The 140,229-nt window shown below is 39.6% G+C and overlaps 2 protein-coding genes across 9 annotated transcripts in view; both read right to left on the minus strand.

The window, feature by feature from the left end:
- Positions 1-26,433: 26,433 nt before the first annotated feature.
- On the minus strand, positions 26,434-85,202 carry esrrb (estrogen-related receptor beta). Of its 7 annotated transcripts, XM_008400280.2 has the most exons (9): positions 84,878-85,202; positions 82,723-82,861; positions 77,188-77,256; positions 62,132-62,541; positions 54,829-54,954; positions 46,277-46,387; positions 45,715-45,876; positions 34,263-34,532; positions 26,434-30,506 (listed from the first exon to the last, which is right to left on the minus strand). In XM_008400280.2, exons 2-9 carry the CDS (start codon positions 82,728-82,730, stop codon positions 30,262-30,264), a joined length of 1,401 nt encoding a protein of 466 aa, XP_008398502.1. In that variant the 5' UTR covers positions 82,731-82,861; positions 84,878-85,202; the 3' UTR covers positions 26,434-30,261. The 7 variants fall into 7 exon arrangements, with proteins under 7 accessions (XP_008398502.1, XP_008398505.1, XP_008398500.1 ...); XM_008400283.2 differs by lacking the exon at positions 77,188-77,256; XM_008400278.1 differs by lacking the exons at positions 82,723-82,861; positions 84,878-85,202 and adding an exon at positions 80,352-80,654 and having other exon boundaries at positions 54,838-54,954.
- A 38,656-nt stretch (positions 85,203-123,858) lies between these two features.
- Positions 123,859-140,229, minus strand: part of LOC103459054 (G patch domain-containing protein 2-like) — a 26,901-nt gene continuing 10,530 nt past the window's right edge. Inside the window, exons 9-10 of one of the 2 annotated variants that reach the window (XM_008400275.2) lie at positions 134,806-134,900; positions 123,859-127,786 (exon numbers count right to left, since the gene is read on the minus strand). In XM_008400275.2, coding sequence (XP_008398497.1) covers positions 127,623-127,786; positions 134,806-134,900 — 259 coding nt within the window. In that variant the 3' untranslated portion in view covers positions 123,859-127,622. The remainder of the gene's footprint in view (positions 127,787-134,805; positions 134,901-140,229) is intronic. The other variant, XM_008400276.2, reaches the window with a different exon arrangement.

A 140,229-nucleotide genomic window follows, 5' to 3' on the forward strand; every position in this document is an offset into this window, starting at 1 on the left:
TTATATTTCTTCCCATCAACTCTGACCAGATTCACTTTCACTGCCAAAGAGAAGAATGACCTAGCATGATGCTGTCATCATGTTTTACTGTGAAAATGGTGTGTTTAAGGTGTTTTCCAGTATTTAATTTTCAGCAACGCGGAGAAATTTGCGTTTCTGCTAAAAACTTCATTTTGGTCCCATCTGACCAGAGGTCTTTCTTCCACTGTAGTTGGTATTTCTCATTAGTTTATATAAGCAACAGTCTTATTCTAGCCTAGATTTGAGAAATACACAGCTTCCTGTCCTCTCACCAGGTCCTCCACCCTGAGATGTGGTGATTTCACTTAGGGTTATCAAAAGTAACGGAGCCTGAATGCAAATGCATGTCACACTTTTCTGATTTTTATTCATTAGACATTTAAAAAAAATACGTACCATTTCTTTTCACAATTTTGCCCTGCTATATGTTGGTCAGTCACATAAAAGCCCAATGAATCGCAATGAGTTCTGTGATTATAATCTGACAAAATGGGAAAAAATGTGTAGTAAAATATTGCAACGCTCTGCATTTTACACCCAATAAAATGAGTCACTTTGGGTACATAGTGCTGAGGGAGGATATCTATTAAAATCCTTTTTTTCTTTTTTTTTGTCAGTATTTCTGACAAGTGACTATCTATCATTGATTCCTGCAGCCATTGTGATCAGATATGTGAATGACCCCTCATTAAGTCAAACTCAGCAGATTAATCAGGGCCAATGGGTCTTGTTCAGGAGCAGGATGGGAGAGAGGGGGGCACCTAATGACTGGGGTATGAAATGAGTTGGAGAGAAGGAGGAGGAAAAGAAGGTACAGATAGAGGAGAGGAATAGATCATCCTGCTGGGGCTGAGACCAGGAGATACAGCACCAAGGCAGAATGTAAACTATCAGTGAAATTCTCACTTCTCTTTGATTTTAGTCATTTTCAATGCATTCCTGTTTTCACGAGTGACTTTGCTGAGTGAGAGAAATGTGTTGGGCATGAGAGGCACACGGGTTTCTGCATGTCCATTGGTTTATTTCATGGTTTCATACAGATGTGGAGGTGAATTATTGGAGCTCTTTACCCATTTTATAATTCATTCTGATGGTCATTAGCTCCCTTTCTCTCTGCTGGATGATAAGGCACATTGGAAATTACTTTTTTTAATTTTATTGAACGCGCCAACTTATATTTAAAATAACAGCAAAATTGATTATTGTTTAACAATTTTAACAGACACACAAACATTTCCAAAAATTTGAATGAATTACTTTTTAATTGCTACTGCATTTTGTCCAATTTAGCTTGGGTATAACAACATTTAAAGTATTTTTGATCTTGGTTTTTAACTTTGAAGCATTGTTGAAATAATTTTATGTTGTTTCAATAGCAGCACACTGTTGGGCGGCTGTGAAGTCTGGTAAAAAGTCAAGGGAAATCTGAATAACTCACCACATCCTGCGATGACAGAAAATAATATAATTTCTTTTGAATCTTCGGGAAAGTTGTTTCATTACTTTTTTCATACATGCCTTGCAAAACACATTAAAATGCTAAAGTCCAGACGTAAATTCAACTGACAATTTAAAGGCAAGACTTGGAAAATTTAGGTTCACAGTCACTTTAATCCAATTTGACCTTGATCTATTTTACAAAGAAAATTTTACAACAATTTTAGTCTTTGGATGGATTGGATTGGATGTGCAAATCTGGATTGGTGAAAATAGTCAAGCCTGTGGTTGTAATGTGACAAAATGTGGAAAAATTTAAGGAGCATGAATCATTTCAAAACGTTCTCCATTTACTGGATTCTGAATAGTTTGTTTTAGTTATTAAAATGCATCAACTCAGTTGCACCATTTGTTTATTGGATTTTTGAAAAAAATCATATTGTATAAGTCAAAATATTATTTATCTACTATGTTTAGATTATCAATGGCTTTCTTAGATTATTTTCAGCAATTGTAAACATAGAGGTGCTTGCCATTTTCTGTATTTTATGTTCTAAAAAAATGTTAGAAACTGTATAATTTGCTTTGGAATAAAGTAACTGTTTCTTCATGACTCATTACAGTCATCTTATTCTTTTTGTTACTTTTTGTAATTAAAAAATGAAATAAACTTGAATAATCTTTAGGAAAAAAATAAAAATTGGTTTCTATTTGGTCTTAGAATACCTTTATGACATTCTTATTGCTATTAAGCAACAACATCATCTGTAAATATCAGCCCTTTATTGAATGTCTTGTAGCGTTGCACTTTCTACTTTAACTGCATACTGATTGCTGATCTGTAATTTTCTCCTGTGTGTGTCTGGACACTTGAGATTGCCTTTGTCCACACTTCCATGGATATTGATGGGTGGACAAGGTCACGAGGCAACGCTCTTCCACCTTCTTGTGCATGGCAATTATTGTTGAATTGTTTAGAGACAGGGCGAGGTTTGATTTGACTATCCAGTCAAAGTGCCAATCATCTCTGATTGGTTCTCGGTTCTCGAGATGCTACTCAAAAACAGGTGGGATGATATCTGTCTGTTCGTGGCAGGAGGAATTCCTACAGCAGCAAAAGCTACAGAAAGGTGCACTTGGGGTTGTGGGTGTACCATTTTCTTTCACTGCTCAGTGTCGTTGCTTACCAAAACGCTCTTCCTGATTTAATTAACACTTCAATTAGATGTGATTGCATAAACACTCTGCTAATAACAGCAGAAAGCCGTTTGTAAGCAGTGCAACATTTGAAGGAGTTTCTCTCATTACGGCAACGAGAGCAATCTTGTTACACAAATGATAATTAGGTGTCATTAGCACATACAAACTGGGTTAATTATAGTGCAGGAGCCCAAACACTTGAGCTGGACTAATCAAAGCTTCAGTGTGACATTTTTAAGAGCACACACAGCTGAGGAGAGGGCTACAGAATTATAACTCACATCAGGTGTAAGCTGGACCACAAACAAAATATGAATACGAGGAGGACCATCCATTATGGGATGCATTTTTATCACATTCTTGGGCTCCTCTTATCGTCACAAGTTTTTTTTTTCCCCGTCTTTATTCATGGAATATTGTTTTAGTAATCTATTGCTTCTCAGAGCATCTCCCATTGCTACAGCGAGATGGTAGACTTACACCTGAACTTTGATACTACTTAGAATAATTGCATATCAGCATACAGCATCACCGTGGAGCACACCAAACAAGCTCTTATGCATGGCAAAAAAAAGCCCACTGTTTGCATAAGCCCATTTATTATGAGTGATAGTGCTGCCTTCGGTGACATTTCGTAAACTGGAAGCACCTAATCTTGTTTGGACCCGATACTTATTAAAATACCAGAATAGTCAGTCAGGAGATGTCCAAAGCAGCTCTGACCATGTCCTGATAGCCGTTGTGTTTTTTGTTACAAATATAAATACATTTGTCTTGTGTCGGGCTAGTTGGCTTGGTTTGTTTGTGTCCGACATGCTGTCCAGGTGAGGGGAGCTCTGCGGCTATTTGCCTCAGTAACATGATTTATGGTCTAGAAGCAGGGAGCATGCAGGATAATGTGGCTGAATATGAAAAAGTTTGTACAGCGGTGGTCAGAAGTTTGCAAACACTCATCAGAACCACAAACATCATGATAACTCTGGGCTTTTGAACCAGATGCACTAAGACCATTATTTCTAATGCTTGTAATGATTATTCAATAATCGACTTTATTAAAGTTAAAAAAAGGAAATACATATGAATGTAATTCACATTTGAACAAAATTATACATACAACAAATTATACATGGCTCTAGGATCCATCAACAAGCTTCTGACTTAATTCTGGTGGGAAACATTTTCTGCTTCTTGGCAGAAAGGGTAGAGCTGAGGTCAACTGATTGGCATACTGTTCATATTATGTCATGTTATGAATTCTCTCCCAAAAATCAATGGTTCAAAAGCATTCAAAAGACCCAAATCAGCATGACATCAAAGCATCTGATGTCTGCAAAGCTCTGACTATCAGCTGACCCACATTGCACCTGCCATGGAGAAGATTCTGTCTGTGCCAACTAAAGATGACCTGATGCTTGTGTATGTGCAATCAAAGCAAAGAGTCAAGGCTATGATGTTGATGTGGAGGTTAGCGGTCGAAGACAGGTGGGGGTAGCGTTGTGGAAAATAATTGAATTCTACAATGGTTGGCAGATATCTGAATGTGACTTTGTGCAGCTTCAGTCCCTTATCCCTCCCCAGTCCGAGTATTGACAGCTAAAAACAACAGCCATTATCTGTTAATTACATTAACATTTTATCTGCAGCGGGTTGCCGGGGTGCATGTCCCGCAGCTGGAAGATAGCTGTCAGTCAGAAACATCAAGGGGGGGCTGGAGGAGGGGACTCTGGAGATGTAGCCCGGCAGGAGAAAGGCCCTCTCTCGGAGCTGCCCTCCTGCCCTCCTGCCCCTGACCCTCCAGGCGTAACAGGGAGAGGGCTGACAGGGGCTCATCTCCACCTCCTCACTTTGTCCCGTACGAAGAAGACAAGCCAAGATAACCGCTGACACCTGCCAAGCCATTCAACCCCTCGGCCAGAAACCCACCAATTCAAGTAGCTGCTCGGGACAATGGACTTGAGACGAAGGGAGACGTCTGATCAACGTCACCATGCAGTGCACGGGCAAAACCAAAGGTGGAGCTGTTGGATCTGCAGCCTTCTGTTGTAATTATACTGGACTCCCTTTGAGCTGTCTGTCTGGTTATATCAACGGACACTGAACTCTGACTCTGTTGGCTCTGCCGCTGTTTTCTCATTACAGCTCTCATATGTTTTATTTATGCTGTTTGTAGAGTGTCCAGCTCTGCCCGGGCACAGACATGGGTGGCAGTGCCAAACAGAGGACAATAAGAACGAGTGCCAGCTAATGCTGCAGGACTTGGCAGTGGAGTCTGTGTGACGGCCCCATCCAGGGAGCGGGGATGCAGTTTGTGCTCTGCCTCAGGGTCTTTGGGGTTATCCACAGACCTCAATCGCATTACCCCCTGGCTAGTGGGACTCCCGCTGAAGGGACTTGGCTCTGCCACTCCTCCTCCTGGCTCTATTTATTGATTGGAAGCTGACTTTTAACTTAATAATTCACCTGCCTATTTCCCCCACTGAAGCTGCCTCCTGTCAAAGGGGCAATACAGGGATCAATGAGAACCTTGTCCAAGCAGGAGAAGGTCCCAGCAGGGGTCGGCCACTGATTGACAGGAGTCCTGCCTTCAGCTGGCTGCAGAAAAACGCCTGATCATGGAGAATATCGCCGTCATGTCGCCGTCCATATTGGGCCTCCTTGCAATTAGCTACGTGCTTTCAGATAGGAGTGTCTTTCTGTGTCTAGTTAAGGAGGGGTTAATACACACACATCCACCATACACCAAACCATACACAAAAATGCTAAAAAACCTCTGCTGACAAAGAGAGAGAAAGAAAGAAAGAGATATCAAGTGTAGTAATCAAAATGAAAAATGGGTCTCCAGCTACTTTAAACAAGAGCTAATTTATCACCAGAAAGTACGGATAAGTAGCCGAGTTGTTGCCGTTCAGTAAGTACCCGTTCTGCACCAAATTATTCCACCCCTGCCTGCGTGCAACCATAAATCATACACTTCCACACATCTTTTCCTATTAGCAGCCATGCTAGGCATGGGCGCGTGCTCAGCTACCAAACGCAGACTAATAAGCTACAACTTTTAATTTTGAGAATGCAACTCCCACCTTCAATATTCCCCTCCTCCAATACTTCATTTTCCACACAGTACCCCTCCTCCCTCACTCCCCTAACCCACTGCTGATCTTTACAACACAGCATTCACATTATCTCCACACAGGACCGCTGCACAATCAGGTCTACCCCCTGATGGAAGTCAGTCAGAGTCGGACCGTAGAGTTTCTACCTGTTTTAGTTTTGTTGCTGATGTATCCATTTGAAATAACGCAACTTAAGCTGTTCAAACATTTTGACCAGCTTACGTTTGTCATAATTTCTCACCTACAAACAGGTTTTTGGAAATGCAGGTTTTTATTTTTTTTTGCTAGGAGAGCAGGTTTATACCTTGAAAAACACTTATGCCATCAATTTCTTTGATATTTTTATTACTAACATAAACTGTAATGTAGTTCATTGGGATTTGATTTGATAGAAAATCACACATAATTTTCAAAGCTGGTCTGAGCCTCCAACATGGTGCATTCATGACTGTTTTCATGTGGGGAAACAGTGCTTAGTTTAGTACCAGTTTTCCTCACACACGTGGTTTTGCATGTAAGCTAAAAGTTAATTTTGATATATTTTTCCTTGTGTGTCCTCTTGATGGTAAAGTGCAACCAGAACTTATGTTCAACAATGCATTGTGAAACTTAGAAATTTCTGTTATACAATAGCAGTGTCAGTCTTATGCCATATATTATGAGACGCAGCATTTCATCAGTCTACATAATATTTCTACAAAAATCTTGGGAATCATAAGAATTTTTTTTTCTCTCTTAGCAAATGTGAGATGGTTTTTGTGACTTTTTTTTTTAGCAAGAAGTAACTTTAGCTCAGTCTCTTTCTTCTTCTTGAATTATTAAACACAGACCTTAAGCGGAGGTCTTAAGGTGTATGTTAAATGAACCTGGAAATTCATAATTCAAGACCACAAATATACTTTAACCTAGGATTGGATTGGATCGTTTGTGTAAATTATGATTTTTTTTCACCTTCACCTCATTTTTAGGCCACCTAATTTTCTTTTTAATTGTAGAAGTTACATGAATTGCTCTTCAGTTCCTCCTAAAGATCATTCTCAACAGATTAACAACAATAGCAGGACTGGAATAATTCATGCCACACACACACACACATGCACACACGCACACAATGAGGCGTCTCAAGGAAGACGGCAGCGCCGGTTGCAGTCAAATGCTAAAGGGACGTTGTGTGTGATGGATGGAGTCTTTGACTTCCAGTAGAAGTGGCATGATGGCCAGGCATCTCTCTGAAGTGCTCCGCTCACATTGTGACCAAATCCTGTTATGTCCCTGTTTCATTGTGGTGACAGCATGAGGAATGCTTGGTTTTGTTCTCCCTACTGTTGCTATCCATCATCTGTGGAGAAAGAGCACGAGAGCACAGTGACACTTTGCTTTCCACCTCTCATCCCCCTCCTTCCCATCCCTCCTGCACATACACACGCACACACACACCTTTCCCTTTACACTTCTCTCCCTGTTTCAGTGTTGAGACATCCTGTCTTGGCCACCGCACCGGAGGCCTCTTCTCTGTCTACATGTGTGCCGTTAAATTATCTCCACTGTTTTCCTCCTAGCGCACACTTCATCCCAGTGCATCCCTCTTCAAGGGGAACACCACTGAAGGGAAGGTATGTGCTGCAGCTCTATTCACACACTCTTAGCTCTTGAAACACAGCACACCCCTGCTGAATCAATACATTACTTAAAGAGAGATGTAATTTGAGCCCGGTCAATGTGCTTTGTGTTGAAAGCATCCTCTTTTTTTCTAGCCTTTAGAAAAAAAACAAAAAAAAAACACTAATGTCCAAGCATCTAATTTAAGCTTAAGTCTCACTTGATCACATTCTGGAGCGGTCAATGGGTAGATGGGTGAAATAGTTTAATTAGCCCCCAAACTCCCCCTCCCCCTCACCTCATCATGGTTAAAGCTAATATTTAATTACAAAATAAACAGAAATCTGAGGCCGTGCTGTCCAGTCATGACTGATGGAGCAGAGCCGAGACTTATATCGTAATAGGAGGGGAAACTCGCGGCTTATATTGCCACATAAAAGGTGCATAATTAGTCAAACGTAATTAGCAGAACATTACAGAATTATTAGACTGCAGAACAATGCCTTTCATGCTTGTGTGGAGGAAAATCAAGGAGACATCTCATCAATGACCAAGTCGTTTTACTGCGCTTGTGTAGTTTTTGCACAGGAGCAAACCATGCGGTTGTTTCCCTGCAACATGACATTATGCTTTAAAACCATCATGTCGTTTACAAGTCATTTATTTTACAACGCAATCACATTTAAAGGTTGATGCTTGGTGAAATAACAACCTGTTTGTGCACATTTATAGTGGGATGACCCACCTCAGCTGTACACACAGACACGCTGTTATTCTGTCGCTTAACAAGTATCTGAGACCCGAGTCTGCATGTGAGCACATGTCTCCTTGCATGACGCAAGCTCAAGTGTTGAGACGTTATCTTATAAAAAAAAGGCTTATAAATGTACGACTATCTCGTGTCTCATAAAGGAGCCCCCTGATTTATTCCTATTGATCAACTGCCGGCAGCCGAGACAGGCTTGTAAAGGAAATCAACAGTCCCCTCACATTTAAAACAGTCAGACGCGTGTGCGCAATAAGTCCTGTGTTAGACAAGTACAGGTGCACGGCAATAAATTTGAATGTTTAAAAGTACATTTATTTCAACAGTCCAATTCAACAAATGAAACTTAGAGATTTATAAAACATAGAGAGATTTATTGTTCTAAGTTTGATAGGATTCCAAAACCCAAAAATTCAGCTTCTACTGCAGCCCTCTAAGATGCTTCTGGCATTTTCTCTGGTTCAGAAGTGGCTTAAAACAAGAAAAATGACTGATTGTAGCTTCGAGCACTGATTCCAGTTACATTTTGTGAATGAGCTTTGCTTCACAATCTCCTCAAGGCTGTTATCATATCTTTTTCTACTTTTTTCCTTCCGCCTAACTTTTCATTAATATCCTTCTTTTGCAATGACCTGCTTAGATTTTTCCTCCAAATAGAAACTTTCAGTGACCGTCTGGTGGACTTTCTGCATTTGTGTAATATTTTTGTATTAAAACCCCATTTTAATTCGTCCCATGTAATATTCAGTTTTCTGAAAAACTATTGTAAAATGAATAATTATGGGTTTTATTATTTTTGATTAAATAACTGAATGAAAACAACTTTTTGATTAATTTATTGTGATCAATCTATATAGTTCAACATCATAATTATGCATGATTTGGGTCTTATGCTTTCCACTCTCATGCAAGATGAACAGAATGTACTTGTCGGAGGCTGGTGGACAGGTTGAGATGCAACAACACATGAATATTGCAAAGTACACGAGCAACTGATCCGTCCACAACTTTGGAAAGCTTTTTTTTTTTTTTTTGAAGTGGAGTAAGCTGACACCCAAGTATACCAAATGCTTATGTGACATCACAGCTGACCAGTGCTAGACATTGACCCTCAACCTGTCTCTGTATGGTGCCCCAGAGGTGTCATAAAGGCTGGGCAGGAAGCTTTTCCTGGGATGACAGAGCGCCAGGCGCTCTCCCACCAGGACCTAATTTCCCCCTGTGAAAATGGATAGCACGTCCATGGCGTAGCTTAGTTTAAAATGCAAAATGTGGACATTATCTGGCACGGAGATTCAGCGGCATCCATCACGCTATGCTAATGCAGCCCAGTGGTTAAGATATTCTAATGTAAGCCACCCTGGAGATGTAGAGGAATTAACACAAACAGAGCAGGGCAGCGGGAACACAGAGGGGTCAGGAGATAGGACGGGGGAGCTACTGGTGAGACAGTCACATCCCCACACACACCCCCACGCGCACATACACGCACACACCCCCACACACACGCACACACACACACGCTCACGCACGCACGCACACACACGCACGCGCACACACGCACACACACACACTTGTTCAGGTTCCAATGAAATCAAGCACACAAAAATGTTTCTTAGCACGTGCGTAGGAAGACATGCTCATTCTTGCAGTCTAGGCATATAGTTACTGGGATCAAGGTACAGCAAGATATTTAAAAGTTACAGTTTTGAAACAGAAAAGTTTCCCATCCTGGCATACCTATGGTCCTTTTAGTGATTTAGCTCAAGCTGTATGGAGCATAGAGCGGGGTGTTGTTGCTCCTCCTCTGTTCTTTATTTTCTTTATTTTTTTGTGTGAAACTCACATATTTTTGCTTAATTTTTAATTTTGTGAGAATCTTATGTCGGTCCATACACACAGATCACTAAGTTTTTCTGATATAAAATGACACGGGTAACTTAAAAAATAGCAAAAACTTACTAGAGCTATAATTTAATTTTGAGATAAAAATGTAATTGAACTAATTATGACTGTTGACCAACTTTGTGCATTTTTTCAGTTATATTTTTGCAAATTCATCATTTGCAATATCCTTCAGCTGGTAGACCTCCTCTTCATCACCCTAATCTTTACCTATAATTCTTTATCTGACTGAAGACGAGACTCTTGCTCGGCTCTCCCAATCATTCATATAACTTCCAGTCAAATGAAACGTATTAGAAATATTAAATTATTACATTAAACATAAACTTAACAGGTGCATGTTACATTTTTAGCTCAAATATACACACACATTCACAGGAAAACATTCTAACATGAAGTTCTGCTAACAGATCAAATCGGTGCCATCTTTCACACAATACAATTTATAAAACCACAATCAATGATGCGTACTTGAAGTTTCCACTTTTTGCTCCCCTGTCCAGTTAAATCTCCATCCAGGTGTTTTCTCCTTAACTGGACTGTTGTTCTCCCTGTTTGGGGCTGGCCAGAGTCCCAGCAGAGTTCCTTCCCGCAGCTTGGCAGCACTCATGTCAGTCCAGTCCCAGTCCCCTGCTCTGCCTGCCAGAGCTGCAAGGGAAGGCATTATTATCATTATATTAATGTGACATTAATTGCTTTTACTTTTTCACTCCATTAAGTGTGCTCTATCTCTTTGGGAGCCTGGCCAGATGGTTTATCGCCTCCCGTGCTGTTGGTAGCACCATTAATGGGCTAAGACACTGGGCTATAAAATAATTGTGCCGCAGTGTTGGAAATGTTCATCGTGCTAATTGAAAAGTAATTGCAGAGGTATAGTGCAACTGTCACACCATAAAAAGGCTGTCACAGGCGAAGAGGAGGGCTTTCTTGTAAAAAAAAAAAAAAAAAGCGCTTTTGTTTGGAGTCATACAGTAACACCAAGAGGTCAGAACAACCTTTTATTCTAAATGTTAACAGGGGAAATGATGCATTTAAAACAATTTTCTTCCAATGTCATAAATATACCAAATTTTCTAAATGATTTACATTGTCTTGCTGTTGAATTGCAGCGATAAATCATGTCTATATTACAGTAAAATTAACACGCCGAGTAGAAGTAAATTAGTCTGTTAAACTTGACAGATATTTATATATATATATATATAGCTACAGTGCAGGAAGATGATTTTACAGCTGGGAGTTAAAACATCAAACTCTGCTTTGCAGCGACAAAACTTTACAAAGTGGCCTGTAAATCAAACACAGAAGTAAATATACAACAAGGCTAGATGTGGGCCAGTATGAGGATAAACTAATTTAAATAAAATTACCACTGCTTTAGAGTATCATGGTATTAACACAGAGATTTAAAACAAAAACGTGCAACGTGATCCAGTTGGTTTTCTTTAAAACAGCATGCCCACAAGTTTAAATGAAATTTTATTTTAAACAGTTTTAAACATTGATAGGAACAATAATTGATGCCCCTTCAGTTTCCACATACTAAGGGAGCTCTGATCTCATTTGTTAGCCTTCTTTCAACCAGCTGGCCACCAGTGTGCAGCAACAGGTGAAGGAGGGCAAAGGAAATTGTTGTCATGCTGACACTTGTTCTTGCATCCCATTAAAGGGACTATGTAGCAGGAGGACAAGAATGTTTCAAACCCTAATATTTTTAAATCTTAGTATAACTTGATATCAGGAGCTTAATCCAGAGTCAAATTGTGTCAGTCAGATCTTCTGACCAATCCAACACTGAGACTTATCTCCATGTAGAAAGCACAGAGGATGTAATACTTTCACCAGATCAGTGCTCAGATCTAACATGCCAGGAATTACACAGCAGTGATGCTACGGACACTTCTTTTATTGTACCACTCTCTTATAAAACAAAACAACATCTTTGCATTTGCATCCCTGATTTTCCATTACCCCATGTCTTTCAGTTTGATATAAATCAGAATTACAATTTCAGTCACAGCAGCCTAATCAGTGGCAGTTCATGATTTACTTCTAATGAAGTCTGGGTATCACAATGCAGAACCTAGAGTATTAAATCGTTAAAGTGTTAATGTAACATTATAAAATGCCATTAAGCTAGCAATTAATCAGCTTGAAAAATAATAAAGGGAGGATTTTAGTGCTAGAAAAACCTTTAGGTTCTTAAGGTATTTACAACATTGAGAGCAAAGAAATTACACTTTGTTAGGTTTGACCTCTGAGGAAAGCACAAAATCTCGTTCAAATGTTTTAAATTTTTGAAAAAAGAAAAGGAAAGATGCAATGACGTAAAGCAGGTTTTGAGAGATGCACAGGATCTGAGAAGAAAAAGACAAATTAAATCTGGGCAAATTTATGAGTGCATGAACAATAACCTTAAAGCAGAATCTGATATTACCCAAAGAAGTATCAGCTTTAACTTTAAATTTGAATTTCAATTCTTTATTTATCACTACAACATATGACCATTCTTCAAATTGATTGAAAAAAAAACTTTCTGAAAAGTTGTTCTTTGCATTGCATTATTTTCTATTCTGAACAAAGTCTTTGAAAATAGTTTTCTGTTGTTAATAAAACATCTCTGCAGCCCGATTTAGTGAAATAGTGAGAGAGCAAGAAAGAGAGAGACAGACAATAAGGGAAAATTATTTATAATGGATAACAAAAAGGCTTGACAAAATACAAAAAAAATGTTTCCAGTTTTTCTCATTTTGGAGTTTTAACTTATTACTGTCAGGCAACATACAACAACAACATAGTCGTCTTTTGTAAATATCAAAGTTAATGTTAACATATAATTCTCCAGAACATACAAAGACGGCTGTTTGTTTTCATAATGATAGCTGCACTTTGCATTTTAAAACATAAACTCTCTCTGACGCAGTGTGAAATCACCTCTCCTCCAAATACAAATTGTTAATGACTCATGACCAAAGACTGCAGCATAATATCTTAAATAGCTGAAATCTTACGTTATAACTCTTAAAAAAAAACAGCCAAAAAAGCCTCTAGAGCATTTTTAATTGTTTGCACTTTAGCAAACTCTCGGATTTCTAAATAAGTGCAACACACTTGCTTTAGTTTTTCATAACAACTTTATTCCCCTGCTTCACAACAACACATTTAACAAAAATGTATCTGTGACTGATTTTATGAATTCCCAAGGTAATTTTCCCAAACCTGAGAGGGATGAGATGACAGTGGATGTGTCGTTGTTATTGATGAAAGTCCGCTGTGTGAGGTGAGGGTGGTTGACAGAAGGGCCAGCTCACAGCCGTTTTAAGCCGTCATTACTTAAACAAAGCAGCTTCTCACTGCTTATCAGGCCTGCATCGACTCCTTCAACAGCCCCTGTCGCTCGAACGTATTGACACACATTGATAAAGAACAGGATGGTGAACTTGTCCAACATGGATCAGGGTCAGAGCAAGAGATAGGGGATGGGGATGTCTGTATGTGAGACCCCCTGGATACCCTCTCTTGGATTCAATAGTGCTGTGTGTGTTCCTAATCAATGACATGGGTTGAAAATGAGGGCAGAAGTAAGTGGGATTGATCCCAACTGCTAAGAGGTTACGTTCAGTGATGCATTTTGAAATGCTCTCATTTTTCAGTTCCGCTTTGCTCAAAACGCACAAAAGCTGCATATTTCTGTGTTTACGTCACGCAGACTTGAGTCGACCAACCCGCCTGGACCGTGAACCCAGTTTCCCCCTCCGTCCGTCACTTTCTACTCCTACCAAGGTCAATATCCTCAACAATTAGTCCGAGGAGGAGCAGGAGGATTTGAAGCATGGTCGCACCCTCTGCAAATGCCCCTTCAAGGGCTTTGGGGGGCAGCAACGGTGTGTCAGACTAAAGTGAAAAGTGTACCCATTTCCTCTTTATGTCTCCATTTGCCACCCTCATTAGGACCATTCATGAGCACTTAGAGGGCCCTTGCACATCCACGGATCACCCTGGTCACATTTAACCTCGTTTCAATGCACCTTTTCCCAATCAAATCGTTACAAGTCCAAGTGTGCGAGTAAAAGACACAGAGAGAGGAACAGAAACGTCCAGCAAGGCATTTGTATCTAAATAGTATTATCATATTAAATCTTTTTAAAAAGTTTTTCATTCTTTTTGCCTTTTTGAATCACTCCTAGTGGCTTTGCACTTCATGTCAAAGCAAAATTCTAATCTCTTCCCCTTTTCCTTTCCTTGTCTGAGAAGCACAGATACCTGCTGAACTGTCAAGCCTCAGAGGAAGAGAAAACAAGAAGAGTGCAGTCGTCAGGGAGCAAAAAGAATGTGGAAAATACTGTGGGGTGAAGGGAGTACAAATGTTGAGCTCAAAGAAACTCGTCCCCTGTGGCTCCATGTGCTGGGCTACATAGAAAAAAGAAGATAGAATCATTATATCTAGCACAGTGTGATCTGTTTTCCCCACAGTGAACTAAGGATGTGGTGGTAACAGGTATTAACCTATATAGTCAGGTAAAAAGGGAACGTTCAGAAAATTTCAAAACAAAATATGGGGCTGTTAGCACTAAAAGAGTACAACAAAGTTTTAAAAAAGTTATGTAAAACCGACTTAAATTTCCTGTCACCATTTATTTGGCTTAAAGTTCTTCAAATCATAAACCAGAATGTGGACTACAGTGGACCCTTGGTATTCGCAGGGGACCACAGCTGCCCACAGCTGCCCACAAATAGCAAAAAATCGGCAAAATACTGGAGACCCCCTCCAAAAATGCTTTTAACTGCCTATTTTAATAGTTCACACACCAGCTCTACCCAAATATGCATTCATATTCAAATATGCTTTCATTCATCTGCATAGTGGAAAACCTCTTAGCTACCCCAGGAGCATCACTCCAAGGGAAATTTTTAAATAATGTAAACAGAATATAAGTTACAATAATGACTCTGAATTTTTGATTGACTAAAAGAGACTGTTGTTTAAGTTAATTAATTTACGTTTATCCAAATCACTGATTTGGATATTTAAAGATAATTGTTGAACATTTATGACAATATCTAAAAAACATTGTGAAATATTGTGAGTATTTTTTGGTGCCATAACAAAATATTGTCAAATTATAATCATTGGGTAAATAGGAATAAAAATGGTAAATATAAAACATCTTGTTTCAAAAATACCACTGACAAACATCTCTGCCATTGTGTTTTTATTTAAGATTACTATAGCAGGAGGATCTCAGACCAGCTCATGGATACGTCCATTTTCAGAAACTTTTTTGACATCATTTTAAATTCCTAAAATCTGAGAACGGTTCTCCAGTTGCTTTGTCTGTACATCTGTTCCCATTTCACTCTGTGGCCTACACACACACACGCACACCCCCGCACACACACACGCACGCACACCCGCACGCACACACACCTACACACCACACACCCCGGCACACACTCAGAGACAGACACACACTCTCTGAAGTGAGTCATTTTGTGCTGCGAAAATGCAACATGCATGGATAAAAGAAGGCCTCCAACTTTCCTGGTGCCTCAGCCGCCTGAAAACAAAGAGCACCCCACTCCATTTTGATTCTAGTGAGTGATTTGCATAGAAAAGTTCATAAGCATGGGACATAAGGATATGATCATAAAAGAGGCCAATAAAAATTTTAACTATGACAGAATATTAAAAGTGGCAGTAAATCAAAGACAGGCTGCAGAATGACCCTTACGGAGTGACTTCCTCGATTGGGACTGCTAATCTCAGCATGTGAGAGGGGGCACTCACTGTACACAGAGAATAAAACACCTCCTTCCGACCCCCTGACAGATACGGTTGTCTCTCACACTTCCATCCTGCCGGATAGTTAAGATTTAAGATAATGACACAACGACTTTCACGTTGATGCCGACATTGAATCTTTTTAAGAGGCCTCCTGCTGCCGAGCCAGGACGGGCCTGTCAGCCACTGGCAGTGAAAGAGCTGAATGTCTCGCGCGTGCACTCGTTTCCCGATGTCAGGAAGAAATTGTTCGTAACATCGGGCCCCCCTCGCACTTGTCTCAACTCATTTATTTCAGCCAAGGTCTGCGGATATAAATAAAAGGAAATGTTACTGGAGCATTTAAACTCGGCACCAGCCTTGAGAGCAGTAATGTAACCACATATCATCAAAACTGCTGAATCTCCCTTTGTCACCACGCGACATGCAATTCCTCCAAAACATATTCACGTTTGTTGCCATTCATACAAATAAATAATCACAGAGAGCCAGGACAGGGCTTTAAAGCTGACCTCTACAGTAATACTGAGTGTCCATCAGATTTATGCTGCGTCAACTCAAAATAGAGGTTTGGAAATGATCTGCCAGCGTCAAAGTTTCCTTTAACACACTGAAATATCATTTTAAGTTTATTTAAACGATTTGTAACATGAATGTAATTCAACAGGTGGTCCATAGATGGAGCTCTTCTCATTACAATATGCATTACATTACAAGGTTATCCTGGGGTAGCTGAGTTTAGCAGCATTCTAAAAGCTGCTTCCCTCTACATGCCTTACCTTTAACTGCCTGGCAAAGCAAAAACAAACACGCTGCTTTAATCAGGAAGGCATATCAGCACAGTTTGGACTTCTTTTGTCCACTTCAGTTGTGGTTTTCTGCCTTACTTAAAACACTGCGAGCGAGAGCGAAACCACAAAGCCACCGGGTCCCCGGCAGCAGTATGACTTAATTGAGCTATCCTGGGAAATCTAATTACAATAATGCACAGAGGATTGTGTAATATTCCCCCTGCTCCCGCAGCTCTGACACCTATCCCTGAAACGCACAGACACACGCACAGACACACGCACGCACACGCACTCGCTCACTGATAAAATGCAGATATGTCAGGAGGCTGTGGATTTGCTGCAAAATATTTCACAGGAGGTGTTTTAATCACGATTCATGGGCTAGTAAACCTTTAAGTAGCAGTCAGTCAGCTGTGCAGAGCTGCGAGGACATAACAAAGACAGCATGATCAGAAAGTGACGTATTTATGTAGGGACAAAAAAAAAAAAAAGTTTTGTGTTTGTTAATTCATACCAGGGTTATGGAAGAGGATGATTAGAGTGAAAGCTTCTTAATTTGCTTGTTTGTTCTGTACAGCTGGGCAATGATCATTGCATTACATTACATAGAGTAACTGAGGGAAATAAAAGCAATTCAAATGCAGCTATATGTCCAGGAGGGAAGCCATAGAGCACACCCACAATCACCGAATGTGTTAATTAAACTAAAATGTGACCCAAATGCCTGCAGGAATAAGTGCTTTTACAACTCAGATCATAGTTAGGCTGCTACCAAAACAATGAAGGTATGGCTGCTTCTTTTTTAAACTAAAAGGTAAAACCATTATGTGAATGTAATTTTAAACAGTGCTTTGCAAAAGTGTTAGGCCTTAAACTTTTATACGTTTCACACAAGCTTTAATGAATTTCATCTGGATTCTCTATGAGACGAGTGTGATGGTGATGTGGAAGGAAAACAACGCACCGTTTTTAAATTTTCCACAAGCAAATGTCTGAAAAGTGCAGCATCCCTTTTACTGACACTGCTAACATCCGGTTAAGCCAGTAGCCTTCAGAAATGTTCTAATTAGTAAATAAATGCTGCAAATAGGGTCCAGTAGAGAGGAAACTTAACTTCAATATGAACACATTTGTTCTGTGAAAGCCACAGAGGTTTGTTTGAGGATATCCATGAACAAAACAGGATCATGAAGACTGAGGAAGACAGCAGTCAGTCAGTCAGTCAGGGGAAAAGTTACGGATACGTTTAAAACAGAGTGAGGTAAGAAAAGAATATTCCAAGCTTTGAACATTTTACAAAGACTTCCAGGAATAACTGCATTAAAAGGGGGATCTATAACGTATTGACTCAGGGTGGACAAATTTAAATAAACGGCAAACTTCTCACAATTTTGTTTCTAAACAGTTTTGAAAGGCTTGTTCCCACTTCACATTTTTTCACTAGTTTGTGCTGGTCTGTCACATAAAATCCTAACAATATGCAACGAGGCCTGTGAGTCCAAGGCACAAACAGTGTGTATGTTTTCTTACATGTCAATATCTGTTATATGGGGTCTGAGATTGAGTGCAAGGTCAGAGGGACGCTGGGGGAGAGCACTTGTGAAGCGCTGCCCAGCTAAGAGGGGGGTCGCCGCCATGCCCAAGGCCATACCCTCGCAGACAGACACCATATTGAAATTAGCAAATGGACTGCACAGTGTTGCTTGTTGGCCCATTTGTAAACCCCTCCTCTCTCCGGGCGATAAACAGATGCACCTCGCGGAGGGACATCACTGTTTCGACATCTAGGAAGGAGGGGTGCCAACCTCCCCGCCGTCCTAAAACGAAATGGGTCGAGTCTTATTTATTTACAGCATGTTTTGCGCCCCTCCCATAACACTGTAAATTACCTGCATGGTCAAGGCTCCTTTCCCCAGCAAGGAGAGAAAAGGACATAAAACATGCGATCTCTGAGATATTTAATTCAGGAATCACATATGATCTGTCAATTTCCATATATCAGGCTTTATGAGTCATATTTTAAATACAAAATCCCGTTTATGAATATATATGTATGAATTACGAGCAGTCATGTGCGTTATACGGTGTACAGCGTGTCTATGGGCCCTCGCCGATATTTATGAGATTTCTATAGTGGGGCTCATAGGAGGATAAGGGATGGGCGATTTCCATGCTGAGGTCTTACGAGGACGATCATGTATCTATTTCTCACTTCACGTGTGCTTTTATTACTGTGTTGACTGTTTGACTCCCTGTTCATCTCCCTCTGAAATGATGTGAAAATGATAATGACGACCGTGACGTAAAATATGACGCAGCGTATTTTTTAAGTGAAATGCTCACACGTCCTACACGCTTGATACGTAAACGCATGACTCTCACTTGAATCGAATTATACAGTAAAGGAGACAGAAGCGGAGAGGGGCGACTCGGCGGGAGCGAATAAGTGAGCATGTGGATAAGTGTGAGTGTGGAAGAAGGAAGAATTCCCTCAGAGGGAACTCTCTCGGGACCGGAGCTGGTCGTTGACTCCAAAAAGGCAGGTGCCTCCTCCATTATGGCAAACAAGTGCATTCGCTTTAAGGCCATTGGAGATTTCTGACCTTTGCCTGACACGCGGAAAAGGTCAGGTCCATCCGTGGCTCCCCGCTGGGGCTGAGCCTGAACATTTCCTCCCCTATCCGTGGAACCCGAAGAATACCCTCGTTTTCCCAGCTCACACCGACGGCAGCACTGCAGACAGGACAAAGTCTCTTCATTAAAGCTGCACCATTAAAGACATACAGAGGAGGTCAGAAGTTTTCATGCAACCTTCACTGACATGAATATTATATATTTTGACAACATGACGTTAATTAAGTGCACAATTTTTTTTAATTATGGATTTTCTCTAATGTGCACAAACTCACAATTTTACCTACTTTTACTATGTAGATAAATGTCCTTTTAGATATCTTTTTGTCATAATCGGTGGGTGGCTTTGATCACTTTCTTGCTCGTTCATTTTAATTTAGTTTTTACCATATTAAATTCAGTTCCTTGTATTCTGTATAATTCAAAAAGTCTTGCTGTATCACTTCATTACTTTGGGTTTCTTCCTTGAGCTCGATAGTTTGTTCCCTTTCACAGGAATGAGTAGATAATGATATTAGATGCAGATGAGGAAATCAAGTGATTGGGAACAGTATTTAAGGTCACTGGTTTTCATTGTCCTTCACTGGTGCCTTCCACTATTATGCCCATTGCTCTGACTTTCTCATGTACAGTATGCCAAGCAACTATCTTTGGGAGTTTTTCTTTTTTGTTAAGTATTATTAAAGGACTCAGTTTACCCTTTGTTGGTCTCTGTGCTTGAATCCTGTTATACCGCAACAGGATACGTTTTAGTGAATTGCACAGAAATTACACACATTTTGAAATTACAAATTTGACCATTAACCATTTAATGTACAGCACTTTGTATCAGCTGTGGTTGTTTTAAAGTGCTTTATAAATAAAGTTGGTATGGTATGGTATGGTATGGTATGGTATTAACCAAGCATATCCAGAGTAGTGAATGTTAAGTTTTCAAAATTATAAACATCTATTTAACTGCGAAGTATGGTGTGGTAGCCTCATGCTGATGTTCTGTTTTTCAGTAGCTTTGCAGCATTTCTTAAATTGGGTGAAATGATAAGGAAGAATGACTACCTCTAAATTCGTCAACTTCACTTTGATGTTCTTGCAGAACAGTGAGGTTCAATGGGTAAAACTCACAATAAAATTAATTTTACATACATATATTAATTATGCATGTTACTCATATATTTAAAGCGTTTTTATGATGTTTGTTGTGTAATCATTCCTACATTAAAAAGAAAGATTGAGATGTCTAAAAGCCCTAAAAAATACATGACACTTAAGCCCTGCATTAGTGTGTGTAAGCATTGAAAATACTTTGCTTGTAGAAAAAAAATTAAATGCAAAAGTGAATTGAAAGACACAAATCTACACGATCCTTGACTAAGTACATCTGAACATTCAAATGAAACAAATGTCTTAATGCAATTCAAGCACAACCTTGCCAAAACGTAACAGCTCTATAATTGTCTTAAACGCCTTTGAAGTAAACACACACACACACACACACACATCACCCTGTGTAAGTTTTTTTCCTCAGATTGATGGACTTATTCATCCTTATCAGAGTTCCTTATCTTCCTTCATTATTTCCAAACCAGTGGTTAAATAGGGAAAGCCCTTAAGAACGTGTGAATACATGCCAGAGGTAATAAAACAGAACGAAAGGAAAGCCATCCTCCCTCTTTCAAAGACACATTTCACAACAGTGGTTTCATTGGGAGGAAAAAGATACACTCAGCAGATAGTTGGAAATATTTTTTACTCCTCTGTGGCTTCATATCAGAGAGTAGCACAGATAAAGATACAGTAGGGTAAATAAATATAAAATGAAGGCACAAAACCCTTAACATGCACTTATCTCTCTATGTGTGTGTTTATACAGCTTATTACCTTCCTGGCCTCTCACAGACCTCTGGTGTTTCTGCAATCTCTAAGCGGTGGAGAAGATTCACACTGATTTTACTTATTTTCAACACTAGTGGGTTTGTGTGGTCTTTTCTTTACTTGTATGTTGTCGCCCTGTATCTCCTGGGACATCTTTCTCATAGATTTTCCATGTTTGCATCCATCCATCCATTTTCTTTCACCCTTGTCCCTCAGTGGGGTCGGGAGGGTTGCTGGTGCCTATCTCCAGCTGGCGTGCCGGRCSASCCTGGACAGGTCGCCAGTCTGTCACAGGGCAACACAGAGACACACAAGACACACAACCATGCACACACACTCACACCTAGGGGCAATTTAGACAGACCAATTAACCTGACAGTCATGTTTTTGGACTGTGGGAGGAAACCGGAGTACCCGGAGAAAACCCACGGATGCACAGGGAGAACATGCAAACTCCATGCAGAAAGACCGGGGCCGGGAATCGAACCCACAACCTTCTTGCTGCAAGGCAACAGCTCTACCAACTGCGCCACTGTGCAGCCCTTCCATGTTTGCAAATTTAAGATATGTTTTTGGAGGCAGGGAACTTCCTCTGCAGATGACAAATCCATGCATTTTATCTATGAATTCAATTAATAGCACACTGTTTCACTGCAATTGAGTTTTTGTGGTAAAACACATCAGATGAACTCCAAGCCTGATCTCAAAATAAATTTTTTTAAAGTGTTTTGTTTAGCACATTCCAGAAACAAGACAGTTCACAGCATAAGCACCTTGTTGTGTTGATAGCATGTGAAACATGTGGGAAAACCTTCCACATGTGAATATTTAGGTTTCCTCACATGTTCATGCTACTTTGTAATACGATTAACACGTTTCGTACTCAAAAACAACCTTCCATATGTAGGAAAACATTTTACATGTGAATGATTTACAGAATACAATTTCTTTTGACATGTGAAACATTTTCCACATATGGAAAGTTTTTCTGCAGAAATTATACTGTGCAACATGCAACATGTTTTTCAAAGGTTTTCCCATTTGTCAAACATCCATCCATTTTCTTACACCCTTGTCCCTCAGTGGGGTCTGGAGGTGCTGGTGCTTATCTCCAGTTAATGTTCCGGGCGAGAGGCAGGGTCACCCTGGACAGGTCGCCAGTCTGTCGCGGGGCAATACAGAACAAACAACCATGCACACACACACTCACTCCGAAGGACAATTTGGACAGGCCAATTAACCTGATAGTCATGTTCTTGGACTGTGAGGAAGCCGGAGAACCCAGAGAAAACCCACGCATGCACAGGGAGAACATGCCAACTCCATGCAGAAAGACTGGGGCAGGGAATCACACCCAGAACCTTCTTGCTGCAAGGCAACAGCTCTACCAACTGTGCCACTTACCAAACAAATATTAACATATTGCATAGTAATATGTAAAACACATAAACATGGCGGACTACATTAAATTGTTTTGTACAAGAAGGTTTCAGTATGTTATGTCACTATTTCACATGGGTAAATTATATTGCATAATCTACTAATAATATTTGTTCACACATAAAAGGTTTTGCAATATATGTCTGTGTAGTAGCATGTGAAACTTGTAGAAATTATATTGCATATTAACAAGTGATTTATGTGCAGAAACTATGTAGCGTAGTAGCAAAAGAAAAACCTTGCACACTGTGCAATGCTTGTGGAAGATTTCCTCACATGTTTCACATGTAAAAACATATATTTTCTAGACACCTGTTTCAAATGCAGAAATACACAGTACATTATTGTGAAAAGAGAGGATATTTTCCTGTATTAAGACGTGTTCCACATTTAAAAATGTTTCACTGTGATGTCATCAAATGTCAAATATGACACCACAAGTTGCATATAGACATATTAACAAGGGGAAATTTGTTTTTCCACCAAGGATTAAAGCAGATTGACATCAGATGAAATGTATGCACTGTGACCACGCTGAACTGCAATTCAATCTATGATTGCATAATGATCTAGTGAATAAGTGTAGTGTTTTGACAAACTGGGACAAAGCAAAGGTCTGCTGATGGCCATCGAGTTTTTGAGGACAGCAGCTCATCCATGCATTAAGCGATGGAGGAGTGTAACTTGATAAATGCACTTAAAACAGTGATGATGAACAATGAGAGGGTGAAATCCCAGATGCCCTGGACCGTGTGCCTACTAGGCACTATGACAGCTTATTGATCAGGTCTGGGCCGGGTCAGAGGTGTGGGAAGGCATGGCTCGGATACTAGCAGGTCAGGTACAGCACATGAGTAAATAGGATCTATTAGGAGACAGATCTATTCTTGAGGCCATAACATTGTGCTTTTTGTTAAAGACCATGCTGCTCGACTGCTTGCATTCAGTTCACTCTGCCAAGAAAGGGGAAATTTCCCTCCACAATATAATATACAACATGCAATATTGCAAACTGTCTTTTGAAATTGATGTGACGTAATGTTTCTGTCTGAGACATTGATAGCTCTATGGCTGTGAAAACGCCCAGCTTCTGTTATTGAATAGTAATAGGCTTGTCGGCTGGTGCCTCCAATTTCACAAATGGAGCAATAAATACACATAACAGAATCAGTGGAACAATAAGAACGCCTATAAAGAACAGTTGTGCCTCAAAAAGAAGGAGTGGCAGAGCGAGGGAAGCGAAGCGACGGTGAGACGAGAGGTCAAAGTAAAACCTGAAGGCGGAAAGGAGAGGAAAAGTGCGTGCATGTGAGCGAGTGAGAGCAGACGGAGAAAGATGGTGGCCCACTCTTCATTTCTGTGCCACAAGCTCTCCTGGGCATTTACGTGCTCCGTTTCCAACCTAAGTGTAATTTGAGGCCCGGGTTTGATACAAAGTGTATGCAGCAGCTCTGTTCAAACCCAATCATTCACCCTGACGTGTAATCCTTTCGCTCACCATCATCACGCTGCTTTGGGAATAATGAAACACACTTAAGCAATACGCAGCAGTCGTACAGCTGCGAGCAGGGGACGCATCTCGATGAGATGCCTCGTAACTCTAATGAAAGGCGTTTTGACCTGTCAGGGGAGGTAAACGATTGCCCTTCTACTGTATCTGTGAGAAACTTATTGATGGCAATATTTGGTCCAGCTGGGTGATTTGCATGGGAAACGAGCTGCACATTGCTTTTAAAAAACTACGGCTCTTGGCATCAATGTGCTCAAGATGTTTCCCCTTTTTCTTTCACTTCATCCATTACGTTCATCTAATTTCTTGTCGTGTGATGCTATTGTTTCAACAAAGAGGATTATTACAATTAATTGGCTGGCAAGACATTATTTCAAAAAGGGAAATTGGCTGTCATAATTATATAGTGAAGGGAATACTTTAACTCCCAGGAATATCAGCTTTCTGAAATAATGGAGCAGCATCCCCCCATATCCTACCCGCCCCATCAGTGTTAGCATGTCTGTCTGTCTGCCTGTTTCCTGTGACGGATCCATTTTCAACAGTCCCTGGCCCAGCAGTGGCTGTGGTTGATTGCTGGATGGTTGGGTGGCCTGGGTGAATCTCACTGACTCACTGCCACCAATCTACGGTCCTTTGGGAACGTCGATCTGCTCTTTATCCAGTTTCCACTGCTGAAATTCCTCTTGGTGTGTGTACATGTGTGTTTGTGTCTTTATACCAAGGAAAAGACAAGATTAGGTTAATAGTTGCTCCACCAGAGTAATAAGTAAGTAGTAGTAGTAGAATCTGAGGATTTTCAACTTGATTGGCTATTTAGAAAGTCAAAAATCCGATTGGTTTTACGGTCCAGGATTGCACGCTATTGCGCGTGTGTGCTTGCATGCCAACATGGACTTTACTGTAGGACTATGTCCTACGTCAATATTGTGTGGATGTGGGTGTGTGGATCAGACTCCAAGTACAAATTTAGAGGCAAGTTTCAGACAATAGCAAACATGGCAATGGTGGACGGAGCTGTGAAAAAATACACTCCCAGAATGAATCATAAAAAGAAGCCATTTCTAAGATTCTCCTTCTTCATTCCCCTGGCTGATGCTTTGTGAGCTACATTGTGGTGCATTACCTCCATTATTGTGGTATTGTGTTAGCAGTGGGTGTGGTTATTACACGGTCCCAAAGCTTTCATAGATGTCTTCACATAACAGTAGAGCTAAAATGTTTAGCTCTTTGAAAGGACATGGATTGTGTGGATCTGTTCGTTTCAAACAACTGTTAAAAAGACTAGGTTATATTTATAAATATATATTTATATATAATATATGTATTACCCAGGACATAATCACATTAAGATCTGGATGAAAATCGTTGCTGCAGTGTGAACATTTTGTCCTTTCTAGGGAGCCAGAACTAAAATCCAATGAAGCCTGACTTGTTCTCCTTAGACTTCTGCATATCAGGCACTTACCTGAAAAAAACAATTCAAATGAAGTCATATATATTTGTGTATCTAACAAGCTGCACATGTATTGTGCTGCTGTCTTCACCTTGTGCCTGTTCTCCTTGTCGCTCAGTGGAGAGGCTGGAGGAGCTTCTGTGTGCATCTGTTTGAAACAAAACAAATAAAAGCCAGAAAAGCTCACATCTCTGTTCACATTGTTCATTTTAAATAGCCAGTCAGTAGATTTGATTCATTTGTGACTGTCACAGCTCTGCACAGCAGTTCCTGTTGCTTAACGTGAATGCATCCAGACTGCAAATGAACACCTTAAGCCTCCACAGGTTTGATTATTACTGTGGGATCCCAAAGTGGATGAAAAAAGTTAAGAGCCAAACCAGAGTCTTAGCCAAAATAAGCCAAGTTGCTCTCAGATCTCAGCTTCTGTCTTTGAACATGATGGACTGTCTTGAAAATGTCAGCATAAAGGTAGAAATTTATATTTACCAAAACATTCAATCGGGGACTGCTATCCTGTTGAAGCTAACCACATCATAACAAAATACGCTAAAATCTGTTATTTTCTCTGTGCTCAGCATATATTAAAGGAACCCTTTTTTACAGTAACTGCTCCACAGTGACATGATGTTGCTTTGGCACCTAAGTAATTACCGGTAATGATTGCTCATAGCAGCAAGGCTTAAAAAAGTATTTTCTAGTGCATGGATTTTCTTACAATGCAGCTCCTAAAAAGAAATCATAATAGACTTAATCAATGCAGGCATATCAAAGCTTTACAAACAGAAATTGGTGACAAAATTTGAATTGGCGCATCTTTTCTGACTAAACATGAACAGACAAAAGAAAAAAGTTGTAAATCATTTTATGCAGATGTAAGATTTTCAGTAAAAGCACAAAAAAATCATAGAGTTCATGGAGTATTTAATTCATTGATCCTTTACCTTTTTGAAAATCAAAACAGAAGTTACACAGATATTGGTGATTCAACAATCAAGAGATATCAATGTACACCATTGCCAAATGATATATTTCACACCATAAATACTCAACACAGACGCAGGAAATCAGTTACCTGCTCCCTGTTTGCAGTTTCTCTCAAGGGATCAAGGGACCAATTCTGACACAACAATGCTCTTATAAACACACACCCACTTTGCTCCACCCTAACGGTAAAGTTGTACGGTCGACATGAAGCATGCTTTACCTTTACAAACGCCTGTGAAGAATGAGTGGGATAAGAAAAAACATGACTACAATTACAAATGTTTTGGCAGGAGCACTGAAAGATTTTATTTATTTATTTTTTTGGTGGTTGATAAAAACAATACTGGCTCAGGTATGTCACAGATGAGAGCAGAAAGTTGAACCAGAGGAACATTGATAATATGTTGATGAGGTAGTAGCCAGCGGGGCGCTGCATACTTACTTCTCCAGTGGTATTTCGGCAACCTACTGTTGTTGATGCTAATATATTTACAATACACTTACAGAAACAACTTGTATGTAGGCATGGGCCGGTTACTCTAATCCAGATTTTTTTAAAAGTCAGCCTCCGTACCATTCCTATGGTTTAAAGTTATTTTAATTAGTTGCCAGAGAAAACTGTCTGACTGAGTGGAGTTTTCTCTGGCTATGTGGTGCACTGCTGCCCTTCCCCCACCTTTTGCTGAACACCACCTACGATCTGACTTACAGAAACCTTATAGGTTTTTCTTGCGCTTACAAAAAAAACTGAATTGAAATTTTGATATTATTTCTGGAAAGCATGGACCAGCCATCACTCTTAATAATATATGGCAAGCTGTTTCAAATCAAGTGATTATGTTGTACATTTTTGTTTTAAATCTTTACCAACCATATTTTTTACTCAGCATGAGACTCTTCTACACAAGCCAGTTCTGTCTTTCACTTACTGCAGTGTCACAACGCAGAGAAAAACAATCAAAAGTTCAAAATGACTCCCAAGAATTTTGACCATCTATGAAATTTTCTTTACAAAGAAATTGCTAATTTCTTATTTAAAAAAAAAAAATTTAATGATGTAAGTGCAAATTAAAGGTTGCATTGTTTTGACCTAAATGATTTCAAATATAACAAAAAATATTTAAAATGTTGCTCACTCTAAAAGCACTTTGAGTGTTTTCAGTCAAAACTGGTCCTTGTTGTATTGCTCAACATTAAAATAACTACATTATTTAGTTAGACAGTGTCAAGAGCAGGTAGGGGAGAATTTGATGAACAACATATGGTCATGTGTGGCCACTACAACTTGTGCAATGTCAGAAATTCCCTTGATCACAGTATCAAAACGTTATGATAGCCATAATTTATCACGGTAAGCATTCCCTTCCCAATATGGCTGCAAGTTCCCATATTTTTGTTTCTGCAGTTAAAAGTTTCCATAAGGGAATGTTGTGGAAGTTTAACTAGCTCTTATGAGAACTTTATTTTAAAACTACAGTTGGGAATTGCATAAAAGCATTTAGATCTGATGTGTGTTTCAGTTTTAAATCGCTTTGTTACAACCGTGATACCTTGTAACGGTGATATTTCTACTCAAGTTGAGACTCACACTGGCCCATGCCTATAATATAAGTCTAGCACGTAACACAGTGCCATTTTGCAAGAGAAAAACTGTTGCAATTATTCATTCCTCTATTTGAATTTTTTTCTTTGCCTTCTCTTTCTTTTTACTGTAATTTTAACTGAAATACTTGCAAATAAAATCTAATTACACTGTTTTCTATCTAAAAGATTTTGAATATGCTGTCTAAACACATGCCTTTAGCATGATTTCAGTCAGAATTGGTCCCTGCTGTATTGCACAACAGTAAAACAACTTAAATTTCACCTTCTACAGCAGCGTTTGTTCACTGGGTAGTTCAAGTAGGGAGGTGTAGGATGATCTGGGGAGTAGTTATTCTCCATTAAGTGGCCATTCAGGCAGCTGCTGACCGCTCGATCGCCGCTAGCCTTTGATATCACAAGCGTAGCCGCAACTCTAACCTATGCAATGTCAGGGATTCCTTTGATCACAGTATCATATTGTTGTGACATAGCCACAATTTATCACTACAGCAGTATAAGCATTCCCTACCAGCACATTCCCCTGCACGTGGAGGGCGGCGGATGGCACTGAAGCATTACTCACACTTAGCGTAATGGACCTAAACACGGGGAGAAGCAGGACAATTTTCCCCCCCACCAGAGATCACACCTTGCACAGACACACCGTTGCCCTTTGAGGCATGCACACTTTGTTTCTTGCATAGCTGTTCACATGTGCATGATCGGGCGCTCGAGATTCTCACAAATGCTGGCGGGAAGGGTGTTATTCTGCATCGGCCACCGTGTCAACATGAGGTCAAGGAGTGGTCCACGTGTTCATTGTACTCCTGGTCCAGAGGCTGTACGGACAACCGCTTCCCCTTCTGCCCCCCGCTGGGTAAAAATAAACCCAGTGTGAAGCGCCGCAGCTCCTGCTTTGCACCTGCTATTTACCTCCATTCAGCTGAAGCCCCATAAATGCAGGCGCCGCTATTAAAAGATGGAAGGTGTCTAAAATGGTGAGAGCAGATGCCGGACACCTTGCTCCCTCTGGCTTAAAGAGCCCAAAATAGCGTGGTTGACATATAGGCCTCTGATTGTTTGAACAAGGAATCTCATAGACTTCTGCCACCCGGCATAAATCCTTTGAAACTTCCACACCGAAACCGCTGATTATCTTTCACCTAGACTGAATCCGGTCATCTATTTGCATGTCAAGAAGCAATTTCCACAGGCTTAAGCGACAGCTGAATCTGGGGGTTTAGTGCTTGAGAAGCACCAACACAAACTTCTTCACAAGAGGAGAAATATGAGTGTACAACAGGGGAACAAGTGGTGACTCGCACAGGTGAAAGTGACAGGCATGGTCTTTAGGCAACAGCAGCAAAAGAAAAGCACATGAAACACTGGAAATTAAGCCTGGTTTTCCCACAGTTCCTCTTATTGCTGAATTACTACATAAGACTATTTTACCTGCCTATGCTAGGTTGGTTAAACATGGATTCAGCGAGTCTTTCAGTCTGAGAAGGATCCACTAAGATCACACTGCTTACTACTCAGGAGAGGTATATTAATCCAAGGACATTTAATTGATAAGAGTTCACATTTAGGTAACAATTTTCCTCATTTCTCTCTCTTTTTTTTTTTTTTTACATTTTTTTTCTTTTGCAGGAAGAGAAGAAGAAAACATGGTTACCAAGTTTGTCAGATTTCGAACTGTACACTCAGCTTTCCAAGTAGTAATTATTTACATGTCCTGGTTAAGTCCAGACAAAAAAAAAAAAAAACAACAACACACGAGTCTGCTTATGGTTGTTGACGCCTTTGCTTTCTTCAGAACAACATTTTTTTTTAGGAACTTTCTACTTGTTCTGAAGATGCAAAGGGGCAGGAAGGTCCTTCATATAGAGCATGACCACTGACAATTACAAAAAGAAAATTATTACTGTACATAGTATTTATTATATATTTTAAATTAATCTGCATCATTTTATATTTATACTAATAACCCAAGTTTTCCACTTGTTTTTTTTTTTTGTTTTGAATTTAAAGTCCCAAGGTTCTGCAAAGAGTAGGAGTTGTCAGTCTCTGCTTTGCAAACTACATGGCCGAATCTGTCTCCTAAGATCCCTCAGCCATGATTCAAGTCACTCTCTGTCTTAATGTTGCAGCCCTCCGCCTCCAATCAGACCTTGGCCTCCAGCATCTCCAGGAAGAGTTTGTGCATGGGCACCTTGCCCTGCACCTTAATGCTGTAAAAGTGCTGCACAGCCTTAGTTGCAGTCTGCCTCAGCAGGGGCAGCGTCATGAGCAGCTTGCCAGCCCGTCGCGGGTCCTCCTGATGCTGGCTGCTCTCGAAGTCCTGAAGGGCCTCGTGGAGAGCGTCCTGCAGTTTCTGGACCGCCTCCATGTCTTCTATGTGCATGGAGTCTGCTGGGACAAGAGGGGAGAAAATAAAACATTAGAGAGCTTCAAGTCCTAAAAATATTGGGGGTCTGTAAACATAATACATATATAAGACTTATGGTAGAGATATAATAGTAAAATGTCAAATAGTAGACTCAACGCTGTCAACTACACAAGCTACCAGTATCAGGGTACAGTCAAGCTGAAAACGATTCATGGCCCCGGGCTCAAATTAGATGCTAATTTATTTCCATAAAACCAAGAACTTTGTTTTTCATATTAAATAAAACGGGCATCTCCCAGAAGATAATAAAACAATGTGAAAGAAGGAAAAAAAAAAATCAAAAATATAATAATCCATTCATTTATTTCCAATAATTGTGTTACTTGTATAGCACACAAATATGAGGTTTGTGAAAAAAGTGGCAAGAAGAAAGACACTGTGGGAAGACGTCGTGAGAAATACTGTATGCTCTGGTCAGGTGAGACACAAGTAAACTTATAAAATGCTATGTGAGTTAAAAAACAAATCACCTGGCACGAACTACATTCTACATTTCAATGCTCTAAGAAAATTTCAGTAGATGCAGAAGACTTGAGAGTGAGACAGAGCAGGACAATGACCTTAAGCATACAGCAAAAGCTACAATTAAATCTTTTAGATTAAAGCATGTTCATATCTTAGATTGACCAACTCAAAGTCCAGACCTAAACCCAAATGAAAAGTTGTGGCACGAGTTGAAAAATAATTTTTGAAGAGATGAAATCTGATTGAATTAGAACTTTTCTCAAAACACAATGAGCAAAAATGTCAGTGTGAAGATGTCCAGAGATGGTAAAAACTACTTGTAGTTGTAAAATAAGATGAAAGGCAGTTCACACTACTGACTCGAGAGAGCTGAAAACAAACAAATGCCAGACTTTTTAGATTTGTTTTTGTGAAAAGTTTAAAAAACTAAGAAATAACCTTTCTTCCAATTCACAATAACGCTTAACACCGTATTGGTCTATAAAATAAAAATCCTAACAAGATGAAATAAAAAAGAAGAAGCCACACCTTTCAGATAGTTTTTACATTTTACTATTTGATCAAGTAGGCAGAGTGTATATTTGGACCTGATCACTGCGACTGAAAATCAATGTTGTCCTCCAGTAAACAACATTATGAATTCAGCCCAATCTGTGGGGTGAGCATCCACATTAAACACCTCCCTGTGGGATCCAAAATGTGGAAAAGGGCAACTCCACGATAGAGTTGAACTCTACAAAGGTATATGAAGGAAATTGGACATTTTTGCGTCGTGATAAGTCTTTGATCCTCTATATTTGTTAAAGTAAATCTTTAATTATTGTTTTTATCTTTATGCTTATATACCCAGGTTTTCTCCTCCTGAAAAGTTTCAGACAAATCTACAGTTTCAGCCAAGAAACCCTGTGCTTTTCGTCACACCTGTAACGATACGTTAACACAATTTTTGTTTCTTTTTACTGATTCGACATCACTTCGCGTCAACACCCTCCTCTTTCCTTTTCGGTTTTTATTCTTGGCCCGCAGCTTTTGTCTTCCAGCTCCTCTCTCTCTCTCTCTGGCAGGCTCCGGGGTGGCACTCTTCCTCACCGGTTAACTGGCACCTCGCACTCAGGAGACAGCGTGTCATTGGCCGCCTGACTCGTCTCACCTTGGCAGCGCATATTTTACCGCGCGGGACAATAAAAGGCAAAACAGATTTCAGGCTTCGCCCCAGATTCATTGACTGGAACAACTGTATTCCCAAGACCTTGAGACATTTCTCACCCTGACGGTTTTCAAATCCACAGTGGTAAAATGAAGTAGGTCGTTTTTGTAAAGTGAATGCGGGAGGGGGTGTGGGGTGAGACCAAAAACCAAAAAAAAGGGAAAAAAAAAATCACAGATGAGGTTATGGTGGGACATAATTATCTCCTTTTTTTCCACAGAAGCCGTGTTCACACCCAAATTGTTTGTTTTAACAAATCAACCCAGTGTTTTGCTCTGTTTTTCACACCTTTGCACAGACACACATTTCTGTGATAAAGCTGCTTTAATGAAATGTTTTACAGCGGGGGGAAAATAAAAAGAGCGATGGAGACATCTCAACAGATGGGAATGAAAAGAGGGCAGAGCGCATGCCGCTCTGTTCAGTGGAGGAGGGGGTGGAATAAAAAACAACTTTGAAGAAACAATTTCCCTGCAATCCATCAGTGAGCCCACGTCGATCGAATTGATAAACTGCTAATTACAAAATCAATCGCTATGAATTTTCACAGCTGTCAGACAGAGGGGTTCCCGGGAGAGCGATCTCCCAGAGACCTTGTTCCTCCTCCTCCTCTCTCCCCCATCCCCCATCTCCGCCTCACCCCCCACCCTACCTGCCTCCCAAAAGCTCTGCTGTCTGAAAGCAAAGTCCCTGCATCAGCATTTTCATTTTCAGCCTAGGACAAAACAAGGGAAAGAGGCCCGGTGACCCAGGCGCGCATTGATCAGAGCGGGACAGATCCTGCCTCCTCCAAAGGCGCCTTGTCAATAGCGCCATGCAGCCTTCGCATCGGAACAAACGAGGCCCACCGCTTCCTGATATTCATTCCATTCGACTTAACACATTTTATTGACAGTCCCCGTGCTCCTAATGAAATGCTAAATTTACCTCACATGGCTGTTGTGCCTTGCAGCTACTGTTATGGAGATGGAGAAAGAGAAGGGAGCGCAGGAGAAATAGAAAGGTGCAAGAAAGGTGTTCAGTTCCAAAAAATAAGGGAAATAAAAGCCTTTTTTCAACATATACCCTTTCTTCTCTCCAAATCTTTATATTACACTCAAAATTAAAGGTTAGTCTTAAAATTTGCAAAGAAAAAACATAATATTATTTTAGTTGATTTTTGCATGTATTTGTTTGTACAGATAAAATCTCTTTGCTTTTGTTTGATGAAACTGTAAAATGTTATTGATTTAAAATACAATAAATTGAAATAAAACAATAGCTGTGAATAGACAACAGAATAAAAGCATCAAATTTGTTTTTGCTTTTCTCAAAATTAGTGATTTAAAAACGGGTCTTGTAAACACACTAAATATAATAAACTATGCGTGATAAAGAATGCCAGGACTTTTATATTATAATAAACTACACATGTCTAGTCCTATTTAAAATCATGAGTATTGATTTAAATACAAATAACTGAATGGAGATTAGAATACTGACTTTGATTACCTTTTATTGCAATTACAGGATCACGTACATATTTTGAAAAATGTTTTATTCAATAACTCTATGCAGTTTGAGTTATAGCCCGCATTAAGAATATTTTAAAAATGTTTAAGCAATATAACTGATGCTACATTTATGGGAACCCAAAATCCTTTCTATAGAATCACTGCAGCTGAAGCCTCTATTTAAGTTGTATCCTACTTATTTAGGTTTATCAGTGTATGGAGGAGCTTTAAATAAGTAGTACATGCTTTACTTTTTAACAAAGAGGCCTGTGTATTTTAGCTATTCTTCAAAATTGGTAAAACCAGAGAGAATGTCTGTTGTGAAAATTGAAGTTTTAATTGCATATTTAGTTTTATATAGTATTAATGTATGTTTAGATAATTCTGCAACTTTTTTATTATTATTCATAATAAAATAATTTGCCAATAAACTACTGGAGGCAAAGAGCAACCATTATTTACCGCAATAAATAAAAAATAAAAAAAAATCTTAAATCTAAGCATATTTTTGAATTTAATTAATGAACTGTGGTGTGCTCTACCATTCCCACCTGAGTTGGCGAGAGCGATGGCTTTGAGAGTCACGAACTCCTCCTTCTCCACCTTGAGCTTCTTGTACTTCCGCACCAGCTGCAGGATGGAGACATAAAGGTCGAGCAGGCCCGTCAGCCGTGAGTGCTCCTCGTCCATGATGTAGTCCTCGGCGTACACCAGCTCGTCCTCGTACGGCAACGAGCGGAACACGATGCTGAGGATGAGGATTTCCATCCAGGCGCTCTGCAGTAAGCTCATCTGGTCTCCCAGAGAGAGGGTGGAGAAGCCTGGGGCGAGAAGACGGAAACTGTGTGAGGGCAAATGTGACATGAAAACAGATGGCTTGAAGAGAAAATACTTTCTACTTCCAAAAAGCAGCTGAGTCGGGTAAATTTAGAAAATTGACAACCAGGATGCGGCTAATCAAGAAAACAAACATGATCCGTCCAGCCAAACTGGCTCAAAGTACACACTGAGGCACAGGCGCTTAATTTCAAATGCACAGTAGAAGGTCTTCTTTGAAGCTTGTCTCGGAGCACTTGAGTCGGCTTTACTGTAAGTGAGGACAGTAAATCAGAGCAAAGGTCTGAGAAACACAAAGCCAAGTTGTTACCCCTTGTATCCTGCCCCTGTTCTATTGGTGTTAGGGGGATTAGCACAGAGACACATTCATATTGGAAGGGTTGAGGACATGACATGCACGCTGTAACAGGAGGAGGGGGACGCACACAACCACGCGTGCGAACATACATAACGTGTCAACCAAGAAAGCAAACAGACGTGAACACTGACATCATGACATCTATATGTATGCACATAAATCCAAACACATAAAAAACAGCCATAGCTCTGGGATCAGGAGGTTCAAACCGGGCCTGAAGACCTGCTTAAACCCAGGGTCTCGTTCTACAGCAGCTGGGAGAGCTGAAACTGGCACGGGAACATCAAACCACTGTCATTTCCTCCCAGACACCTCTACATATGCTCAGAATAGAACATCAAATAAAACAAGCTGCTATATCCCCCTCAGATGAGCTCTGGGGAATTCAAACAAAAGAGAATCAAGGAAGAGAGGAAGAAAGTAAGGAGCAAGCAGACATATACAGTGCCTTACAAAAAATACTTAAGCCACATTTTATACGGAGTCAAGTATAAAATGATTTAGATGTTTGACACTGTTTTACTAATAAAGACTTGAAAAGTGTGGTGTGCATTTTTCAGTGCATTGGAAATAATATTTAGCTGAAATAATCAGCAGCAAGTCTAAAAATGTGTCCTTTGAACATCTGAAATTTTTTTATGCTTTGCAGCTTAAGCTAAGTCAACATCAAAGAACAAGTCCTGTTACAGACTCACAATTACATTTGGGTGTGGACTTTGACTAGGCCATTATAACACATGAATATGTTTTAATCTGTTCCAAATTAGCTCTGGCTGTATTTTTATGGTGGGTGTCCTGCTGAAATTATCTTGGCTTCTGCAGAGGCACAATGAAGTCCACCCATCTTCTTATCAACTCTGACCAGATTCCATGTGTCTGTTGAGGAAGAGCATCCCCACAGCATGACACTGTCACCACCATGTTTCAATATGGGGGGAATTTATTTGGTGTGTTTTTCTTCAAGTGTACACATTTGCATGTAGATCTAAGATGAACATTTTGCTTGAGCACCTTCTTCCACGTTTTCTATTTCTCCTATACAGCTGATAGAAAACTTTAAAAGGGACATCTTACTGCTTTCTTTCAACAATGGCTTTCTTCTCGCCCTGATCCATGAAGTGTCAAAATAACAGTTGCTCTATCGAGAGATTCTAAGATGTAGATCCCTGCAGCTCCACCAGAGTCACCATGCGGCTTTCTGACTAATGGTAAAACATCCAACATTGTTTCTTTCTCCTTATTTTGTGCAGGTACATCACATAAACGCACAGCTAAATTCAGTGAATTGTGAGCAAGTGGTGTGACAAAATGTTAACAGTTTCCACAGATATTAATATTTTTTTGCAAGGCACTGTTGGTATCCTTTTCTTTTCCTTTACAATTTAGCTGTCAATAAAATACACAAGCCTGCAAAGCACTCACCATATTACCAGGCTCCCCTCCCCCAGCTAGGCGTTCCTGCAGGCGGCTCATTCTGACAGCATATTAGACTCCCCAGCACCGCCCCTGATTGCTTTTACAAGTTTGCTGGTGCCACAGTACCTGCCACAGTGTGATTAACAGGCGATAGATTACTGTATTGACCAGGCCACGTGCATCAGACGTTTTCTCTTGAATGTAAATGACCTGACTATGGCGTGGCCACAAGCCCGATGTTTATCTCCCCCTGCCAGGACTCAACACATGCAGCTTGAGAAGACAAATAAATAAATAAAGAACCATGAGAGTGAGTGAAAAAAAAACAATATCAGGGCAGAGGGAGAGAGAAACAAGAAAAAAAGAAGCCAGGAAGAGTGGTACCTGAGTGTTCAATTTCCCTTATCGTGGTGATGACCACGGCAGGGGAAGAGCTGCAGGATACATTAATTAACAGATTGTGATCAGAATGTGAGGGCCTTCACATTTTGAAGGGGAATCAATAGTGGGTAGAAAAGAGCGCAAACTGAAAGGTGCTAGAACCGTCCCAAATTAGAGCCAACAAAGCAGACTGCCGAAAGCACTCAAAACACTTGACTATTATCAGTGAAGCCAATAAGCCATATTTTCTAGCGGCCCGTGCCATTACAGTTATCCAGGCGGCATCTTAAAATGCTTTGTTGTGTTATTTCCTTGTCTGCATACGTAGCCATTATGTCGGACAGAATGTGGACTGGCCGGAGAGAAATTGTCAAGCGAGCACGGACGTGGTGCTGATTGCCGCATCAGGTTGGCATCACAATCACAGACGAGGCTTTGTGTAGCCTTTTAATGCCAAGGAGGACTGAAGCGGAACTAAAGCGCTGCTCCCGCGATGACAGCTCGCATGACGGCCCTGTTCAGGGCTCGCTGGAGTGGCTTTAGAGTTGTTCTGATACAACCGACACCTCTCAGCCATATGCAAACTTGCATCCCAGCAGCCTGCAATTACCTTTGACGCTAAAAGTCCTTGAATTTAATCCAGTGTTGTGAGATGGAGAGGTAGTGTTTTTCCCCGCTCCATCCCCTCTCCTCAAAGCCTAAATTATCGCTCCAAATGGGATCTTGTGTCGTTGCCTCGCCTTTTTCCACTCAATTTAATCGAGTAATGAAGTGACTTCCCGACTCCACAGGTCACGCCGCGCTCCGGCCGCCACACTCTGAAGGTGGCCCGGTTAAGTGCCGTCAGAGTGGGTGATTTCCCCTAATGAAATATCAATATTTACATCTTCATTTCCAGCCCACTGCCTTGGCGGGGTTTGACCAAACATGACACAATATTGACCAAATCAGAGGAGCCTGCCTGTGCACTTGAAGGGTCTTTTCCGCTCCACAGTTGAACGCACCAGCAGGTTTCTGTCTGGGAGACTTCGCAGCAATAATTACAGCACATTTTCCTTTGTTCACATTAGATTTGAGCAGATCAATCAAATAAGGTTTTAACAATTAGCGATTTTCTGCCATATTAAATGGTTCATTATTGGAGGAGATCTAAATAATTCTGTGTAAATACTACAAAAAACAGTTATTGAACCTAAAATACACACACGCCCACACACACAATCTCTAAGGATGTCATTGTTAAACCTCCATCCATCACCTACTCAAAACTGATTTATTTCTACGGAAGAAAAGCACCCACACAGCATGATGCTACCCCTTCCATGTCATACTGAGACGTTGAAACGTTCAGCGTGATCAAACATTTTGCACATATCCCAAAAAGTAAAATGCTGGTCTTATTTGACCAGAGCACCTTCTTCCACAGATCGCATTGTCATTCATGAAAAAAATGATCTAATAAATTAAACTAAAAAACAATAAAGCCCTGCACTAAAACAAGACTGAAAAACCATCATCTCTCTCTTTATCTTCCCAAAAGCCTTCAGCTGTGAGCAGGAGGGGGCAGCCCAAACCCACAGACGGCCGTTTCAAACCCCGAGCGGAGATTAATCAGAGCGCTGTTTCATCTGCCGGAGAACAGGACGGTCCAAAATGAAATGCTGGAGATTTCTGTTGAGCTGGAGTTCATATTCTATTAATTTATTATTGTTTCTTTCTCCCCGAGGGCCATTAGCGCGAGTAATAAAAAGAGATGTAATTACGAGGCACGGCGGTCCCCTCCAGCTGCAGCCCCCTCGTAACTCACCCTCAATCAGACAACACAGCAGACAAAGAGTGGGGGGGGGGAGAGAGAGCGAAGGAGGGAGAAAAATGGCGAGAGATAGAGAAATGGGGGATAAAAGAGAAGAGAAGATACGGGGCAGAGAGGAGGGAGATAAGCAAGAAAGAGGACCAAAGAGGACCAAAGCATTAGTGAAAAAAGGAAGTGTGAGATAGAAATGGGGGAGGGAGAGCAATCCTGGCTGGACACTGGCTGATCTATCATGGCTGGCTATCAGAAGGACAAGCGGGCCCTGAAGACTTCTGCCCGGCGGCAATCTCACCTCAGCCAAGTCAAGTGCTCTTCGGGCACCGGTTGAAGTAAAACTGTGCCCAAACAGGACCCAAGAGATTTAGCACTCCTTTTATTCTATCCTCAAACTGGGCCCAGTGATCATATCGCCATCAGCTTTTTTCTGTATCAAAGCTCTTCTTTTTAGTCTAAATGTCTGATTAAAAGTCAAAAGAAAAATGGAACACCTCTGATTTGTCCGTATTTGTTTTTATTCCGAAGCGTAATTATGGCTTACTGTGTTTTTCGTTCTTTGAAGCTTCTTAAATTTACATGACAGCATGAGGAGAATCCAATCAATAACATCTTGGTAATAACTTGCTGTGCTCAACATAAATATTTTGACCAGAAATCCAGCTGCATGTATGACAAACACAGATCTGCTGCAGCCTCTCACTCTACATTGATTTGATGACAAGAAGGCTGTTGTATACACAACACAATTATGTTAAAACAAACTAATCATTGTTGCTAAGGAAAAGAAAAAAAACTCACCAAAAAAAAAAATAATAAGCACAAACTTTCCAAGGGTGAGCTACTTGTATCAAGTCAGTAAGTCAGAAAAGGCAAAATGCTCAATGCAACCACCAAACACCTCTTTAGGTATTTTATATGCTTGTCCAAGCCTACAGGGAATACAACAGTTTATACACCTCTGTTTTTATAATAATCTTACAAATTTCTTTCATTATCTTCAACTGAAAGTATAAGAACTACGGCGTCCACACAGTTAATGATGGTATTATTCTCTTTATTGCATCTGAAGGTTCCCTGATGAAGTGACTGCAGAAAATGAAAAGACGGTTCCATCTATATGTGTCTGCATATAGTAAAGATTTTTTTTTTTCAAGTTTACATAATGAACAAAATTGTAAATAATAAATAGGTTATCGTACTGTGAGAATCTCCTACAACCAGTGAATCATCCCATTGTAGGCAGCAAGAAAACGGATGATTTGACCAGGAGTAGGTGAACATCACGAGGCTGAGAAACGTTAAATACAGTAATCCCCTTGTTTCAATTTGCACCCTATGACCCCCAGACCCTATCAAAAGAGTCTTTAGCCCTCCCCTGGGTCTCCCTTGGCCAATACTGACTTTACAAATCTCTGTTTAGGCGCAAAGACGGGACGAATCAAGCTTTAATTATCACCATAATTACATATAATTTATCTTCGCTGCCATCAAGTAACATTGCTTAATGAGGGATGGCGCTCTGAGAACGATCACTTCAAGGCACATCAGCAGACAAGGCTGAGTGCCTTTCACATAAAAGAGACTAAGATAAAATACACAAATTCAACACAAACGCTATGGTTTCAACATTTTTCAAAATTTCTCAACCAGATAACAAAAATGCAAGTTAAAGTCTTTTCCGCCTGCTTGGCAAGCGTTACATTTGTGGTTCTTCCTGCTTCTCGTACACAACCCATCTCAATCTTCCTCAAGTTTTCTCCAGCGCCTCTTGCCTGGGTTCAAGCCTCAGCATCCACCTGATTGCTCAATCTATCTTTATCCCCCATGCTGAAGCCTACGTCAGAGGGTAAATTGAATATACTAAGAGCTGTCTGTTGGTGTCTATATTTAATAAAGTGCGCTGATGAGGTGCTGATTTATCGCTGGGCAGTATTCACACTCTATTACAAGGAGATTACGCAGCCTGAGTGGGATCAGGCTGGCAACACAGTAAGTAGATTTTACAATTTAATGGCAAAGAGAAAACGGGAACCCTGATGGAGGGGGAGGGGGCTGCTGGGAGAAGGTGGGTGATTAAAGCGCAAACACGACAACATACAAGAAGGTGTGATCTCTTTTCGACATCGCTGCCTCTGTGTTAACAAGTAATGCGGCAGCCACTTGTCTGTCAAACGCAGGGATTCAATAAAGCACAGATAATGAATATTCCCAAAACACCAGCGATAAATAACGCAATGCGGTCTGATTCATTACCTTCTTCTGGTCTAAATCTAATACAACTAATGCGGAAACACCTGGTGTTAAGAAATAAGGAATTCGTTTCTAAGCACCTAATAAAAAAAGATACAGTGCTCTGCAAAAAGCATTCATGTCCCTTTAAGAATTAAACTCACAGCTTAATGTGTTTTATTGGGAGCTTATGTAATAAACCAAAACAAAGTGTTGGGTAATTTAAAGTGATACATTATTTATTTATTTATTTTAAAAAATTGCACCTAAAAATCTGAAAGGTGTGGAGAGCAAATTTTGTACCACCACAAATACCACAAAAAACCTCTTGTGGGCAAAGTTGACATTGATATTTTTGCTTTTTCTATTCCGACTCTCAAGCCTTGGCAGATGTCCTTAAATTTGCATTTAGGTCCAGATTTTGATTGCACCATACCACCACAGGAATTTGATTTCCACCATCCCATAGTATCTCTGCACTTAGGGTGTTTGTTCTGCTGAAAGTGAACGTCCACCTTTGTCTCAAGCCCAGGACTCCAGGATTGTCCTGTGTTTAGCTTCATCCCCGTTATCTCTGACCAGCTTCCATGTCCCCACTGAACACAAACATCCCCAAATCATGATGCTGCCATCACCATGTTTCAACATGGGATGATGCACAATGTAAGTTTTCCACCACACATAGAATTTTACATCTCGGCCAAAAATGTTATTTTATACAAGAGCACCTTCTATCACATTTATGCTGAGTTCCCTACATGACCTGCAGCTCCCTGCAGCTCCTCCAAAGTTACCCTGTTCATTTTAGCTGTTTGTATAATTAATGTTTTTGGCCTTTGAAGGTTCACAGTTGTGACCACCGGTTGTGGTGCATTCGGTTGTGGTCTGTTAGATATTGAACACTTGGTTTACAACATTTACAACACAATCACAATATGTCATGAAAGAAATGTTGTGGTTTTATGTGAAGTAAAGTGAACAATATAACCATTTTTGGGAGACACAGTACACTTGTTTTGACTGATTTTTGTAAATGTTAAAGTTTAGCTTCTAGCACTAAAAGGCATGCATGCCAGTTTTACCACAATAGAGGAGACTCCATCCAGGATAGTAACACTCTCAGTGTCAAGGCGGTTTTAGTGCACTGAGACTGTGAGTGTACTTAGTTCCTCCGTAAAACACCTGGACAGGGTGGAATTGAGCTTTATGTGATGGAAATGGGCCAAAGGGGCTGCACAGTGCACTGCAATGTGTGTCAAAGGTTGTTAGCACCTTAGGAGCAACAACCCATCTGTCAGCATCCCTGTAACGCTGCTCCTGCTAACGACCCCAGACCCTCTTCAGGGGGCTGCAGACTGTGCCTCATGCTACTATTTAAAGAAGTGACTGAAGTGTCCAAAGGTTCTGCTGTGATTAAGGGAGAACCAGAATGAAGGCAGGGCTTCTGTTTGCAGTAGCAAACAGATGTAATGTACTTTTAGTTTAATTAAATCCATCAATTCTTCACCTAGCAAAAAAGTATTCATACTTATTGAATTCACAACCCTGAACTTTAATGTATTTTAATTTGATTTTTATTAATGGACAAACAAAAAGTAGCAATAGTTATAAGTTGGAAGGAAATGTGCATAATTTAGCTTCCTTTCCTGACAGACAGGTGAGGGAGAAAGTTGTGGGTAAGTTTATAAAACAATATCACAAGATTTGCAAATCTCTAAAATCATGCATATGTCATTCTGACATTTCAAAGAGCATCCCACAACTTCAAATCTGACAAGACAGGATCATTCACTTAAATTGACAGGTCAGCCAATAAAAACATTAATCAGTGGAAGCATTTAAGAGGCCAGCGATAAGTCTTGGAGGAGCTGCAGAGATCCAAAGTGGTGTCAGGTGGGAGAATCAGTAAAAGAACGGGGTTCACGTTCCTGCAGGAAATGTCCCTCTGTAGGCAGACCACCAATGTAAAAGATTTGATCAAATCACATGCATGTTGTAAGTATGCACTAGTCAAAGTCCAGATCTAAATTTAATTTAAAATCTGTGAAAAGACTTGGCATTTTCCTAAAGTAATCTGACAGTTTGAACTATTTTTGCAGGAAAAATAATCTTTTAACATGGAAAGCTGATGGAGACAATACACCAAAACACTTCCAGTCAGAACTGAAACAAAACAAGGTTCAACCTGACTCAGGTGGACTGAATATGAATGCATGCCACACTTTGCAGGATGAAGTTGTCTTCTCAATTTGAGTTATTTCATTGTTGTCTACCTTACAAAACATTAAACATCCATTAAAGGTGTTTGTAAAGTGACAAATTAAAGGGATATGAATACTTTTGTAAGGCTCTGGATGCTGAATCATTTTTATGGCTCAGAACGAAAGCAGACATTGGACTTCATCTATACGACTGATACAGCTTGTTATCCTCCACTTGCCCTCCCATTAATGTGCAATTGGGCCATTCTTCTCCACATTACGCCACTTTTCAAACACATTTTAAAATGTTCTCCGTTAATAGACGAAATTAAAAATCAACTGGGAGATGCTAAGTGCCAATTTTTCTGACATTTATACTGTTGAATTTGAACTTTAGTTATTGGCCCATCTGTAAGTGGCCTAATAAGTGTGTTCTACTTCATTATGAACTGTTAATCTTTTTAATTCCATCGCCGAAGGCCACAAAAATCTATCAGAATACAATCAGCACTTTTTTCCTGTCTGGTCCTGCAGTGGAGGAGGAGAAATATAGCAGGAGATGAGCGTGGTAGGCTGCCCCGGGGTACCGCCGGTGCATGGAGTGTTAGCGCATGGAGTCTCGCTCAACCAGTGAACCGTCTCTGATCAGGTTCAGCCATGTACAACTCAATTATGCAGCCATTTCATGGCCAGAGGACACCCACTGTCCTAATACAAACGCCACCTCAGGGACAGATGCAAACCAAGCACTTAGTAGAAGCAGTTCTTTTTTTTTCTTCTTTCACCTAAATGGTTATCTAATATAAAAAAACCCCATTTGATTCTACAATGAAAACATTACGAAACAAAGGTATTAGTGAGAGTCTGTATGTGTTTACAAGGAAGGAGATCAAAATAATCTGCTTACAGGCTATCATCTCACAGGTAGTGCAGATTATTCAGTGTAGCCTTTAAGTGGCAGACACCTGTGCTAATTTAGGAACAGAGCCATGGGCTGGAAGTGATGGGTTGAAATTATTATAGTTAGTCAAATCACAGAAACACTATGAACCTGTGCACTGCCTATTAACTGCACTACGGCATGTAAGATAAGTGTAAGCAGCTAACTGTGAAATATTTAGAGCACAAATAATAAATTGTAAAACAAATCCGTAAAACGCGTAAGTTTATTTAAGGTTTCCTCACTCTCTTTATTCTTTAACAAAGGCAGTGTAGCTCTGCTTCCAGCCCTCCACAATCCAGTGTCATGGGATTTTACAGAATGTCTGCGGTGCTGGCGTAATTTTTGGGTCACATCGATGGGAGTGTGTTATCGGGTCAGCTGTGATCCAGTCCTGACTAAGCTCCTTGGTAAAACTCTCAGGCTGCTGACCATGCATGGCCATGTGTGGAGTGATCCAAACAGTTTAGACGTGTAAGGGACCGGAGCTGAGGCCAGGGCCTGGGAGCATATCCACCTCTAATCTCCTTACTATCAGATCTGTACCTGATTAATACCCTTCCTTCTGAGAAGTTCTCTAATACCTTTTCAGCACTATATAAAAAAAGGGTCAGCTTTATTTCCAGCTGGTTTGATTGAAATAAGTTCTCTCAATTTACTTAACCTGAATTTAAATGATCTCAATAACTGACAGACATAAAATAAAAGCACGCAGCTGCTTGAGCTTTCCTGCACGCTGACAGCTGTGTCCCTGTTCGCGTTATGCTGATGAGAGAAGGGGGTTATGGAGTTGCCGCTGAGGGACACTGTCATTTAGTCTGTTACTCTTTCGCGCTTACAGCATCGTAATGCTGTAGAGTTATGGGGGTCAAGCGCAAGATCAAGCAGAATCTGCCTGGGTTGCAAAAAAAGAGCGACTAAACAACATGTTCTCTGTCAAAATCAGAGGAAAAACTCTTGAAGGAAGCAAAATCTCTGCTGACGTGAGGCGGTGTATTCTCAGTGGTGTATCCTTAATTCAACAGCCTCTTATAACCTAACACCTCGTCTATCACGATGTCTATGGGGCACGGAAGAAACATGATTATGCCTATCAATAATTCAGGAGATGTGTGTGCGCTCCTGCTCTCTGGTGCATTCAAGTGTGATATGATGTCTTATTTGTTTGGGCAGGTCCCAAACTTTGCTTTAAATCTCCAACATTTCTCCTTCTTCAATCAGTGAAGGGATTTTAGACGCATTAATTCAAGATGTGTTTCTTGCAGAACTCTGCTAAGTGTTCGCCTTTTCAGTCCAACAGACACCAGAAGGCCAAGTGGGCTGCTCTCATTATTTTATGACATGCTTACTTTTTCATGCAGAGCAAGTTTATTTATCATTGCACCACTCATCAGATAGTGTATCAAAGTTCTTTATAGGAAAATAAAGCAACAAAGCTGAGGTATATTATATTAATAACAAAAGATATGTTAAAAAAATAATAGCAGAAAAAAAGCAAGAAAAAACACACAAATTGAAAACATAATTTAACAAATCATCTTCTATAGTTTCACTGTCATTCTGTGTAACGAGGGGATGATCTCTAACACTGCAATTTTGGAAACAAAGGCAATAGCTTCTGTATAAATAGGAGTGACTCGAGATAAAAGCTTTGAGGAATCCCACATGCTTTGTGATTATAGTTGAAAAATTACAACAGTCTGTCAGGTAACAATCAGTCTTTCTACAGCAAAAGAGAATAAAAGTAAAAGAGTTAAATTCAGGGTAAAATGTGAGAGAGAGAGAAAGAAATTAGAAAAATAAGACACAGCAAGAGGGAATGCTTTTCTACCTGGGATGTGTTTGGCCCAGCCAATGATGACCACGAGCTCGCGGTCAGCCAGGTCACACAGCGTGGTGAGAGCCTTGATGTCACTCTCTGGCATGGTCGGGTCAGGCATGGCGTAGATCTTTTCTGGCTCGGCCACCAACAGGTGAGACACTATCTTTGTGACTGAAAATAGAAGAGGGGGCAGCAGGATGTCGACAAAAAGAAGAGGTCAGAGGCTGCAAAAGCTCAAAGGACCACAAAGATGTTCAGTGTTGATCATTGTGACAATATAATACACTCAGAGAAACTGGTGCTTCATTCATTGAATGTTTGTGGGAAATAAAAGAGAAGCTGCGATTGAAAATGCGTCCTCCAGCATTCGGTTGTATAATAGCGGTCACCTGCTCAGAGACTTAACATAATTCAGCTCTGGCCGGAACAATACATGGCCTACATTTCTGACCAATGATCTCTCAACTGTCCAAACATGGGAGTGACAGGGGAGCATGAATCTGGCCTGGCTTTACCTGGAAGCTGACTGGCTGGATGAGGGGCGACGGGTTAGTGATGGAGCAGTACTCACGAGGCTTTTTAGTAGGAGGGGGGAGAGTTAAGCCCAGGTATGGGTTGTTTTCTGTGTCCAGCCTCCGCTTGTACTTCTGTCTGCCCCCTCGCACGCGGTCCAAACGAACCCCTGGGAAAGAGAAGTCAGAACAGACGCCACATGAAAAGTGTGTATTTTGCTTGGCAGACAGAATTGAAAGAATATCAAATATATTGTCTTGCAAATGTATTCCCACTCCTGGAACTGTTTCACATTGTGTCATGTTACAATTACAGACTTCAGTATATTTTATTAGGCTTTTCTAGGATAAACAAACACAACTCTACAAACTCTACATGTTTTGACTGTAAGGTTGGTCAGTTCTTTTAAAAATTTAGCTTGGAAAAGTATTTTGAAAATTGGTATTTTTTTAAGAAAGTAAGGCTTGACCGATCTGTTCATGCCCAACCGTTTTTCAAGCAAAGTTAAGCATCAGTAGATGTGTTTATGTACCCAACTTTCACTGTCCAACCTTATTTTCACATTGCTTAAACAGAAGGTAATATATTTTGTAGAGTAATGTTTTTCTTGGGGATAATTGTTGAGTGGAAGGAAACCTATTTATGGTTTTACATAAGTGTGGTGTTAATTTGTATTTATCCTGTGCGAGTCATGCAAGTCTGTTAGAGTATATCTCCAGCTTTGCAGATCAGGATGCTGAAATCTTTATTTATTTTTCTTCACAAAGTCACACAGTTGGGCTGAATTGAGAGCATGTGAAGGACACCTAACATGGCGGTTGACTTTGACTGGTCCCTTTCAACATATGGATATTTTCACCCAGACAGCAGCCATGTGTCAAAGGTTGCTGTCCAGCTGGAAGTTGGAACTCCATCTCAAGTTTTTTTTACCAGCCTGTGACAGGTTTTCTTCAAGGTTCCTTGCACTATTTCTTTTTTTAGCTTCAACCATCTTGCATAATACTGCTTGGGATATGTGTGATACACAAATGTATAACAGGCTTTATTTTTCATTTCAGAACAATAGCTACTTTGTGTTGGTTTTTCACAACAAAATACATTGAATGTTGTGGATGCTAAAATGGAAAAGTTAAAGGGGTATGAATCTGTTTCCTACACACTGCACATACAGACATTATATAGGTCAACAAAGTGAAGACATTTTCAGTAAAAAGTTCTGGTTGCTACTTTAAATCAAATATTACACTCCTTAGATCATCTGTACGAAACATAGTTTGTCTCTTGCTTGTGCATAAGTGATCAAAAAGCACTGCATGGTGGCATATGTGTGTTGAAATGAATTCCTGAACGAGTACACGCGAGTGTGTGTCTGTGCGGATGTGTCAGAGGCCTTGCTACCTTCCCATATGTGGCCCATGCCTGGCTGGTCTACTGTGACACAGCTGAGCCCAGAGCAGGTCTAAACATATGAATATTTAATGCAGGGTCAATGATCTCACAGACTGGCCCTCTAATTATTTAGCTTTTGGGGTGAGGCAGGCTGCATACTAATTAGCTGCCAGTTACCTGCCTCTTTGCTCGCATCTGTGAGCTCAGGTGTGCTCTCCTCCACATCCACAAAACAAAAACCACGAGCTCCGAGCAGAGACGCAGCCACACACATAGCGTACAAAGCTCCCGCTGTCATACCGCAGATAGATAACTGGGTATTGCTTTCCCATAAAAGACCCCTATTTCACCCCTCTTTCACTGGAGCAGCATGGGGGCCTTATCACCCCCAGCCACACCTAGGGGGCCAGGTTGCACACTGATACTGTAAATGTCAAGCAAGCCTCATCATAACATAAGTTATTTATTATCTCATTATTTGATAAGAATGTTTCTATTCGGATGTCTTTTCTATTCTATTAATTTTCAACATTGTTAACATATTTCATAGACGCCGCTCCTTTTCTTTTTGATATCCCTGAGCAGGTATTTGGTTATTTAATGCAATTGCATGCAAGCATTTATATCCTGCATCCTCATACTTGTGTGTCATTGCGACTGTGAAACCTAAATCTTAATCCTGTCAAGAGGGAGAATCCTTTCAATCTGTATACGTAATGTAACCCCCCTCAAACAAATTTAATATTAAAGGATGGATGGGAAAAGGCTCAATGAAATGCTCGTGGTGGAGGAGGAGTTAATTTGTCAGCTTCCTGCGTCCTCTGAGTGAAGAACGCCCGCAGCCAGAGCACTTCCTTGATGATTTCATCACTTTATAACAGGGAGGACGGTGTCAAATCCGGACATTGTGTGGCCACTGCAAATGAGCCTAATACAATTTACCCATCAGCAAGTGCTCTTGGAGAGGATGAGTTTGGATGTGCCCCACGCACAAACGACTGGAGGTCGCTCGGTGAACGGGAGGGAAGGAGAAAAATCAGATGAGCAGGACAGAAGTGATGGCCTTCATTTAGCAAAAAGGAACTCAACAGCAGGTTTATGCAAAATATCTAGATTTGTACCTCTTACGTGACATGACCAAAGCTCTTTTCTCTGCTAATAAATGCAGGTCAGTGGCATTAGAATGTATTACAGTGTAATATGTCTTGATAGAGTATTTGTACCTCTGGAAATTCTCCACAGTTTGTAACATTAAAACCACAAACTTCAATGTATTTTACTGAATATAATCCTGCAACTGAAAAGACAGTCATCCTCTCATCGGTTCAGACCAGGTTTTCTATCCTGACTGCACGATGTTGCCACCACCTTCAGTTACTGGTCGGATACTGTTTTCAGGGTGACGTGTAATGTTGGTTTTTGTCCTCTCTTTGAGTTGCAGGCTGGTATTTTGAAATCCTGCATGCAGTGCAGGTCTCATTTAACCGGAGCACCTTCTTCTACATGTTTACTGTGCTCTCTACATGGCTTATGAAACATGAGATTTGTAATGTTTTTGTTTTTTTCTCAACATTGTCTTCCTTCTTTTCACCTTGCTGTAAAGACTAGATCTGTGGATCACATCACCCTCCTGTCAATCTTGGTCGGTCTGTAGTTACGTTAATGGACGGAAATGTGCTCAGTCAGATGTGCAAAGCTTTGCATATTTTTTTCAGATCTAAAGTCTTCCCCATAACTTTCTCCCTGACCCGTCTGCTGTGCTCCTTCGTCTTTGGTCACTTTGATTCAAATTAACAACTATGAGTTGTCTGAATACTTTTTCAATGCAGTGTAACTGTATATTTCATTTTTTAATATAAATTATTTGATTCCCTAGAAACACAAATCTGATTAGGACTGTCTTTCAATTTCCTGACAGTGACAACCTACTAACCTAATTACCCCAATTTCCCAACAGACATTCATCTTTCCCGGCAAGAATAGGGGAAGCCGCCTCCACACACATACGTCCACGTACACACACCAAGAAGACATGAAAATCTTATTTTTCCCCAACATACAAACAAGTATGCAGCGGCCTTTTTTTATTAGAGTCCATTTGTAGCTCAGGTAGTTTTTATTTGAGCCGTGGAAAACTCCTGTCATTGTCCAAAATGATGTCACCACTTTCTACAGTTTCTTTCAGCTCTCCTGCAGAGTCGGGCTCCTGCCAGGTGACTGCGCTTCGGATCTCCGTGTTTCTCTCTGCCAGTTGAGCTGTGCGGCTGTGTCAGCCGGCGATGGAGGGTGGATGGGTGCCTCTTTTAATTACAACAGTCCAGGCCATAATTAACAAATGGTGACAGGAATTAAAGCTCGGCTCTAACCTGTCTCAATTTACTGTCCAGATATTAGCAGAAAGGAAGATGGAGTGATCGGAAGTGTTTTGTCACATTTATATTCATTCACTTGGAGACTGTAGGGTGGATTTTTGAAGGATTTTGAGGAGTCTGACTGATTGGTCTGTTGTGCTTCCTCCATGGGTAAGCAACAATGGAGGTATAAATGTGCAAAAGTCTTCTTACTGTTTTAAGTACAGTGCAGCAAGAGTCGCAGCGGGTGAGCTCGGGTATCATCTCTTCAAAGAAAGCTGCTTGTGGAGGGGGCTTTTGGCCAAGGCGGCTGGCATTCGCACACGGATTAACGCAGGCCTCGAGGTGGGGGCCGGGGCCAGCTGACCTAGGGCTCTTCTTTCCCTCCAAAAACAATAATAATCCCCCTTCAAGCACACTCCTACAAAAGGGCCTGTCTTCACTCACTTTGTGTGGCAAGCTATGGTACGGGCCCTTATTTTGAGTCCCTCACCTGTTCGGAGCATCTCTCCATTGGGGAAAGTGTCAGGATGTCTGGGATGGTTGGCAATGCCAAGGGGGGCTTAGACAGACCCTATTTTAGCTGGGAAAATCAGAAGGCCACATGGCAAGGCATGGTGAACCTTGCCTTTCAAGGAAGCTGCCACGCTAAACTGCCGTCAGCACTATTTCAAAGGGCCCCTGCTGCCAGCTTCGAATGCTTGCAAGTGTGTCACAGCATTTTTAATCAGGAGTGGTGATGAACGAGGGTAGCGGAAAATTGTCACACATTGCCCCCTCCCAATCTGATGACCCCCAGAGGCTGCCATACTGACACCGTCGCCAGATAGTCCATTTGCAGGTTAGCCGCAATATCTAGCTCAGCTAACATCCTCGCATAATTTCAAAGAGTAACTGTCACTTAAATTGAAATTCAGTTCTCAAATAAGAGATGTAAAACATTTTTTTTCTTGTCTTACCCTCATTCACCCTTGAATATTATATAACTTTCCAATATAATTAGKGTGAGTTTGTTTGCAACTAAGCGACAAGAAATGTCCTGTCTTTCAAGATCACATCACTGTTCAAAGAATAATCTGAATCATCCCATTACATTCCAATATTTACACAGAATAAGTCAGTAATTAGAATCCAGCTGTGTCATTTAATCTCAGCATGAATCTAAGTTTGTTAGAGAACATTAGTGCATCCAAATATCCTAATAAAAAACTAATGCAACAGCACTAGCAGAGCCCGGTTCAATTCACTGTCCTATAATGGCACATAGAGACATCTTTTGCACTCTGCCGTAGTTTTTGATGTAGGGCATTGTACCTGCAGCATCGCTCCTTTGGATGGAAAGATGGAAAGGTTGGGAGGGGGGGCTCTTGGAAACTGTGGAGGAGCTACAGAGGTCTCAGCTCAGACAGGAGAAAAGAGAAAGACTTTTTCTTTCACTTATCTTCCACTTTGTGTTGGCCTACCCAAAAAGACCCCCAAAGAATCCATTAAAGTTTGAGATTGTAACATGTCAAAATGTGAAAAAGGTCAAGAGTATGAAGACTTTGGCAAAGCATGGCATTTTCCAGGCCGTACAACCACTTGGAGACAATAAACTAGGCAAGCAATTATAGAACTGAAGTGCTTCAGCATTTGTTACATAAGGACAGAGTTTGGTCTGCATGTAGCCATGCATGTGGCGGATTCTCCATGTGTAAGTGTAAGTGAGACGCAGCGAAACGAAAAGAGGAGAGCAACTGCCACCAAATGATGTCAATGTAATCTCTCAATACTATCTTGTCTTCTCTCTTGCTCTAAGCTCTGATCCGTTTCCATTGATCAGAGCAAAAAAACCTGTTGCCCCTGACATTTGATTCTTGTATCGATCACTTCCTCCTTTATACAGTCAAAGGAAAGTGCGGCGACTAAACATGGGGTCCAGGCAGGGCTCTTGTAATTCCTGTAATCTTGCTGCTGATCTTTAGCAGACCACTTTCCCCATATTTATCGTGCTACACTTTCAGATGTTAAACATTTAAAATAGCTTCAGCTACTGTAAATGTAACACGAGAAATATCGTTTATGTTACCGTCCGAAAACTTCTTTGCTATTTCAAAATGCATGAATAGTTTATTAAGATATATTTAGGTGATATTTTCCATGTGTTGACACAATGTGACCTTTCTTCAGTAATTAAAGTAAGCGGCATCCTCAGTCACATGAACAGTGGTCATCTCCACATGATGAGTCCGGCCGCGGTGTTGAGCCCACGGCTTCAGAGAGCTTACAGCGGACACAGGCTGTGTGTTTTTCTTTCCCTTCAGTTTCTATTAAAGCCCTAAAACGGATCTGAAGAAAAAGATCTACTGCACTGCTATCCATAAGTCACTGGAAATGTTTTCAATAATTCTAGCTGAAAAATCAATAAATTATGAGATAACTGCCCCGTTAATCTTCGATCACCTTCTGACAAGAGCTGTAGCTTTGTGATGAGGAGGACTATGCAAAAGAGGAGAGTTGTTCTCATTCTGCTAATATGCTGAATTCACAGAAGACTGCATTAAAACCCAGGGCTTAGTCGGAATATTAGTCGTGAATATTTGAGTTTAACACTCTTTTTACTTTGACCTGACACTGGTCATTCATTTATAGCCACAGCCACATATTTTTGTAGTCTCTTATTCTCCAGAATGATATATTGGCATAAATTTTTCATCAGATAGTAATGCGATTACTCTGTCTTTCTGGCACTGAGGCTTTATCTGGCCGCATGCAGTCTAGGAGATTCTGTTACTGTGCAGCAGATCCATACGGGCCACAACTCTGGATCCGGCCGCTGACTGAATATATATGCATCTATAAATCCTGCTGTCCAACGGCAGAATAATGGGAGGAAGGAAATAGGGGACTTTTGACGTAAGAGTTTAACAGATAATTTAAAAGAATAAGTTTTAATCTGGGTGTTGGATAATACAAGACAAAGAGCAACTGTAAAAAAATTTTTTAAATTAAATTGTAATTTAATACCATTTAGCAAATATCACAAAATATTTATCAATTGTAATTGTATGTGCAAGAAGGTAAAACATTTGTCAAATAGTTTTTTACATATCATGCAATCTCCACTGAGAAAAATAGGCTGTGGTCAATATTTTTGCAACTTTGGCTTGGTAAAATCACATATATTTAGAAATGTGAAAAAATGCAGTGTTTGTTAGTATATAATTCCTGCCTTTGATAAAATAAGAACAATAGATTGAAAGTGCAATACTTTTCAAAATGTGGCTTCTTGCTTAACAAAAGTCCAAAAAAGATGTTTGGATTTTGCATCATTATAATGGATCAAAAGAAAGTTGCAAATCTAATTTTTATACAAAATATATAGTCAATTCAATAGAGCTACGTAAACCGAATAAAGTTTAATTAATGCATACAATTCAATTAATATTCTACTTTGGTTCCAGTTTAACACAAAGCTGTAAACGTTTTGTTTATGGCATGAATTAATAAAAGGTGTAGCAAATAGAACAGGGGATGGTTGATTGCATTGACTCAATTTATTCCATAGACACTGTGCAAAGTATCAGTACCAATGAGAGTGAAACAAACCCACATCATGCTGCTGCCACTTCCATTCTTGGCAAGCCAAACAGCTCGATCTTTCACCTTCAAATTTTAGTCTAACCTGAAAGTGTTTTTAGAGTAAGGCTCAGTTTTTTTGGTCAACACCCTGTCACTGTCATTTCAGCAGCTTACATTTTTTCACCAGCTTCAGTCTTGAAGGGTTTCTAAACTTTTCTAGACAGACTGTGTTAACAAGTTTCATTTATTCTGATGGTAACAGTTGTGGTCGAAAGAGAAATTAGGACACAATGTGATGCTGCAAAAAGATGGCTAGTTTTGGAAAAAGATAAGTCAGACTAAAATTTTGCTTTGCTTTGGGAAAGATCTCGCTAATTTATACTGTTACATGTATCCACTTATATCCACTGATAAATATGGAATACATTTAAAAGTTAAACTCTAAGATTTAGTCATAAATTTCCAGTCAGACTTAAGCCAGAAACTTGGTTTCCAAGGGACTTTTTATCTTTACCAAATATTAGTAAGGTTGTAAATATTTGAAAATTAATTGAAGTTGTTTCCAGTGTCATCTTTCTGCCATGAAAAAAAATGAATTCATCAAACAAATAATTTAAAAATGTAAAATGAATACAAATACTAATATTTTCAATCACGATCGACATGAACGTATTTTTATCTCATTCTGAAGTATTATTTTCCCTTCTAACAAAGCAGTGAGAATGAATAAAGAAGTCAGGCAGGTGAGGATGTGTAATGCGGTGAAAGCAGAGAGGTTCCTCCCCTAAAATAGCAGCCAAGGCTGAAGGTCTCAGGGGGGTTCGGCTAGTGGTGATATTTAGTGGGAGAGAAACCGTGGCCAGACAAATCCATCTGGAGCATGTTTAATTGTCACTGAATTCCCCGGTGGCATGACTTAAAAAAAAAAAAAAATCCACAGGAAGAGAGCTGAGATGTTCGGAAAACATTTAGTGGATCAATATGCCAGGGAGAGCTGAGACTGTGGCGAGCGTGTGCTGAGGGACCCGGCGTGAGCCTTTCCAAGTGGAATACTGTTACATTTCTGTTACTCAGACGGCAGGAGCAACCTATTCAGCATATTTCTGTCCCCAGCTCAACTGCACATTATTTACTGCTGTGTAGGTAGAGGCAGGACAAAGGGCTGTGTTGTGGAGCACAAGAGAAACTCAGCGGGCTGATTGCCGCAGCAATCAGGGACGTAACAAAGCAATTATCCTGACCGTGAGGGGTGCGATGTTAAGAGATGTTTTGCATGGATGTGTGTAAAATTAATAAAAAATGTTCTTACTCTTCTTACCTTCTTTGAGCATCCCCACTTTGAGGCATTTCATGAAGCGACAAGCCTGACATGATTTGCGTCGCCGCTTTGTGATCTCACATTCGTTTGTGGCAGGACAGCTGTATTCTATGTTACCTGGAAAGCATAAAAAGGAGCAAGTGAGTATGAAAACATTATCAAATGTGGCTACAGAGTGATGGAAAAATTATTTAAAAAATAATATAATTAATTTATAGTGGTTGCCAGTAAAATAACTATAGATGTCTTATCTAAATAGTTGCTGGTATCAAAAGTATGCAGAGTTTAAAAAGTTCAAATAAGCATTTTTTTTTTTTTTTTATAAATCATACATTTTTTGCTTAAAACTCCTATTATTGAGATGCATGAGAAATTGCCAGAGCGACCAGAGTTTTCTTCAGCTGTATGGACCACAGCTCAATGTTTCCCCTCCCCCACATTTTGTTACACACTGTAATACATTTGGCTAAAAAATGCTACAACTAAAGATGTGGAAAGTAAAGATTCTGATCTTACCATGTGTGCTGGCATACTGGAAAATGCATTAAGCAAGTCTAAACATGTGGATGTGTCATATTTGATGGTGCATTAAGTCCTACAATGTCCATGAAGAATGAGTTTCGCTGCTCATGTGTTTCTGGTTTGAATAGTGTGTGTGAATTTGGATGAAGGGTGTAGCATCCATAGTATTAAACTGTCAGTACAGGGCAACTTACTATTTTGCTGTAATTTCCATATTGAAGGAGATAATGTCTCAATGTTTTAGCAATGCCCCAAGTGGTCAGATAAGGGTAAGCACAATTAATCAGAAAGTAGGTCATGCCATTAGTTTCACTTTTGGTTTTAAGCATCAAGCATTCTGAGGTGAGAGGATCAGGGAAGCTATTGCACTTACATGAGATCATGTAATGTTAGTATTGAGGAGTTGCTGCAATACTTTAGTAGCAGTAGTGCACGTGTGGCATAGATAACATGTGACAGAAAGGAGCACCAGCTGTAAAGAGCGATGCGTGTGAGAGTGACGTTTGTGTAGTTTTGATATTTTAAAGTGAGAATCTGTGAAGGTATACGTCATGTTGCATTGAGTTTCTATAAAGGTGAAGAAATCTAAAGTGGTGAAAGGCTAATAGCTAGTCAGACTGAGCCCTGGTTTGAAATGGGAAGTCATTAGGATAATAAAACAGTGAAAATGTAGACATTTAATATTCACTATTAAAGTGTTGTACAGGTTGATTGTGAGTCTATTTAAATTTCTTAAATTAGCAAAAATGTTCTGTCTGTTAAAGTTTATGACCCAAAGAATTATTTACCTTTCTACAAACTGATTTCGATACAACATCAGACAACTACAGAAAAGAAAACTATTACTGACAGGAGGCTGGCTACCTATAGCCAATAACCTGTTTAAACCACCGGCTTCCTGCTGTTGTGTTACTCTGTGTGGAGCAGAGAGACAAAATCATTTCATATTCTCCACTATAAGCATTTGAAAAATATGTTTATATTTAGTAGTTATTTAATCTGTATGTGTGGAGAAGACCAAGTATATAGCTCAAAATGCTAATAAACAAAAACAGAAAAAATTACAGCATTTTTCTTTATTTAGGAGCAGTAGGAAAAGTTGCTTTAATGTTTTAAAGAAAGGTATTTTGATCAGGCACTACCTTTTTGTTCTAGATTTTTGTCTAATAGTGTATAACTGGTATTTTTACTCAAGATTATCATTAGGGAATATCATACCACCTCCTACCTAGCGGCCAGGCAGCTCAGGTGTTTTTTTTTTTTTTTAGTGAGTACCTTCCAGGACTGACGACCAAAGGGCAAGGAGAGGAGGAGCTAAAGCGCCTGGGTAGGGAGAGGGGTAAAGCTACAATGGTCCTTAAGGACCGTTCAGTAGATGCCGCCCCGGTTCTACACTAAATTGGCCTCATTAATTCTGTACATGTCCCCTCCAGGCCCCAGCGTGGGCCTTGCACCCCCCTTGTGCTCACATAGGCTCTGCTTCTGCCTCAATAGCAGGCTAGAGAGCCAGACACACTGCCCCTGACCACTTTACATAATACTCCTGCAGACCCAAACCTGTTGTTACCACTGTTGCTATTGTTGACTATTTACATAGTGTGCAGCCAAGAGTCCTTATGCATTATTCAGCTGCAGCATCTTGAGAAAGAGTTTCATTGCTCCACAATAAAAGAGCCTGCCCTGCTCTAGCATTAGTAACAGAAAGGGCAGGATATGTAAGGCAGTGACTCCATCTCTGTGCGTCTCCCTACATTTTATTGTATTCTGGGGGCTTTCAATAGTGGGTTTCAGTGTAATAGTTGCTTCAAGAATAGGAATTTGAATCATTTTCTTGTCCTAAGTGCACTTTTAAGCTTTAAAGCATCTGACATTGACATTTTTATAAACTTTATGTTTGTAATTTTTAAACTGGAGTTGTACTTTGATTCTCAAACATGCATTTGAACTGCATCCCAACATCTATCAGCTCCTCTGACCCTTACCCTACATTTCTGTAAGGAAATTGTGTAATATTCCACCAGCGTTCCTCCGCTAGCCCTTCAACACCCTTTGACAACTTATGCAATTATGTTAACATTATTGGACAGATCAGGAGGAGGGTCCCAAGATGTTACAAATAATTAGAAATTCCTCTTTTTATCTGGGTTAGAAATCATTATGCTAATTCCCATCATCTCTTTGGGGTTGGGGTAAATAAAGGTGTGAGAGAGGCGGCTGATGAGCTCTGATTGCGTTTCCTCAGTCTGTTTTTCTCTGTTGTCATAGCAGAACACACCATAATAATCCAATTCATTTCCCACAAGGCGGGGGGAGACAATCAGTGCCGTCCTGGAGGGACTTCATACTTTGGTCTTTTGTGTTTCTCTATATACACTACCCAATCAGTACATTTCAAGTTAACAAAATAAATTAATCATTTATATTAAAACAAACACATCCATGTGTGTCTTAGGTCAGTTTATTGGCCAAACACAATGTAAGGTCGTGTATTTTCACACCCAGTGGCCAAGCAAGGCCTTTTTAACGTCACAGAAACAAAAACAAACACGCTGCTGTGTCCACCTGTCCTGTTGAGCTTCTTTCTCATCTGATGTTCTGCTCAGAGGGGGATTCGGATCTCTCACTGCAGAGTAAAGAGTGGATTAACTAATTCTTCGCGTCTGTGTTTGATTTATTTTTAGAGCGCGGATCGTTTGGGAGTCACTACACAAACTGTCTCAGTGAAGCCACAACATAACCTAAAATAACCTTCAACTTATCAAGCCCTAAATTAGTTATTAATATACATGTAACATGAGTGTAAGGTACTGAAATGATGCAATAAATCAAATGTTAAATTTATGGGTATGTGGTGTGGAAAAAACAATTCATTGTGTTTATATTTAGAACTTGACATGATGAAGCCAAATAAAGCATAGAGCTTTCTGCAGCACATTAATTATTTCCACTTGTTTTAACCCTTTCCCTGATAAATCTAATAAATATTTAAAGTAAACAAATTTACTCGTCTGAGTTAACCTCTAGTTAACAAACGAAACATGTTAATGGATTCACAGTTTTTCACTATTTTAAAGTAGATTAAATATTTTTGGCATCTTCTTGCACGTCCTTGCTTTTGAATTAAGGTTGCCACGTTTCAGAAGTGAACACAAGGGACACCCATGACAGCTTCACAGGGTCATGACCACCACTGCCCTCAAGTAGAAGTAAAAGGTAACTTCTACTTAAGCTTTCATTAAGTAAAAGTAAAAAAGCGAATAACAGAGGACTTCGTGGAGTATTAGATGGACACTTAAAAAAAAAAAAAAACATGATTGTTGAAAGAAGCACAGGTGTTTGTCTGTAGGCAACCGCACAACTTTTCTTTTATTTTAAATGAAAGATATTCATAGATATTTCCAGAAAAAGGGTGAAGGTAACAGGAAGGAAAGTTTCCCCTCCACAAATGAAGCTCGCTGAGATGAAGCATTAACCCAAAAGGTCATGCCCAGGTTTATCTGTTTTCACAGAGGTTATAGTTTAGTTACCAATAACATTACAGGGTGGAGAAAAAAAAATATTTCCCTCCTTTTTTCTCTCTTGATAAGTATCTGTCTCAATCTATTTTATGGCTTTTCAGGACCCATGCCAGGGCACAGAGGGGGAAAGTCAGGTCTTGTAAGTAAATTACAGTAAAATGGCAGGTATTTCTCATCAAAATCTAAACTGACTTTTACAGGCTTACTGTCAAGGTCTATTACTTCACATAAAAGAGGGCCACCGAGTTCAGTTGGTTTTCAAGCAATTTTACACTTGGGTTCAAAATGGGAAGAAAACACGTTTCAATAAGGCATCTATGTTTTTGATTGGTGGAGCACGTGAGACGGGGAGATGGGGGGCAATAAGGGGAGCAATGAGAGCAGAGATATTTCTGGGATGGATGGAGATAAAGGTTGACATTAATTTGGGCCCGGCCTTGAGTAATGCAACTATCCCTACGTATAAGTTCAAGGGGCCTTTCACTATATGAATAGGTGACAGAAGATGGATTTGCCATCGGCTGTTGTTGAAAGAAAGGGGCAACAGCTGAAGACGCAGCCAGAAAGAGAGGGATGGCAGAGAATAAGAGCATAAGTCTGGCAAATATTTCAAAATATAACTGCGATAGCCACTAAGAAATTTTTAATTTGCTAAGAGGTATATCACAAGGTGAGCACAAGGTGATGGAGAAGCTGTCATGTACATGCTTAACATTAACTTATCATGTTTGCCCCGAGTCTTATCGAAAGAAATGTGATAAAGGCCCGCGAAAGACAGCTCCTTTGTTTTCCTCTCATTAGGAGTGGGCCGTCTCACACTCCACCCTTGACTGCCTCGTTATTCCTTTAATTAATCAGTTCTCATCAACAGCACCCTCTCTTTCTTTCAAGGGCTCTACAATGTGCGTTTTACTGCCTCTGTTTTTCCTTCAGCAATCCTGTGTGTGTTTCTTTTATCATTTCAGAAGGCTTTCACCTCCCTCCCACCCACCCCAAAAAAAGTATCTCCGTCTTCCTGCCTCCTCTGCTCGGGACCCCTGTCTGATTATTATGCCATTAAGCCTCCCCTCCTCTCCTCTGAAGGAGCAGCAGGGTCCCTCTCCAATCTAAAGAAGTCCTGGGTTTTTTCCCCCTCCTTTCGCTGAAATTACCCGGCGACGCGTGCCTGAGTTTCTAATTGGCATGCCCATCCCTGGAGACAGCCCCCTCCCTTCCTCCTAATGAAAAGCCTCGGCCTTAATTACACTTTCCAAACGCTGATTGTTATTGACAAAACTCCTGTGGCTCGGACAAACGACGGCAGATTAGCTCCATTACAGGCAGCCCTCCAAGAAGAGAAAGAGAGGGATTTCAAATCGACAATGCAAAGTGAGGGAGGAAAAAAAAAGAGGAGCGTTCCATTTTTTTCCCCCTCCTTGTACCTTGCTCTTAATTGTTTGGACCATTGCTCCACTTAAGACGTCTCTTTCTTTCCCCAGTGCATCGTTTCTGTTCAATTGTGTTGCTGTCAGTATACTTTTACTGAGGGGACAAAAGCTCAGTTATGCTACTTGAGAGAAAATGTTCATCTTTTGTCAACAGACAGGATTGCTGATGGCAGCATGAGTAAACAGGAGGATTTGGCCTAATGCTTTTGTTTGCCTGCAAAAGGTACATAGACTGTCTAAAGCTGATAGGGCTGCAAGGTCCAAAATCAACACTTAGCAAGACAGACAGACCTGCTCTCTGTGTAATTCCTGCAATCATTTGCTGATAAAAATTTACAGAGGAAAATGGATGGAAGGCATAATAGGAATCTCGATTTGGCTCATCTACCTTTTCTATTTGATTTTCCCATTGCATGTATTCCACTGCTAAGCCAACAGAGCTTAGTCCTGACCTGAGCAGCTGTGCCTGTTGTGCAGATTTTCTTTTTCCCGGCTCAACAATATCTTTCTCCTCCTGATTAATCTGGAGCAGAGCACACAGTTTCACAGTTGGGGGTCTTTCATTGCCTCTCTAATGAGAAGCTGCAATACATTGTGTCTTGCAGATAACCAAATCAGTCCCTATGCAGAAGAAATACATACACACAAACAGGACAGGAAAAATAAAATATGTTTTTGAGTCTCCTCTCTTTTGCGTTTGGGTAAAAAAATAAAATAAAATCTGACCTCTGTGGGATAAGTCCACTGATCATGACAGATGATGCCAGCATAATCTCTCTATGTCAAAGGTACCCCAGTTTCTGTTTTATAACAGTTACGGATACTGACCGTTTTGTTCCACGTTATTTTGTACCTAACTTTGTGGGTCATCGCCCGTTATTCCTGCTTTGATAGGTGATGATTTAAAGTAATTTTCTATGATCTACTGGTAGTCTCATGGATAATAATGTCATTTCTGACTCCGATGAATATTAGCAACCACTGAGACCCTGGATTTTAGTTTGATAAGGTGTTACAATTTTTAAGTTTGGTACTTACATAGTCATAAAATGTTCAAATTTCATAGAATTGAAATTACTGTTATTCCACTTTTTAACGATTGCTGTTCTAATCCTCTTTTTTACCCCTAGATTCTCATGGCACATGACAGATTGTGACCCCTGGTCAAACCATGACAAGTCCAAGCAGCATCATGTCGCAATATATTGTTTACTGGAGGTGCATCGCTACATTTCCTCACAGTAGACTATGTCATAATACAGAAAATTGTTTTAATCAGTTGTCAGTGTGAATTAAAAATTTTTTCCCTTGTACACACAAAACTTCCCTGGCCACATTTCTCCAATTTATACCCTAAAAGTCTGGATATGACATGACCAAAACTACAAAAGCATAATATGGTAGGTGGGTGGACTGAAAAATCTCTCCATAATTCTTCATACTTCAAGTCCTTATATGCTTATCAGAACCACGTATCTCAACTAATTCATCAAAATCCCTAAAGAAATCAACTGGTTTGAAATGTGAAGTGCATGGATACAAGCTGGAAATTAACAGAGAAAATAAGTTAAGGGCAAACTGACTCAAAGCCTAACAGAAGACAAGTTTACATTGTATTATATTTAAAATAGTAGTAGTTAAAATATTTTAGGCTGGCAATATGAAAAAATATATATTCTCCACTAGAGGTATTAAATGAATCTCTTTCCTTGAGTATGTTTCAGTGTTGCTCTGCAACCAGAGGTTTCATGTATGTCAGGGTGTTTTTGTGTCTGTTGACGTGGCAACATGAGATGAAATAGCAGTAGGGGAGAGTAGGGGAAATACCTTGTATTGTCCTTTTAAAAAAGGCTTTGCAGGCCTCACAAGAAGCTACCCCATAGTGATACCCCGAGGCTATATCTCCACAGACCAGGCACAGCCTCTTGGGGAGGGAGTTTAACATGTATTCGCACTTTATGGATGAGTCCTCCATGATGGTGCTGGAGCAATCGTCGTAGCGCTTGCGGCAGGAGCCGGCGCCGAGCCCACCGGGGGTGAACATGGGTGGAGAGTCCAGGCCGTTAGAGTGGCTGTTCATGGTACTGACATAGCCGCCGCTGGCGTCCGAATTTCCGCTGGGACTGTGGTGGCTGACCGTGTCGATGACGGAGGAGGGGCTGGATGGCTCTGTCTTGATGTAGGACCCACAGCTGGACGGTAGATGCCGTTCATCAGCGGCCATTCTATTCAGCAGCCTTTATAAGAGGTGATGGGGAGGCAGTAGGAGGAAGGTTGATGTGGGGAAAACAAAGAAAAGAGGGAGAAAGATGATTAGCAGAAATAAATTTAAATTAGGAGTACAGTAAGAGCTTATCAACAATTAAACAAGTAACTTTTCTTGTTAATCGATCTGAAGTACAATTTACAAAAATCCTTACAATAACTAAGATTTGTTTAAAGATTATTGCACAATATAACAAGAATAAGAATAAGCTTATTTTCAGTCGCCAAACTGTTCCATACACACAGATGAAAATTTTTCCAGTCATTGAAAACAACATCTAAGCGCTAAAAGTAGCATCTTCACTTTTTGGTGTTGCTGCTCACATGGGACTGAAATTCAGCTTTCAGTTTCAGAGAAGTGTGTAGAAATGTAATGAGGAAGCACAAAGATATAATAAACTATTTTAAAAGCCATGCTTCTTATTCTTAGGCCAGAAGGTAGCAAAACCTTTAACAGATAACATGAAGCCTGTATGGAGTACAACAAAGCTGCTCTGTTTTATCCTTTTTAGCTTAAAAAGTCTGTCAAGCCAGTGAACACACTACACCATATCAGATCACACTTACAACACTCTTTGGTGTGGAAACTGTTACTGTGGGAAAAAACTCAAAGTTTGCCATTTTTATTCTCAAAGATAATAAAGTTGAGATCAGAGGAAGCACAGAAATGTATAAGACTATGAAAATGAAATTGTACTTTCAATTTGTTGAGACAAGTTTGCCGTTCATGCAGACTGCTAAAAAGCCAGATAGAGAAAGTATTCAGCAGATAACAGGAAGGCTGACCAAACTGTGTATGTAAAGTGTGACATTGCCTTTGTTCCTAATATAAATAATTAATCATCATTCACAGCAGGAAAGCTAAGCATTTTGGAAGATTTACATGGGGAAATCAGCCAAAGCCAGCTTCAGTAGGTTAAAGCTTTGCAAAATCCACCAATTGCTTCATCTCTAATGAATATGACTTTAGTTTTTGTGATCTTTTGTTCTCTTAGTCACTGTGTCCTCACATTCATTTAAACCAGCGAACCAAGATCCTAAGTGCTTCATTAGCTACACGCTATGGCAGCTGTTAAAGTCCTTCAGAGAACAAACACACACAACTGCAACACAAATGTCGACACACGTTCTCTGCACAATGCAAACACACAGACTGGCGGGGAGGAAAGGGAAAATGAACAAGAGGTAGAGGGACAGAAATCAAGAGTGCTCAAATAACCGAACACACACAAGTGAATGCACGTACACAAACTGGACAAATCAAGATGGGGGCATCTCAATAGTTTAGAGAGCACAGCGGACCTTCACTTGTCTCCTTGAGTCAGCAGTCAACCAAAAGGAAACATGATGGCAAGATATTGACTTTTTCACTGTCTGCCTTATAACTGTATTTTGGAGTACATGTAATCTAATGCTGTAACGTGTGCAGACTAAAGTGCAGTCTTTTGGCCATGGCCACAAAATGCACTCTGAGGCTTTCCATGCCTATATAAATGTATTTCAGTCCTGCTCTATAACCTTTAACTTGAAATTGCACTGAGTGAACGGTGGCAGAGGGAGAGGGAGTGTCGGTGCGGGGTGTCCGCACTTATTTTCTTTAGAGTGAGCTGAAGGGGTGAACAAGGAGGGGAAATGAATTACTCAATGTATCGGGGATGCTGTGTAGACACACAGTAACCTCTTAGGGTTATGGTGAGGTCACCCTCTAACATGTATGCAAACTCTTTGCATTAGGCACCATGGGAAGGGTAAAAGGTTGCTTGCACTTGCCTGCATTAGCAAAATTGAGCCTTGCACAGCTTATGCAAATGCAGATTGAGGGGTTCAGAAAGAGTGGCAGCCCAAGTTGTGCTTTACTTCCATTAGCATATTGCCAACTAATGGTAATATTTGAATGTTTAACAAGTCAGTTTATCATTTGAACTAGGAGGGGCTGGTGTTTTCAACTGGGCTCCGCGTGTCAGTCTGATTGGACGACAGCGACACGTCTGCAAGCTCCACAGAGCAAACAGGAGATGAGACACCAAAATTGCGGCATTGGTTGGCCGAACATCTTCCTGCTCTCTCAGGCTGATTTAATTGTAAGAATGGGTGACGGAGGAGTTCAGGCCCAAGGGGGTCACTGGGTCAACCTTATTTTCTCACCCCGGCCCGTGGAGATGGGGGTCAGTGTGTCAAATTAAATCTCATTCCTGGGTTTCCCCTCCCCTGCTGTCATGTATATTCATCGGAGCTCTGGGTGCCCACCACTTCTGGAAATTCACAAAAAGGTTAACTGCTAAAATAAATAATAAAAAATGTCCCCTGTTAAATCTGTTGACCTTGTGGTTATAAGCCCTTCTGTCTGAGCAGTCTTGAAATTCTTCTTCCATTAAAATGCCTTCACTGTATAAAAATGAACAGACATGCTTTTTCCTATTAGAGAAATTAAATTCAAGTTAGTGGAGATGCACCAAAAAATCTGCGGGCAACTAAAATCAGACGATTTTACGCCTGACCAGTGATTGAAGCTAAAAATCTGACCTTTTTTTCCAATCTTTGAACGCATGTGGTCATAACAAGCACTAAGAGATTGTTCTGACATTATTGTTTGTTTCAAAAGTTACTAGAAGGAAGAATATATTTTCAGTATGGTGAGTTACCTACAATAAAGACAGAAGGAAGGCAGTGAATTTTCATGTCAGCTGTTCAGTTTATTAAACTTAGGCTTCAGCAGGAAGCTTAACTTATCACAACACAGGTTCTCAGTTTTCATCTTTTGGAATCATTTCTAACATTTTGTCAGAATTTAGAAGCTCTCACAATTAAGAAATGGGTTTACTAATTCTAGACGTGAGGAAAAGTTTATACTGCTAATCATGTTAAGTGACCTAATTGCTCATTTTTGACATGGAGGACACTTCGTAATTTCCAAATGTTTTGCCTTAGATTTGAAGACATTAGTAAAACCTGCCTTTACGGCAGAGCATTGTAATGCCAAGTGCTCTCTCGGACTCATTGTGTGACGACAAAGCTTATGGATGTGGTACAACAGAAGAACGACTTCAGGTGCCTATAATAGTTACATTAAATGATTTAATGGTTTGGCATTCTAACAAATAATAGCAGATTAATTCCTTTTCTTTCAAATAGGTACAACTGTTACTTATTTTTACTGGTCCTTCCACTAAAACTTATCTTAGGATGCACTTCTACATTTTGAGGTGTGCTAAATAAACAATAAAGAATTGAAAAGTTGTGTAGTTTATGTTTTTTTTTATGTTTTTAACCGAAAAGTTGACTAAAATGGTTTGTTTATAATAATCCCTGGAGAGAAATTGCCTAAATTCAGTATCAGCAGGTCAAATCTTCCCAGGGTCTCTACTGTAGTTTTTGGTTGCTCCAATTCATAATTTACTTTCCAGCGTTACTGCAGTCACAAATATTGTTTATCCCTTATATCTCATTCTAAAATGGGCCTTGTTGCTCTTGATAATGAATGCAGATTACATCCCTATAAATTAACATGCACCTATGGGTTCATCTGCTTTATGCTCAATGTCTCAGATGGATATGTGCACCTGCACGACAGGCCACCTGCACTCGGCTTATTAGAGGCAATATATTAAAACGCAGGAGCACAAGATGGCTCCATTTAGCTTTTATTTCACAAATTCAGAGTGAGCTTAACCTCGGTTCAAAGGCCATCCTCAGGGTGACACTTAGCATAATTGCATAAGTGTCTTAACTGTTTCCCCCCCAGCTCAACGTGGTCATTTATAATAAATGTGCAGACTGGAAACCCCTTAACTCATTCTGGTATGACACATTACCACCACCACTATATGCTTATGTTTTTAACAAGCCCGCTTATATTGATTAATGATGCTGAGCAAATACTAACCACTTAAACCTGCCGTATTAATCAAATAGTCTAAAATATTTCTATAAATATTCCTAATCTCCAGCAGGACAGGACCAATTTAAATCTATAAATACAATTGTAAGCGGAAAATGAATTATGAGCATTAAATTATTTGACAGCAGCAATAGTCCTGATAAATAATTCATTATGTGGGGGGCAGGTAGTAATTAGCTCATGTGGTGCACAGACAGAACAGACAGGAAAGGGTTTCCTGAACTATCTGAGACTTGATGCTGTAAAATCTATAGTTCTTTCTTCCTTCCTCGAGCTAAGAGCCTTTTCAGATTCTGCTGCCCGGCTGCCCAAAGGAACGGCTCTCTTCTAAGACACAGTATCTCCCCTCTGTCTTTTCCTTTCTCTGTTCCTCCTCCTTTTGTTCCCTTTGTACCGATCAAAATTCATGCTGAGTAGAAGGTTATGGGCCTTGTAAACGCACACTGCGCAGTTTGGTTTTAATCTGATTCCACCTGGCCCTCCTAACAGCATTTCAGATCCCTAATATCATTCCGCTGGTGCGACTGCGGCCGGGATTAGCCGGACTAACGATCTAGCAGCTCGTACTACACTTGCAGCTCCTCAGCTTCCAAGAGGAGAACAGTGGAGCTCTCGCCTTCTTTCTCACCTGAGAATGAAATTCAGAACATCGGCATGAACACGATTTGTTACAGTCAATTTGAAAGTATTCCCGCAGAGAGGAGGACACTGAAATAGTTCTTTCACCTCGTTTTATGTTTGACCAACCAAAACTGTGTCCGAGATCCAGCCGGAGCAGTGAGGAAATTCTTGTTACATGTCCCAAAAACATCTCTTCACACTTGTGTGTGTCACATCCCTGCTACCTGATCAGACTGTGTAAGTGCGGGGGGGAATTATACGGTGGGGGTTGACATCAGCAAGCAGGGCGGTGGTGATATCAGATGCCCCGACTGGGGGCAAATCTGTCTTGAGGGCCTCAAGCGATGTGGCCTGATAAGCCATTGGCCCCAGAGTCAGCGCTGGTAGGACGAACTCAATTAGCTCCTGACAGAGCTCCCCACCACAGACAGACACACAAGCAGCTGCCAGGCTGACCTCTCCTCCAGGGGCCAGCGGTACCTTTTAGCGCTCCGACACGCACAGGCGGGGAGTCATTTCTGGGACGGACGAGACCCAAAATCTTCACAACCTCAGAAAAGGAAAATAAATGCACTGATCAAGCTTTCCCTGGCCAATATAAACTTAAACATTTCTTCCAGATGTGAACTGTGGACTGTGATTTTTTTTTCAAATGTAAGGACAATAGAGAGAAAATGTGCAGGAGTAATTACAAAATTATTTTTATAGACTGATTTTTATTCAACTGAAGCAGAAGTTGGGTGATACACTTTCCAGAAAATTATGGGGGCTCTTACTTCGGGGGCTAGAATAAAAAATAAGCTTTATTCGAGGTCAAAGCTGCAGATTCAAAGTATTTAACCCACCTGTCACCAATCAGAAGTGATTCAGAGTTCAACTCTTTTTTAAATTTATTTTAATAAACTCAAAAACACTACTGGGGTTGTGTGAGTTGTTGGTTTTAATTTATCAAACAAAAAGGGAACAACTCTTTTTTTTCAGTTAATAAATATATCACCGAGTAGTGTTTTTAACCCTTAACACCAATCAAAGAAAATTTGTCAGATTCTGAGCATGGAACAAATTTAGAGATGGCGCATACAATATTTGGGTGCTTGAGTTGTGTTCTAACACAAGAGCCAGCAGTTTTGTTTTGGACCCAATTGATGCTTAAAAATGTGCAATTCTCCAAAAATATGCTGTCTGGATTTTGCATCTCTGATTTCAAGTTAAAGACCATCAGGGGAATACAAGGCTGAATTACTCCTGGGACAGTGAGCATGAACGTGTGTTCAAATGCATGTTTCTGCTAAATAAAGAATATAAAAAATGGAACTATTGGGGGAGGAGGGTTGGTTTGATGGCTGTGGTTAGGTTGGAGGCAAACCCGGCATTCCAGAGGGACCAATCCAATCTATGACGGAGAGGCCTCTAATTTTGGAGTTTCTCATTCATTAGTCCTGCTCTGGCAGAGAGAGATGACTGAGGGGAGGAGGAGGGAGGAGAGGTAGACCTGAAAGAGAGGAGGGCCCTCTTTATTAACAGATATGCCAGACACTCAGGAGAAGCTGACAGAGATTTATGATGTGCAGATCCATAGAGGCAAACAAAAGGAAAGATAAAAAACAACAACATTGGAATCAGGAAGAGCGAGAAGGCAAAGTAAGAAAGGAAAAAAAACATGATGAAAAGTTCAGATGCACCGATCAGTCGGACGGAGATTGAAACATATGATTACCCCTGATTAAATTTAAATTTCTCTTATTCATTAAATGCATTGAAACTTAAAACACCTAGCGATTAAAGCTAAAAGACACTTGGATGAACCCTGTGTGGATTACTTAAATATCTGCCAACCTTTCTTAGGAAAAACTGATTCACGATCTGAACTACAAATCAGATGGAATTCAAGCCTTTCCTACTTAATTCCTAAGACTTTAGTCTTTTTTTAATTTAATTTAAATTTTGTTTTTGCTCATTTTTGAGCTTAGAGTGGTTGTGAGGTGACACGGACTAAAGGAGGAAACTAATTGCACCTTTACTCTTATTAATGTTTTTTTTTTTTGCTGGTTTGTTTGTTTTAATTTTTCTTTGTGGAAGCCTTTACTGGGCTTTTTGTTCCTTGCATTTGTAATTGATTTTAAAATTAATAAAAAAAATTTAAAATCTCAAAAGCTATTGACACATGCAACTAATATGTAATGTTTATTGCTTATTTTATAATTGGTTGCTGTATTATACTTTTATCACACAAGGCATTTTGAACTACCTTGTTGCTGAAATGTGCTATAGAAATGACTTGATATGAGAACCTTAAACTATTACCTCTATCAAAAGATCTGCAACACATTTTCATCACATTCCTAATATAAACAAATCTGTATCAAAACTGAAATCAGCAGAAGATAAATGGGAGAAGTAAAAAACAAAAATTGGTATCAGCCAGGAAAAATCTGATCAGCACATCTCTAAAGAAAAGAGAAAAAAAAGAGTCAGAGAAAGAAATGTTTATTGTTACAACTGGAAAGGAGGGTCCCAGATCAATAGTGGGCAAGCTAGGAACATGTGCAGGGTTACCACTTGAGGGGACCGCAGACTGGATAATTATGTTTTTTTTTAAGGACTGCAGCAAAAGATTATATTTAGCTGCTTCGCAGTTATGTCATTATAGTCTTTAAAAAGCCATGAGCTCAGTCCACCGCGACAACATGAGCCCCATGCTCCGGCAGGACCACGAGACAGAGCCGGCCCAGAAGCAGATCACATCTATTGATCCATCCCTCCCGCCTCCTTCCATCAGAGGAGCTACTGGAAAGGAAAGAAAGGTCCTCTTGTGATACAGGCGCTGCTGTTTGTCTGACGTAAACTGTCTGCCGCACTGGGCAGATCCTGTTCGTCTAAGGGGGCTGATTTCAGGATGTTGAAGGAAGTAGCCAGCTAATGATAGAGCTACTGTCAGTGGGGGAAATGTGGGAGCGACTGTCTAAGAAAGGAATTAACGCGCTGCCCATGCAGCCCCGGTGGGGAAAAAACTCTCTGCAGGATTGAACTGTTCATCAAACTGTATGTTAAAGGAAAGATCTGGGATAATTCCAGCCTCCTACAGAGTACATCTGGGATCAAGTTTCTAATTCTGCCTTTTCATTAAAACAGATTACCATTCTTCACATCCATTGTGAGGCACAGTCATGGTTTAATTTGACAACATGAATGTGCAGTGTCTTTAAAAATTATGAAAAGTAATTACGCACAACTGGAATAAGATTGTTTCTGCCGAACCAAACAGATTTCATTAACACCAGTGATGTCAAATAAAATTATTATTGGTTGTAATTTCAGTCGAAAGCATTCCTCCAAAACTAACATTACAATGTATTGAAGTTATTTATTCTGAAAATAATCTTTTATATTAAGAATTAATAATAAAAAAAGATGTGTCCACACAAATAGGAACAAACATGGATTCATTTACATGTCTATATATTTACTTTTGTTGAATAAATAAAGAAAATAATGAAAACACCAGGCACAATCTTATGCTATGATATGTTACTGATCCGCTGTCATCAAATCCCAATTCACTCTTCTAACATGTCAAGTCATTCTTCTGGCAAACCCTCACTTCGTAATTTATAGGGAGAGCAGAGAAATGAGAAAATGTGCTTCTCTTCAGATTGGCTGGAATGCATTTTAACATAAAAGCATTAAAATAATTCTTAGATTAGACAGATTGTGTGATAAATTACAAAATTTGAAGATAATTAATCTGCCGATATGTCTTTCATTTGTAGGTGATTTCTAGTGAGACATGAGGTTCTCATAGTATGAAAATATCCCGGTTTTTATGACATTAAAGAAAATATAGAACAACTTCTAAATGTGGTATTACATTTCTGCTCATAATAACAAAATAGCTGATCATACTCTTGACAATCAGTCTGATCCACAGTATATTCAGCTGCTTAACAAATCCAATGCTTGTAACTTGCTTACTGTACTTTTACAACTTTAAAGGGATGATTTGGATATTGTGAAGTGAAATTCTGTTAAATAAGTACCGTTATTAATCTACCTGCAGTAGAAAGATGTCGTATTGCAGTGATTGTTTTAGAAAACAAAGCTACAAAATATGAGATCACAATAACAAGGATTTCAGTGTGAGCAAAACCTCAATCCTGAAGGACAGCTTGGATGCAAGATTATACTTCAGAGATCAAGCTTTGAAAATCTGCTTCTCAAAAATTACTTTAGGCCAGATTGATGGGACAGGACCGTCTTTAAGATTCACACCTGATCTAGATCTTAGCAATCAACATGCTAAAGCTCAAGAGTCTGGGAGAAAACTTTGTGATTGAAAAGGAAAGTGTGAGTCAATCAGTCGATATCGTCATCATAATAGTCATAATTTTATGAGCGTTCAAAGCCTACTTATTTGAACAAACACCACATTTTGGCTGATCTCCATATTGCATGTCTATGCATTCACAAGAAACCATAGTTACATTTGTTGTGTTTTTCAATTGCAACAACTTTCATGTTGCTAAAGTTGTATAAATCTTCCTTCCTTCTGGGATTCTGGCAGGAGCCATTTTGGATTTGGTAGCAGGCTGTTATTTGTGCAACAAAATCAAAGGTTGCACATTTCTGCAATCCCGCTCTTTTGTTTTAGAAGCCATGTCTGCAAAAGAAAACTTAAAAAAAAAACAGTCAAACTTTCTTTTAGCAAGACACGAATGTAGTACAGGAACAACTGTGGGAGGGGCAGCACTGTGGTACTGCATGCTCCACCATCCCAGCATGTTCGCTGACATCTATTTGAAAGACCTTAAACTACAGGAATAAAAGTTTTACAGTATTTGTAAGGTTCTAATATGAATAAAACACTCATGAAGTAGTAGTGTTTTTTTTTATATTGCATTTCAAAATGTGAATTATGGAAGCTTGAGCTTAAAATGAATATGAACATCAAATAAAAATCTAAGAAAGGAGGTAATTCTATCAAAAAGTTATTGGAAACCCTTGCTTGTGCTGAATAGTTTTAACTGTGTGTGTGTGTGTGTGTGTGCGTGCGCGTGTGCGTGTGTATGTGTCACAAACAGAGAAATATTATTACAGGGGGTTAAGGCTATTTAGCACAGTCGAATGTAAATCACAGGTTTAGACACAGTCACTGTGCATATAGGAGGACGAAGGCATAGAGCCATGCATGAAATTACTTCATTAATCTTCCTCTGATAGGCCGTCCTTGTTTAGGGGGGGAAACTCTACCTGCTTAAGACAAAGACCCAATCTCTCCACAGCCCCAAATAAATTACTCTCTGCAGAAGAAGATATAAACATAAAAAGACAAACTAGTTCAAGCACGCACACACACACACACACGCACACACACACCTAAATTGTCCAATATTAGTGGGCCAAAAAGCTGCAGGCTTATCAGGTGAAGATTTAAACACAATCAGATGTGTCAATGTTTGCAAAGGCTCACAGACACTGCGCAATCGCGACTCACGGGAACCGTTAAAATAATGATATAACATGTTAATCCAGTTGAAAACGCAACTTCATTTCTGCCGTTCAGGACGCATTCTGAAGCGCACATTTCAAACGGCGCCGCGGAGCACTGATGTTACTGAAGAAACTCCATTGTTATGACTGTCGCACGCTACAGCGGCCGACACAGTCACAGCAATAGCCTCCAGCTTTTTTACAGGCTCATCTCTACCAGCTGCCACACATTCTCTATAAATAGTGCTGGTAATAAAAAAAAAAAAAAAAAAAAAAAAAAGCGGGTGGGCCTAACTGATTTATACGCTTGTGTCCACCACAACACCATTCAGGAATAATTAAACTTTGGGGAGATTTCCTGAATTAATGCGTCGCCTTTAGGAGGGGGAGGTGAAATCTAAACGCATGTCGCAGGTTCAGCAGTCAGTCACTCAGTGTCATCGTTTGAGTCTACTTGGTGCTGTGGGCGAGGTATGAAAAACCTACTGCGCTTTACCCGCCTGCTGTCCATTTCTTGCTGTCTTTGAAGTCTGAGGGGAAAAATACAGTTTTGAAAGGCTCCAATTTATTTAATGACTAAAACGAACGAAACGAAAGAAAATCTACAGCCTGCTTCGGAAAGATGTTGTAATTTTGAATGTAACACAAAATTAAGGAATTCAAATTATAAGTAATGCTTCAAACAATATGAACTCAAATTTGGTATTGCTTTCAATAACCTCAAAAAGGTGAATCTAAATAAGAGTTTTACATCTGGTGGACTTAATAAACAGGATTTTTTAAAAAGTCAGATTTTTCAGGATTTTACCTGCGTATCGTATCCCCTATCAAAATTAGAGTATTTTTACATATGACTGATTAATTGATGCATACTAATAAGATTGCATTTTAGTGAAGAGAGGTCACACACACACACACACAGGCAGACACACATCATCGTACGATCATAATATATTTGATAAAGGCAGGCGATATTACACAAAGCAACAACACACATGTTCAGAAAGGTTCACAAAACGTCAAGAAAGTCACAATAAAGCCATGAGATTTTTTTTATTACAAATTATGATATAATAAAATTTAATCAGTGAAATTATATTAAAAATCATAATTCAGCCATAGTAATTAAATTTAGACTTCAGCATGGCAGAGCAGCAACGAGCAGAATGGGAGCTGTGTTTTAAAATAATGATGAGCCTCTATTAGCAACAGTACACCCGCAAAAGTGGATGTGAAACACTAGCAAAACAAGCAGCTCGTTACTGTTACCATGGTAAGTTTTAAAGTTATTTTCTCAGGTCAGTTCAAAGGTCTAAAGTCTTTTCAATAGAATGCCAGAATTCTCTCTCTTAAAGTAGCAGTTGCTGACCCTCCCCCACTTGTTACTACACAGGGTTCGTGAACTGGATGCAAGAACATTATTATACCAAGGTTTGAAAAATGAGTTTTAAAACCATAAATATTTTCTTTTTTAACTTTCCTAAGCTTACAAGTCCTTTTCGAATCGATGTAGTTTTTGCCGTCTGTATGGAGCTTTGAGGAATTTACTGCTGCTGCACACTGCAAGTCAACTGGCTAAAAGTATAAGTGTGGCGTCATCTGTGGTAAAGCGCCACTAATCACTTTCATTTTAAATCCAGTTTGTTGAAGATGTAGGCCAATTCGCACACTGTAAAAGTGATTAAAAAATGCCGCTTTCACAATGCACACACAGTCAGTTCATGCCTTGCCAAGTTTAGTTTTAAAAAGACATTAACTTAATGAGAATCATCAGTGAGAGTTGAAACTCCTTAAGTTTCAACAACATGACCATAGGTGTTTACAAGAAAAAGTGAGGAAAAAGTGCAGTAGCTTTCTTTCAGCAAGCTGACCGACAGTGTGCAGCAACAGATGGAGGAGGGGCAGTGTTGTTTCACACAGCACTATATGAACCTTGACTCCTGCCTTTTTTCTTTCATCATTTTAAAAATGGCTTTGAAACAGTAACTTAGATGGAACATTTTTTAGAAATTTGAAATTATATGAGCGTTTGTTGATATCGGTAATCTGCCTAGTTTTAAATTAATTTTTAATTTTGATAAGAATCCATTTGAGTTGTAACTACTTTAAAACCTCCCAACACGGACATTGAAATAATGGCAACAAACGCCGCAGTAGCTGCAGAGTTTATTGCAGAGGGGACCTGGTGAAGCTGTCAGTGAGAATCAGAGCTGCTGCTGTGACGGACGGTTTCATTATTGATTTCATAAATAAACAAAGCTAACCATCGATCCTAATGTTATTTTGCATTTCAATTACTGCTTTGAAACATAACCTTCAAACAACTGGCTGCTCAATACCAATGGCCTCCGCTGATAAACACCCATGTAGTTACTCCACATTACATCACATTTCCTACAGGAACTGCAGAGACAAACACTCTATAAAAGATTTCAGTCTTTACAAGTAATGCAAACTTTACTTATGCAACACCAAAACACTTCATTTGTCACTTTTGTTGGGTTTTTTTTTCTTTTCAGCTTCGGATCTGCTGTTTGTACGTTTGAATACCTGCACATATGCATGTGTGAGTGACTAAAGAGGAGCCCTTGAGCGTCAGAGCAACAGGAAGAAGTGCTGACGCAACGTGTCAGTGATAGCACTTTGCTGCCACAAGGGCATGAGAGCCCACATAGGCTAGCATTATCCTTTCTAGACTAATGGACCTGGTTATTTTTAAACAGATTCTCACACTGCGGTGGAGGTGTCCAAGGTTACCATGGGCGAGAAATCCGGAGGGGGTGCGTTCAGCAGAGGCTGTTTGTTTCCATGCAGGTGGGTGTTGTGAAATAATCAAAGAAGGAAGGCAGGTAATCGCCAAGAGGTGGAAAGGCCAAATTTAAGATCTGAGGAGGCGGCATGTTATGACAACACTGAGATAATGGTAAAATGCACGCCAGTTTAAGAAAAAAAAAACTGGCTGAATTTATGCTGCATTTGTTAAAGCAACCACTCGACATGACAAGGGGAAAAAGAAAGCCTTCTACCATCATGTTAGCATGAACTTTAACGCTTCTGAGGCTACAGAAAAGTTGCCAACAACAAATTGCCAAGACACTAACTATTTTTGTTTTATCCCGAGTTTGGAGTCATTTTTACAACAAGAATAGGTCATACATCTATGTATCCTTCGGTTCCTGACTTCAGTGCTGTTCAGAGCATGGAGAAACACAGTGTCCCCCCCCCACTTCTTGCTGCACACTTTTGGTCAGCTGGTCGAAAGAGGGCTACTAATATTTCCACTGAGTAAACAATTTCATCAGTTTGGAAATATTTCTGGTGAACTCACTCTTTAAAGGGTAACATTGTTTTGAAAACTACAAGCGAGATACGTATCAAGATGCAGACTACCGCAGCAGATAGCCCAACTAGTTACCAAGTAAATAGTTACTCGTTTCTTATGAGGAACAGAACTGCAAAAAATTTAAATGCATCATATTCTGCATTTGAAAGTACTACTAAATTTAGAAATTTAGTGGCTGTTTATGGCATACATGTTTATTTTCTGTGTAAACACTGTAGTATGTAAACACTGTTGTAATTCTACTCACGGTTTTCCTGTGAACCTCATGTCAGTCCATAAATAGCTAAAATCACCTTTAGGTGTTCTGGAAGGTTTTTCTTTTTTAATCAATGACATAAACTGTCTAAGTTAAGAGTGGTTTTATGCTTTTATATAGTTATTTGGCAACCAAAACAAAGTGAGCTATTTTTCAGATACTTGTAGAATCTAAAATGTAAGTATATCTTAAAAAGCAGACGGGCTTGCAGTAAAGAACATACCTCAAAAATGTGTAGTTAATGAATATCAGTGTGTGCTGTTTCTTTAAGTTGTGAAAGAAACAGTCATTCACAACTTAAAAAGTTTGTTTCTTGTTAAGTGATCAAAATGTACTTTTCATGCTTTTTACATTAAGCAAACTATGAGCGCCATATCAGTTAAGCAGCTCACTGCATGCTGATAGCCTGACCAATTAACCACCTAATTCAGCCGTATGGAGAACAGAAAAAGCCCCACTCTTCCTAACCCACCTATTGCTGCACACTGCCACTCAGCTGCAAACAGCAAAGATAAATTCAGCTGTTTGAAAATAATTTAATTGCTGGTGTGGGAACTAAATACGCCTCATCTCTTCACTTATTTAGGTAATGTTATTAAAAAGTATAGCATGTTCGCTACGAGTGGTATGTCATTTAAGCAGCTGGCTGCTGGCTCTTCCACCAATGGACTAATTAAACCAATATGAACTTGTTATTATTGTGTTGCTCTTTAAAAAGCATGTTTACTTCAAAATTGTGCAATGCTTTTCTTCAAAAGTCTAGGTATGAAAACCAAATTTACAATTAAAAGTTATACTTTCCATTATTTTTATTATTTTGGTCAATATGTTAGATCTTTCATTAGCAGTGGGAGTATTTGATGCCTTTCTGTTTTAGATTAAAACAATTAGACCCCCTTAATTGTGGCTACAGTTTTTGTGAATCTGTGATAATTTAACACTATGTTATCATACGTTGAGGATCTCTTCCCGGCCCATGCCTATTTTACAGTAAGAGTAATGATACTAGATACCAGAAATGAGAGGTCTCCAGCGTGGCCATTGGACTCAGGAATCTCTCTAATGATTTGGACAACAAAGCCCTGTTGATACAAGGAAGAAGTATTTAGAATTGGACAACAATCTCAAATTTAAGCACAAAAGAAACATCTGAAATCCTCCTAAAAGCTGTGAGAGATTAAAGCGACAGGTGGAAGTCCACGGCCTGGCCACAGGGGCCAGCAGCTCCTGGCCCGCAGTGGGGTGGCCATCCTCGTCCAGGAGGCTTTTCTGGTAATGTATTCTGAAACCAAATTACCGTAAGCTGATCCCATCTGGATAGTGTCTGAGCGCGGCTGCTTTGGTTACTCACCACTGCCTCTAACCTGCGATAGCATCTCCATGAAGACAGCAAAAATCTGATTAACCCAATAACAATGAAACACTTGGTCAGAGAGCAAGGAGCTTTTAACTTAAGATACACTAATGCAATTCCCGCGCCTTGTTTTCTGAAACCTAATAAGAATCAAGCGGACGGACCACCAGAGATGGCTGTTTGCAGGCTCTAATGCAGCAAGCTGGGAATGAAGTCAAATAAATTGAAATCTAATTCATCACTGTGCGCTAACTTCTTTCTGCCTCTCTAAAAATACATTAAAAAGCTCTTATTTCAAGACGGGAAATTGGATAGCCTTGTTAGTTTATTGCAGTGGCTGTGCCAGGGATAAAGGAAAGCGTGGGTGTTGAAAGATGTTTAGGAATGAAAGAAGTAAAATCCCAATTCACTGCTGCTCAATTCTTGTTATATTTTTTTTTTTTGTTCTTTGTTTTCTTTGGAGCAAGCAGCAAAGAATTCACACTTGCAGCCATGACGGATTTCTGACCAGTGTGAACAACTGCTGCATTGAGCCCGTCACACTCACATGCTCAAAGAAAATAAGGAGATATTTACTTTTAACTTAACAGAAACAATAGCACTAGAAAGAATCTTAAATTACAGTGGAAAACACACTCAATTGTAAGTGTAAACTTGTAATATATTAATGTTTTGTGGAATTTCTATTACAGGCTTTCTACAATTGCATATCAGTGTGTTAAAAAAAAAAAAAACTACTTTACTTCAGTCTGATGCCCGGAAAGTGGCGACACCCTCGAGACAATCTAAAGTGTTTTATAGAGATTCCACCACAGTAATGTGCAAACTGCAAGGCGCGAAAACCTCCAATAGAGATCATTTACCCCAAGCATCACTTCTACATCCAGCCCCTCAGCGAGAGTTTGAAAACACCAGCGAAAATGAGACACCGCTGAAACAAAATTTACGTCCAGAGTTGGAGAGGTTTCCCCAGATCAGCTGCTCCACAGTGGACAAGTCGTCAGGTCAGAGGTAAGAATTTCCATATGAAACGAGAGGCGTCTTTTCTCATGAAGCGGTGTGAAAAGTAAGTCTTATATTACAACTTGGCATCAAAAACATTCATTCTTAGGGTGCTTATGGATTACCAAACGTTAATTGCAAATTATAAATTTAACATTTGCAAGCTTTATTAAATTAAGCCTTTTTCAATGCTAAAGGAATCATCGTAAAATCTATTTCTAATATTTAAAATTTTCTACAATTTCCCCTTATTTGTGGCACATTTATAAACCTAAAAGAAATTTGCTCCATTTTACTGGTAAAATCTGTCTTATAGATTCTACGCAGATTTTTTTTCTTATTAGTTTAACGTCATTCATAATTGGATAAGTTAATTAGCCAACGTTTAACTAAAATAATTTTTTTAATTCAGAATTAAATACTGGTTGTGAGAAAAAAAAATTTAACAGATCTCCAAACAAAATGAGTTTTACTGCTTTATTTTTTCTTTAACAGCAATAAATACTCATTAAATATTAGTTGGAAACTACATTTGTGGGGAAAAATATTTAAATTAAAAAATAAACCGTGGGGAAAAATAATGCTAATTTAGTTGTCATTTTATGTTAAAAGGTAAAAAGTACTGTATCAAACATTAGAAAGCAAAAAGCATTTAAACTTATAAAACGTTAAAGAAATTTTGTGATTCATGTTTAGGTGATGTCACATTAAAAAAAAACATAAAGCACATTTCAGGAGAAATCTGATGCATTTGCACAGGCGTAGAAGGTAAAATAAACACAAAAACTGCTTCACTGATATGCAACAAAATTATACATTTTAATTAAATATCGGTTTTAAAAATTACTATGTAATTCAAAGGTTATAATAAAAAGCTTCCCAATAATTAACAAAAAGGAGAAAATTAACACACTAAGAAAAGTAAAATCTCTAAACATTTCTGGTGAATCTCATATGTTGCACAGACAAGTAGTTTAGTTTCAAGTGTAATAAAAACAAAAAGGTTGCAAAAACCTTATTTTTTCTAGCTTAGTTAAATAATTTTGGTAACTTTCTCTTAAAATAGATTAATATTTTTAACACCGAAAAGCAGTTTATTTAGTCTTAAGTCATAAGTGTAAGTTACTGGTGGACTGATGAAGTTAGAAAACCAGCGTGTCCCAGCAGCAGCCAGGAGCTGTGAGGAGGTGCAGCTCGCCTGCACAGCGTGCTGCTGCCTGGGACAGACCTATCGGCTCTCTGAGGTTACTCAGGCTTTCCGTTCCTCTTTTCCCAACTCGCAAAATGTACATTTTGCCATGTAGTTCATCCTTTCTGATTCCAAGCATTCACACTAATCTCATCTCCTCACAATATCACTCTCATTCCGCCTGGGCGGACGGCTCGGGCAACAAAGCCATCAGCGAACAAGCTTTTAACCCAACTGGACAGGGGACCCGTACGATTCAGTGGTGCAAAGTAAATCAATCAGGCACGCTCCAAATGAGACTTTTACATACAAAGACAGATGCTTACAAAATATTTTAGACACGTGCACCTGCTTAATCTGCTGTCAAGTCTAACCTGAATTAAAATCCCTCAAGGCACAAAAAAGTGAATATTTACAGAAGTTGGAACGACGAAAAAGAAGAAGCTGCAGTTTTAATTACAAAAAGTTATATATATATATATATTTTTTTTTTTTGGTTCGAGAGATGTCAAAAATATAAGATGAACAGTGAACTTAAGTAAGAAAAATGGAAAAAGGAAATAAAAGTTCAATGCAACAGCTGGGTTAAACAGAAAAGTGAAAGGTGGAAAAGAGAAACAAGCTGCACCTACTGGTTATGATAGCTGAGAGGGTCTGGAAGACAAAGTTCGGAAATGTCCATCAGTCCAGTTTTAGCATTCCAGGAATGAGAGGAAGAGGAAAGAGAAAACAACTGAGACCCGCTTCTTCCCCAAATGATAGCACAGCACCCTCAGAGACAACGACGCCGCAAAAAGCCCCTCCGGCACCGCGCTCCCCCCCCCAACAGCCTGCACAGGTATGTCGGGCTCTGATGAACCGAGAGTGTGTGTGCGTGAGCATGTGTGTGGCGTGTGTGTGTTTATGTATATATAAGTGTGCGAGAGAGAGAAAGAGTGTGTCTGAGTGTATGTAAGAGAATTTGAGAGCGAGAGAGAGAGAAAGAGAGGGAGAGGCTGAAAGGAGGGGGGAGAGGAGGAAGGACAGATAGACGGAGAGGTAAAAAGGGGAGGTGAGAGACTGAGGAGCGCAGGCAGCAGCGGGATGAACGCTAAGATGGAGAGAGCATGAGAGTGCGAGCGAGAGGAATGACTCTTTCCATGCTCGGGATAGGGCTCTTTAAGACTCAAGGGCTTGATGAATATGGAACAGCTGCTGTTGGCTGGCTCCGAGGGGCAGGACTTAAAGCGACAGAGGGGCCGGCGAAGCTCCGGGGAGGAGGGATCCGAACGATCGCTCGCTCACTCATACAACAACACGGCTCACACGCATGTAGACAAAACACCGAATTGCGTGGGCAACGGAGATGCAGCAAAAAGGGCTCAGTTTTAATCTGAAACATAGAAAAAGTCTGATCCTCAAGGCTGTGAACTACGAGTCAAACACAGATGCAGGTGATTTTAAAACAGAGAGTGGAAATACTTTCTCATCCTTTTCTTTTTTCACAAAAATGTCTTTTTATGCGTCCAGATACTTGGAAGATTTTACAGACTTTTGTAGATTCAATAACTCACAGTAACAATCTTGCACAGATTTCAAGGACTAATTCAAATTCACATTCCTGGTACTGATTCCGATTTAAATCAACTGAATTTTATTTTATTTTTTTTTACTTTTTCCAAGAATGAAAAACAAAGAAGGGAGAAAATGTGATGCAGGTTTGATACAACATTCAAATAGTTAAACAACAAAACTCCCCATAGATCAGCTTTTAAAGATTACAAAAGAATCTGACTGCTTGGAAGGAAACTAATTAGATAAAAATAACGACACAAAGTACTGTTGCTGCAGCAGGGACTGCATCATGAAGAGAGCGAGATCTGTCAAATATTCAAGTGTAAAACCGGAAGCCATGTTTGCTCAAGTGTCTGTTTCACCTTCAAATATGCTTCAACAAAAATGGAGAAATGCACCAACCAGGCTTTTCCCAAGCAGATACTAATTTCTGGTCTTATTTGAAGACAATCTTGCTGATTCAGATTTAGCCTTTGTGCCAACTTAACAAATTACTTTTAAAGATAACAAAAAGTTTTTAGGCCTCAGTAAAATATGAAGGATTAAACACTTCATAAGACTAAGTAATAATTTATAGTACTGTAAATCCAGATGAAAAGACATCATTAAGCCAGCTAAGAACTTGGAATTAATACTGTTTGTCCAAACAAAAAAACAAGTTTACTTCAACTCTAAATGCTGTTTTACAAAAAGAAGTGAACCAGGGTTTTATTAGTCTTTTTGAAGCTAAGTTTCTTTAATGTCTGACCAATTTAGAATTTTATTTGTCTAATAACTATGACACAAAGAAGACAAAATGTCCTGCTGGTTGTTTTGGTTGTTTTATAGAGGGAGTATCCAACAGAAAAACAAGACATTGCAAAAATATTCCCACTTACGCATCAAAGTCTATTTCCACGTTATTTATTAGATTTTTATTAAACATAACAAAAATTGCATTAAAGTGCATGTTGTTGATTGATGCATTTATTTACCTCTTTCTCTGATTTTTTTTATTTTTTTTTATGAATAAAATGAAAAATTGAGCATCCGCTCACTTGGAGCATCTCTAAATAAAATCAAGTCTGACTCCAGCTGAAGTTTCTGAAAGGTCCAGAGAGAAGATCGGTTGACTTTACCTGCTACAAAGCTCAAGAACAAATCCCAGTATATGTTTTACTGAACTGTGTGCTTTAGCTGTATTTTTGGGTGTTGCATGTGAGACAACCATTGTAAAGCTTTCCCCACCTGTGAGAGATGATCTCAGGCCATAAGTCACACTCTTGGAAGCCCGATCGGCCTCCAAAGGAGCGGAAAATCCAGCTCTGTCTACTCTAACCCCAGCTTTAGAAGCGCCTGTGTTTCTGTGTTGATCGAGCTCAGTAAGAATGCAGAGAATGCAGATAGCATTTCACAGTCAGCGAGGGTCTCCGTGTTACTGTATCCCCACATTATAGGAACAGAGCTTACCATGGCATCCTGACACTCGACTGAGTCCGGCCAAAGGAAAACAGCAGACTGCCCTCTTCTCAGAAACTCACAAGGTGCCCGGAGGGTGCTGCCCGGTCTCTACGGCAAAGGTACGAGAGAGCAAGGAAGAGCCGGCTCTCTAGGAGATTCATGGAAAAAAAAAAAAACAGTGTGTGGCATCGCTCTGCTACTGTTCAGTTTTCTCTGCTGAACAGGAACAGAATAAACCCCCTGGAGGGGAATCCAGTTCCATTCATCGGCTCACGTTTCCATAATCGATGCAAAAACATCACGCAGTCCCTATTGATCATCACAGGCCTACTGATGTGCAGCAGCACAGCCTCCACGCTGACACAGATCATGCAGCAGCTGCTCTCTTTTTGCCACTAAATTAAGGAAAATTCTATTGAGATTCAAATGGAGTCAGTTACATTTTTCTCAGATTACAAAGAGTTTCATAAGTACAGAAAACTGGGCATGTTTATGGGCTTAGCTCTGCAAAAGAATGACTTCAGAATCCAAAAAAATTATGAAGTGCAATGCTTTTAAAGTAGAATGTTAGGACATCAATATATCTGAGACTAGTTTGTTTTTATGCAACTTTTACCTTCCTACTGACAGCTAAATTCAGTTACTAAAAATGTTCTGTAGCTTTTAAACGACTTCATGCTTAGCATTAGGTCCCTGCTGTTGTTGTAGTTGCTCCCCACATTATTTATTTATTTACATATATGTAAAATCACCGTGTGACAGCTGATTTTACAGCATCGGGTCAGATACAAGTAAAGAATAGCTCTGCAGCACCTTAAACTCTGGCATCAAAACAAACATGTCAATATCTAAAATTTAGTTGTTTTCTTTTCTTTGCTGTTTTTCACGTCTTTAATGAGTTTTTGTCTGCAATTTTCTATTAGAAATCATGAACCATTATAATCAAGAGTCAGAACTCCCTCAATACCAGTCAATAGGTGCAACAACAAATAACATATACTTTGATGCACCGCTCTTAAGTTTAATAATAATAATTAAAAAAAGATAAAGGCAGGGAACATGTGCTTTTATGCATAACTGGGAATGATCCTGTATTTCCTTCATTTGCTCTTGAAATAAAAAATACTAATTCCATCCAAGCATCTGCAGAACTTTTTTTCCCCTTTGCTTGTATTTTATGTAGGATCAGCAGAAAGTGTAAGCAAACTGTATAAGAAAAATTAAATGCAGAAGTTCTACATGTATTAAGCAAACATGCTAAGTAAATACCTCATAGCTCGAACGATATTAACAGATTGATAATTTATTGCTAATTCAATCATTTCTGCCTCCTGAGGTTTTTTGTAAAAGCATGAGCAATGCAAAGCGAGGATAAAAAGTGCTGTGGTGGAGGGTGGGCTTGACCAGAGGGGGGCCCCTGATAAAATTCTGCTTAGGGCCTCATACAGCCTTGGGTCGGCTCTGTTTGGATGCCTTACAGTACTCCAAAAAGAAAAACCTGAATGAGTTAAAAAAATAGAAATCAATAGAAAGCAGGAATCTGCATCAGCCAGTTATAAGTTGTTAGGTGCAACATTAGTTACTAAAATGATAATTCCCCGCCAAAAAAGTAACTTCCAGTTAAAGGAACCAGTTAGGAATGTTGACATAAAATGTATTCAAATTTATTTGTAATAAYAATAAAGTAAAGATGTTTGATTCATAAGAATAGATGAAAAGTTCAAACCTGAACACTTAAATATGTTTCTTTTTCATCAGAGAAACAATCTTCTCATATCTAATCACGTTAAGTTGCACTGTTAGAGTTTGGAGCAGAGTTTTACTAAACAGAAACACTGAGAGCTCGTATTACAAATAAAGTCGCATGATTAAGATTAAGATTTTACGCATCTAACAAGTAATTTAAAGCAAATAGCAATAGACTAAACTGTAAAAAAATATATATATATATATATAAATATATACCGAAGCTTTAGCTGCACACTGAAAAAGTCAAACCGAGAAGATAAATCAGCAACTGTTCCCAGAGGAAAGGTGTTGATTTACACGGCTCAATTGGACCTAAACTGGTGTAAAATGCACGCGAGAAAACATTAAAAAATAAAACAAAAGGGGGCGGGGGGAAATCTTCACATAACGTGCCGAATGTGTTATGAATGTGTACCTTACTCGGACAGGTCATGTCCCATCCCCGCCGCCGCTGCAACGAGCACAGGCTGCGCACTGGCTGTGTGGAAGTGGAGTCTCCAGGTGTTGCTGTTGGTTAGGCTCCGTCTGTGCGTCTGAGCGCGCCGTTTAACCGCCGCACACCGCCGACGCACCGTGAACTCCTCCTCCGGTGCGCGCCCTGCGGCTGAACCAAACACCTCCAAATCCGCGGAGCTCGGGTCAAATGTGGTTCAAGATCAGGGAAAAGTTCTGACGCAAACGTCTCTGTCTTTTTCTGTTTCTTTGATTATTTTATTTAATAAATAAAACTTTTTTCTTCTCCCCCACCTGCATCGTTCTCTAGCAATGTTCCTGTGTGTTTGTAGCAGCAGCTGCACTCTAATTTAGCTAGTTTTGCCTCTTTTTTTTTCCACCTCTGCTCGGGGTTGAGCGTTGTGTGGTGGGTGGGTTTTCACCTGAGAAAACAGGAGGTGAGAGCAGACAGATCACTGCTGCAGGCAGGCAGTCGGTCAGTTTCCACAGTTGATGAATAAATAAGAGACCAATGGCAGCGTCGCGTCTGTGTAGCAGAGATCACAGTTACTGTGTCAAGTGACAGACTTGTTAGTTTTTGTAAATATTTTTTTTTCAGATAAGTATTCACAGGTTAGCCTGGTATTTAGCAGGGGCGTTGCTAGAGCTAAAGCCAAGCTGGTTCCAAGGTTTCTGTTTTTGTTAAATATTTAATGTAAATGTGTATATTTCTAAGCCTATAGAAGTATGTATGTTAATAAATGTTAATAATGATGCCTTTTTTTTTTCTTTTTTTTTCTGCAGTGTTCTTCCAAACAATAGTGTGGGACAGGTTGCCTTGCAGTGTCATGGGTACATTTTCATCACAAATTGACAATACATCAGTAGTTGATGTAGCTTTAGTAGAAAATGCTTGTTTAGTTAACATAATAGTTTAATCCTAAAATGTGGATAAAAACTAGAAATTAAAATTTTTGGCAGATATACTAGAATAACAATATCACTTATTATCCCACAGTGAGGAAAGCATGGTTATTCACACAAAGATAAAAACAGAAGAAATGGGCTGCATTTTATACAGTAAGTGTAATAAAACTGCTGTCTAATCAAGGAATTTGCTGCTAATTTCCTCTCGCTTGTTTATGTGTTTTAGTCTGTAGAACAAAATGTCCATTGATCAAAATCAACAGGCAAAACCTCGAAGGAAAAAAAAAAAGGTCTAATCAGTGCATCTCTGCTTTTTATAAAACCGTATTCAAATTTGGTCTTGAAATAAATGTTTCTTCTGACTTTTGGCCTTTAGAGTTGGACATGTATGTGCAACATATACGTTTTCTGACATTTTATAGTTTTTTTTTGTTAATATAACTGGTTTCACCATGTAACCTCCTCTGTTACACAAACGATGCATGACACTTTAGTCTTTCCTTATTCCTTTATGCCGTCTTCACAAAGCTCTCTGACTTTCTCTTAAAGTAAATCTATAGGCATTCATGCTTATGCAAAGACCAACAATTAACTTTTTAAAGTGAATTGTAACTTACTGATTGATAATTTTCACTCTCAGTCCAATAATAACAGTCAGGGGACATTGCTGGTTTAAAGCACACTGACCGTCCTCTGTAGTCTCTTACATTTAAGAATTGTGATTAAAGGGAGATTTCAGATTAATTAAACACTTTTTCTTTTGTCCTCATTTCTCAGCGTTGACTGACTCTCAGCTGTAAACCACACTGCAAAAACCATGCGGCTCCATCGTCTCCACTAGAGGGAGGGCTATCGCACAAGAAAGCAGCTGCATAAGAGATGCCTTTATTTTTTTATTTATGCCCCCTCAGCACCTCAGAGCAATTCATAAACTGAATGAATGACACTCAGGACAGTGCCAACATGCAGGCGCACAATGGAAGCCTGTCTGCATTTTCCTCTGAATGCAAAAACCTATCCATTACAAACGTGTAATTATTGCCCTTAATAGATTAATTCATGCTGAAAGATAGAAATGGGTTCCAGGCTATTGATGTAATTATTTCACCCAGGAAATTAAGTGACATTAAAAGAATGATATTGTCACCGCCAAAGTATCATTGATTCCTTTCGAATGCAATTAGCTGTATTTGAAAATGGGGACCTGCACACTGAGCTGTGTGAAGAGCGCTGAGGATCACTTCATTTGTGAGAGATATAAAGACCAAATTATCCCATCAAAGGGAAAAATCTATAACTGTAATGGCACAGAGCTTCAGGAATGATAACAGCAATCCTGTTCAGTTCCCCGCGTGTTAACCAGAAGTGTACAGCACAACACCATCTTATTTATTACTTATCGGGAGGAATTATGACAGATGGAAAACAAACAATCATCTTCTGAGAGTTTGACGTAAGAGTGGGATAGTAAAGTACATTGTAGAAACTATCATTGCAAACAAAAAGAGGGAGGAAAGTGAGTGAGGATTACTTCTAGAGACTCTAATTCTTACTGAAAACTCTGAACATAAGTTATACTAACAGCAGCATAATTGTTAAAAACTGTAAGAATGAAATATTATTCTGAATAAATTAATAAACTCTAACTTGTACTATACTTTTGATATTAATGCATTGAACCAAATACATATTTAATACTTGCTAAGTTTATTGGTAGTTTTTGAGTGATTATTGTGCAGAATATTTAACCTTTATGTTATTTTTGGGTTTTTTTGCTTTTCAGTCAGATATCAGCAGGTTGATTAGTCAGTTACCTGCTTGGGCAGAGTTTGCTGATTTCTGTGTTCCCAATAATGGAAATAAAATTTTTCTTGTCTTGGTTACAAGAAAAACATGTAGCAACCTTAATTTAGCCAGCTGCCTGGCAGTGCACAGCAACCCCCCTATGCTCCACACAGCCAGAGAAAGCCCTGTGATGGACTGGTGACCTGTCCACTGTGCGCCCCACCTGCACAAAGAAAGCACCCCTGTAACTCTGCATACAGTTACATCAACTGTAACTGAGGAAAAGAGAGGAAGTGTTACAGTTGAATTTAAGCTATATTACTTAAGCACCAGTAATGGATGGCAGCTCTTTAATGCCCTTATACTTTCCAAACAGTTGTTTTCTTTCTTTCTTGTCATTGAATGAAAAGTGTGAGCTGAACAGCATGTGCAGCAAAAGATGGGGGGAGGGCCAGTGGTAAAGCTAAACCTGCTGTATGGAGCATAGCTGCAGCTATGCTCCATACAGCAGGTTTAGCTTTGTGAGTGTTCCCATCTGTTTGACTAGTCTGTATTTATCTGCTTAGCAGGCATGCCAGATGACCTCCTGTTGTAGTAGAATAGCACTACCTTCATATTGAAGGTGCCTCTTTGCTTTCCAAACCATCACCGTCCCTCTGTGTTGAGCAAAAATTATGGCAATGGCTAAATATGTAAGAAAAGAAGAAGTGTAGTAGCTTTCTGTCAGCAAGTTGTCCCAACAGCAACAGGTAGGGAAGGGGCAGTATTACTTTACTTTATGTTCTAGACAGTCAGATAAAAATCTTTAAAGGTCTTTAAATCATATATATATATTTTTTTTTTTTGCCAAAATTGAAGCCATAATTTATTTAATTGGGCTATGTGTTGGGTGTGCTGGAAGATTGATAGTTAAAAAAAAATCTGCCCAGGTTTCACCCCTCTATTTGAGAAATGTAATACCGCATCACTAAAGCCTCTGAGACACAAAGTAACATTTAAAAACGGACCTCATGCCCAATTCACGTCATGCAAGGCTTGTTACTTTTGAGATAAACAACAATTCAAATATGAGCTAAAGCAGACTCAGCATTTTATAAACAAAACAGAAAGTGTAACCTTTCTGATGGTTTTAATGTCTTATTTATAGTGACCTCGGGGAAAGTTTTACAGATTTTAAGTTTTTATGAGGCTGTTATAAAACAATCCTTTAATGTGCCTTATAGGTCAGGCGTTAAACAAATCTCAGAGTCCCTGACAGTCGACCATGTAAACGTTTCCTCTGTGTCCTCTGTCATCTGCCTCCATCTTTTGACAGCTTGATAAGAGCAGTGGACAGAATGCACAGCATTAATTAGTATCATGAGTCAGTTGGATATTTATCAGCTTCTCTAATCACAACAAAGCTATGAAAAAAGGAAAATACAATTATGATGCATATACATTAGAGCTTTAAAACCAGTAAATGTTGAAAGTATACGTACACCATGCATAAATCCTATCAACACACCCACTGTATTACAAAGCAGATAAGTAATTTTATGAATACTTTCTGACAAAAGGTTTTTGTAGTTAACAAAGCATGATTGACTTATTTGTATGACGGCATGTCATCTGGATATTTAGTATCAGACAGTTGAAGAGACTGGATTTCCTCTCAACCAACAAAACAGTCACTTTTTGCCCCAGGATCATAAAAGAATTTGATTATTTCATTTAAAGAAACAACTCAAACTTTAGGTAAATGAGTGTAACGCAGGTCATGCTGTGGCTATCATTGTGTCCTCTATTAGTACAAAACATCAGCTAATGTCCGCAGATCACACTGAATGATGCTTCTGCATGTTTTGCCACAATAATTAACTTGAGTTTCAGTTGTAACCATATCTTTTTGATTATATGTACTATAATTTAGAGCAGTTAAACCCTCACAAGTAAAGCACAAACATTATGTGGAAAAGGTGAGAACTGCACAATGTTTGCTAACATAAAGTTGACTGTTATGGTGTCACAGTTGTTGATGCATGCTATTCATATCAGAGTAGCAATAGTGGTCAGAATGACAGCAGACAATAAAACATGTCATTACAAACAGTATTTTTTCCACTATGGTGAATTACAGATCATAACAAAGAGCTTTTAAAGCACCTCTGTAGGGTCCTGGTTGGTTAGGTTTCCAAGCTCCTGATCTCACACAGTATTTTTCCTGATGTTATCCTCCTCACCATAGGATAAATTGCCATATACATTGTTACTGTTATTAAACGTTTGAGCTAGAAACCGCTGCCACTGTTTTATCCTGGATGGATTTACTATCAGGCATTCCAGATGAAGCATCATCATACTTCTGCAGCTTTTATCTGCACTTTTAGCTGAATTTCGATTGCTATTGTTTTCCAGTATTTCTAAATACTTCTAATTTTCGGTCATGGAAATTCATGCTTTTAAGCCAGAGACAAATTAAACTTTGAATGTTTGAACTGAGTTTGTCCTATTTAAAGAACAAAAATGTGATTACGCTAGCCCTAGAACCAGAGTGGATTTTTTATGTATATTCTTGTAAAACCACTTTTAAATTGTTGTTTTGTTGTCTTTGCCTGCTGTGCCTATGTGGGGCGTTTTGATGAATTCCTACAAAAGCATGTTTGTGCAGCAGTTGCTGGTCCACACAGCTCCCCTCTAACCGAATTACGCTGTTGGTAATCCACTGAAAAGACACTCAGCGAAGAGGCAGAAAGAGAGGCCGAGGGAGCTAAACACGAAACCTACCAGACACAACCAGAGATATGATGTCCGAGCAGCTTAAGAATCAGGCATCCATCTCCCGCCATGGCCAAAAAAAAAAAATCATAATTCGAACCCAAACATTTTTCTTCACGACTCAAACCAAATCAGAGGGTCCAGAGCTTCTGCTGTCAGCCTCCCTCCAGCCCACCCTCACCTAAATTTCATTTAGGAGACATCTTTCTCCCTGTCCCCTCACTCTCATGCTCTCTCCATTGATAGCTCTCCTCTCTTTTTGAATTCAGTGCACCGTAGCTTTTAAATTTACTTGCCTAACAAATATAGACAGCGAAACCTAAGTGTTTTCTGAAATCCTTGAATGGGCTTTGGAGTGCCTGTGCTGTACTGGGTGACAACAGTCTCTCTGTCTCTGTCACTCAGGACCTAACCTGTGTGTGTGACTTAGTTTGCTTGTCTACTTAAGTGTTTGTTTGTGTGTATGCGTGGATGTATATTTGTTCCCCCGTACTCTGCACAGGCTCCTTAGCTGGGAGATGGGAGCGCTGGGTGGGAGCGGCAGTCTGGAAATGAGATAAGGATGTCTGATTCATAGGATCTGACAGGAAATCTATACACTGCAATGTTTATAATCCAGCCATTACTACACAGCCGAATGAAAGAACAATAATCCAATCATTTACTCCATATTTACCTGAGGCAGATTCACGGCTTTAAGGCGAAGTGTGTCACGTGGCTGTAAAACTGGGCTGGTGTGGATGAAGCTGTAAAGAGGCAGATTTGGGCTCAGAGTAAGGAGGGTGTTGAGAAAAGTAGATGTCTGTTTACCGGAAAGAAGATGGCTGACCTGTGGGAACTTTAAACCATCAAAAGACAGGCTAGTTTATTTGTGGAGCCTCATTCATATGCAAGGTATTTCTGATTGCTTTAGAAAGAAAATAAGTAACAAGCCTAAGAAAAATACAAAACACATTATAAGAACTAAAAGAAACGCAGACATAAAAAGAAAGAACATCAAAATCAAATCTGAAACAAATAAACCTCCTCACATGGATAGATGGAAATAAATAGTTATGTGCCATCATCCTAAGCATAATCACAAATATAATACTTCATAACTAAGTTAGGTTAATAATATACACATTGAATAAAAGTGGCCCTTGAAGTGAGCCTTGAGGAACCCATTGCTAAGATTTACTGCTGTCAAATCAGAGGAAACAAGTTTAAATCTGCAAAGGACCAGATTCTCAGCCAATATGTTATGATTGTTGTCTGAAAAACAGATCTGAGATACAGTCATACAGTCATACCAATAAATTATGGATGCATGAGATATATGTCATTTAAAACTCTCATATTGACAATCTATTTAAATTTGTTGAAAATGCTTGGTTACATATGGGCCTGCTAACTGTTGTGGTTTCAAGCTTATGCACGTCGTGTTTTCTTTTCGCAAGATTTGGAGAATTTATGAGTTTTAAGATGTGAAATTCCTCTTTTACACTTCATACATCCATGCAGGCAGAAAACTAAAAGTAGAGGAATTTTCTGGTGGGGTTTACTTATCATAGAGGCTTTCATGGACAGTATGAGCTGATGTTCACTGAGCACAAGTATGTTGGGGGGGTTATCTTATTTGAAAAAGTGAAGGGGGCCTGCCCTTATCTGTCAATAAACAGTAATTAGATTTTGTGGCCGATAGCGTCGATTGGTTTCTAATCTAGCTGTCGCCCTAGACGTGTGTAATTAAAATCCTGATTGATAAAGGGGCAGAAGCCCGCCCACGCCACCACTTTAGCACAACCCTATCCCCGACCCCTTCAAAACACAAACAAGAGCGAGATATGAAAGAGGGCCTGCGGAGAAAACTGCACTTCATATTGATCCGCTTTATCTGCTTTCCTATCAATGCCCTTTTCCCCACAATGCAGGGGCTGGTACAAAGGTTTCGCACGTTAAACTTCACAGCTAATGTTTATCCAGCAGATTTTATCTGTCATAAAGAAAATGCATTTTAAATAGAAACGGTGATTTTGTTGCTTGTGATCGCAGTAAATGAGCCCTGTGTTCATACACAGCCGTTTCACGTTTTGTCGCACCATATAGCTACAAAACTGTAATTTATAGGGATTTTTATGAGACAGTCAAACACAATGTGGTGCAATACATGTGAAGTGGGAGGAAAAATTATGATTTTAGAATATTTTTTTAAAATAAAAATCTGAAAAGACAAGAATAATCATAAAAAAAACACCTCCATGAATACAAATGAAAACCCAACAGACAGGTTCAGGGATGGTTTTGTGGAGACATTTAGAGCAGGGTTAGATTGTTAAACAATATCTCAAAGATTTGAAAATCTCAAGTAGCACTAATAATCCATCTGAACCTGGGCTTAAGCTTGCAAAGCAGAACATTTACAAATGTTTCAGTCTCTAAATATACAAAACAGACAAAGACCTACCCGGAAATACTAGCAGAAATGTCTGAAGTTTAAGCTTGTTTTACAAAGTGTTGACTCAGAGGGGTTGAATCTAAACGCATGCCAGTTTTCAGATTTCTTCATTACATAGTGACCTGAGAAATCACCTGCCTGCTGAGTAATATCTGCACATTATCTGACACGTCTTTGTGTTTTGACTCTTTTCATGAAAACTGATATAGATAACAAAAGGCATTTAAAGTGAAATGTTTTAGCTGGTCTATTTATAGTGGTGTGTATTCAGAAACCACTGGTCCAGTGCACAGTTTTCTTAATAAAAGGAGAATTTCAAAAGTATAACTTCTACTGTACATAAAATGCTTTTTCTATATTTTCATTCTGTGGAATATTTGAAATATTTTCCTATTTCCCTGCCAAACAATAATTAGACATTAGTAACCTAAAAAGAAGGAAACAGATGAGAGTTATGTTGCTAGGGAAAGTTTTTTTTTTCATTTGTTTTATGGTGCTTCTTTGGCAGCGTACCCTTCTTAATAGAGCTTATGCGCTGAATGCACTCTGCAGTGAGGCACTTTAGATTTATTACTCATTTTATATCAGTCTTTCATAATTGCTTTTATACTCTCAAATCAAATGATCTGTCATATCTAACTTTATCGTGATCTCAGCTGTAGCCGTTCTTTGTTTGATTCTTTCTTACTTTCAGATCTCTGTCTGGAGAAGATTGTGAGCCACATCTAGGTCTGATGCTCCCTCTGCATGGAATGAGTTGCAATGCCGTCTCAATCTTCAGATATTGATCTCAATAAAGGAATTCAGATCAGCTTTGCGTGACCAGAGGAAGACACAAAACTGCATGCTGTAGATGTGGCTCCAAATGATCCTGAACATTGATCAGCACTTGTAACATCTTCGCTTCTGTTTACAGTTTGCATGGTAGTTTTCCACTCTTCTGTAAAATTGAATAAATTACTACATATTGATGATAACGTGGTGATTCTGTGTTGCCAAAGTCATTTATATCACTTTGCATTTGTTTAAAATGACTCTGAAGCAATAACATTTCTAAAAAGTATATTGTGGGATGTAAGCTATCATTTTGACAGGTGTTAAGTTAATTTTAAATAACTAGAAAGATTAGATTTAGTTATACACACAGTGCTGCAACTGTCCACACTGACACTCTTGTAAAGGCGTGCATAAAATCAAGGCAGAAGTTTGTAGATGATCCAAAAATTGTACTAAAATAAGACTAGCATTACTTCAGTATTACTCAATTAAAAGTAAAATGTAGCCATCCAAGAAATTACTCAAGTAGGACTAAAGTATTTAATAAAAAAGCTACTCAAGTGAGAAACTGATCAAAACATCAGCCCAAAATGTAAAGTTATGTGGAAATTTTGGTATCTTAAGGAACAAAGTAAAAATAATTTACTCACACTAAACACAGTAGCCAGAAATGTGACTCAAGTAGGAGTAGCTATGCTTCATAATAACATTACTCAAGTAAAAGTAAAAACAACATCATAGTAAAATAAATACTCTTAAAAGTACATCTTAAGAAAATACTCAAGTAAACATAGCTGGGTAAATGTAACTCTGGTTCTGGGTGATATGCAGTATTGTGTTTTTCCACACCACATAATGTTTTACAAGGAAGCCAGCAGGATCGGGTTTGCTCTCAGCAGAGCACATTCTGTTCATATTCACGGTGTCCCCTGCATGACCTGTGCTGTGCTGTTAACAGGGCTTCTAATGGCTTTTCTTCAACAATTACTTTCTTCATGCTTTTCTTCCAAAAAGGTCCAGTTTGTGGAGAGCGTGACTTTGATTTTTCTTCAACACACTGTGTCTGTTGTTGATTTATCACAAATTAAAAATATATATATTGAAGTGGATTTGGGCTGAGAAAATCTCAAAGAAAGGATCAAGTTTCATGGTACATTTCTTTAGAAATACTTAGATGAAGATATATCCTTGAGAAACTTGGGAGAAAAGCTCCTGGATATAAAAAACCTTCTTGTCGTCTTGTGTGAATAATATGATTGGAGATCATCTTTGGCTTTGGATTCTTAAGATTGTCTCCTCTCATGGTAATAAGACCAGCTCCCCCTGTGGTTCCATAAAACCAGAGTGACCTTGTTACCAGGGTGCCATGTGTCACAGCAGGGGATCCCAGGAGGGAGAGGATGGGGTGAACAGATCATCTCCCTGCGCGCCTGGTACCTGTGCCCTGCCCGTCCTGTTCCCACCACAGGCCCAGTACCGCAGAGGCCGGTGTGGGGAAAGGGGCAGCTCTAGGCTCTGGAGAGCGTGACTCCAATTAAGCTCCAGAAACCCGGCTCATGCTCCACTGACTCTGCAGCGTGGTTGCCCTACACAGGAAGACACACAGTCAGTCCAAGAAAATGAACTCTGTCACTATACAGTAAAGATGGTCCCTGTGAGTTACAATTTGTTTCCAAATACATTTGCATTTATCCTGAATCCAAGAAGGAAGTGGAACAACCTACTTGTTTCTTGATTTGAGAAGTTAAAAAGAAGTGGTAGAGTTAATCACGCAGTAACAGACGAGAGCGGTAGAAGGCCGTCATTTTCCCCCTGTGATTAAAAATGTATGTTGCCACACGCAGCCTTTGGTGTGGAACTCTCCCGGAAAAAGAGCTGGTTAATATTCAGGCCATGTCTGGCTAATGTCTTAAAGTGATAAATAGGAGGGGGTTGCTGCCGTTTGATTGTTCTTCACAGGCAGTCTGGGAGCAGCAGCACAGGGGGATTTAAGGTGGAGGAATCCTCTCAAAGCTCCTCATTCATTCGCTCTCAGACGCCCCATCATTAATTGGACCTGTCGACATGACTCCTCTGTACCCTGGGCCACTGGCTGCTGCCGTGGTGGATGAGCTTTTTAAGACAGTTCAAAAGAGTCCTTGCCTCATGAAAGGCATTCAAATTACATGAAATTGCATTCATGTCAAGCCTTGAAGGCGTAGTCATACAGTACAATGGCATAATGTCTTCTTCCGTGCCTTGCATGTCTGTGCAACTGTAGTCTTTCTCCTGAGAGCAAATCAAAATAAAAAGTTGGTTTTGTGTAAATATATAAAGAGCTGGTTTTCAGTTGGCTTTATCAGAAATATAACGTTGTACAAAAGCGGAGTGTCAAGACAAAAGATTGTTCTTAACATTTTTACTGTGCCTTTCAAAACTAACTTTATCCACGTTATCACCACAAATGTCAATGTATGTTACTGGGAAGGGAAATTAGGTTTTCAAACTTTTCCACCAACAAAAATATGAAAAGTGTCAGTGTCATCATCTTTTCGGCTAACTCAATCAAATTATATGAAGTTTCTATTAGCAACTAAGGTTTTCGAGCACGTTGAGATTATTGTACAAAAATGTGTGTCTTTTACACTCAACTTTAAGAATAAGTGGATACGTTCCAAACAATGCATTGAAGTTTGTGGATGTAAAATGTCAAAATGTGGAAAAGTTCAGCAAGTACTATTGATTTTACAAGATGCAACACAGGATATAATTAATTTTAGATCTTATTTTGAAAAAATATATTGCAGTACTCATGAAAATTGCTCATTAGAACTCAATAATTAAAAAGGTGTTAGAAGAAAAGCTTACAATTCAAACAGACACATTGGTACATGTAGCTGAAATGAAAAAAATAAATAATTTTGGTCCCAAAACTCCCTTCTATATACAGAGTAAAAGAGCAGCTGAACCGCAGCGTGGTGTCAGTTATCCGTGGCACACTTTCCACTTTAACACTTATCTTCCTGAAAGTAGCTATGCAGGACAAGGTGAGTCCAGCCTTCAAAACTTTCTGATTTCTACTGATGTGGAGTTAGAAGGTTACCCCAGATGGGGTCCAGATTTGGTTCACCATGTCAACCGTGTGATACTTAAGTATTTATAACCATTAGGAGGTGTGTATATATATATATGTCATAAAGTACAGTGGCTTTTTTCTTTAGCCTGGCCACTGGCCTACATCACTTCCGTCCTTGTCTGAGTGTTTTTTTTTTCTACCAGGACTGATGACCCTCTACATCCCAGAGAAGGGTTAAAGTCTCCACAAAGCTTAAATACTTCACATGTAACTCTTAAGCTGAAGCCCCTTACTCTCCCTAAATCTTGCATTGTCATTTATTCCTAAAACTACACGCACTCTCACTTTTTCTTGCCGTCTATTTTACAATCTTATTCAATCACATGCATTCACTATCTTCGTAGTAGTTTTCTCGTGGTCCTCCGCCTTTTCCTGTCATGTAAGTGGTTTCTGTTATGGCAGCGGGAAGGCTACCCGCAGCGGGAGAGATCCTAATTAACAGGCTATTCATTTGTGTGGAGCGGAGGGCTCCTGCTTTCTGAGCACTTGTTTTATGGTGGCGCTAGGGAGCTCTGTCCAGGGATTTGGAGGGGGATAATTGCCTTTGCCGCAGGCTGCAGTAATCTGGTCGGCTAATTCATTATTTTAATAAGTTAGCTTCTCCTCGGGGGTGTGCTAGCTGCGCTACGCCTCAAACCTTGGTGGTGCACCTCGTTATTGTGGCGCTCTTCTACACCGGCGCCCGCACGGGGTTAATAACTGTTATTAGCCTCTCTCCTCAGCCTGCAATTTCTCGTTTAACTAGGGCGATTCAGACGAAACCTTTGCAGGCGTCTCATAATCAACCTCTATGGAACCAGGGGTAATCCCTACGAAGGGGTCTGTACACTGGGAGAGGGGTAATGGATGCAATCGGCTGAGTGCCTTTGCCTCCACTTCTTTCATTAGGGGTCCTGATGTTGTTTTTGTTGATGCCGCTGTTGTTTTTACTCAATTTAATCAAAATCATTTGAGAGAAGAAATATTTGCTTTGAGCAAGGGAAATGGATCAGATTTATACAAACAAATAAGATGATCATTAGCTTTGCGTAGCTAATGACTTCACTTAGGCCATAATCTTCCATCTCTCTAATGGGGGATGCATTCAGGAGAGATGTTTAATGGCTTTAGAGTATTCAGACATTTTGTGCTTTAGCTGATTAAAAACCTCTTATTTCAATAAGAAGGTAAAAACTAAACTGTTTCATGGAGTATTTCTTAAAGAAATTCAATATTGGAGATTGTAATGGCTAAGTGTACCTGCTGTTAAAATCCAATCAGTACCACAAAAAGTGGCTAAAGGATCTTGAATGTACATATTGAATACATTAATTTGTCTTTGTGATGAAAAGAGGTATCCTTAATCACTTTTGAGGAGAAAAAAATTGGTCTAGACAAGGAGATTCAGTTGCTTTACATTCACCAATGGAATCTGGATGAAGAAGACAAAATGCATCCAAAAGACCAAACAGGTGGATGTCAGTAAACCAGAATATCAAAAGTTCATTTATATCAAAAAATGAAATTGAACTCCACTTATTTTCCTGTGAAGATTCAGCTCTTTGATATCAGCTTCTAGCACATTCTTTGTGTACATGTGTATTGAATATTTTAGTGCCAAATGTTATACATAAGTTACATTATTTGAATTTAATTATTTACATTTACTGTATTTTAAAATATTTAAATTTGTTAAACTCTCCATAAACTGAAAAAATATGCATCTGAATAAAATATTGCTAACAACAGCAAAAAGAAAATAAGCTAATTTAAACAGTTATGATTACATTAGAGACATCACTATTTGCACAAAAGAAACTATGTTTGCCCAATTATATTACCTTGTCATACCTCACTTGTCCTCTTGTGTTCCTCCACACATATCTTTTGTCATTCGTTAGTTGAAAACTTTTTTTTTTCTACAGTGGGAAAATAAGACAAGAACATTTACAAGTGCTGTTTAAAATAATTAAATGAAAATGTTGAAGGTTTTAGCCGCTATAAAATGTGCTTAGTCATAAGAGTGAAAAAAAAACAACAGATTTCCACTATTACGCTTTTTCATCTACCGAACAACAAGCTATTAAATCACCTGAAGTATTGCGCAATGTTTGTCCGAGAGTTTGATGGTCTGGAAATAACCCAGCACGATTATTTAGCAATTTTATCTGCATCTAAAAGTTAAACTTCTTGGCCACCGCCCCCTCTGCACACAGGTGTGCCGGTTCGGCTCCATAAAGTACGCACGTGATAATAAATGGCTTGGTTCACTATTAACTATTATCCACTTGTGTGTCCTTCCTGGTTGACTACATGTGGAGCGTTGGCCTTTGGGGCAGCCTGCGGCTGCTCCAGGGCCGTGGGTTTTCAAAGCCCACATTGCCATCTGCTACATCAGTGTCCCTGTGCTCCTTCCTCAGTCTGACGTGACTTCAGCTGGGACAAGGGAAGCTTGTGAGCATCCCACATCCAGGTGTTACCACAGCATCATGCATATAGATACTGAGATTGCTATAGATGTCTCATAACATAATGTGAAAACCAGTGGTGGAGAAAGTACTCAAAAAATTTACTTAAGTAAAAGTAAAAGTACCACATTAACATTTTACTTAAGTAAAAGTAAAAAAGTACTGGCTTTTAAAAATACTTAAGTATTAAAAGTAAAAGTTCTTGCTGAATACATAACCTAATCGCTAATATCATTAAGTGAACCAAATTTTAGTACATAAGAAATGTGCCATTTTAATAAACAATGCCACAGATTAAACATGTTCTTATTGTGTTTATTCTCTGTAACAGTTCAGACTTAGATATGTGACTCTATGAATAATAGAGTCACATAAAAGATGTTTTCAGGAATGGAAACATCTTGTCTCCTGTCCTAACATAACATGAGCTTCGTTAGTGACATTTATTTAGAAACAAATCCAACTGAAAGGGCATGGAAAGAAGGTGTGGGGGGGAGGACATGCAACCAAGGAGCCATGTAGCAGAGTTGTAGTCAAGACCACCAAACCCGAGAACAAGACCAGCGCCCCGCGCTAAATGACAATAAAATTAAGTTTACCTATATAAATTGGTTCTCAGATTGATCTGAAAGATCCACATTCCCATAAAAACACCTAGATATTAAATACTTAGAGCTGACCAGTATCATTTAAAACTCATTTCATTCTGTTTTGCTTTCATCGGTGTGCTACAATCTGCAGAGGTCTCCTGCCATCCCTATAAAAATAATGCTCTGGGGGGTTGCCCATATTGTCCATGTCAGAAACCACAACTATCTGCACCATTAAACCATGAAACATAACAATTAACGGTAAACATGGTTCAACTATGAACACTGTCCAATGGCGCAACAAGCAAGAAGTAACCAAGCAGGAGCACCGTGACTGTTCTCATCCTCCCTCCTGCTGCCATGTTTGCCGCCATGACAAGAGACGAAATCAATCAATGAGCAATGAGCATGCTCTGCGTTTATACATTCAACTTTTACTTATTCCGCAATTAAATAAATGTGTGTATGTGTGTATACACACACACACACACACACACACACACACACACATACATATATATATAGCTACTGCAGTGTACACAAGAACAAAGAACTGCTCTCAGTGAGGCTTCAGTCCTTTAGGACTTAGTAAAGATCCGTCCAGAAGCAGAAGAATCGGATCGTTCCTGAATGTTATATCAATGCAGACTTTGGCCACAGCGTTGTCCCATATATGCGACACCTCATTCTACACACAATAATTCAGTGCACAAGTGACAATTTTTTTTCATTGCGATGCAACATGTGTCTCAGTACAGCTAGCTTTGCTAGCATCACGTCCACGGAGCTTACCTTTCTTTAAGCTTTCCTTCCAAGTGACGCTAAAAGTTGGACGAAGTCCCCACCGTCTGTGAAAGCGAAGCGCTGCTGATTTTACATGTCGCCATATCTTATGATTTATGCAGCGCTATTATATTACTGACGATTAAACAGACATTTTCTCCTCCTCAGAGGAAAGGAGCTCTGCCTGCGAGTAAAGGGGGAGGCGATGGGTGACAACAGACACGTAAGTCACGTTATTGGTTGGATTTTACGGCGCCACCTTAAGTCCCTGAAGTTCACATTTTGACTGAAAAAAAGCTCAATGCGACTTGGATGTAACGAGTAACGCGACAGTTTTGTAGAAATGTAGTGAAGTAGAAAGTACAAATAGCCTACTTACTGTAAAATGTAGTGGAGTAAAAGTAGAAAGTACCCATTATTAAATCTACTTAAGTAAAGTACAGATACACGAAAATTGTACTTAAGTACTTCGTTACTTCCCACCACTGGTGAAAACTGACACTCAACTGATAAATGAACTTTTAGATAAAAAATAGTTGTGCAGGGAAGGAGAAGTGATTTTTGTGTTCCTATTATGGGTGCATCTCATTTGAGACTCTTCTGTGAAAGGCAGTATTGATCAATGGCATCAGCTGATGTTTATTTAAAAACTGCTGGAGTGGCGTCGCTTGGGCCAGCATTCCTGCCCACCTCAAAGCCGCTCAACCTAGCATGACTGGCTTCTAATGAGCGGTCCCTCCTCTCATCGCCCAATCTCGAGTCCCTCCCTCCCACATTCATCAATTCTCATTAGCGAAAATCATCATGTGGAATACCAACTTTTGGCCAATATTCATCACTGTCAGCCCTCATCCATAGCAGTGCAATGACAGAGGAGTGCCCGAGTAGCACTGACTTGGCTGTTTTATTCCCTAATCTCACCCTCTGAGCTCGCTGAGCAACTTTCTGCGGCGCACGTTCCCTGACAGCAATTACTTTATGCAAAAGGAGTGGATGAGTTCAGCGGATGGCCTGAGTGTGAATAAGCTTCTGCTGAACTCTGACTGCAGGGATTGCAGGAGGAACAGCTTTCTTTTCCTGGACTATACTTGTACTTTTATCCTTATTCTACCTGGTAATCCCTTAAGAAAAAAAAAAAACAGCATTACATTTCAGGCATCTTCAGTTTACAGCAAACATTTTTGGACAAAGGAAGTGCTAGAAGTCATTGCACCCAGGGTCGTCACAGTCTCGAAATGTTGTCCATTGTGAGTCATTAGGTGATGGAAAGTCTCAGCTCAACATTTGCACGCTCTTCCAGAACAACTGCATGCTAAACACATTTAAAAACTTGCATGACCCCAACAGATTTTGCGAAGTCCTGGAGAACACCACCAACTTATGATTTTTGCATGATGGCTAAAAGACTTCAAGTCATAATCTAACAGTTATGCACTGATTGTTCTGGTCCATCACATAAAATCTTGCAAAGCGTTGTTTGTGGGCGTAGTGACAACATTTGAAAAAGTTCAAGCACTAGCAGTATGAATGCTTCTGTAATACTTGTAAAAGTATCCCAAGGATTGTTGAGTAGTGATGTGCTGTCCTCTGGAGGTTTTCCGTATTTCCTAAAAATGTTCTTTTAGACTTCACCTCACACTGTACAGTTTGGAAGCCCAGCTACGTCATGAACAGAGTGCTTTCACCAGCAATGTGTTCCCCCTTCTGTAAAAATAGCTTCTCTGTGTCATTCTCATAAAGGCACCGGGATCAATAGGTTCATTCCCATTTTAGCGTCTCTACCCCTTTGCCCATCTACACCCGAGAATAGGACAGCTTGCAAAACCCACCCGCCATGTCAGCTAATCACAGCTCTATAGTCCTCCTTGCCCCATCGTTGGCCCACACCGACTGCTTGCCCAGCACAGCTAGAGATTCTTTCCAGAGGTCAGTGGGTTGGTCTGCTTGTCTCAGTCCAAGCCCCCCCTCCTGCCAGGTGGATCAGAGTGAGGCAGCTGAGAAAATCAGATCCCCATCCTGCAACAGGGATGGAGATGGGGTGCTACCTTTGGAAGACCTTCATACCAAGCTGCAAGATAGCACATTACTATAGTAACTCAGACCTTGTACTGAGAATTTTTTATGCTTTGAAATATAATATATGTCTAACAGTTATTGTCACTTAGTGGAGAAAGTCTACTTTTAAATACTGCAAAGTAGGCTTGTAACAATAACATATTTTGATGGATGATAAATTGTCCCAGAAGTTGATGCGATAAATTGTAATATTGTTATTTTTGAGACCAATTTCAAGTAATATAATGGTAAAAGCAAAAATCCATGGATGGATGGCTGTATGGATGGATGGTTGGATATTCAGACTGTATTGGAAACGTCGGAGGGCAGTCTGTGATGGTACGCTGGCCTTAGGCGATGTCTCTGTGGTTGAGGCATTGGTCACTTCCCTCAGGGCTTCCAGCAACAGCATAAATAAACAACATTCCTCCTCTAGGGCAGCATTTAAGGATGCTTTCTCTGAATTTAAAGTGTTAACAGAAAAGATCTTTAAATTATGTCATAATCTGAACCATAAAGCACCAATGAGTGCCCTTTTAGCACACTCATTAGTGCAAATGCCATATTGGACTCCATAATGATGATTTGGGTGCACAAATGTTTCCTCTTTTGTCTATAACAAAACCACCAACAATGTTTTGCAGGATGATGTTGCAAAGATTATCTATGCAGATGTGTCTTTTGGAATAAGTTTTGTTCTAAGACCACAGTTTGCTTCTTTATTTTGTACAACGTCTCTGCAGTTTGTTCAGGCTGTGACACAGAAATACAAAACACAGAAAAAGTTGCTCTGATTTAAGTTTTTTTTTTTTTTTTTTTTTGTCTGACATTGATGTTGTTGGATTTGGAAATGTCGGCATTAGAAATCTTAGAATAAGGAAGGGGTCCATGTTCATGACAAGGTAAAAAGTCAAAAACATTCCAGGTGGAAGTGAAAATATTTTAAGCTTTGCCCACTCCAGGACAGGATGAGTGGATGTAGACAATGGATGGATGAATGGATGGATAGTTTGCATATGAATCTAAGTTGCAAACATGATGAAAAAAATATAAAGATTTTTAGTTATTATGGAAGCTTTTTTTTTTTTTTAAAGAAAAACAAGGCTTGAAATAAAATCTTGGCTATGTTAACAAATGAAGCATAAATCTGCTATTTGAAGTTCCTTGATTCTTATTAAAACGGTATTAAAAATATATTAAATGGCAATAAAATAACATGCTCATCATTGTTAACCATGACATATTTTACAAATTTCACTCAGAAGCTGGATTGCAAAAACTAATCACTGTGTGTTTACTATATCAACATTCTTTGCATGTAATTACACAATAAGAGTGTGCACTTAGGTGAGAGAAACACACCACAGCAGCAGAATAAATCAACGACAAACCTTACCTAGGCCCTTCATCTCCAGAAATAAAGAGGACCTGAACTTTTTTCTGGCCTTGATAGATGGATAGTGGAGTATCCCTGAGGGAGCGGTGATTAAACAGGAAGTATGGAGAGTCACTGAGCAGAAGACCAGGAGCTGGCTGACCCCTGTTTCTCAGCTGCTGACTGATCTGCTGCTACAGAGACCTGAGGAGAGGAGGCAAAGAATGAAAGGAAGCCATAGATTATCAATAAAGTCAATATGGCATTGGGTTACATGTGCCCTCTGACCGAAGCAGTGTTACTCGCTCTAATATTCTTATTGTGATATTGACATACATGAATTTGTGAGAATTACCAGAAAGTCTGTGTGTTATATAGTGATGTGAGTTGGTGGTAATTTTTATTATGTGCACTTTATGTTCAATTTCTCTCACTGCAAACACTTCATAAATTCAGCAACCAACATATCAAACATATGTGTCATTTACGTCTCACATTAGTATGCAAATTATTTTAAGTATCTTTCACGCAGTTTATTAGAGCATTACCTCTTTATTCCTAATTTAAATTCCAGTCATCAACAATGAAAACCCTGTTTCAACATATACCATATCATACACAGCAAAGCCTCTGAGCTGAAATCTGCCCCAGACCTGCTGCTTTAATTCTGCTCCGGCATTCAGTGTTTAATTTTTAGCCCCGGCTGCCCACTGGGATTTTAACCCTTTCTGCTGTCTCATTTTAATCGGATGCTTTTTTGTTAAATGTTTAACTTAAATTGGGAGCCTCATAAATATTCCAAATCACTCGTCGTGTGTTTGATGAGGAAATGAGCTTCGTACCCGCCGCGATTCCCCAGGCGAGCGGGGAGGGACGGGAAGGGGAAGGGTTGAAAAAAAATAAAATAATAAAAGAAGCTACGACTTAACTCTTGGAACTAGTTCTGCACGGCGCTCTGACAGCTTACATTAATTGTTTTAACAATGTGAGGGCCGCCTTTGTGTCGAGATAATGATGATATCTCTTTTCTGTGGCGCTACATGCGACTGAGGTAATCAGAAAGGTCTCTGCTGTCATCAATGCCTTAAAGCACCTTCCATGGCCTGAAGGGACAACAGCTTGAGCTGCATACGAATCTCACCGCTCCATAATAGACCTGCACTATACCATGATGATCCCAGGTCATGTTGTAATTCAGTCTGATATCTATTGAAGTGAATGAGATGGAGATATATTTTTGATCATTTCTCAGGAGTCACTTTAACAGCTCTGTGTTTGTGTGTATCTCGTGAAGGCCTCAGCAAAGGCCGAGCAGCTCTGATCTTTAAGGCAGTCAGACATCTTCAGCCTGTTTCAGAGTCTCTTTTCCTGACTGTCTTTACTTCCCGTGGCTCGGTGGTCATTAATCTTCCACACAGGTGCTGAGGACTCCTGACCCTCTGCTCCACTTCCTCCATTAGCAGCATGACAGCTCCACAGCGAGGTTCATATATCCGACCGTATTTCCATCCCTTTTCTCCCGCGTTGCTTAAACTGATTTGGGAACGTAAAACCCAGTGTGTCTCCTTTCCTCCTCTAAAGTTCAGAAATACTTGCTTTGCTCTGCCTTTTTCAGCTACAGTGCCTTGCAAAAACATTCCTGCAAACTTTTACATTTTGTCGCACAACAACCACAAACTGCACTGTGTTTTTATGGGATCTTAAGTGATAGATTAACACAATGAAGTCTAAAGAGGATGCATATTTTCTACAGTTTAAAATCTGAGGAGTAAAGCATGCATTTGTATTCAGGTCTCAACTCAATACTGCTTCAACCCAACTTTCTAGGCACCTACAGTATGTCTTTTGAGTCTGGCTCTAACAGCTTTGCACACCAGGACACTGAATTTTTTGCACATTTGTTTGCAAAATATCTCTGGCCAATGAAATGTAAATGTAAACTTATGTTTACATTTCAAGTTGAACACGGTGTCTGGTGTTGCATAAAGTAACTAGAACAAAAACATCCCGCTTTTGTCCTCAGGTTTTATGGTTACTTATCTAAATATATGAAGCAAGGGAAATGTGAGACAAATTTCAATTACTGCACAACGTTTCCTGAGGAGAAATTAAGGATCAACTACAATAAAATAGAATAAATTCTTTTTTTTCCTTTCTTTTTCCTCAGAGTTGCAAATCTGAGCCTTATTTAGGTTTGCAACATCTCAACTTTTGCAGCTTGAGTTTCAGAGCATATGAAATAGCGGGACTGACTCTCCACTATCAGTTTAACTGTGGAAATTTACACATTTTCCTATTATACACAGATGCAACACAGCATCTCTGTACATTTTTCTCACAGGCCTGCCATACGCACAGGCCCAAGGCAAAAGAAAAGGGAAATGTCAGTCAGGAGGATGGCGAAAGGTTACAGGGAAACCAAGAGCTCAGTGCTGTTAATTTGATCCCTGGGGTTCAAGGAGAGGGTCAGCAAACTGTGGAGATAATTCCAAAATACCAAATCCTGGAGCTGCATGTCATCACCTATAAAGAAAAAAACTGAACAACAGTCATTGGGAAATTCTTTTGAACAAGTTTTTATTGAGTATGAACTCTGTCCTTTTACTTACTTTAATCATTTTTTCCATATAAATAAGTCACAATTAATCACGACTTTAAATATTATTGTGTTAAACTTGTTTGAAAAATAGAAAATAGCTTCAGCCTGGAGATAGTTTTACCTAACAGGATCGTTTCTTTACATCCTCAGCTTCTTGTGAATCTACAAAATATTAGGAAAAATAATCTATTTTTTATTGTTCGTCAAAAACGATGTCACCTGCGTTTTTCCCTAATTATTCTGCCAGCTTTTTGTGATAACTATTTGGTTTGCCTCATATGCATTACCATATTTGACTAATTTCTGTGTGACTTTCCTAAAAAGTTTTTTTTTCAGTCTTTCTTATCTTTGAGGTAATCAGTCCTTTCTCTCATATTGTTTTTTATTCATGTCACACCCAGTTTCAAATCCAAAGTGAGGAATCACTGAGAATCAGAACTTCCCTTGCAGTCTGAGTGACCGATAAAAAAAATGTGCAGAAAATTCATTTTCAGCTTTCTTGGGAATCGAGACTATGGGAAGCAAATGAACCAGAGACAATGTGAAGTAGGCGTAAGATCTGAAAAAGCAACACCATGTGTATGTCTAAAGAAAATGTATTTAAAAACTGCATCAGTTTGTGCGGCAGGACACTAATCAAAAGCTCACCAGCAAATCCGCTACAAAGAAATGAGTGGCCTAGCCCAAACAAGACTTCAGAAATCGAACAAGTCTTGTGACCTGACTTTAAACAAGTCGTTCATGACTTGAGATTGCAAAAAAGGATGAAAAAGACAGCCAATTATCGTACAAACATCATAGTTGTTGTGAGCACCATGCCTGGCACAACCAGTCTTTCAGTTAAGAAGATAATTAATTGACCTCGATATATTACTTTCCTTAATAAATATTCTCTGCATTTCCACATTATTGTTACTGATTTTAATTTTTAATGTTGAGCTTCTACATTTGAGGAAAACTCTCCTTTGTTTTAAGAAAAGAATATTACCAGGTAGTAGTAAAACTTATTGAACATCAGAAAAGTTCAGGTCATCTTTAGAAACTCCTCTCCTTGAATGCTGAAGTAAAACTGAGGGACTCAACACTGATTTGATTAAAAAAAAAGTCAGAAGTTGTAATTTTTCTCACTGTCAGAAAAGTGGGCCAGTTTTTTCTTTACTCTTTTGATTCCCAAACTCATATTTTGTTATCATAAAAAGACAGCACTGACTGGCTTTATTTTAAAAAATGAAGGGAAATAATCAGTCACTTTTACTTTGCAGGGCTATAAATACTTTGTTGCGTCCTTTTGCGTGTGTATGTGGTGTGAACTCATCCAGACGGCGTGTCTGACTTTCAACATGTCTCTCCTCCTCATCTCGCTGAGGTCACCTCGTTGGTATCGCAAGCACAGCAGTCACATTGTGCTTCAATGCAGACAGATTGCTTATAATAACCGTTGGAGACCTTTCATTTTTCCCTGTCAGCGTTTCGCAGGATAATTTTGGCACCCTTTTAAGGATTCTGCTCCCATCCTAATAAGAGGGTAAAAATAAACAAGCCATAGTTGTTGGGAGTACTATATTGGGATAGCATAATCCTATTTAACAAGTTGGAGTAAACCGGACCCCCGCCATGATGTTAGATGTGGCCATTTTCACCATTTCTAAAACAAGGAATGACTCAGAGCCAGGCTTTTAGAGCGCCGGGGCTTGCTAAAGGGATGAAACGTCACTTCTGAAATTTCATTACCAAAGACCTGCACAAAAAAAATGCCAAGTCAATTCATACTCCATACATTTATTTTTAGTTTTTTATTGACCGTTGAAGCAACAGATTGCATTATTGGTGTGCTTTAATTTACTTTATAGCTGTCTAAAAATATGTTTCAAGATCTGCAGAAGGAAAGTGTATTGATTCCTGCAGTGAGCTGGAGATGTGCTGGAATTTTACTGTCAGTCGAGTCGATGTCATACAGAGCTCTGAAAAAGTACTTGAGCTCTCACAGGTTTCTTTTGTTTTTGCCTTTTGTCAAACGTAAATGTTTTACATCAACAGACAAATTCAAACAACAAACAAGGACAACCTGATATGTACACTTTTGAAATGATGAATCCAGCGTGATTTGAGGCATCTCACTGCCTGAACATGTGTGCTATTCAGGAATTTGGTTAATGGAACCTAATACTTTTTAACCTGTTATGGACTGACATTCCTCCACATTGATCCAAGAGAGCTAAATCCACAAAAGCTTGCAGTTTGTATGTTACGTTTAGGGGTAAATTACTGTCCAAATAAGACCAACTTGATTTAGACATCTTGTTTCCCTTAACAAATAAAATCATTTTAAAGTTATTTTGTTTATTTACTCTGGACATCTTTGTCTGGTACTGAAATTAGTCTGACAATTTGAAACATCTACGTGTGACAGCAAAGCGTCAGAAGAAATCTGAAAGACGAGGAAATACTTTCTCACAGCTCTGCAGTCGATGTCTTGCATCTCGACGACCAACCTTGCATACCTGCTCCGCCTGCACCCTGAACCTCTCATTTGTTCTGTTCTCTTTGATTTTTCATTAAAAGGAGAAAGAAAATGTGTGGGGGGGGTTTTCTGTATGAAAACCAGATACTCTGAAACATTAAGCAGAGTCAAGAGATTAGGTAAATTAATCAAGTGATGAAAGTTTGAGAAGAGAGTGGTACAAAAAGGTGATGTATGGAAACAGAATACAAAGCATTGTGGGGCGAGATAGAGAGGAGCGGGGTGAATTAATCACCAGAGGCTGAAGGACAGAGGTTGAAGGAGTAAACTAATGTAGGCTCTGCCATGAGTAAGATGGACATTTAAAAAACATTGGCATAGATCAATACACACAAGGCTATCACTGTGGATAAGATCTATCCATTACTGTCTTCAGAGTGGAAAGCATTTCATTCTGCTTTCCGATTAAAACAACTCGCTGCTCAATCAAACATATCTGTACCCTTTTAAAAAAAATTTTATGAAAATATCCAATAAAGCCTTTTTTATGGAGAGAAATTTTAAGTTTTATCCTCACAACATTATGATCTGCAAAAATGAAGTTCACTTAAGGCCGTGGAGGAAGGAAAAAGAGAAAATATATGGCAACATTTGTGGAGCCCCTTTATTTATCCCTTTTTCTTATACTCCCTTTATGTATCTACTATTTCTAATTTACCACCGTCCAGGAAAAGTGACACAAGAAGCCATAAATTCCCTTCTAATTCCAAATAATTCCGATTACATGGACGAGTAGTTTTCAATCAGAAAGATAATCTGGATGATAGATGGTGGGATAATTGGCTGTCTCTGCCACGTAAATATTGTGTCGTTCTATTAATCTTACCGAATGAAGTGTCAAGCTGTCACTCATTCGTCAAACTGAATTAGGAAATATAACGAATAAATAAATGCACACGGGTGGCAGAGGAAACCTGTGTTTGTGTGTGTGCGTGAATGCGTGCGTGTGTGTGTGTGTGTGTGTGTGTGTGTGTGTGTGTGTGTGTGTATTTTTCCCAGCAAGAGAGAGAAAGGCGATTGAGAAGAGGTGGAACAGTCGCAGAGGTCCAGAGTAGAAGGAGGAGACGGGAGGGAGAGGAGTGGACGGCCATTGTGATTTACTCCAAGGGTCTGAACAACGGCAAAGATCTTGGAAGTAGGAAACCTTTTCTGCATCATCATCTGCAGCTTTAAAGCCGACGACAGAACAATAGAGTTTAAAACATATGGTGCTCTGAAAAAATATTTGTCCCCTTTTATGTCACATTTAAATGTCACATGTTAACAACCAGATTTAAGCTTTGGATAAAGTTAACATGAATACAAAGGAAAAGAGGAATTTGTTCAATAAGGTAAAAAGCTCACCAAACCAAACGGGCTTTTTTGGAAAAATGTCTCCCCTTTTAACATCATGAATTAAGCTATATATTTTTTAAAAAGTATTGAGTCTTAAAAAGACAAAGAGTCTTTAACATAATCGTGGAGGAATTTTGACTCACTCTCCTTTGGAGAAATGATTTATTTTTGCCACTTTAGAAGGTTTGAGCATAAATATAGTATATGAATTGGATTTAATTACAGGCTTTAGCTAGGCCATTTCAAATCCACATTTTGCTTTTTTTTGAGTCAGTCACCTTGCCATTCTGCTTTAAATCAGTAAAGGCTCAAGGTGTTATATTGATGGCTGCATATTATCCTGCAGGATGTTCTGGTGGAAAGTAAATATTATTGGAACTATGGAAAGTCATCCAAGTCCTGAAAAAGTCAAAACCATTACATAACCACCACCTTGTTTCACTGTCAGTATGATGATCTAGTTAAAAAAAAAAACACAGTGCCAGTTTTAGAACAGATGTAACATGACCCATGCCTTCCAAAAAGTTCAACTTTGATCTCACCATTTCACAGAACATTTTCCCTAAAGTCTTGGGGATCATCAAGATTTTCATGGAGGTAGTTTTTTCTGTCTACTTTTCATTGTTGGATTTTTAAACCCTGGCGTTAATTGATGCTAATTGAGGCTTCTTCTGGATAGTTTTTGACTTCCTGGTTGCATCATAAATGTGCTCGCCCAGTCTTTCCTGAGAAGGTTTATCATAGCTGTACATTTTATTACTGACTCTCACTTTTGGTTTGTTTTCCTCCTTATCAGCTTTGAAACCCTTTCCAGACCAAGAGATGTCGATAACTGTTCTAATGTTTTTAAAATATTATTTTTTCAATCTTTCAGCCATCAAAGAGTTTCTGTTTGAATTATTACACTGGCATGTAATAATCAGGTCCACAGTTCTTTTTTTTAAAACAATTTTGTTTAATCACAGTTAATTCATGATTTAACAAGGGGGCCAATTAGTTTTTCCCAGCGGCCCAGGTTCATTCATTATTTTTCCTTGAATGAATGAAATCGTCTTTTGAAAACAGCATTTATCCAGGTTGTCTTTACCCTTTATTAAAACGTGTTTGATGATCTGAAACATTTCAGTGACAAAACAACACAGAAACAGAACCAACCTGTAAGAGGGCAAACACTCTATTAGTCACGTTTTGGATCTGTATACGTTTCCACTGATTCAATATCCATTAGAAAAAGTGTAAGGTCATATTATGCATATGTAATTTCACAGTTGAATCAGTTTTTAGTCTTGTGAATGAGAAAAAAACTGTATTTGTGTCAACAATCCTATAGGGTCAAAATGACAAGCACCTATGACAGACAAGCTCAATACGTGGTGTTTTGAAACCATAACAATTTTGAGTCTTGGCAAAATTTGATACCAGTCTATGCTTAATGCCAACAACATTAGGAAACAAATTTACCTCTTTTTGTAATCTTAAAACGCTTATATGATAACACTCACCTCACACAAAATTTTTAAGTCCTTGTTTATGTTGTGATGCACATTTTTTATCATACTTTGAACTTTGCACCGGAGGTAGAATGGAGTTTAGGAATTTGCCCAAGGACACGTCAAACAGGAAGCTGGGGACTGAATCTCTGACCTTCTGATTGCCAGATGAATGCTCTTCTTCCTGAAGTACTTAATTTTTTAATAAAGAAATGTATAAAAAAATGGAAACCAAATGGGACTTTAATCAATGTAATTAATGTGAAGAGGCATCATTTTAAGAGGTGATAAATATCTTATCTACTCTTAAACCTTTGGGACAGAGGGATAAAAAAAAAAATCCAGCAATGACATCCTTTTAATTTAATTTGTGAAGATCATAATTAACGACCTGCAGGCTGCAGAAGACCCCATTTCAGACTGTGGACAGACAGGACCTCAGCTGTAGGAATAAAAAAAGAAACTTTTCATTAAATTCCATGTTAAATCTGAAATATCAGTAATTTCACAGGAAAGGTCAACTCTAATAGAGTTCCTCTGTGATTTTTAATATGGCCACTGAAAGAGCGTACCTGGCATGACGCGGGCCACTAATTGTGGCTGGTTAATTAATGAAACCATCAGGTGTTTGCAAAAGCAAACAAAGAGCCAAGCTCTCCTAAATCATCAGTGCCCTTCGACGTGGTTATTACCAGGCGGCAGGTGAACCCCGGCCTTGACGCATGACAGATTAGATCTTCCCACAGGATGGGCCGTCCATTTATCTGCCTGATAAACTCGGAGCCTCTCTCTATTTTCAATCATCAGAGAGGAAATGAGATCAACAATCTAATGACGCCAACAACCCTCACACACACGACTGCATTAAACAACGCTCCTGATCTAGGGTAGCTCTGGTTATGAGCAGAGAAAAAAGTTCCTTTTGTGATCTGTGAGGAAGCGATTATTTACAATACATCACAGGGAGCTTTTTTTTACTTTTTTTTATTTGAAGCAGGAAACTCATTCTGTCTGTCTCCATTCTGCACACTCCAGTGTGTCGCTGTTAAATCACTTCACAGGTTTCAAGCTCTTACGCAGAGGTACGGGTCCGTTACTCCACCAGCCTCCTGTTATTCCGTCAAAAATTTACAGGTGCAGGGCTTGTGTGATCCCCCTGTGGGTCACCCCCTCCCTTGCTGTCCCTGACACGCATAGCAAGCAACCTGGCCCTCGTAAAACTGACATCTTCACTAAACTATGCTAACAAGGCCGCAGTGATTTGTATATGCACTGCCTGCTGGTATGTGGAATGGCGGTCTGGATGGTGGGGATCACTGGTGGGATCTAAGGAAGGCGAATTTAAAGCACCGGTACTCCGAATGTTCACACATGCATAAACAAACCATATATGCATCAGCAAAAGTCCATAGATGAGAGTTTGTGGAGTGTAATGTGTTAGAAAGGCAACCTGAGGTCCAGTGAGCTGCTCCCCGATTCCTGCCAGTGCTGGGATTTATAGACTTCAGCCTGAATGGTTGGTGCAGGTGCAAAGCAGAGACAACTACTCTGCTCTGCTGATGCAATATATTACTGAGCAGCAAACATCAGCCAGGGTGTCAACAAAAACAGTCGCCATTATTTAAGGGTGTTATTTTTAAAGGTGGGGAGCCTGAACGGCCGAATGGTTAAAGAAGAAGGCTGTGGGCGAATAGGAATTTCAGATTATTTATGAAAACTCTTGTGGGAAGATGAAGCAGGTACTAAATTATTTATTCCGTGTATGGATGTTTAACAACTGTAGATTTTTCAGTGGAAATTGTAATTAAAAAAAAAAAAAAAAAAGCTTTGAGTTAATTTGAGTGAAACCCGTATTAATCAAATGATGAGCAGACCAACTCCTCGGTGCTTCACTGAAACACGTCTTTTTTTTGCACTGTGGTGGATATTTAGTAGGCACTCAGCTAATACAGTCGATCTGATTTTGAGTGACTGCAGGGAGACTTAGCTTAGGACTTTTGAGTAAAAGATGCACCAAGAAATTGTCAAATGTTCAGTGTGATCCACCTTAAATCTGCAGTGTGTAACTTAATAAAAGTATATATTTTTAGATATATATTGAAACTGACACTGTGTTGTGACACTGACTGTGAAAAAAAAAGAGCTCCTCTACCTTCTCCCAGTGCTCCCAGTGCTATCTATAAACAACCATTCATAGCCAGGAGGTGGGTCTTCCTGCTGCCAATTACAATCTCTGTGGCACATGCTCATTCCCCTTCTCCCTATCCTATCTCCTTGTTGTGAATGCTCAGGCAAGTTAACATAGCCACCAATGACAGCTGTAATAGTGAGTTGTTTCTCCGTCATTAGGCACATTTAGCAGCGAGTACCTGAGATTGATTGACAACACTAAGACCTTCTTGGTGGCTATGATTGGTTCTTTAGTCTGCAACAGCAGATCAGGGAGGAGGTAGAGAATATCAATATGTTCACAGAATATCTGTCTCATGTTTGAACAAATATGTAAAAAATGTATTCTTCATAAAAGTTCCATCCTGCAGCTTTAAATTGTGACTAAAGACCAGCAACATGCCGCTCTTGTTTTCCATCCACTCCTCTGCATAACCACGCTCCTTATGGCTCCTCCTCTTTGCTCCGGGTCAGCTGGCAGCGAGTCAGTAGAAGTGCACACAAGAGCGCCTGATCTCCTTACGAGTGGGGCTGTCAGCAGCACCCTGAGTGGGCTATGTGGAACTCCTGTCGGACAGTGTCAAATTTCCACTGTCCACACTGGGACCCTCTTGTCCTGCTCATAGCTGCAACTCAATGGGGCTTTTGATAGGCCACCAGGGGCCTTTCATCACACACCTTGGCACAGAGCATGTGGAGACCGGGGGTGGGGGGAGTGCCACGCAACACCTGGCAGGTATGCAAACCCACGTGCCCGAGACAAAACAAAAGCTACTCTGTGGGGCATTTATTGGAAATTAATTTCCTCTCCCTCATCTTTTCACACTCGTAACAGCCCAAACAGGAAGGAACAGGACGAGCAGGGGCAGCGCGTGGTCATGACAAATCACTAGATGCAGGGTTGCTTGCATACTTATTGAAAACACAGGGCCCTCTTAATAAATTGGGGTATTATTGAAAATGCAATTCATATCAGTAATTCAATTTCAGGTGTTTAGATATCATCACCTTTCTAAAACAATGGCCCTTATTTTAGAAAGGTGACAATATCTGAACACCTGAAATTGAATGACTGATATGAATGCTAATGGTGATGATTACGGTTTGCAGCTCATGAGATCTCAAGCTGTCGGGTTTTCTGTGTCTCTCTGCTCTTCTTCCAGACTCTCTGACTTTTATTTTCCAAATGAAATGCAAGATTTATTCTCATGTAAAAAAGAAAAAAGGACCTGAAACCACTGAAAAACCGCAGAGTCATGTTTCTCTTTTGGTAAGTTGAGGAGAAGATTCTGATGTTCTCTTAGGTTCTCTCCAAGTGGCTATAACCACCAAGAATCGTCCATGTCCTGCACTCCATGGTGTTTCTACTTCTCCCTCCAGTAAACTCTTCTAACAGCTCAACCCTCTGAAGGCTGATGATATCCCGGTTGTTTGTATACTCTTTTTTTTAACCACATCTTTTCTTTTCATTCAGTTATCCATTTGTTGGATGTAGCACTCTGTGGACATCTACCATCTTGAGTAAGGATTTTTTTTTTATTGCTTACCCTCCTTTTGTCAAATTAGCAATATTTCTCATGATGGTGCAGGTCATGACAAACAAAATGAGCATTAAAAATCTTGGTTTATTGGTTTTATGTAATATTTTAGTAATCATCAAAATTAACAACTCTAGAAATGTATCACTCATTGTGTAATGAATCTATAACATACTTAAATGTTTTAGTTGAATGACATAGGTTTCCTTTACAGCCTGAAAAAACGGGAGTTTAAATCAATATCTGAAATAACAGTTTTTGATTTTGACCGCAAGGCTAGGTGCAAAGGAGATGATTGCATCTGTCTCAGTCTTTATCTTACTTGGCCCTCTTCAGTTCCCATACACCTGCTCCGTGCACCCCACCTCACCTGTACCCTTCCACTTCTTCTCCTCTGCCCTGTCCCTTGGATCATCCTCTTCCTCCCTTATCTGTAGTTCAAAGTGTGTTGACTGAATTATCTCCGGCCGGTCAGAGAGAAAGGAAACAACTGTCGGCGTCTCTCAGTGAGCCGTGGAGAAACTCGTCCCTGACAGCTGGTTGGTTAACTGCTCAATACCATCTGATCCTGAGGAGAAGGGATGAGAACGCCGACATCTCTACATGAACAAATGGGCTCAGTGTTTCCTCTGTGACAAACCGGTGTCATGAGATAGTGGATGCTCATAGCCAGAGCGGAAGTCGAGGTTTCAGGTTTGAGTGGCCACAGAGAGCGGTTGAGCGAGGTGTTGAGAGGAGATGCATGTTGGCCAGGTATGCAGGAGGACAGAGGAGAGGATTTAACTTCTGCACAGCAGCACAACAAGATGGATTCGAGGCACCTGCATTGCCCGACCAAAGGAATCCCCTGCCATATTGTTCCCATAATCACATCTACTCGAGAGACTTTAAATTCAAACATCAGCATAAGCGTTTTACCACCAAATGACCCGGCCCTTAACTGCAGCATGGCCTGCTGGATCCAGTTGATTTAAAGAAGCCCAAGTCGGCCACTTCTACTCACATGTCCCCCCTGGCCCCCTCGTCTGTCTTGGCGCTCTGGCACACAAGGTCATCCCTTAGCCAGTCATGACACTCCAATTAAGGCGACTGATAGACACAGCTAATTGGCTGGATTTATAACCTTCTTTTATTATGCTTTATGAGGAAGGCAAGTGGAGGGCATTACCATTTATAGGCCCCGAGCTCAATGCTGGATCACTGTCATCCGCGACTGTCCGGCCCCGAATACTGCAGCAGAGGAGCTCTGGCTGGGACTGTTCAGTGTCCCTTTACCCTTTCCAGGTTTTACTTAAATTTACAAAACAGAAATCACCCATAAATACAAAAATGTAGAGAAAAGTTTAGGGTTAGGTTATGTGGAATAATAAAGAAAAATCAAGGTACAATAACAGGAGACTCCACAGGGCAGCTAGACAGGGAGAAGGCAGGCATGGCTCCTGTAATGAGTGTGTGGTTATTGATTGTATTGTCAGGGCAGCTGACCAGGGTCCCGTGTGCTATGGGCCCAAGTCCATCTGTGGACAATGCAGTCAGTTACACCTCACTGCTCCGTCTAATAAAGAACAGGCAGATTGATGTCACCAGTATGGTTGAACTCTACCTAACACTCATCCGCACCACACACACACACACGCAGGCACTCACACACATGAAGGCACGTGTGTGCAGCAGGACAGCTATGAAGCATGGACATCAATTTTATCTCCTCACCTGGAAAAGAAATGAAAGAACTATGATTTGAGTTGATAAAATATAATATATTATACAGGGTGTTAAATTACCATGGGCAGTATCAGATAATGCCTCAAGATTCTAACAATTTGTACATATAGTTTTAGTTTGGAAAATGGAAGGAAATGGCAAATCCAAAAAATTTTTCAGAATAAATATCATGAGGAAAATGCCCTACATATTTTCTATAGATTTACAGAAAAATCTGCTGATAACCAGAGCCCACCAACTTTGAGCTTGATCGGCCCTGACTGGTGACCGGCCAGCTGGAAACTCACAAAGCTCAAATTTTTACAGTGAGCAGGGGCAGAGCTAGAATAATATCTACAGGGTAGACGCAGGGGGTGGGGGCAACGATTTTGCTTTTATTTTTCCTTGATTAAAGACAAAGTTAACGGAAAATATATATGTGTGTTAAAACTGAAATGACAGAGTTATAATAGTGAAAAATTTCAACCAGTTTGACATGTTTAGAACTCTTATTCCACAAAACTACACACTAACTGCAGATTTTTATTTTTTGGAGCTAATTTCTACCCTCATAATTTGTTTTTACAAGAGGGATGTAAATAATGGTCCCAGAAAACTAGCCTAGTCACTGGAAAGGGTTTCCATATTCAAAACACTTGTAAAGTTACTGAATTTTTATATAAATAAGACATTTAATAGAGATTGAAAAGGATACATAGAGTTGAAGGAATCTGTACTTTATATAAAATGTGTTCATCTCATTCAGGTTGAGAAATATGGCTATGGAAATAAAACAGATTAGGAATCAGTCACAAAATTGTGATGGGTGCATGTGAAATATTTAGGTTTTGGAGTGACCTTAAAAAGTGTCTAAATGCAGTTTTTCATTGTTTATTTTTTATGTTCAGTTCTACTGTTTATTCAAGTGAATATTGCAACTCAATTTGCTTGAATTGTAAAAGATACATGCATTTGCACATACAAAACCCACAAACAAGAGAACAGAACAATAAAATCTGTAGTGTTTCTATTACTTTGTGAGTGAAGAGCTCTGGGAATAGACTGGCTTTTGAGCACTTTAGGAACACTCCACCAAAAGCAGCTGGCATCCTTTAGCTGTGCATTGAGTCAGAATCTCTATATAAATTATGGAAAATAATAATATAAACTCAGTGTTCTGCTGGTTAAACTCATCTCTTTTAGGAGGAAGTGAGCACCTCCACCTGAGCGTTCAGCCGTGCTCGCGCCTCCACCATCTCCGCTACACAGCAGCAGCAGCAGAACAAGCGATTACTCCTGCGCAGCCAGCCAAAACACAAAAATCAATAAACAATCTCAATGTTTCTGAGGGCTTTTCGTCTGACTTAATAAATGTCTCAATCCACTTTTATGACTTCATTTTGCTTTAACGTCTTCTTCATGTGCATCTTTTGCCGATCAATTAGAGGATGGAGTGCCCCCTCTGTCGTGACACCTGCCCTCCATCCGCAAACACACACACACACACACACACGCAGACACACACGCACATGAAGACACACACATTTAAAGAACCTGCAGAAGATCAGGAGTGCATTTAAGCCATATCGATATATATTTAGATAATGTTTAAAACCACTATTTTAAATGTGTTCTTTGATAGCCACTTTCTACAGTTTGAGATAACAAGTTACTCAATATAATAATTCTAACCAGAGCAAAGATTATTTTTCAATCATAAATGTGCAACTTGGGCTATTTTGTGGAAAAATAGTAAAAAAAGAATCTACATTTTCAAAAGTTTTATACTAGAACTGAATTGTATCTAATCTGACCTGATTTCATTTGTGTTCTTTCAGGAAATGAATCTGCTTTTTGGGTTGATTTTGGTTGATCAACCACTCCTGAGAAGATTCACATGTTTCCTAGTTCAGGTAAATTGAACTCAATTTTCAAAAATAGGGTTTATTGCAGCTTAGTTAGCTTTGTTCATCTAACACATTAAACCATCAATTAAAACCAGCATTTTTATTTATGTACATTTGAGATTAATTTCTGTAAGGTGGAAAATCTATAAATATTTTTAAGCAGGTCTGTGTAGTAGGGATGTGAACATATTTGTGTTTAACTGTAACTAAAATGTTCATAGGAAGCACCATTACTGGGCTGTCAGCAGAGAGATGATGAAAACAGTGTCTTTCTCTCCATCAGCTCCTGCTGTCACAGCCTCTAATGCTGGAGCTGCAGGGATGACAGGTGAGTGTTGCCAGATCCCCTGGTCTGTGACTAGAAGCTCCTGGAGAATTTCACGCACACCCCTTTCTTGTCTTCCATTGATTCTGCCACTTCCCATTATTGTCAATCAGAGCGCCATCGTCTCCACAGGGGGGTAGCTGTACGGTGGAAGATTGTCAGGGCAGCGGGGTGCGGAGAGAAGCGTGCAGCATCCCTGCCAGCCAGCCACTACACCAGCACGGGGGCCACTAGGGGCCCCTCTCCAGAGTCTGCCTGGGCAAGATGCCCCAAGTACAAGTGAGACCTTCTTGCTTTGCAACACAGAGTGCACATGGCTGTGAAGCAGAGAGACAGATGAAACCTCTCGACAACAGGAGCAGCTAAAGCTGAAAACATAGTTTCCCAAGGCTGTCAAGCAGGAAAGCAATGCTGCTCCCTCAGATGTGACAGCCTTGTTAGAAAAATGACATAATAACAATGACAGGACTAATGGAACAGAGGTGAAGCATTGTTCTGAGGGTTAAGGAGGGTCTAGGAGCTAACCGTGTAGTCAGACTGACCCCTTTTCAGGCCAGTGTTGTGTTGCTTTGCAGGCGTTTTGGTAAGGCGAGGCAACCACGCAGCAGCTATAAGCCCCGCAGATTGATGGGAGCGCTGCCCTCCCTCCCCGCACTGTAAAAGATTATCCGCTCACCCGCTGGAAACAAAGCTGTGATGGAAATTCGTCTCGCATCATCAGCAGCAAAATATCTACACAGCAAAGCGGGAGTCTCTCATTTTTCATGGGCTATATATTAAATAAAAAAAAGGGTATTAAAGAAATAGGGAGGGAGGTGGTGTGAGCGATAGTGCTAGTTAGTATTTTTTTTTTTTTTCTAAATGGGCCGCTTGAATCAGGGAGATTATAAGGTTTTTATTGGCTGTCAGAAAACACAACTTTCTGCGTACTTCACCCGGTGAAGCTCATAATGCTCTGATTAGAATGCCAGCAGAAATGAAAAGGAATGGCGCTGCTGTAGAGGCCCGGGGAGAGGCAGCGGGACAAGCGCAGATGCCCTGGAATCTGCTCTCCCTCAAATACACAGGAGAATACAAGACGACCAACACGCAAGCCAATAAAGCACAGAGCGAGCGGACAAGCTCCCGGCGAGCTCCTGTCAGAATATATACAGCCGGTTTCACAGTCGGATCTGGTGTCAGAGACCGAGCCGGGCCCATTCTCAACCGGATACATGAGACACATCAGGCAGAGCGTTATCTCCCTCTAAGTGAATATTGCATTCAGCTGATATGTGATATTTGAATTTCCCATTAGGAGGAGAATATGTGTCGGGAGTGAAAAAGCTTTAGTGATGCTTGCTCGTTTCGCAGGAAGCGGCGAACGGACACCTTGCTATGGAGTTGCAGCGTGTCACAGTGATGATAAGGATTAAATGATGGCAGGGGGCAAGTGCGAAAACTGATTGCTGTTACTCACAGGGTCACCTACACAGAAGCCTTTGAGAGAGTTTTGAAGACTAACCGTCACTTACGAGAAACTAAACCAACTCAACCCGATCCCTCTAATCTTCTCCAGTGGCATCGAAGTGTTTTCAGACCTCACCAGTGAGGCGACAGATTGAGATCGGTCATTGTCTCACCTCAAAAGCATCCGTGTCTGTCAGTTTGTTCAACCTGAGCTTTCAATTCCCAGCAGTGGACGGAATGTGAGAGAGACCAACATCAAACTACCAAACATGACAGAGCTGGCGCTTTCTGACGAGAGGAAGCCATTGATTTTTCCTCCATTTCACCATCAATCTGGTGGAGAAGAGGTGGCTGTGGGAGCTCAGACAGCTGATGATGTGATTTGTAACTGTGGACCACCGGCGAGCGGAGAGAATTGCTCCCGACTCTCAACACGTGGCAAAGTGACTACCGCAGTCCTCGCCATTCAGCTGGAAGATTAACAGCGGGGGATCGACTGATAATCTCCAGCGGCCGAGTTGAGTATTTTCTCTGTCACCCTCGCTGCAGTCCCAAACCAACATTTGTATTCGGCAGGACCACCGTCACTCAGCTAAGAAATGTCTTTTAGCGCACCAGTTACACATTTTATTTTGCATTTATGCATCCAATTGTGTAGCTGTGATAAAACAGGCTGATCCCTACATATTTCTTTTAGCAGCCATAAAGATAGCTGTTCTTTTTCAATAATAAATGAAATATATGTTTTTAAAATACAAAAGTCATCATACTGGAAGAATCGTGTCTGCGCATTGAGCACCACACCCGCTCTGAAACATGATGGCAGCTGAAACTGTGGGGATGTTGTGGTGAAAATGGTTGAAGTTGACCAGAACAAGGGCAATCCTAGAGACTGGAAAAGAGCTGGACTGGGTGAAGTATCACCTGGTTTTGTGCCCTTACTGGGTTTGGGATGAGGTCCTATTTACATTCCTACCTTCGCTATAGTCACAAGCTCTGGGTAGTGACTGACAGAATAAGATAGCAGATACAAGCAGTCAAAATAAGTTTCCTTCGAAGTGTGTAGGGCCTCTCAGAGATAGGTTGTGGCGTACACCAAGATTGTGTTTTGAGCCCATTGTTGTTGTTTTTTTTGCAATAGATGCACATTCTTGAACAGATCGTTAATGAATTTCAAAATATGTCTAATCACATTCATGCAGATTAGGGTCAGCTGTCCTGCTCCATGAGTTCTTTAACTTGCCTTTATTACTTGTGTAAGAGAAATTACAAACTCAACCCTAAGAAAATAAAGTGTCTGATCAATGCCCCAGATAACATGGCTGCTCTGGTCAGGCAACGGACTGGTCATTCGAATGCTGCAGTCAAGCCAAGCGCAAGAAATGCAGGTGTTTAGTTTGACCAGTCAATGTGCTTTGAAGGTCACTCAAAGCAACAACAACTGATATATTGCCAAGCCAAGACAGTTGGTGTCAAAATAGGAAGTCCAAATGGTTGTCCATGCTTTTATTTTCTATTAACTAGACTATTGAATTGCACTTTCAGATACATCAATAAAAAAATACTACCAGTCACAGGAACCAGTTGTAGTCGCTCTCAGCATGCAGCACCTGGGTTGAACATTGTCTTGAGATTCTTGATTCATTTAAAAACTAGCTAATTGGATTTGTCACTTTTTTTTTCTTGAGACATTTTTAAATATTATGTTTGTAAACATGTACCATTTAAACTTGTATATTATTCTCTCGTTGCAAAGCACTTTGTGATTTTCATCAGTGTACAATAAGTACTACACAAAAAAATTAAAAATTATTCACCTCTTTACAACATCTGGCTTGATCAGGGCACATGTGTTAGAATGGACCAGTCAAAACCCAAACCAAAATCCAACAGGGAACTTGTGGCAAGCCTTGAAAACTGGTGTGTATTTGCAGCAAGAAAAATGGTTCATCAAAGGATTGACTGGAATGTTACTCTTAAAAAACTTATATGTGTATAAATTTGAAAAGCATGAATTTATCTCCTTTCACTTCATATGCACTACTATGTGTTGCTCTATTGCAGTAAATCCCTATAAAATATCTGGGAGTTTGTAATAACATTTGGACAAGTTAAGTTTGCAATGCACTGTGTTGAACATCTATGTAGCTTATCATTCTCTTAAAAAAAAAGTAATCGTTTCTGTATGAGCAAATTATGACATCGCTTATTATTATTGTGATCAAGTGACTGAGCGATTCTGCCTGTTAATGCTGTTAAATACAAAACTGACTAAATCTCTGTCCTCTCATTAACATTCCAAGCCCACCTGATTTAAACTAATTTATTGCACATGAATTCAGCATTGAATTTAAAAATGCATAAATATTGGTAATTTTCTTTTACACACATAACATAGAGGGGCGTTGGGGGGGGCATAGCAATGTTTTGGGCATGGATCTTCCAAGACATTACAAAAACACAAATGACTTGAGTTTAACTAGAGCGACTTTAAAACAATTTTTTCTTATAGCCATACAAAGTTCATTAAAGAACTCACCAATTCATCTGTTTTACTTGAGCTTTAAAACCAGAAAGGAAGCTACTGCATAAAATCTTTGTTAATGTAGAATTTTAGAATTGTAACGTCTCTCTTACATGAAGCAATACAACACAGATGTTTTCTGAAGGATTAGTAATCCTCTTTAGATCATTTGCAAAGCAATTAGGCATGCCTCCACAAAGATAACAGCCTTAAGAGATAAGATGGCACTCGCACAACCTTCCAAATGTGATAGCTGCCTCGGAGCCCTGATACCACCAAGATTTTCTTAAATCCCTGTAAATGAAATTAGAAAAAAATATATATAAAAAGGTGATGCATCTCCAGAGCGATCATGTAATTCTATTAATAAATTTAATGACCTCATTCCTAAATCCTCAGTTATAAGATGTAAAATAATCACATCATAAATACTATACAACACATTTTATACACTGTAATTAGTTAAGATGCATGGTGTCAACAATAATACATACATGTTATATATCAAGGCAATTACATAAATACATTAGCTGCCAAGAAACCATATGACATAGAGAAAGATGACTACCAGAAAGTCAGGGGAAAATGGCTCCATCCTCATTCGAAGCCTGTCCAAACCTAGTGAATCTCTTCTGAAATACAAAGTGAGTTGAACTAAGGTGACTTACAACATGCAATTGTCAGCAGGAACCAGAGAGGCCTTTTTGCATACATTTTCATCATCAGTACACATTACACAGTAGGAACAAACGCCACTGACAAGAAAGGAGGCAAAAAAAAAAAAAAACCTAATTCCCCTTTGACCTGTGACCAGTGTCACAGAGGGCACTGCTCTGCGGGAATGCAGATGAGTTTCAAGCAGAGTTTATGACAGCATTGTTGCTGCTCTTCCTCATAAGCTCCAAAGCCTATCAGTGGACAACAGAAACCACCGGGCTAGACCAGGCCGACCAGGCATCACTCATTCACTCACCTCCTAGGTGCCTTTGTCAGGTGATTGCTGCCGGAAAAAGGAAAACAGATCAATACATCTCCCATGGGCCTGACAGGTAATCTTTACCTGGGATGAAATATGAGTGCAACCAGCCTGCCGGATTCCTTAACTGTAACAGGACAATTGACTAGCTCTACGGAAGCCATTCCCCTATTTCTGAGCCATTGTAAATTAATTTTGAGGCATAAGGTCTGGGAGAAGTGTCATTATGGGGACTGCTAATTATTCTGTGGCAGCTTGGGTGTCATTTCCCAGCTACTGACTAACCCATGCAGGAATCGATGCATCTTAATGTGAGTTTCCACTGCAGAAATCTTTACCATGAAGAAGGAATCATACTTTAATAAGCTTTGTTTCTACTACAGGAACCATAGTTAAATTAGATTAGCTGGGCGTAGTCGTACTCTTTGGTTGTATCTTAAACAACAGGCTTGGTTTTGTAGTTAACTTTATATTAAATGAAATTAGTTTTTTTATAACCAATAACTCGCAGTGCTTACATTCAATTACATGAATGCAATCAGATAATCTACTAATGTGGTCTGACAGCAAGAGGAAAATTAAACTTTCTTGAAAATATGTTTCAGATCACAAAATGCAACCCAAAGTTGTAGTATTTAATATGAGTGACTGGATTTAAATATTGTATTTCGGAAGAAAATAATCAATTACTCCAAGTTTCTAATCCTCAATCAACAGAATATATAAATGAGTAAATGAGTGTGAAGTTTCTCGCATCATCGCGCTCCACTTCCCTTCCAGGGACGTTTTTTTGGGCTAAATGTTACTTGTACTTTTATTAGGCCCTTTTTCATACAATGGAAAAAACCAAAAAACACTGACCATTAACTGTAAAGCTCTTCCAGTTCAAAACACACATAAATACATCTCAAACAGTTGAGACGCAGACTGCTCTAAAAACAAATTTATACATTTTTTTATCATTAACCACTTTTTTTCTGTTTTACAATAATCATTAACCTGTGCAATTCCTATTTACCAGGTGTAATGCTGATGTGAAAGGAGGGAAACCAGTAGCGGCTGTGGGGTTTGCGGAGACCTGAACACTGACGAATTTCTGTGGCAGCAACTAGCAAAGTAATGTGAGGCATCCATTTAAACTATAGTGTGCCCACACAGCATTTATAAATGTCATTCCTCCCCAGCATGATCACATAAATCCTTCTCACACAGATTATTGCAGACATATAACTCACATTAATTAGCAAATCTCATTTTATTAAATGCAATTTTTCTCTTTAAAAAGGCTTTAAAATATCTGAAAAGACATGTCATGCAGCTGGTGATTATGTTGTGAATTTCTGTAAAAAAAAAGTCTTAAAAAATGTGATTAACTTTTGGTTAAAAACTTCATCAGACTTTTAGCAGGGGTACGCTGCTTACACTTGCAGTTTTTACTGGTTATAAGCAATATTTAACTAAAAACTTGGTTCTTAGTCTTATTTTTCTGTTTTTATGTGTTTCAACCATGCATGTCCGAGCATGCATGCTTCTAGATAACTGTACACTTCGGCTGCTGGTACACCTGAATTTTCCCATTCAGGGACAATATAGGATATTTCGATTTTTCTCTAATTATGGTGGATGATCTGTGATGTGGTGGGCCTCTTTCTTTTCTAAATTTTCAGGGAGCTTTGTTAAAATTCTGTGAATCATGAACTCATTAAAATATGATGACATTTTAAATTGGAATCTGGTGAACTCTACCAGAAAAATAAAAAATGGGTCATCAATGGGTCTTCCAGCTGGAACATTATCCAAAATATATGGGAAAATCAACACAGAAATGATTCACCGAACACACAAACCTTCTTCTTTTGCCACTGCAGTGCCTGGACCTGCAGAAAACCTGTTGATTGAGCTGAAGTGAAGGGAACATAAAACCAATTCAGGACTCTGGATCAAATGGGGAGAGGGCCGAGGAATCCTCAAAGATCTTTCTGTATGTATGATCCAAACATGTGAGAAATTTTAGGAGACTAAAATTGTCCTACTGACAAAAATGTGGGCTGTAAAATATACTGATATGAGTTTCATCATTGAATAAATGTACTCGCATTGTAGGTGATTGAATTTTATACATTGTTCAAGTGAGATAATGCTACTGCACTAAAAGTTGAATTGATTTTATTGGGATGCACATATTTTTCTACACACCTATTTATTTGCTGTGCTCAGATTATTTTGTTTGTTTCCTCGGATTGCTGCCATTGATCTCCTAGAGGTGAAACCACTTGGAAACTATATACCCAGAGGAGTTTTGAAGATACTGTGTATAACCCTCCTTTCCTGTTTCTTGTTGCTCCTCCAGCTCCAAAAGCAACTCAGCCAGCATTGCTAAAAAAAAGAAAGAAAAAAACCTGCTTTTTCAGACAGATTTACAGCCAGCCTTGAACTTTAAATCTGTTTGGGGAAATTTGAATATAGAAGGCAACCTGAAGAGAACAGAGGCGGCCCTCTGAGGACCATGACTACGCTCCCTCTGTGTTGTGCTAATGAGCACCTTTGTAGCAACTGTAGCTTTTCAAATCCATGCTAATAGGAGGCCTGTACTTTGTGTGGCTCGCCAGCGGTGGTCGCCTCTCTTAACCCCGCAACAGCATGTGGCAGCTAAACATTGTGATGTTCATCTCCCTCGGAGCTAGCTGCTTTACAGCCATTGTTGGTTGCCTTAAAGTGGAGCAGTCGCCCCCTGGTCAACGAGCCTCAACTGACCATACTTTCCGAGGTTCCTGCTGACAAGTGCTGTGCTACGGGAGTGGACATAATTAATGGATTATGCAGTGGCGGGTGGCCTGGAGACTCAGTGTGGAAACAGGAAGAGCAGTAAAGTCTTGAGTCGAACGAGGAGCCACTTGAAGCTGCCTTCTTGCTTAAGGAGATGGCGGAGCGCTTAACAAGGCTTGATTGCATTAACATTTGTCATGCTTAATATACTACCTGGAAGGGCTGGATCGAGCAGGAACATGCTGATTTGAAGACTAATGATGTGCTTTTGTATTTTTCTTTCTTTGTTGTAAAGTTTGTGGAGTAGAAGGGGGTTCTAGCTATTTCGTTCTCAGGCACAATCGCTTTAGGAATTAGATGCGTCTGTCAAGCCTCTTTCAAGTGTCCTCGTGGTTGCCCTGGAGTAAAGACGAACTCTCAGGCTGAGCAGAAGTAGGAGACTGAGGTGTACTTGGTCCTACTGCTCCAGGGTTTGGTGTGTTACTGCAGGCACCTCCTTTTGCCTCCTTTCTCTGCTGATCTTTATGAAATGGGTTGATAGCTATAAAGAAAGACAAAGAACATTTCAAATTTTGAAACATGGGGGAAAAAAATAAAAAAAAAAATGGTTCAAATACAGCTGGATCAATAAATTAGTATATTAGTGAAAAGTGTATTCACTTCAGTGACTCCAGACAAAAAGTGAAATTTGTAATTTATATAGATGAATATAGTTGTAAATATACCTTAAATATGACCTATTATGCTTCCTTAGGTTAAGATAGGTCTATGGGCTACATAAAATATGTTGATTACATTTTTTATACCAGTGTGTGTAGTTGCAAAGTTCTGCTGTAAAATAAAATCAACATCTCCATGAATCAGCTTGTTGGACTTCAGAAAACACATTTGGACCAAAACCAGCAAGTGACGTGGCTACTGAAATAATCACTGACTGTAGAAACTTCATTCTTCCTCAAACTCTGGAAACTTTTATTTATTTCTAAATTCAAATTTAGAAATCTCCGTATGTACTGAATGGCAATAAAATGAGTTAAATAAATTAACATTTGATGATATTCTAAGTTTCTCACACGTGCCTGTAAAATCCCCCTTTTTTTGCTCAATGAAGCTACTTGAATTAAAATAATAAATCAAATTCAGAACTCATGGATCACTGCTTTGAATGTGTGGAAATATAACTGAAGCAATCCTCTACTAATAAGTTAAATATTAATGAGATTTTGGTCATGTGAGCCAAATCCAATTTGGCCCCATACGACTTGAGGACACGGATATTAAAAGGCCAATTTTTCCAGCTTTTTAAGCTTAACCAGTTTTGTAGCATTTATGTTTTTAACTCTAATCATCACACTTCGTCTGTCACTGACACCTTCCCCGTTACAGATCCTCTTTGGTTTGGAAACAGCAGAGCGCATTTTCACCGGAGACAGAAGAACAAAGGAACAAATTCGCTCCCTAACCTGCTTTCCTGCAGCTTCTACTTCAGTTTTGATAAATAAATCCTTCCAGGTCGCCACCCCAAAAAGGTAGCACCAGTCGCACAACGTATTTTCCAGGCAGCCCCACAGCAGAGGACAAGGCAACTAGAAGTGACATTGTGGCTGTGGGCTGTCTCAAAGGATTAGGCATTACAGCATTCACTGGCATGTGCTTTAGTTCTTTCCCCTTCTATCTGTTTGTGGCTCTTTCCAGATGACTTCTTCCCCAAACTGATCCGGCGGGCAAGATAATTGATTAATATTTCTTGAGGGAATGATGACTAACTGCTGCTGAGGTCCAACCTAAACACTTCAGGTTAAACATAGTCAAAGGGCTTGATCAAAATTCAGGAGTTTTCATATTTGACAGATACAAAGAAACGGCAGGGAACATTAGTTTGAGTGCATTAGCATGAGCGAGGTGAACCACATACCAACAAAAGTCCAACGTGAAGGTCAGAGTCAGGACGAGACAACGCAGTCACAGTAGAAACAAAACAAACCGCCTTCAAATTAAATGGTTTTTATGCAATTTATATGTATCTAAGGTTTTAGAGTAATTTTTTACAAGCTTTCCCACTTTATTTTAAAATGATGAAATTTAAAATTATTTTAAAATAGATATCCACAATATCTTGAATTGCAGTCATCGCCGCAATATTAATCATAATCAGAAGAAGCACCATAAACCTTTACCAGCAACTTGATAAAAATGCCTCTTCTTCAAAAGTACATGCAGCAAAATGTGTCTTTGTAACAGGCTCAACGTAGCAACGTGCATCAAGATCATAAGAACTTGATGTGGTTCTCTGCTGAGGTTTTCATACATATACAATTGGAGTTTTTAGTCTAAATAATCATCAGCTTAGAGATGGAAAAAATTCAGGACTGAAAATAAAATAATACCAACAAAAGTCTACAGAAAACTTAAGAAAACTGTAAAGAAATATTCCTCAAATGTCTTTGAAAAGATTACTGGCACCTTGAACGGAAAAGAGAGGGATTACTCAAGAGTTTTGAACAGCATTTTACAAAACCACCTCTTTCTGTGATATTATGTAAAGACAAGACACCAAAGTATTTTATTAGGATGTTTTGAACTTCCAGTCAAACTTAATAAACATTATCTCCCACAACCAACACACCACATGTTGCCCTGCAGTGAAACACGGTGGTGAAAGCATCATTCTGTGGGGTTGCACAGAAAGGATTAGAATGGTCTAGTCAAAGTTTAGATCTGAATCTAATGAGAATCTGACGAAAGAATTAAACATTGCTGGAGTGGATTTTATTTAGGAATATCAGCGCAAACGAGGTTTGTGGAAAAAAGAAAAGCTGAATCGAATCTAGAAACATGAAGCCATATGAAAAAAATGCAATGCATTTTATGTAATAATATTTAAGAGGGAATTTATGTGTTTAAATGATAACTTTAAAGAAAACTGAGTGATGCATTCCTTTAACTGAGTAATGCCTTCGAAGCAAAAGCAACACCTGCAATCAAGCAGTTTTACACCAAGGTCAGTAAAGAAATTAGAATGCAACGATTCTCTGTCAGAGGAAGAATTACAGTACATACATTTACTGTGGGTGATAATGGGAAGTTGAATGGAACCACCTCACCATCTTAATAAGCTCTTATGAGATGCTCTCTAAAAACAATCATTACAGGCCTTCCTGGAGCACTGCCGCTCCCCCTGTTTATTAATCAGCTAATTACACATTGACAGTAATGGGCCTGCTGATTCCCACACTTAAATGAACAGGGTTGAATGGCTCTTTAATGATTAGCCTTTGTGTTTCTCTTTCCCTCTTTTTCTCTGCTGCTCCCTCTCTTGAACACACACACCCCCCCCCACACACACACACACACAAGGATCTTTTTACAAATGCAAAAATAAGACGTTCAAATCAGACCTCCCGGCAAGAGGGTTTGCACACAAGTCAAGAAGCACCTGACAGAATGGACTGCTAAAAACAAATATGTCTCCATAAAGACAAACAGAAAATTGTGTGTATGCAAAGGCAGTTGGTAAGTGGAGCCTGTACATCAACCTGCGTGAATTTCAGTGCTAAACTCACCCTGCAGCAACATCAAAAGCCCCCCCAGCACATAAAAGTTTGGTGGAGCAGCGCAGACAGGTGCAGGTAGAGACCGAATAAATGGGGCTGGGGGTTGAAGGACAAGAGCAGGTTGTGGAGTGGAGCTTGAGAGGGCAAAATAGTGCGGTGGGCTGCATTTCTGTCAGCACAAGTGATGGCTGAGTGGTAGCGTTATTTGTCTTGTGCTGCCACGCAGCCCTCGCACCAGCCTGGGCATTAATGAGAGGGGGCCGGACCGCCGGGCAGGAACGCAGCGGGCCTCCGGCGAAGGTGATCTGTCAAGCTGCCGTCTCGCTTGGGCAAGGGGACACGTGAAGGCAGAGGGGGGAGAATAGGTGGTCTCTCCATGGCTAAGGGCTGGCCTGCACCTGCTGGGCACCCACATTGTACCAACACATCAAAACAGCAAACAGTCTGATGTTGACTAACTTGACTATAAACAAGCATAATTTCTTCCTGGAACGATCACTATACACACATCTAAATCAGATTATGGACCAAAAACGAGTAAAATCTTGAAACTATGCAAGCACATATCCCAGCCTACCATTTTCAGTCAATTTAATCAATTTAATAAATTATCACCACTGATAAACAGCTGCATTTGCATACTTATCTCTCTGTGTCTGAACCAAATAAAGCCCAGAACATTTCACAGACAAGTATTTTAATTTCAGTTTTAACCAAGAGTGATCTTTTAGGATGAAAATTCGTCTTACTGTGAGAAAAGTAATTGCAGAGAAACTTGAGTTGCTATTAAAATACTCTTGCAATAACATTTCCACAGCTACATAACAGTAGCAGGGTTAAACTTTCACAAATATGTCAAAAATGGACAGATTATTTGGAGACAAGTGAGACTTGTCCAGTCACTGGCTCCCAAACACAAGTCCTCTGGTGACCGTGGCTCAGCGGAATGGAAGCAACACATTTCAGTGTTTCAAATAACAGATTTTGTTGGAAGAGTTCTTACTCCACTGGCAAATTGTGGGCAAAGCAAGCTCATCACAGAATGATTTCCATAAGGAGCCGGTTTGTTAGATCTCCAAACTACATCAGAAAAGAGTACTAGCTAAATTCCCAATGTGAATCCTTAATTTCTGAATTAAACTTTAACATCATCTCTTTATATTTTGTTCACAACTGCCTGTATTTCTTTTTTTTTTCTTTCGTTTTTACATACTGGTACTTCTGAATTTTAAACATGTGTCTGAATAGACTTATTGAAAGCTACAAGCCTGAAATCAAAAGGGAAAGGTTTTAGTCTCGATAATATATACCCTTAAAACTATTAAATGGGGAGAAATAACAACAAAAGTATCTTTTGTTCAAAAACTTGTTGGACTGAGTTGAATTTCTGGATTGGCAGGAAGGAAAGTAGAAAGTCTCCAATTTAAAGCTGAGAAGTGGAGTGGTCATCTAATCCAAACAGATACCTGGCCTGATAAGTTCTTGTGTTTTGTTGTTTTTTTTTTTTTCTTCACGACCAGGTTTAGCAGTGCCGTGAAGGTGCTAAAAGGGTAAAGAAAGAAGACAAAGCAACAGCTGGGTACCGCCTGAGTAATTTCCCGTGGAGTCCCGGAGGATACCTTCAGCCACAGACCATTTTCACTCCTGATTACAAAGTTCCAGATCCAGCCACTAACATCTACAACAATCCACTTCCTCTGGCTAATCCAAAGACTCAGCTGTCGTGTTCACTGAGAGCAATACGTCGCTCTTTCTGCTGAATGCAGACAACAATCTTTCCATGCAAACAGGATGTCTACCGGGAAACGACTTCACTCAGTAAATCACAGAATCTGATTTGCCTCTGTGCACATTTATGTCAGAGTGGCAGCAAACCAAAATTCCTGTGCGGAGAGTGTGAAAGCTTGTCAGAGTAAGTGTGCATCTCCTGGAGGTCCTGTGATTACTGAGCAGAGACATGGTGCAGGGGGCTGCCAAAGTAAAGATTTATACAGAGCAGTTGCAGCTGCAGAAACTGACATTGGACGACATGGGATGCATGATAAATCATAGTGGGCAGAGGGCACTAGACTCAAGAAACAGTAAAGCAGTCCGAACAGGGTCGGAGAGGATGTGCCGTTCAGTAGCGCTTCCTCTTTATCATCCCCTTACACATAGACAGACTTTAATATAAAATTCAAGCAATTTTAAATTCACAATTTCTGTGCAAATCGCAATAAAAACGTGCAGAATTCTACAAAAAATAGATATTTTCAAAGTGATTTCATTTTCAGTCTGTTTATAGTAGACTACAGGTTACCTGTCAACAGACTGAGGGATGTCCTGCTTCTGCATGTTGAATACAAGAGGTCCTTAGGGGTCAGGGGTGAATCTGTTTTTTTCTACTTTTATGGGAAGAGGTTCAGCACTGGGAAGGTGAAGGACAGAACTGCCAGCTATTCCATCACTCAGTGCAATAAATGGATCCAATCTGTATCCAAGCAAAGCATTGGCTGTTTTTAAATTCCACCTCTTTTATCCAAATGAATGATGGACCCCAGTACAGAGCCCTGTGCAGCAATATTAATATACATCAGGGGCCCGCACCCCTCAGTAAATCAGGGAACCACCAGCATTTGTTATTTAAATGACAAACTGCAGCTGCAGGAGTGGTGAACGGAGAGGAAATGGTGGACAAACCAATTCAGATTTCAATCCAGTGAAGACACAAGGTTCAGAGCCATCAGGCTAATGAAAACAGGCAGCTCCACTGGTCTAAACACACAGCACAGACAGCTTAATGTCTTCTCAGATAGAGTAAACTCTGTGTAATGCCAATTATCACTTCTCTGTGCTAAACCTCTCCTTACCACCTTACCAAATAATCAATATTTGATTGCAAGTAATGAAAAGTTTAAACCTTTTCACGTTTTGCCACATTAGATGCATAAAATTCAATATCATTATGATATTAATTACAGAATTCAATGTAATATATAATTGTGAAATGAGAAGAAAGGGTGTGTGGTGCAAAACATGTTTTACTAAAAAATGTGTGTGATGCATTTGTATTCAAAGCTCTTTAGATAAAATCCAATTGTGAACAATTTAATCTCAGTCATTAGAGAACATTAGAGAAGAAGCAGCATAAGGAAGACTAAGCAAACATACGTCCAGAGACAATGGCTTAGTTAAGAAGTTAAAACACTGTTTATAATCTGCTTTAGGCAAAGATAAAAAAACAGAGACAGCAGAGGATAGTTTCTGTAAAAAAAGAAGCAAATCTGACATTTTTCAGTAGCTTGTAAAATGCTATTGTGCTGTCACAAATGTCCATTTCATATCTCCCCTTACTGCTCTTCCATTTTTATTGATGCAGGCCTATAATACCACTCAAGTAGATTGTTTCATAAAAATGTTTGCTTTCATGTTCCACAAAAAACATTCTGCTTTGACTTGGTGTTTCTGTTGTGTGTTGACAATAACCATACTGAGAAGAACAAAAAAGAAAATTTAAAGCTTGAGACTAGAGTGGAGTTGTGGTAATACGTAGACTGGGATGGACAAACCAGCTTTGCTTTTAATAATGTAGAACAATAAGTAAGGGCAAAAACAAATTCCCTACACATTTGTCATGTAAATGCTCAATATTTTTTCAAACTCCAATTTTTAACTACTGTCAGTCTTTTTTAAGTGTAAAATTTGAACTTTATTATGAATTTATTAGGGCTTGCTTGCTTAGATGGATGAATGGACAGACAGTCGGATAAAATTTAAATAGGAAACTAAGTCTAGTAATTGCAAAGGGATTCTAAAATCAGGAAAAATCCTTTTACCGGTAATTTGTACCAAAGTCTATTTAAAGAAAATCACGTCAGTGTTACATTGCAACACCAGCATTAAAAATAACGTCTAACCAAAGTTGCTAAACTACAGAAAAACATATGTAATACAATTGCCTTTTTCAACATCTTTAAGACATGGTTTCCAAATTAGTGCAGATGTGTGACTGTGTGAAGACTGTTACCTGATGCTGAGATGAAAACAGCTTCTGTTTCTTTCTTCCTCCGCACGTCAGATGAGCACAACAGTCCCGGAATGAAATTAATCTGCCTGGAGGGCCAGTGAGACAAAAACATCACCAAATCATGAAATCATTTTACAAAAGTCAATAAAAACCAGCACTGCACATTTGGAAACACACTTTGTTTGCAGTCATCCATGCATTTCTGTCATGTATACATTTTTCTTCATTAAGCTTTTTTTTCCATAACTGAAATGAGTAGAGATGCTAAATCAAAGCCATTTTTGTGTTAAACACATGATCCTGCTCTGGGCTACGTGCGTCATGTTAGGTTCACTGCAAGCAGAAAAGCCTCATCACTGATCTCAATGGCTCTGAATATTGGAGAGAAGAATTTAAGTTCAAGAATTGCTCCTTCATCTGGGGGTAGGAGAGACTTTTAATGTAGGCGCAAGAGTGAAGTAACATGAATATTTAAGATGAAATGTGCAATTATAGTGTCTTTTATATTCCTTAATTTTACATAATATTTTTCAAAAGCTTTAACAATCTTTTTTTTATACATTTTCTGCAAAGCCAGACTTTCTTGTAATATTTTTAAGATGTCTTGATTAACAGTATCTGAAAGTCATAACTTTAAGAAAAGGAAAATTATCATCCTTCAGTTTATCATCTATTTTATGTTAGGTTTTCAGGTGATACCGTTATAATCAGGACCAACATTCATCATGTATTAAAGTCATACTATTATAGAGTTTTACATTTTTTTGAGTTTTTTTTCAAAGGTGGAATGATAATTCAGCCTGTAACTTGTGGCTGATATTTACATACAGGGTTAAATATAATCATACATTCCAAAGCATTTTGGTTATAATGTCCCTTAGCAAGTGACTCCACTAATCACATGCCTCAAAGAAGCATCTGACATACAATCTCTTCTTTTAGTGAGAAGCAGTAGAGCTAAGTAAAACTGGTTAGCTATTTGTATGCATTTGGAGTCTGTGTGGATTAAAGAAAACTTTAAATAACTTCAAAATTGTTTAACCAGTCTTTTAAAAAATAATATAAACTTTGCAATTAAGTAAGTCAAAAAAGTGCTAATATATCTAGTAATGTGATATCTTTAATATTCTTCACAGACTACATTAAACAAACAGAAACAAAGTGTGACATGAAGTAAATATCTCAATAAATCTTCAAGACAACAACTTAAAACAGCAGAAATGCAGACAGAGGGGTAGTAGGACATCCCCCTCAGACACCAGGCTGCATAAAGCTTCACGTCCCTTTCAGACACATTGTACAGCGAGGTCCTATCAGGCCAGCGTTTTAACTGGCAACCCATTCCATGACCTCAACACCCATAAATCACATGACGGGTGTGCAGGCGCTGGGTGTTGAGAGCTGTTCAGGGCATGCTTTGAGCGAAGTCCCTATGTTGTATAATCAATAGATATAAAAATAAATGGCCTGACCGTTATTCTCTCCCTGCTACCTTTCTCTAATAAAATCCCAGTAATGCATATTTCATTTACTTTTATACTTATTGATTACCTGTACTCCAGTTAGTAAATCACGCGCCTATCGATCCCTCAATCGTACCTCTGTCGGACAGCACATAACCAGCCATTTGCGCCCCTGATAAAGAGCTCAGACATTGAACTCCCCACAGTAAATCTTTGCAAACTAACTTTTTAATTCCAAAATCGATCCACATTTAAACGTCGCATTATTTCACAAGGCACGCCTGCGGCATTAAAAGTAATACCGTGATGCATTTGGCCTTAATGTATGGAGGGCCATCCCTCTATCTCCTTCCTCACTGCATCGAGGCAGTGACATGCAGCCAGCCTGCAGCCTGGAGGGAGGAAAGCGCCCTTTCCTGCTGCAGACTGCAGGGAGATGGAGCCTCTTCGGGGCCATCCGGAGCCCACTGAGGCACTCAGCACAATCCTAATCAAACATGAGAAAACTATCAGCTGGCTCATTAAGCAGGGGAAAATACTACCAATTATTTCAGCAGAAACTGCAAGCTACAACTGTCAGCAGTTGTTCAAAAAAAAAAAAAAAAGCACCGCAGTGTTAATATTATTTAACATCTGTTACTTCATCAGTTTTCAAAAGCTCGACAGATGTCTCTGTCTAAATTTACTAAAAATGTGATGCAGGAGCAAAGCTTGACTTTGAGGCTCTATGCAGCAAAAAAGGGGGCCAACAACTAAATGCTATCAAAGACACAAGGACACAGAGAAAAATGTGCACAAGATGGATTTTTTAGGTCATATGAGACTTTAAAACACAATGAAGACCCTCAGGGTGCTAAGTAAAACAGCACTGACACGGGGTCAATTGTAATTTTAGCGCACACATCCAAAAGCAAATATATCAATTAGAAATGATGAATCAAAAGCAGAGGGAGAAGTTGCAGTTAGAAAAACGACCATCTATTTTCATTAGTGTACATGCTGCTTCAGGTGTGAGCGGGATCTCAAGATTAATAGAGGAATTCAAATGAATCAGAAAGGATTAGGCTCTCCAGGGAGTATAATCAATAACTCCAAATCAATAATCAATAGGCCACTCACACCAATATACTAACTGCTGACACTGTGATCTCACAATTAAAATGAAAACTGGGAAGGGAGTGGTGTAAGACTATGATTTATCTCGTAGCGCAAGTGTCATTTAGAAATAAATAAGTCAATAGATAAAAGTTGCTAGTGCTGTGCAGCTCGGCTGGGAGGCAGTCATGCATTTTAAAGTGGCTAGTGGCCCCGATGCAACCTAACCCCACAAAACACTGCGTCTGCTCACACAAAGATTCTAAGATAAGAAGAAAACACTCTAAAACATAAACAGAGATACTAAAATGAAGCGGTCTGAATCCTTTATAGCTGCCTGGATTTTGTGAAGTGTAACAGTAGTTCTGGCAGCAAGCAGTCCCACAGCATGATCCTGCCACTACCAGGAATGGTATGGACCAGAATGATTTAAAGCTTGTTTCATTCTGTAAAATCACACAGGCAATCTAGCTGTTTCAGGGTTATTCCCGAATTGAGCCTTGGTGGTAAATGGATTGTTGTACAAATTACCATGAGAGAAAAAAAAAACTTCCTGAGGTCCAATGGAGTCTCTATAAGTGGTCAGTATCTTACCTGCAGTAGTTATTAGGGTTGTCAGAGTTGGGAAAAGAGATTAAAAAAAAAAATTCAATAGTAACCTAATTTCCTAGGACTCAGCACAGGAATGTAGTTGCAATCTTTTTCAGAGCACAACTAACAGATGATATATATATATTATTTTTCTAGTTTCTGGGGGTCCCCTCCCCTTTTTAATGCCACCCTGGGCAATTTCCAAACAGCCCACATCAAAAACCAATATAGCACCAGTCTCAAGTCTCAAAGTGTTTAATTCCACATTTGCCCTGTAAGTAGCTCCATCCATCCAGAAATGCATGCCTACAGAATGATGTCACTTCCATGTATCATGTAGGAGATGGCGCATTGTTAGGCTATTGTTCTGCACAAATTGTCTTCTCTTCCATATGTCTGTTTCCTCTACTAAATCATTTCAGAGGACTTCTTGAGGACTTCTACCAACAATGGAAATCAGAAATATGTAGTGCACGACTAGATTGTCAGCTTTCGATCTCCACAACTCCTCTAGAGTTACCATAACCCTCTTGACTAATTACGTTCTGAAATGTTTTTTATTTGCAAAATTTTTTAAATGACTCACTACTTTGAGTAGCAAACAGTACCATTAAAATACATCAAACGTTTCTGTTGTATTGTGAAAAAAAATGTGAAAAGTGCAAGAGGTATCATTACATTTTCAAGTAAAACGAAGAGTACCAATCAAAACCCTAACCCAAACCCCTAACCCTAACCCTAACCCACTAAGAGACATTTCTGTTTGTATGTAATTGTTTGGGATGAACTTGACTGACCTAAGCACAAGGCAGCCGTATCACTGGAGAGTGGATTTGAACACCTCGGGGAGACGGATTCAGCTTGTGCCGTCCAACGAAACACATCAGAAGCCCCTCTCGTCAATCCCCTCCCACTCTCTCCCTCATTCATTTGGGAGTATGATTTATACTTTTTGAAGTGAAGGGTCTTGAATCCCACTATAAAGGAATTAAGAGATCTCCCCTGAGTCTGTCATTCAAATGAGAGCATGGCAGGGATATGAGGGCTTTTTAATAGGAGAAATTAGTATTCACAATGCCTTAAACTGGAATCTGAAGGAACCTTTCAGGTGGAGAAGAAAGGGCCAGTTTAGAAAAGAAAGCCCTAAGAAGTCGGGGGCTTTTCATAGCAGTCGTGTTTTTGCCCCTCATCAAGAAGTGCCTGAGCGCTCTGTGAAATAACCCAAGAGAGTGGGGAAGGAAAGGCGTGTGGATATGTGTGTGAAACAAAAATTAGGAATGCACCATAAATAGGCAGAGTGGAAACAACACAATGAGAAGTCCCACAGTCTCCAGGCCAAGAGGGCTGCTCAGTTCCTCAACAGCTCCCCATGCAGATCCAACTGTTCCAGGGAAGACTGGGAGCGACGAGACGCTTTGACAAACATCTTTTGGATTTCTCTAACGCTTCTTTGCCGACCCAGAAATGGTGGAATTTAAATCAACATTAAGTCAACAAAGCATTTCTCTATTTGTAGTACCTGACCTTGAAAACTAGTAAGTTGAGCTGAATCTGAGAGGTACTTCAGTGGCTTACTGTTGTTAGCTTAGCTCCAACTTTGGAACTAGGTTTTCATTAATGGACAGATTTTATGTGGTCAAAACATTTGCTTTATGCAGGAAAAATATATATATTTGAATGCATAAAACAAAAAAATTCCATGTAGTTCCAGTACCTTCAAAATGTATTAAGACCATTTTGTTTTTTCCATGTCTTGCCACATCACAACCAAAAACATCAATGTATTTTGCTGGGTTTTTATGTAACAAACAACATTTAGTAGTGTAAAGTTATGAAGTAGTTGTAGTAGCTGTTGCTTTTCAGATTTCCTGGTGTAAAAATCCTTATTACACTGTGATTCTCCCAACATTGGGTCACAGTGGGGATGGTGTATTCAAAGTTATCTGCTGACAGTTTTCTGCCTCATACAGCATTTTGTATGTACACCAAATAAAACATGTTCTTCCACATGTTTGTGGTCTCAATTATAAATCCATTGTCAAATATAGCAGATAGTACTACTTGTGGGTTTCCATTCAAAAACAGTTTTCTTCTGCACCATCTTCCAATAATGGCAGACTTGTGGAGAGCACAACTGTGGTACATACCACAGATAAAAAAAACAACTATTATTATATCACTTCTGCATTAAAATAATGTGCTATACTTTTGCAAGATACAGTAGGTGTAACCAAAGTGTGTATTTGCTTCAAAGCAAATGAAATGAATATATATA

This window comes from Poecilia reticulata, linkage group LG22 (genome assembly GCF_000633615.1).
Source record: "Poecilia reticulata strain Guanapo linkage group LG22, Guppy_female_1.0+MT, whole genome shotgun sequence".
In the NCBI taxonomy this organism is placed as follows: domain Eukaryota; kingdom Metazoa; phylum Chordata; class Actinopteri; order Cyprinodontiformes; family Poeciliidae; genus Poecilia; species Poecilia reticulata.

Coding starts and splice junctions, on each gene's coding strand:
- esrrb (XM_008400277.1), bottom strand. CDS start 80,401: ATGGACATTTCCGAACTTTGTCTTCCAGACCCTCTCAGCTATCATAAC. Junction 77,257..80,351: donor CCTCTCAGCTATCATAACCA/GTAGGTGCAGCT, acceptor TTGTATCAACAG/GGCTTTGTTGTCCAAATCAT. Junction 46,388..54,828: donor GCTCAAAGAAGGTAAGAAGA/GTAAGAACATTT, acceptor TCTCTTTCCCAG/GGGTTCGTTTGGACCGCGTG.